The 135362-nt window shown below is 44.7% G+C and overlaps 3 protein-coding genes across 7 annotated transcripts; 2 read left to right on the plus strand and 1 right to left on the minus strand.

Annotated features, from left to right (window-relative positions):
- Nucleotides 1-628: 628 nt before the first annotated feature.
- Nucleotides 629-40981, plus strand: SUSD3 (sushi domain containing 3). 2 transcript variants are annotated; one of them, XM_032194481.1, is made up of 5 exons: nucleotides 629-681; nucleotides 24978-25166; nucleotides 26665-26812; nucleotides 29861-30028; nucleotides 40330-40981. In XM_032194481.1, the coding sequence occupies exons 1-5, from the start codon at nucleotides 642-644 to the stop codon at nucleotides 40538-40540; spliced, it is 756 nt and encodes a 251-aa protein (XP_032050372.1). In that variant the 5' UTR covers nucleotides 629-641; the 3' UTR covers nucleotides 40541-40981. The 2 variants fall into 2 exon arrangements, with proteins under 2 accessions (XP_032050372.1, XP_032050373.1); XM_032194482.1 differs by lacking the exon at nucleotides 629-681 and adding an exon at nucleotides 20510-20742.
- Nucleotides 40982-47279: 6298 nt separating this feature from the next.
- CARD19 (caspase recruitment domain family member 19) lies at nucleotides 47280-74809 on the plus strand. Of its 4 annotated transcripts, none has more exons than XM_032193993.1 (7): nucleotides 47481-47540; nucleotides 56901-56981; nucleotides 58284-58426; nucleotides 60175-60328; nucleotides 65849-65908; nucleotides 68095-68166; nucleotides 69858-74809. In XM_032193993.1, exons 2-7 carry the CDS (start codon nucleotides 56960-56962, stop codon nucleotides 69968-69970), a joined length of 564 nt encoding a protein of 187 aa, XP_032049884.1. In that variant the 5' UTR covers nucleotides 47481-47540; nucleotides 56901-56959; the 3' UTR covers nucleotides 69971-74809. The 4 variants fall into 4 exon arrangements, with proteins under 4 accessions (XP_032049885.1, XP_032049884.1, XP_032049883.1 ...); XM_032193992.1 differs by lacking the exon at nucleotides 47481-47540 and adding an exon at nucleotides 52304-52334; XM_032193994.1 differs by lacking the exon at nucleotides 56901-56981 and having other exon boundaries at nucleotides 47280-47540.
- Nucleotides 74810-84808: 9999 nt separating this feature from the next.
- Nucleotides 84809-99405, minus strand: NINJ1 (ninjurin 1). Its single transcript, XM_032194131.1, has 4 exons — nucleotides 99154-99405; nucleotides 90416-90650; nucleotides 86990-87151; nucleotides 84809-84981 (listed from the first exon to the last, which is right to left on the minus strand). The coding sequence occupies exons 1-3, from the start codon at nucleotides 99220-99222 to the stop codon at nucleotides 86997-86999; spliced, it is 459 nt and encodes a 152-aa protein (XP_032050022.1). The 5' UTR covers nucleotides 99223-99405; the 3' UTR covers nucleotides 84809-84981; nucleotides 86990-86996.
- Nucleotides 99406-135362: the final 35957 nt, after the last annotated feature.

Genomic DNA, 135362 nt, shown 5'->3' on the forward strand with positions numbered 1-135362 from the left:
AGCTCCAGCTGGCAGTGACCTCTGTAGCAGAGTGTGGTTGGCTTGAACCACAATGTAGGCAATGAATCGGCAAACCATGCACAATTTCACATATTTATTCCTTCTTCTCTCTGCCTATGTGGCCAAGAGACGGGGATCCTGCAGTCGGTGGGGCGATGCAGTTTCACACGTCCAAGCACTTGACAGCTGTGTCGCCTGGTGTCCCCAGTCACTGAGGAGCATTGTCACTTGTGCACTGGCACTCATTTTCATTTTTCTGGTGTTGCCTGAAATATAACTTCTACTCCTTCCTGCCAGCTCTGTCTTTTTTGACAACAGCAATTATTTTTGACAACAACATTATTTCTTAACCATTTCAGAGCCTTGAGATGTCTGGCACAGAAGAAACGTTCCTGCTGGCTAAGCATTTTACCAGGATGGCCTGCCTGCCTTCTGGGATGGGGGGGAGAAGTTCTGCAGACAAGTTCAGCATTTGCTTTATTATCCAATGTTACTAGCTTTAAGTGTGTGTGTGTGTGTATACATATATATATATATGACTTTACATGTTTTAGCTGATGCTGTTCGCTATTTTCTCTCTCATGTGCTCCTGTCCTCCCAGTCTTTCAGGTTGGCCGTATGAGATCCTGCGGGCATCCACCATGACTGCAGTCAAGAACACTACGCAAGTCAAGGACAAAGGTGAGTTTTCTACTGCTGCTTTCCTTGAAACTCGAGAACATTTCCCTGGAGGCTATGGACAAGCTTCTCCAAGCCTTTTTGCCTTTTTCAGGTTTTAAAATTTCTTTACTATTTCATTCATGCCTGCTTTATGGCTTGCAGATGACATTATATTGCTCTGGTGTTAGCGTGTTCCATTTGACTCTTGGGGCTGCAGGGATCAACTTAGGCAGCTGTGATCAGAGGGCAAAGAAGCTTGCTGACCATGCACAAGGGATCTCATGTGGCTGCTAACGAACTCATAACTTGAGCTTTCTCCTGACAAACGGGTTATATCTCCTGGCTGCCTCTCCACATCATGCTCTAGCTGAGAACTGGGAAACATTTGGAATTTATGACTGCAATGAATCTATCATTTGTAAAAGGAGGTGCAGCCCAATGTGAGCTTTTGCAAGGCCTGGTACACACTGGAAAGCCCCCAGTATTCCCCCAAATTTTCCAGATCAAGGTCAGTAGTTCAGTTAGTCGTGGGACTGCAGGATGCCTCGTGGGGTTTCTATGCTGGCTGAGGCAGGATACTTCATTTATTTATGCCCAGGGAGTTGATCCTAGTTTCTTTTGCTGTCCCTGCCTGTTTGTGTGAGAATGGAGCTATTGGTGAGCTGTAGCCAAAGCCCAGCAATTCTGAGTAAGCTGAAGTAAGCTGGTTTGGTGATATCACTTGTAGAATGAAATATGTTCTGTGAACTGAGCTCCTGATAGAATTGTTTCAGAAAGACTGCAGTTCTTTTTTTATTAGAGGGAAGATACTTCTTGGTTGAACTAGATGGACTTGAGACCAGCTTACTTATTAGCACTTGTTAATATCATTTAATATACAGGTAACTCGTACAACAGCGCACATCAGTAATAGAAGAGGTTTTTGCTTCAGGCCAAATATTTAAGCTCTAGCTCTCCTGTTCATGCCCTTACAAGGTAGGCTCTAACAAATGGTTCTTACAGAAAACTGCCTGCATAAAGCTGCCTGCATAAAGTGTAACTGTATTTTATACGGAGTAATAAATGGAGAGTGAGTGGATCCACTTGACTTACTCCAGCCACCAGCAAATGTATAGCTTGCACTTTCAGAAGTTGCTGACATATCTCTTCATAACTTGTGTCGGGAATATATTTTTTTCATGGCTGTACTCATTAAAAATAAGCACCCGAGGTTTCACAGAGAATCAAGGTACAAAGACTGAGTGGATACAATGAAGTAAAGGTACTAATTATGGGAGGTAAGTCAGCAGGATTTGGAGCGCTGCCAGATCACACAATGTGTTTTGGATGACTGTAACTCCAGGGGTTAGTTTGTGGTGGGAAAATAAAATTAGCATAAATATCCTAATAATTACTTTCCTTGTCTGTGAAATCAGATTGACAAGTCCTGTGGGGAGAAATAACTCCTCTAACGAGTCTGCAAAGGTGATGACTGCTGCACTTGTTCTTGCTGGTATAAATTTGGACTTTCAGGTATACATTGTGTCTGTCCTGGCTATTTTTGTTGTGAAGAGAAAAAACAGGATGTAGAGGTGTGCATTTAGTTTCAATTTAAACAAAATATGTACACTCAGGAATGCATTTCATGCCTTTGCTTAGAAGCCTTCTTGGTGAAAAATGTGCGTGTTGAAGATGCACAGGCTCAAATTCAGCTGTGATCTGAAGCCAAACTCTTGCTGACTTGAATATTTTTTCATTTATATGTAATAGGGGTGAGCTTTCCCCATCTTCTAGGGGATAATTTAAAAATTATCACTCGAACCTTGGGTTTATTCATGGGCCTGTCAGCTTTCTCTGCTTTGTGTGCTTTAAAACAGACCATGTCACTCCTGTTGATAACATTGCGACCCTATATAAAAACTGTCTGTGGCATGGGACTCAACATCTGGCTGGCCTCGCACACAGTACCTTGCAACTTCTCCATCTTAAACCCTCCACAAATGCTCGTGTGCTCTCAGCCCCGAGGCAGGAGGGGCAGCAGCTGAGGAACAAGCACCCTCTTTGGGGGGGTTAATGCAGAAAGCCAAGCCCCGTTCTGAATATTGATCACAAGGTGTCGCTGAGCAAGGTCACTGATTTCTTCTGCCTGTTTTTGGTAGCCCACGAGGAGGGAAGGGGTCATCCTCACTGAGAAACAAATCTTTCTGCCCCTTGCTCAGAGAATTCTGCTACTTCTTGGTAATGCCAGGGCGTTGGGAGATGTTTTTCAGCAGAAAGCTGCTTTTGTTTAAAATCAACAGCTCTCTGATTTTCACAGCAGATCAACTTTCCAAGAGCTCTAGGTCTTAAGTGGAGAGGAAAATCCCACTGCTTGCTTGCATTTTTATTCCTCCATATAATCCCCCTACTTAATGCCCCACAGCATCTTTTCTTCTAAGCTAGCTTCTGATTTTTGGAACTGTTTTCATATTTAGATCTTAAATGTAAGAATAAAAAAATATGTATATCCTATTTGTTAGGGCAAGCCTCCCTCTTGCCTTCTCAGCCTGAGTGCCCCGATATCTGGATGCCCCATGGTTTTTGGTATGTTTCAGGCAAGGGTTCCTGGTGTGAGTTTAGCTCCATTCGAAACCTGATGGGAGTGAAAATAATTCTCTTCTTCAGTGTCCAACTTCCAGTAGCTGGGAGGGGGAGAACCTGAAATTCACCCACTTCTTCTTCAGCTTCTTCCTGCTGCATCCCCCAGGCATGGTGTCTGCGGGGCTCCTATCTGCCCTGCAGGTACCACGCTCCTCGGCTCGGCTCAGCCCTTCCTCAGATAACTGCCATCAGCTCCCAGCAGACAGACCCTGCTTGTGGTGAGCCCCTGCGGTTTTCTTATCCTTCGTCAAGGCACCATCGCATCCCCTGCAACCTGCTGTCAGGCAGCTTTTTGTAGACCATCCTCTTACTTCTCTGTCCTGCTGAAAACCTGGAAGTGTCACACAGACACTTTTTTTGTTCTTTTCCTTTTGAGCGAGCCACTTGCTTTCTGTCTCTTCTTTCCCAGTTCCTCCAAGAATTCCCCATTGTTTATTTCCTTTTACTTTGTGTGTGTTTATTCCAATACCATGCCTCTTAAAACCATCTCTACAGGCTCAAATGCTGGTTTGGGGGCTTAAATGGAGAACGTGGAGGCTCGTAACAGCTGAGGCTGGTTTGCAGTGCGCTCATGCACATTCATAGCAGGGCTCGGGGCTGTTGAGCCCTGTGGTGCTGTGCAGTGTGCATGTTTGTGATGGGGGGATTTGCATGTTCTTACCATTTATTTTGTTTCCTGATTCCTAGGCTCAGCACAAACAATTTAAATGGGAAAATAAAAAGCAAACAATGATAATTCTATTATAATTTTAAGAAACTGAGCTGGGAAAGAAAGTGTGACATCTGCCAGATTACCACAGGCACCAAATCCCAAACCAAACATGAACGTGTAAGGCCATGTCTGCTTAACTGTCACTGCGCTGATTAGCACCGAACAATGCTCGAGGAGAGGGCTTGCGTGCGAGTGCACCCAGTAACATTTTATCTTGTATTGAAGACACAAATGGCTGTTCTCAGAATGTTTGTTTTTCCAAGCTACTGGCAAAACTGCATGTATATCGATGCCACTTGGCCTGCTGCACTGTGTTTATTCTTTTCTGTTGCAGAGGGAACAATACCCTCCCCTCTTCACATTAACTCACCGTTTTCAGGCAGTGCTTCGGTGGGATATATGCAGCTGCATGTTGCTGTGCTTTCCCCACCCCGTGTCACTGCCCCATACCTAGCAGCAGCAGAAGAAAATACAAGGTACTGAGCTACAGCCCCATCCTGAGTCCAGCACCTCTCCGACATCTGCCCACATCTCCCAGGGAGAAGCGCAGGGTTCCTGGGCAGAAGGAAGGTAGAGCTTTGGGTGCAGCCTGTGAGCGGTCCCCTGGCTGTCAGCCCGGTGCTGGTGGCAGCCCAGGAGCAGGTGGAGGAGCTGTGACAGCTTGGCCTAGAGTTTGGCCCAGGCACGCAGCTTGGCCCATGGCACAAGTGATGCTGCAGGTCCCCGCGTGCTGTCTTGCTTGCTTGGAGTTCCCTTGATCACCTCTCTCTGCTGTGAAAAGCAGCTCTGTATCTCCCATCTTTAATCACTTCCCTGTTAGGGCTACATCCTTTCCTGTTATGCCCTAGCTACTTGCAGTCCTTTGAGAAGAGGTTTTGCTGAAAGCCCTTCTATGAAAATCCAGATGGAAAATATCAGCTAGATATTCCCTATATCCTGTCCTGTTGGCTTCTTTAAACATCCCCAGAGGATTTTTGAGATACAATTTAATTCCATTTGTAAAAGTCACGTTGACTCTTCCCCAGTATATTAAATGTATTCATGTTTTTACTGATTTTATTTGCTAAAACATTTCCTACTATCACGCTGGTGCAGATTTTGGGCTTACCAGCCAATAGCTTCTGAGGCCTCATCTGAAGGAAATCCTTCTGAAAAGCTGGTGTTATGTGCTCTATTTCAGGCCTTAGCTAATTGGGAAGATTTTAAGTGAAATGTTATGCATCAGGCTTAAAAATTAATGTGCCTGCTTCATCTTGAGGTTTTTCTGGCCACTTGATGAATGCCTTCTGCTATCGTTCTTTGCCTATGTGGTCCACAGCATCATCTACCATCTACAGACCACCTTGTGCGTCCCTTCAAAGAGGGATTCTGGCTTCCCTCCTTGTTTTCATCACGAGTAAGCAAAGAATTAATTTATCTTTTCTGCTATGACCCTATCTTCTCTGAGTGCTTCTTTCATATCCTGATCAAAGACCCCACAGGCTCTCTGGCAGAATTTCTGCTTGTAGGGCACTTGAGGAGAAATTTACTACTCATTTTGATGCTTTCTGCAAATTGCTCTTCTACTCCTTGACCTGCTTTTTGTGCCGTTCACATTTAGTCTGCTGGATTTTCTACTCTTCCCATTCAAAGGCAACTTCAGATTTTCAAAAGGACACCTACCTGCTCCTAATAACCCTCTCCCTCCAGCTTTTCCTTTCTGATCCTTCTCAAGTCCCGTCTAAGACGGCGTGCCCTGTGCCTCCAGCCCTGTGGCCGAGAGCAACCTCCTCTCTGCCGGGGAGGATCTGCCCCTCGTGGCTCCTCCTCAGAGGCTGTTTTCTAGCAGGGCCTCTGCTTTGCTTCCCCTTTTTGGGCTGAGTACAACAGCGGTGAATTGCCTGGCTCCTGCTGCTCTTGCAAAGGTGCCAGATCTCGAGCACGTTGCGGTCTGCAGCAGAGGCTCGGGGGTGACGCTTTGAGGCAGGCTGTGTGCTCAGGGCCGCTGCTGCTCCCGGAGGAGGAGCCACCTCCCTTGGCAGGGGCCCGCCACTGATTCAGAAGCACCCTGGGGCCACTAACACTTCTTACAACCTAGCAGATGATTTCATTGCCATTTGAAAAGGTCTAGACTTTCTTTCAGGAATCTAATTGCTGAGCCTGAGGTGGATTTCCAGCAATAACACCTGTGCATGTGTTATCTGGTTAGAACAGAAACCTGTGGCTGAGAGCTACTGGCCTTCCTTTAGAGAGGTACAGAACAAGCAACGCCTCCTACTCAAAGTTTCTGAGCAAGGTAGACAAAGCCCGGTTTTGCTGCCTCAGGGATGAGGGTCTGATGCTCAGCAGGAGCCAGGCAGCTTCTGCAGTAAAAAGGGAGGAGGAGGAGGTGCAGGGGGCTGGCTGCAGGGGAGGAAGGTGCCAGAGCTCAGCCTGCTGCTGTAGGAGGGCTGGGGAACTGGCACAGGGCACAGGACATGATTTTTAAATCCCTGCAGCAGGGCTCTGCAGCCTGGGGCTACGTGGGCAGCGAGGCCACAGGGAGTGTTGCTTCAGCAGTCTTGTGCCCTTGGCAGCCTTGAGCCAGCCCTAATAACTGGGATTAGAAAATGGTGCCTTAGGGCAGCTTAGTGAAATCCAGCAGTCAAACAACCCCTACACAAAGGCAACAAGTGTCTAGTTGGGCTGCATTGCTTCCAGTGGTGCTGAAGGCTAAGTAAGGGGTCTGCCATAGAAAAACTGGGCTTCAGCATGGAAGCTTTCATGATTTCTAAGTTGCGCTTTCCATGCTCTTCCTTCTTTCCCCCCTTATTTCCTGTATGCATTCCCATTATACTGATGAGATTTGTCACTAAATTGAAAGCATATTGGCATGGGAGGGGTGGCACTCAAAGTGCAATCACGTTGCCGTTGTTCAGAGGTGGACAGCAACACCTTGCTTGGGCAAAACTCCCTTTTATTACAGCTGGACTTTAAGTAAGCATTACAGAAATTGGGTCAGTGTAATTGGCCACCACCTCTACTGAAATCAGCACCAAGACTTGTGCTGGTGGCAGCACAAGCTGTCACCTCACGGGTGGCTCCAGCCATGGCCCTAGGGCTGCCCTGTGCTGGGGGCTTGCCCAGCAGGCGTTTTCTGCCTCCCTGCTGGGCAAAGCTTTGCTTTCGGTTATGAAGAAAGACTGGCTGCCCGTAGGAGGGGAGAAGAGTTCACATTCTGCTTTGGCACTTGCTTCTGGAGGTGCGTGTAACAGGAGGTCTGGCTTGTAACACGGTAACGCAGGGTGTGCGACCTTGCCATAGCAGCTGTCGGAGCGGTGACTGGAGGACAAAATCGCTGAGGCACTCCCCTGCCTTCGGTGTTCCTCCGGCTTCAAGGACAGGATGGAGTGGACTGTGGGAGCTATCGCTCCTGGGGCCTTCACGTGGATTTTGGAGTATTTGGCATTAGTGCAAATGCAGACCTCATTTGTAAGCTGCAGAATTTTCAAAAAAAAAAAAAAAAAAAAAAAAAAAGCCACACTTTTTTTCCTAGAGCATGACTATTACTTTTAAAACCTGTGTTTTGGTTGTAGAGCTGGAAATAGCAGCCCTCTGTATCCGCAGCACAGAGGAAGGGGCGCCGTGCCCGGGCGCAGCGCAGCCGTGGCACCCGTGGGTTCGGTCCCTCGCCGCTTGCACTGCCAGCAGAGCCTCGGATCTCCCTCAGCCTGTCTGGGCTCGGTGCGTGTTGGAATTTCATCTCCCCAATCTGCTCCTGCAGACTTTTTTTTTTTTTTTTTTTTAATTCATGTGGAAAAAAAAATAATAATGAGAGGGTAAAATAAGCGGAGCGAGAGCGAGCGTCAATAGCCCCAGCCCGTATGCTCAGCGCCTTCCTGCAGAGCTCCCGCAGCAGGGCCCCGCTCAGCCCCCGGCGCTGCCTTAGGGCCCCGGGCAGGGTCAGCACCCAGGGGTGCTGGGCGGGGGCTGAGCCCCGCTCCCTGCCCCGAGCCTTAGGGCCACGGCCGGGAGCGCTGGCCCAGCCCCGCGGGGGCCGAGTTTGGGGTCAGCTGGCGGTGACCTGGGGGTGGCTGTGTGTCACCCCGGGCCTCACCCCGCCTTCCTCCTCCTCCTCCTCCCCGGGGCGGGGCGGGCTGCCGGCGGCTCCCCCGGGACACCGCCTCCCCCCGGCCCGGCCCCGGCGGCGGAGGCGGGCACGGCTGCACCTGCCGGCACGGCTCGGCTCGGCTCAGCACGGCTCGGCACAGCTCAGCCCAGCCATGCCGGCAGCCACGGCGCCGGGCCCGGAGGTGCCGCGGAGCGCTGCGCCCGGCCGGGACGGCGGCGGCCCCCCCCGCGGCTACACAGGTAGGGAGGGATGCGGCCGGGCCCTCCTTTAGGGCACGGGGCGGGACCCCTGGGGGGGCTTGGGGTCTCCTGTCCCGCCCCCAAGGCTGCGGGACCCCCGTCGAGGGGCTGCGGCTGCCCCAGGTGTGGGCTCCCCTCGGCCGCCCCCTGCCCGCGGCACCCCCCGAGCCCTGGGGGCACCCCGGGGGGCGGCGAGGCCCCCGCCGTGCTCGCAGGGGGCTCGGAGCTGGGCAGGAGCAGGGAGATCGGTGGGGCCGGCAGCTCGGAGCTGGGCAGCAGCCGGGGGAGCTGGCGGGGCAAGGCCCGGGGGGGGCGGCTCGGCACGGGGCGCGCTGCCGGCAGCTGCCGGCCCCCGGCACAGCCAGCGGCGGGCAACGGCCCGGGGAGAAAATGGAGCCCCGGGCGCTCCGCTGGAACGGGGCGATGCACCGAGGGCTGCGATGGGAAATGCATCAAAGCTCTCTTGCTTCCTCTTCTCCCCCCTCCGCCCCAGTTTCGTTGCTCAACTTGGGCAGGGGAGCGCGTTTCCAGAGCTCCTTGGCTGGGCTGGGAGCGGTGAACTTGCTGCCGATTGGGCTCTGGCCCTAGCGCAGGTGGGACGCGCCCGCTGCACCTGGGCTGTCGCCTCTGCAGCTTTCAGGGGCTGGGGGGCACAGGGGGGTCCTGCTGCCCGCGGCGGTGCTGGATCGGGCTCCAGCAGCTGCCTGCTCGCTGCCCCGGCGAGCCCTGAAGCTGGCAAGGTAAAGCGAGAGGAGCCTGCCGGAGCTCTGCGCCGCGCTGCTCGCCCAGGCTCTCCCTGCCTGCTGCAGCTTGCGGTGTAGGCAGTTCCCTGCCTTCAGCACCAGCAGCGCTCAGCACTTCTCGAGCCCCGGGACCTCATCCTCCTGCAGCCCGTCCCCCCACGCCCACCTCGCTGGGATCGAGTTCACCCCCGCGGTCCCGGCGGGCTTTATCGATGACCCGGTTTTTATGATGCTGATGGAAACGAGCAAACGCGTTCGGGCTGATGGTGTAGCGATGCTTTAAACTGCACCCGCCGAGTGTGCCTAACTGCGCGTTTCATTTGATTTTAATAGCGCGGTTCGTTTTTAAAAACAGGGAACAGCTTCTGGGGAGCGTCCCTCAGAATTAACAACTCAAACTCAGGCGTGGACACCGTTTCTCTAATTTTTGCTAATTATTGGCTTTTTTGCTTGTGTAAAATCACATGTGTTGGGCTCCATTTAGTTGTTGTGTCAAACTGTCCCCTTGGACTGGGCTGTGCCACCGGGCAAGATGGGTCAGAAGGGGCACGTCCCATGTGCTCAGCCTTTCCTCTTCCTGAGTGGGATAATCTTGCCCCCTTTACCTGTGGCAAAACTCCCAGAAGTGTGGGATTGACCAAAAAATCCCGGCATGCAGACTGGCATCTCAGCCTCGGTTAATGCCTTGGATGCCCACAAACCTGACTCCTGGGTCAAGCCGGATCGCTGTGCTTCACAGCTAGCAAGTACAGGCATTTTTCACCATCTGTATTTTTGAAGTCAGAACAAGAGAATGTGGTGTTACGCTTGTTGTAGTACCTCTAAGGAGACGTTTCTTCCTGTACTGAAGAACCTGATTATTTAGGCTTTGTGTGGAGAGGCTGAAAGGGAGAAACCTATTTTCAGGCCAGGGCTAGCTAGGGGCAGTCCTCCTTCTGCTGTGTTCCCAACCAGAACAGCTCTCACTGTCCTTCCCAAACCACCTGCAACAGTGATGTGGACCAGGAGTTATTATTAGTGGGTGCCAGATTGGAGTCAAAAGGGGCTGGACAGGACCACGGCACAGATACATCTGCATGTAAGTCCACATCGATTGTGGGGCCAGCAGAGATGCTTGCAGCAGGCACTTTTGCCAGACCCACCACTGCCATGCTCCCCGCAAGCTCCCTCACAGCCTCTTTGCCCACTGCTGTGGAGTCTGTTCTGCCCTTCCCCATCCACACAGGTTTCACCTTGGCTGGATATCAGTTTGTTGCCACAAGTGTACTGAGCTAGCCAGATGTGCTGCTGTTAAATCTGAGTGGTTTGGATAGCTAAAATTATGGCTACTTGGTGTATAATTTTTAATTAAACTCTTGCTCAGGATGCTTAATTTAAAATGTGATGTGTTGTTTATGCAGCAGCATTTGCAGAAGTGACCTCCAGAGAGAGCTGATGACAACTGTTATACAGCACCTTTCATTTATTGTGTAGTTATTGGTGATCATTTTTCTTTGCTGCTTTGATTGAGTAAAATTTCTGGCCCTGGCCTGCAGGGCGCTAGTAAGTCTCGTGGATAAACTCCTTTGCGTGCTCCTTGTGCAGGGGATGAATGAAAGCATTGCAAGATTTCCATTTGAATCAATATATGAATGAGAGGGAAGTTAAATTCATTGCACAGCCTGATGCATTTAACACTTAGGGTCTGACAGCTTCCTGCAACGCAGTTGTGACATTCAGGCATGCTCTGCTCTTCCTGCTCCTGCCTGCCTGCTGAGGGCTGGCATCTCTCTCCCACTGTCCCTACTGGACTGAACCCAGGGGGACCGCTGCCACCCTTTGCTGGGGAAGGTTCAGCAGGGCATTGCGAAGCAAGCAGTGAGCTCAGCCTCATTTCCACCTCCCGGTCACAGCCAAGCAACAGCTGTGGCTGCAGGTGGGCGCTGGGACGCTCGCTGTGCTTCTCTCGTGCTCTGCTAGCAGACGGGCAAACGCGCAGAGCAGGAGCGTGGGCAGGGGAAGAGTGCAGCAAACTGTCCCAGTGCCTCTCGAGGCTGCGAAGAAGACTTCTTCTATTGTGTTTTTAAATGATACTGATGTTTTTATGTTCTCCTTATCGTCTCGTGGTTGTTGTGCTGTCACAGCAGCATTACGGCATTATTGCCTTGCTGCAGGAGTTTCCTGTGGACAGATGCTCATCAACCATCTCTTGCCAGGCCCGTTATATTACCTGGAGATGCCTGTGAAATTCTGAAATGCTCATTGAAGTGGTGACTCAGCGGTTTCCTGCCCTATGGGCACTGTCAAGCAGAGGCAGGGATGGCCCTGTGGCTGCAGAGCTGCGGGCAGCACAGCCGCTGGGCTGTCACTGAGGTGCTGCTGCCCCTGAAGCTGCTCAGATTATAGCAGGGGGCTCATCGGGTGGAATAGGAAAGGGAGGAAGGAGTAGTAAAGGCGTGTAATTATTTTCAGTCTCCACATCACTGAAGCTGGGGCTCTAGCCCTCTGTTTGTCTAGAACGGCACCTTGGTTTGTGCTGTGGTTCTTCCCCCAGCCCCCAGTGCAATCATGTAGCTCTTTTAAGGCTGCTCTGCCCCAGATTGGGGCAGCACCTGCTGCTAGAAACACCAACCTGCTTCTGCAAATGCATCAGTGCAGCCACAGACAAAGGTAATGTAGGAAAGAAAAACAAAATGTGTCAGAAACTATGATGCCAGGTTAGAACTTGGTAGCTCTCTTGCTGCTGGGCTGTTGGTAGTTGTGGTTCGGCCATATCCCTCTGCTTTCCCAAACCAGGAGGGAAGAGAGGCTGCCTGAGGTAAGCTGCAAATAACCTGTGGGTTGTGCCACAGGAAACCGTACGTGCTAAGTCCAGACAAATTCCTGCAAGAAGTTACCTAGCAGGCACCATTTAGGGGAAAGACACCACCTCTGGCTTAGGACAGACCTGAGCTGTGATATGCTTGAGGAGGTATCGCTCGGTACTTGCTCGGTTGTACTCTTCTCTGGGTGGCCGTGCTGGGACAGAAGTACCAGGCCAGTTTAGCTTTGGTGTGACCCATGGTGTCTGTCCTTTTGGCACATGCTGTTTTTGTTTTGCAGTGAGGTTGTGTCCTTGCCAGTGCAGAAACTGAAAACATGTCACGAGAACTTATGGCTGCTCTTCCAGGAAAGCAAAAGCACAGTTGTTCAGAGCAGAGAGCACTGCGGCTCCGCAGGTGGGCTGCGAGGAGGTTCTCGGCTCACTCCTGTGATCCCAAGGTGCAGCTCGGTTTCTAAACTGGGGAAGAAAATCTTCATCCTGAATTTTCATTCTGCAGGGCAGGATGTGAGACAACCTGGAGCAGATGGGCTTGTAATTTCTTAAAGGGTTATTTCTCCTTCCTTTTTCTCCCATGAGATCAAAGTGAAACCTTCTATTAAATAAAATAAAAGAAGCGGTGGTGGCAGAATTTCAGCTAATTGGCTTTATCTCCTGTACTGCAAAATGCTAATCTCAGTGGCTCTGTGTTTGGACCAAGCATTGTTATTGCTTTGAGAGATTGATTTTTGTGCTTGTCATAAAAACTCTAGAACGATGCGAAATAGAGAAGGAGACGAGTTATGAGGTGGTGTAGCACAGTCCTCCACAGTGCAAGATGTTTCCCTGTTGTACTCTCCAATACTTTGTCCAAGCGCCTCTTAAATTACCTAGGTTATAGAGATGAATTATGTCTAGATGTATGAATTTCAGCTAGGGAACGAAGTGAGCTGAATGTCTTGGAACCAGAACACTGACATTTCAGCTCCAAACCCACCCAAACAACCCTGCAATCTCTGGGTTTGCTGTGCCTGGGGAGCTGAGGGACCAAGCTGCTGGCTTGGCTGCTCCCTGTGTGGCAGGGCAAGGAGATCCCTGGGCTCCCGTGGGAAGCTGAGTCTCCCAGCATATCTGAAACTCTGCGACAAAGGGAATTTTAACTGTGTGGAAATTAGCACGAGATACTTACCTCATTTGTCAGGATTGCCGCTCCCTTTTAACGCACCTGGCACCGCAGCACTTTGCCTTCAATAATTTGACAGGGACAAGGCAGCACGTAGGACAGTTCCTTGTTTTCACTTAGGCATTTTATTGGCAACGCTGTCTTTCAAATGCAGTCGTAGATAAGCAGCTGTGTTACTCTGTGGAGCAGTTTAGACTGGCTCTGCGGATCCGAAGAGTGACAGGGAGATGATTTTGCATTTGCAGTGGAAGCCTGCCCTGCTCACTTTGTGTTTTGCCATGAGATGACAATGAGAAATGTGCAAGTTGCAGAATGAGCAAGCACGCACCAAATAAAATCAATTCCTGTATCTGTGGAGGGTCCCGGAGGCCGGGCTGAGTGGGGCCTGCTTTATGTAGCAGTGTTTGCTGGTGGGGCCTGGAACACCAGGGCTGGGACTGGCCCAGCAGCACGGTGGTGTCAGCATCAGTCGGAACAGCTCCTGGAAGCACAGGTGAACTGATTGCTTTCCCTTTAACGTAGTTGTAAGTGGTTACTGAGGCCTTATCTCTGGGATAAAATAAAGCCAAACACAGCACCATGCACCTGTACGAGTCTCCTAAGCAGAGGGTCTTTGGGAATTGTTTAGGGAAGTGACGGTGTGGACAGGAGCTGGGATAGGTGCGGGGAAGATGGTGGGTAAAAACCTGAGTGAAAGTGGGGCCTTGGAAGCAGCGTTTAGAGGGAGCCCCTGGGCTGGGGTGGCAGGAGGAGGCGCTGGGGGCACGGCACATCTGGTTGTTTGGTTCCCTAGCTCAGGAGAGCAGAAACGTCTGCCTTCATGTGGGGAGCAGGATGAGGCACAGGAGGGCTTCTCCCCACGTGCCCAGTGCTCTCCAGCACTACGAGCTTTGCTGCCCGGTCAGGTCGCGAGGCACACCCAGCCTGGCGGGGCTGCTTTCGCCTTTCTCCACAATGAGCGGCCCCACAAAGCTGGTGCTGTTTTGTACAGGCAAGAAGGAGCTGTAGCATTCAGCCTGTTACTGGAATACAGGCTGGAACCAAGTTTCTCCCTCTGTTTAACCCTAGGCTACCCCTGCCTGAACACATAAGCCTTCCAAAAGCCGTCTGTCATCTAGCTCACTGGCAGAGCCCGAGGCAGGCCGGAGCATCCTGTGTGAGTGGGGCTGCTGCCCTTTGGTCCCTGTGCCTAAGCTGCTGGCCACCCTGCATGTAACTGGCCTGAAATCATTTACTGGTTTAGTGGAGAAGAGTAAACATGGTGGACAGCTTCCCTGTCCTTTCGCTGGTGTCCCCATCCATCTTCAAGTCATCTCCCTCTAATTCCGATGGCTGGGGAGGCCCCAGGCAGATGTGCCCATCGACTCGCACTGTTAATCATTGCGGGGCTGGCAGGGCTGCTGCGGGCTGGGGCAGGGCTTCCACACCCCCAGCTGTGGCCGAGCTGTTCTGCTGTCCCGTTGCTGCTGTGTGCAAAGCCTGGCACCAGAAAGCCCACCCCGGCAGCAAAAAGGAGGGAAGGAAAATGACAAGCGATAAAAACTGCTAAGGGGGCTTTAAAATCTGTTACTGTCTCAGTCCATGAATGGTTTCTATCGCCATAATAAATTGCATGCTATTGCTAAGTCTTGCAGACCAGTGTCTAAAAAAATCAATTATTCACAGAAATTCTTGCTGACAGCTGTGAATGGCAGGTCACTGCTCTGTGGTGCGCTTTTAGCATCTTCAAGCAGCAAACTGGGTAAGGAACAGCAAAGGGGAACAAATGCAGGTGAGCTCACTGGCGTTCAGGTTGGTTTTGTTTAGCAGGGTGGCTGGAAATGCCCTGGCTCTGTGGGCCCAAGAGATGGGCAGAAAGCAGTACCATTTGTTGCTGTGGCATCTGTGCTGATCCTGAGTGGGGTCGGGGCTGGGCCGTGAGGACTACGTCTGGCCCTGTATGCTGACACTTGCACTGGGGCCATCTCAGAGCAAAGGGGTGACAGCCGCTGCCAGGGGGCTGGGCAAGTGGTGCCAGAACTGTCACCAGTGAGGAAGTCAGGGACTGTGCTGCAAGTTGGGACAGAAGAAGGGAAAATGTTTTTCCAGGTTGACCCACATTGCTGCTATACTGGAGTGTCTAGCTGCAAGAGAACAGACAAACCTGTATTAAATGGTTTGTTTTAAAACAACAAAGTGGCTTCAAAAAAACGAGCTTGAAAATTTTCCATATTCCTTTGGAATAAGTGCTCTGAGCAAGCAACTCATATCTTGTCGATTTGGGCCAAAACTGAACATGTTTGCAGCAAGCGCTCCAAAGTGTCCACCTAGGCTTTCATTCTGGGGTGGATTTTGCAGAGACCAAGGCGGGTCTGGCCAGCTCAGCCCCTGCTTCAGCACTGTTGGGCCAAGGCAGCACCAGTGCCATGCTCAGCTCCTCGCCCTGGCTGCAGGGATTTTGGCGGCACACAGAGGTTGTCACCGGCAGGCAGACGTGGTGTGAACGTGAGAGGCCACCTCATCAGGGGACATCTGCTTTTATCGGCGATGTTCACCACCCTCTGCACAAACCAGGGCAGCTGTTAGAGGCAGATAGCCTGCTGTGGGTGCTGCGTGGGGCTCTTGTAGTGCCCGGGTTAGCGGGGATGCACAGGGACATGCACATCCTTCCTGCAGGACACAGCTGCTGGCTCCTGCAGGGTGCAACAGGGGCAAGAGCAGCGGGTTCTGCCCTGGTCAAACGTAAGGCAGGGCATCCTTCATCCATCTGTGGCACTGAATGGATCCGTCCTCTCCCCATGAAAGTAGGTCTGAGGTTTTCTTTTGGCTTCTCCAGTTGGCAGCGTTTCAATGAAGCGCTGAGTTTCTCCCCTTTCTATTGCAAATTAAATGTACCAAAAGCCGTATTAAAAGCAGGAGATTCCTGATATTGCCAGGGCATCTTATTCGTGCTCAGTTTTTTCATCATGCGTGTTCAGATAAGAATTTCTATTGCGCACACTGTGCCCGTTTGAGATGTCGAGGTTGCTAGCTGAGCTCTGCCAGCTCTCCTTGTCTGCACAGCCCACTGAGGGCCACCAGAAGCACCCACCAGTGCCTTGTGTGTTGAAACTGTAGCTCTGGAGCCTAATGGACAGAACTGCTGCCGGTTTCTCTGTGTTACTTTCTTTACCTGCAAAAAACAGTAAAATCTGAGTCTTGCTCAGTTTACTGAAGATGTAGTTAATTTAATTTTGGCAAGAAAACATTGATAATTATGTAGGGAAGCCAGAAAGTGTTGAATTTGTTACCAGCTTGCTTTCAGGTTAAATATAAAATTGATGAACTTAAGTGTTTAAAAAAAAAAATAAAATAAAACTCATCTCCTCTAAAGAGAAAAAGGCAAATGGCTTTACAGGTTTCTCAGAGGTGCTAAACCATTTTGTAGGTGAAAAGCCACAAAGCTGAGGCATGTTCTGACAGAATGGAGTTTTTCTGGCCCCTGTGCTGGGTCCAGAGCTAATAACGTGTTTGTATTAGAACTGGCTGGACAACACAGTTTCAACATTTTTCTTCTTTCTGCATTTTAAAGGGAACAAAAGCAAGGACAATTCCACCAGAGCTTCTGCTCTCAGGCATGAGGGCCAGGTTGCCCTATTTGGTTTTCCACAAACAAGTACCCAGAGCCTTCTCCAGAGCCCAGAAATGCCCATCAGAAACACTGTAAAAATCAATACCTGTGTGAGAAGTGTTCAGCTCTGCCACTGTAGCAGCATCAATCTCTGCTCATAAAACCTGCCATGGGAGTGGTTTGCGCCAGCTCTGCTATGCTGCCCAAGGTTCAAGCACACCATTTATTGCATTCACCCATCCTTTTTCTGCCTGTAACTTACTTGCAGATAAAGAGCATATAGCTGCTTATAAATACTAAAAGGACTCAGTGCTCCTGGGATCTTGGTTATCTCAGTAGGAAGGGAGGCTGTTGTGGTAAGGAGAGGATTTAGGAAGTTTGACTCCTCTAAGTGGTTGGTGGTTCTCTGTCACGTTGGGCACCTGTATGGGCATGGCAAAGGGCTCACCAAGGATTGGCAGCTCCTAAACCTTGTCTGTTTTTCTATTGATACCTGATCTGTGTCAGCAAGATGCTAAATACCAAGTTGGATGCTAAAATCTAGATTGTTATGGCCTTCTTTAGCATGCTTATTTATTTTTATTTAGTTTGTGGTGGTGGTTTTCTTGCAGTTACTGTGATGCTGAAAAAGGCTTTGAGCATTGTTCTGAGATAATAGATTACCTTTACTATTGCCAGGGAAAAAATTTAACTTTTCTGGTCATGGCAGTTTCCAGTGGAAGATGCAGTGCCTGGCTAATGGAGCCCACGCACTGCCTGCAGAAGTGTTGCAGTTGGCTGCACAGGTTTAACGAATGAGGGGTTATTCATGAGCACTGGGCAAAAGTAATGATGCAAGTTGAAAATATAAACCTACAGGCTTCTCCAGCCCACTGCTCCCTCAGAAACACCTTGCCAGCAAGGACGAGGCTCTGAGCCTGGCTGGGGACAGCGGGGCCAAGGCAGCAGAGCGGGGCGTGGGGACTTTGGTCCTTGTAAATACCAGCACTTATTCCACAAGAAGCGGGGTTGTTGGACCTGGGAGATGAGCACAGTGAGGAGCAGACCCCTTGTGCCCAGACGTGGGGGCTTTGGGCTGCCCCACTGGGTCTGCCTGGGTGCGGTCAGGGTCTAGGCTGGAGCGCGACCGAATAGCTTGTTTCAAATTATTCCTCTTAATTTTATTCTCCATTGGACCTTTATTTTAGAAACAAGGCCACAAACTGTGCATTGTGCAAATGCATCATTTATTTATTATCTGCTTTGGAATGACAAAGGGGGAGCCCATCAGCAATATTAGCTCCTTCGCTAAACAATTGGCCACAAAAGCAGCTGCTGGCAGTGCTTCCATGGGTCATCTTTATTTGGGAACTGCTTCCATTGAGACATAACTCTGGTGTGCTCTATAGGGGATGCTTGTGGGTTTTTTTTGTTGTTTTTGTTTGTTTGTTTTTTAATTATTATTTTATCTAATTTTTTAAATATAGAAGTAATGGTGAAGAGGTAAATGGATGAATGCTTTGAATTTATTTTAGGTTTAATGGATCCTTCCCATTCTTGAAAGTTGCAATATTAACTTTTCAGAAGTGTTATAACCTACTTTTCCAGTGCTGTTGGTAAACAGACTAATAAAATGCAGAAAACCCATCTGTTCTTGTTTTACTGGGGACTTCGTCAAATACCTCATTTTTCATTGAGTTCTTATTTCTCAATTAATCGTTCCCATAAGAAACATACTCAGTATCCTCTTTGTTGCTAGATCCCAGGGTAAAATCTACAGATGAGAATAACCTGACTTTGACATAAATTGGCAAAAAAAAATCAATGATGGAGATGGCAGTCCAGTGACTGGAACAAATCCTCTCTTAAAAGAGCACCATGCCATACACAAACAAGAACCACTTTACACCAATCCTACACATTATTTCTGTTGGAAATATGAGCAGATTGTGCATGTTGTCAGCAAACCCTAATCTAGCATCTCAGTGATATGTGACTTGGATTTTGCATGGATTAAAATTGCTGGCAGCCCCTGTAGATGGGGAGTATTTCAGAGCAGAACTGCGACATGGTTAGTGCTGACTCCTAAATCTCACCGTGGCTTGTTTGCTACATTGAGTGGCAAAAAAGCCAGATGAAAAATGCTGGGAGGGAGTGAAGGAGGAAAGAAAAAGGCTGGATATTGTAAATGGGGATGAACCAAATTTGTCTGGCTTAGATGTGGACCTGCCTGTGCAGGGTTCTGCAGGATGCAGATGTGAGACTGCCAGAGTGCATTGCAAGGGTCTTGCTCAGAGGCAGAAGCCAAACGTTTGCTGCTGTCTGGTGATTTTTGCTCCCTTAGGCATGACAAGACCCTGAGGTAGGCTTCACCATCTCCTCTCTGCCAAAGGGCACCCTGAGTTGTCAGGAGCTGCGTAGCGGTCAATATGTTCCTGTGTGTTGTCAGACCTGGATTGCAGCTAATATAGTCGTAGGTATATTAGCTGTATTAACTAATTGGCAGCCCTTCATTAAGGGAGTGGAGGCATCCTGCTGCTCTCAGCTGCATGGGACAGCACCAGCGCCTGCTCAACCTCAGCACTGTTGGAAAGGTGATTTAGTGATTTACTGCCCGCTGCGTGCAGTCAGAGGTGAGGTGCAGCAGGATGGGATCCAAACCGAAATGGCTTCAGAACCCAGAAATGGCTCAGCACTTCTGGTGTCCCTTGTTCCTCCCACCAGGCCCCGCTGGTGGGTGCCCCTGTCCTGTCATGCTGCAGAGCCTCATTTAACCACCACAACACAAGTGTGGGCAGGCACCTCTCTGAGTACCAAGGTGTGAATGCAGCCATGAGAAGCTTTCTTCAAATCCTTTCCTGCTTCCTCTGTGTGGAAACTCTTCATCAACGGGACAACAAACTTTTTCAAAAAAGCATTTCCATGTGTGGGTGATGGTGGCCTGTGAGAATGAACAGCAATTGGTTTCCCCCTTTCACAAATTTAAAATTAATTTTCCAGTAGAAAACCAAAATAATTTATATTAAGTATTTTAATTTGGAAATGATGAAGTCGGGCAGATGCAGGGCCCATGTATTGCTAACAGTTGTGTTTCTTTTTGGCCTGTGTCCTGAGAGACAGATGCCTCCTGCAGGCACCTTGCTGTTGCGGTTGTGCTGGTCCCTTGGCAGGCCCGTGCTGAGAATGTGCCCTGGGGATGCCCACCCCAGGGCCACCCACCCCTGTGGCTGCAGCTGGGCCCAGGCACTACCAAGCCATGAGCACGGAACTGAGCCTGGCCCTGCCCACCCAAGGGGCATCCTCCAGGTGTGTAACAGCTTCCAGCAGCTCCCTTTTAAACACGACTCTCACAAAACAGAGAAATAGATGGGAAAGGGCAGGTCGCTCCATCTCAGAGCTTGCTGACGTGAGATTCTGTTAGCAGTCGCTGAAGCAGGTCGCTCTGTGGGACGGGCAGGGAGCCCTGGGGACGCGCTGCCCGGTGCCTGCAGCATGATGAAGGGGCTGCTGCAAATTGTGCAGCTTCCAAAGCCTGGGGTCCCAACTGTCACTGCCGGGTTGGGGTTACCTTTAACAGCAAGTTCTCAAAAAGCTGTGCCAGTGTCTGAATCTGCTAGGGGCAGGATAAGCTCCTCGTGGCAGCACGTTGCTGCAGCACCTCATGCAGCTGGGAGCGCAGCCCTGGCAGGGCTCCTGGGCAGCACAGGCGGGCAGCATGCTGCTGGCTGAGGGGGAAAGGCTGCTTTATTTCGCATCCTGGTTCTAACTGCTTTTTTTTTTTTTTTTTTTTTTTTTCTTTCCTTTTGACATAGCGAGCTCTTCCAAGAGCTCTTCTGTGAGCTCGCTGCGGATGTTGAACATCATGCCTGTGACTTCGGGGACAGTAATTTCTAAAGCATGCTTTTGTAAGGAAATAGACTTGCAGAAATAATATCATCAGCCTGTTTGTTTTCTTCAGGGTTTGTAGAACCTAATGTTCTGTCTCTTTCTGGCATCTGGCTATTACAGCTTGTTTTAGTTGCATTAAATAGTCAACAATAAGCAACACAAAAGCTTGAGTTACGTGTGTATGGGAATAATGAGGCAAAGTCGTGGATGGCTCTATTTCTGCACAAACAGCGGCTGGCTATCTTGACAAAATGCTTTCAGGTAATTACTGCTATGTTTTAGATCATTTTGGCATGTATTTATGCAATGTATTTGATTTTCATTTTCTGTGTTTTGCTGTAGGGAGGGAGAAGGAACACAGGAAATCTACAATGGGCAAGCGTGCTTTACTTACTCTTTCATTTCTGTTTCCTTATCAGCAAAACATAAATCTGCAGCTTGCTGGCAATGAAACCATATGGTAACTCTTCCTGACAAATCGATTTTGCAATACAGATAATCCTGGCTATGCATGAGAAGAGATATTTTGGATTATTGTGTCTTAATTCTTACATTGCTCTCTGTTTTTCAGTGCTTGGAAATTATGTATTTGGCTTTTTCTGGACTCAGTGACTTGTGTGAATTAAGAATTTATAGAGTAGGCTCCTCTTTGATGTTTTGACTTTGGGGGCAGTTATTTGTTATAGGAATTAATGTGTTTATTTGCTACAGCCAATGCCCTTCTGTGCTGTCAGACAGCAGCAGCAGACTGAGATTCTTTTCAAATGTTGGGTATCCTCTTAGTGTGAAGTTAAGCTAAGAAATCAGCTCTTGCTGTACAAGATGCACAAGTACCTCTGAGGCATTTGGCTCCTGGTACCCTCAGCCACGCTGGCCGATGGATGGCTGCTGGTGGTCTCGGCTCAGCCCAGCTGAAGCTGTGCGTTGGCGTGGTGCGTGCTGTGGATGAGGTGTTTCATGAATGCTTTTCAGCGAGTCAAATGAAGAAGCAGGAGTCTTCACAGCTTCTGCTGGAGTTCAAAATTGAAAAATGATTTTCAGCCTTTGCTTCATAGGGTTGTATCAGCAAATGAGTTTTCTTCTTGTGCTTAGGAGTAGTAGCCAGGATCTGAGAATGCAAGCAGAGCACAGCCTGAAGGTGAACACCTTAGGAGTAGTGGGAGCTGGGTTCTGGAGACATGTATCAAATCTAGGAGTGATGCCATGAAGCTAATCAAAACTAAACACATCATTAATTTTGATGTTTATTGTAAACTACTCACAAATGGCTGATAGACAATGCCTCATGCATTCCTCCCAGCTTTAGGTGCTGGCTGCCAAGTGTGAATCTGTTGGATTTGAGATGCAGCTATTGCAAAAGCTGCATGAGCAATATTTGTTTTCTCAGTATTACATTACCATACACTAAGAGTTACTGCAACCCAAGACCTGAACGTGATATTTTTCTAGACGTTTAGAAAATAATTATAAATCCAACTATAAATCTGGCCAGCACAAGTATTTATGCAGTACATGTACTTGTGTTTTACTTCAGCACCCTCAAACGAGGGCCTCAGCTGAAAACAAAAAGTTCTGATTGTGGTAGGTTTAGTCAAATACATATGCCTGAAGAGTATTCAAAGGATAAACCTATACAGCACATCTGCTTATACAAGTATGAGGATGGAAGCTCACTGAAACAATTGCTTTCTGCAAATGAAACCGTAAAATTAACCTAGCAGAAAAGTGAATGCAATGAGGAACCTCAAGAGCTTTATACATGTAGATCCTTAACAGCAAGGGATGCTGGAGCTTACAAGCAGGTCTTACAAATTAATTATTAGAAGACTTGCTGATGAAAATTAGGGCAAATCTGATCCAGAGATGTTAAATCTGAACTTGGATAAGATTCACAAACTCATAGTAGCAAAAATCCATGTATGCATTTCAATAAAAGCTCTTATAAAAAGGAGAAAGTAGTGAAGCCTTTAATGTTTAGACTTTGGTGGGAAGGAATTATGTTGAAAAGCTCGAAGAAGAAGAAGAAATGGTATTTATTCTACAGCCAAATGCAGATACTTGAAATACAGTTGATGAACTTTTGGCTAAGGACCTGTGTAAATCCAGCTATAGAAGCTTTCAAAATTGTGTCTCTTATTAGACGTTATCAGAGGAGTCTTGAAGTTACTGCCTCAATTACATCCATCCAGGAATGTCACCTGAGGATGATATAATGCTCTTACATCCCAGCCAAAGCAAGGAAATAGCCACGGCTTAATGGGACGTTGGCTAAAGAAAAGCTGGAAATCTTTGTAGTGCTCAAGTGAAGAAAATATTTTAAAATCCATGGCTCATGAATAATGCAGACAAGGTCACTGACATCTGGAGGTTTTAATCACTCTATGTGTACCATTATGGGCAAGGACAATGCAGGAGAGGGCAAAGAGCACCTGCACCAGATACAGCTGTACCTATCACTCAGAGTGGTTAACACTGGATTAAATGAAATATGTCCTGAAGGAAACAGTTGAGTGCTAGGTTATCTGTCCCTTCCAGAGAAGAGGCTGAATAATGATTCTAGGTAAACTGGCAAATCTACTGAAAGAGTCTAATGAGGGCTGCTTAGGAGGCTAAGCAAATGCAGTTTGATTCAGATTTGGCTCTGAAATACCCTCTGCATCTCTTGCAGCTAGAAGTGTCACTGACATGAACTCTAAGTATGTGATCGGGTACCTAAAAATAGCATTGAAACTGTAAAATGCAAAGAGGTAGGTACTTTGCAGCTTATGCCGATGGCTTTTAGCGGCAAGTGTCTGAGTGATCCAGGTGGAAAGGAAAGCCTGAACTTGTAATGTGCTGAAGTGAGGAGCAGGATTGTGCAGGTGACACACCTCACGTGTCCCAAGAATCAGATGTGGGAGGGGAGGACAGGAGATCAAGGGAAATGACAGAAAATATTTGCTCTTGTTGAGGCAAATTGCTGCTGTGGCAAGGGATGGAAAGAGGTGGCAAAACAAACAGAAATAATCTGCATGGAATTACGGAAGGCATGTTTTTAAAATCTAATGCTCAGTGCATATTTACTTAGTAGATTGGACAAGTAATTGTCACTGTGGCTTTTGTTTGGTCTTTCACTGAGATTCCCTTGGTTCCTTTTTTTCCAGGGAGTTGGGTTTTTTGAGCATAGACTGAAGATGGGCAGTAAGGCTGTCTCCTGCAGCTTGATTGGATCAGCTTAATGTTAATTAATGACTGGAGGGGTTTTTGCTATGAAAATGGAAATAGATTTGATATCAACATGTAGTTCTGTCCAAGTGCTCTTAAGGAGGCTATTAAAGCTCTAAATTTCTTTTTACTTGTACGTGCAGAAAGCATATTTTCCCTTCTCTTCTGTGTGTGTGTGCCACCATGGTGCTTGCAACCCTGGCCTCGCAAGTGCCATCCCATTGCCTCTGCCTGTGGCCCTGCTGAAGTCATCTGGAAGCCTGCTGAAAGATAAGGAGCTTGGATTCTGATGCAGAAGCAGTGCTGCTATTTAGTAACTGTTAAAAAGGGGTATATAAAGCCTTTCCCAGCTTCTGTCAGTGCACAGGAACAGAGAAAACATGAGTGTTATTGTCTTTGAAGTATAGCAGGATATTATCTGTTGTCTTAATGAGTGATCATTAAAATTTATGTTAAAAATTAATGTGAATTAATGAATATTGTGGCAATAAAGCTCAATGTATAAAGCTAGTGGCTGACAATAGGTTGCCGAGAAGAGAACAGCTCATGGCTCAAAGAACAGCTGCATGAACTGCAAAAAAAAAAAAAAAATAGAGAAAAGCCTAAGGAAGAAAAATGTACTACAAATGAAGGATAAAGCAGAACTTGTAACTTGAAATTGGAGATGTATGTAACCATGCTGTAGGTGCACAACTGACTCTCTGTGACCTCCCTGTACAATGTCCCTTGAACGTGGTGGCTCATTTCAGCTGAGGTCAGCAGAGGTGCTCCAGAGATAGGGAGGTGCTGGAGGGTTGTGAAAAGGTGCTACCAAGGAGGCTGGAAGGCTAAGTATGTGATCAGGCCATTGGATCCTGGGAAGGCTGCATAGGGAGGCTGTGTTATGAATATTCCCTGCATGGAAGATGCCAGCCTGAGTGCTTATTAACACTTGGAGTCAAGCAAGATGCGAATCGGTAGGTGACCAGGCTACTCATAGACTAAGTTTGGTTTTTTTTTTGCCTTTTTTTTTTTTTTTTTTTTTTCTTTTTAAGTTTTTAGTATGTAACAGACTAAGTAGATACTGTTGCAGGATGAGTACAGCTCCCTTTGTGCTGGGATGAGAACAGCGGGACTGCTGAATGGCGCTGATGGGGTTTTGGCCTTGGGCTGGTGCTTGGCAGAGCAGGCAGCGCTGCCCTGCCAGAGGTGTGCTCTTTGTTTTACCCAGCAACTTGGACTGATTTAAATTGAGGTGAGCCTTCACTTGTGGCTCTTGTGTTGCATTGTTTTGCTTTGTTTTCATTCTGCAGGGCAGTGCAGCCGCATATTTCCTCCCCAGCTTGGCACACTGGAGATCATTCACGGCAACGGCACCGCGGTGGGGACGGTCATCGCCTTCCAGTGCTCAGCCGAGCACCAGCTGGAGGGGCCAGGCGTCATCACCTGTGTGTGGAAAGGGAACGGGACCCAGTGGACAGCAGGCGTGCCCTCCTGCAAGCGTAAGGGTCTTCCTAAACAATTTCCAGTCCCTCCAGGCCACTGTGTATTTATTTTGTCCCACGTATCTCCTGCAACGTGAGGATTAATTCTAGACATCTGCACAAGGAAAAAGACAAATTCAATTTCCTTCAAAGTTGCCCCTCTTGACTGTAATTGCACTCCAAATGTGTTCTGACATCATCAATTATCATGACACAGAAAAGACTGTCAGATTTATGCCTGGCCTTACGTCACTGCCTCCAGTAGTGTTGCATCCAGAATAAGCGTCGCTCCGTGGCTGTTCTTCTTTAGAAAATGTGCAGATATGGCCAACCAATCTGCAAACATATTTGCAAACCCTCTAATCCGCTGGCATGCTTTTCTGAAGGTTTGCTGTGAAAGAAACACAATGATATTTTTGAGCAATTTTAGGTTGCTGCCTGTGAGCAGCTGCATGGGAAAGTTACCGTATTAACAAATATTGTTTGAAAGGCAACAGCATTGCCTACCTTTCATGCTGTGCTCCTTCTTAGTAATTTGACTAGAAGCAGACTCTAGGAAAACTCTAATACATGGTACCTCTAAGCTTTGTGGTGTTTGAATTGAGAAGCTCAGTCTGTATCTCAGACTGTGTATCATTTAAAATCATTGGTAGTTGGGTAGCTCTCTTACACACTTATCAGTCCTTCTGAAACGCAGCTATTCTTATCTCTGGTTTAAGTGACCCCATTAAAGAAATGAGAGAAATCCTCCCCTTGAGAAGCTGCTGCAGCAGAAAGCTTTGTGTGGAGCTCCGCTGAACCGTTCCTGGAGCTGGTATTCGTGTTGTTGGAAGAACTAGACGAGTTTTGAAGCAAGATAAGGTTTAGTGCTCAGAATGAGTTGGCAGAGATCTGCATTAGCTGTGCCACACCACATTCCCACTCCTCCTTTTGTCTGGATAATTCATTTCCAGCGTCAGATCACTGTGAACATGGAGCCCTACAGATACCCTTCCTTCCATCTGCTATCCTTCCCCGAGCAGAGGAAGACTTGGTGTGTTTGGTCACTGCCTGCCAAATAGGATAATCATAGTACAGAGCCATTCTTGTTATAAAGGGCTTCTTTAAACCAACATACCCTTTTCAGTATTTGAGCTTGCGGCTCCACTCCTTGTTAACCATTGATTAAAAGAGTCTGGCAGCTCATCTGCATTTGATATACTGATGAAGTTGTGCTTTTTAGCTACTGCAGTGCTAAAGGCATTGTGTTTAATTAATTGCAGTGCTAAAATACTTGTGAACAATTCATTAGCGGCTTATAAACAGGGGATTTTTAAATAGCCCAATTTAAGGCCTGCATAGCTTTAAGTTGAAGCCAAGATACTTTGATAACATATACTGAGGTGAAAATCCTCACTAAACTATTATTAGCAGAAGTGTGAAACAGATAGGTTTCAGCATGGTTTAATGAAAATGCGAGAGAGAGGGATAAACATGCTGACCTCAGAAATGTGCTTTTGTGTTTGGTTTGCTGCAGCCATATCAAAATATGAGACTTTTGGATTTAAGGTCGCAGTGATTGCCTCCATCGTGAGCTGTGCCATCATTCTGCTGATGTCTATGGCTTTTTTAACCTGTTGTCTCATCAAGTGTGTGAAGAAAAATGAAAGGAGGAGGACTGAAAGGTACGTCAAGAAAAGGCTTTTAAAATTGTCATTAAGATGTGTACATCATGTGGACCCCATTGCTGTGAGAGCAGGGAACTTTAAAGTTCCATTTCAGGGCTTGATGCTTACAACACTACAGTGATATTAATTACTTCAAATTCTTCATTTATAGATTAGACTGTATGTGTAGAAAGGCTTAGAATTCAAGACTATTTAGGCACCTAATTTCTGTTAATATTGGATGACTTAAGTGGGCCTGGGCAAATCTGGATTTACCCAAAATTATGCAGGAACTGAATGTACAAGTCTGATTTGCTGTCCCAATCTTTCTCGCCTTGAATTATTTAGGTTTGGCTGTATTTTCCCTTCTTTTCTTCCCTCTCTTTCCTTTTTTCCTTTGCTTTTGTTGAACTCTGCTGGGAAATTTAATCAACGTATGTCAAAACCATCAAAGCCCTCACCATCTGCAAAATCTACTTAGAGCTGTCACAAAGATGCGACAAACGAGTGCTGGAAAGGAAAGACATAGGATTTTGTCATATGGCTCGAAGCACAAGACACTGGGCAGAATTACAAACAGGCAAGGGAAGAAGTAAAACTCACTCATCCAGTCCTTTATAAAAACTCAGTGTGAAGGGTGATGGAGGGACCATCGCTGAAGCCAAGCAGCAGTAGTTCATGAGAGCATCCACTCAAACTCATGTGCTGCACGAAGTTTTCTTCATACTCCTCCTTCTTATTTCCCTCTCACTTTTCCAGCTCACTGTTCCCCAAACTTCATGTAGTTCAGTGGGATGGCTGCACCCCATCTCAAGCCAGTAAGCTGCACTTTTGTTGATTTTTGACCACCTTTTGTTCCCAATAAGTGTTTGAATTGAGGTGAGGCAGCGGTGAAGTAGAGAGAGATTGAGGAAGGCACAAGTGAAGGTCTCTGTGCTCCAGGCTGTGTTTTATCTAAAGCTGTGTGGGAGCCAGACTTTCTCTTTGGGGGGAAATTCTGTAATTTCAAAATCTGACTGTAACCAAAATACAGACTTTCTATTCCCCTTGAAAGGATTTTGCACGGCAAAAAAGTCTTTTGGTGTCATTCCTAGTATTAAGTTTTCACTGACAGCATGAAATAATTTTTGAAATGAAAGGGATGACTGACTCTTGTAGAATTGCTGCTTTTCTTTTTGATAAGACTGTTCATATCAAAGTCCTCATTCTTCATTTATTTTAAATGAAGTTTTGTCAAAAATTAGCCATTCACATGACTTTGAAGTCTTGGTATTTCTTTCTTACAAAAGGAAAAGACCTTTACACTGGACATTTTGACCCAGTTCTGTCATCAGGGCATAAAATGATTCTCTTTGCTGCAGGCTTCTCGGTTCACTGCTGCCCTCTGTCCTTCCTCCTGTCCCTTGAGCCAGCGGTGCAGGACTGGCTGTGGTGCTGCAGTGCTCTGTGGAAGCATGGCAGGAGCTGTGTGGTTTGGCCCCCTGTTAGAAAACAACTGAGATCATACAGAAACTGTGTTATGTGAGAAAGAGTATCGCATCCTGGCACGAAACTTTCTCAGCTTGCAGCCTGTGCACCCAAATGCCAGATGACCTGCCTGCGGTGTTCGCCTCACTGCGGCCAGGAGGGTCTGGGAGCTTGGGCAAGTGAGGGTCTGCACGTACAGACAATCTCTTGTTTCAGGTCAGCTGATGTAGTTGGAAAATGTGGACTAGCTTCTGGATGCACAAAGCATTTCCTAATCTGAAAAGAAGCTGCAGGTCTGATGATACAAGCTGAGGACACTTGGGAGGGGGCTGGTTAAGGAAGTGTCTCTTAGACCCCCTCCGACAGAAAGGCAGTCCGTTCCTGCGGAGCAGGGAAGGCGTCCTCAGTTGGCCTTTGGCTTTGAAGTCTGCCTGTATGCTTTTTTTGGGCTCTGTTAGTAGACCTATTAAAAAAGGTCACCTCTGCCTAGAAGCCTGTCTTCTAAGATATCTGATGATCTTTGAAGTGCCAGCAGGACGTGCCATCCTGTGCTGTACCCTGCATTTGGAGAGACAATGGACAAAAGCTTCTGAACATCCTCACATAACGCGGCCTCCCCACAGAGCTTGTCCTGCTGCACAAGTGTAGTGCCCGTTTTCTTTGGTAGAAGCAGAACTGCATCCCGAGAGGACAGAAAAGACGTGAAAATCAGCATTGCCAACTCTCAGAGTCTTGTTCCAACCATCTTAATCTTGTCCCAACAGCTAGTGTGAATGTCTGTGACTGTGTGAATCTTAGACTTCTTTTAAAAACAAGAAAAGCAATTGTGATTTTTTTTAAACCCAGAGCTGTAGTGCGCAGCGTGAGAAGTACCTTGAGCATATCCAGAAGAAAATTCTGAAGGCAACCGAACAAGCCCTACCCTTAACAAAGACAGTAATTACTTCCTCCAGTTCATCTGTTAAACATGCCTGGTGATTTTTGAATCCTTTGGAATGGCACTGCTGCAAAAATTCACAGAAAATATTTTTTTCCCAATAATTTATTTCATAAGAAGGTAATGCTCTGTAGTCTCTTCATGTACAACAGGATCTGGCCTGGTGTGGTGTCACTGATAAAGGTGTCTATAAAGAACGTTGACACAAGACCATTCCTGAAGTGACTTTCTGTATTATTGAAAAAAAAACAAAACATAAACAACTGAGTCAAATAGATTTAATTACTGGGGTTTTGTTCCTTTGAACTATCCACAGGTGCTTGTAAGACAATTGCTCTTTGTTGATGGTGTTTTTGTTGGCTTTTTTTTGTTTTTTTTTTTGTTTATTTTATTTTTGAGGAATGCTAGATAATACTTAAAAGAACACAATTTTACAGAACAATATTCATGTTATTTAAGACACACTGTCCCTTAAGGGAAGGAGATATCTAAGTTTCTGAAAAATTGGCTTGCACTTGAAGTTCAGTGGGTATTTAAATGCTGTCCTCAGTAGACACAGGTTTAGATTTAAACTCTGGTGAATGAGGGCTGTGGTCAGATAAAAGCTCAGATATGTAGTTGTTTATTGCAGTACTGTGTTTTACCCTTCGCTTTATTCACAGAGATATGCAGCTGTGGTACCAGCTCAGAACTGAAGAACTAGAGAACATGCAAGCTGCTTACTTTGGTTATAAAGGAAGAAATAACAACAACAACAACAAGAAACTTAGGAATAAATCTGTATTTGATGACATGACTAACATGGCATATGATAACCAAGGCTTCTACAGGTAAGGCTTTTAAAATGTACTGGGTTTGAATGAGTTTGAAGAACGTTTGGGTTTTGTCAATGATGCATTGAGGGGACTGCCCCTGGGGAGGATGTGCTGCCATGTACAGCCAGGGTGTGCGCTGGGGGCAGCTGTGCTTGGGGCAGGCTCTGCTGCCTTGTGTGCTTTGTTAGTGCAGGCAGGGTTTGCTCACTGGGGCAAACCGAAGGGGTTTCTTTGAACTTGCCTGCCCTGTGGGAGTTACCCAAAGGTGGCATGGCAGAAAAGCTGAGCGTGACCTCCACCCAGCACTTAGCTTCTTTCACCTGCCTGTTGTCTTTCACTGGTGCTTGGTGAAGTCTTGTCTGCAGAGAAGGTTGTGCCAGATTAAGGAGAGAGAGGCTTTTAATTGGCTTTGTTAAGTTGATGCTAAACTGTAGCAGGTAAGTCGCTGGGCATTGCTGTTGCGTGGCATCAAGGTGCCAGCTTGCCTAAGAGCCTTAAGAGAGGAGCTAGCCAGGGCAGCTGGGGCTGTGCTGCAGCCCAAGGTGAGCACCGAGTGCTAGTGTCGGTCCCTCAGTGACTGTGAGAGCTCCCTGGAGAAATATTTCATTATCAGTGTGTCCAGGACAAGCACAATGGGATCCTCAGCTGCTGGGTGCAGCTGCAGCATAAATGCCACCAGGGTGAGAACCTTGACCGTGTGGCAAAGAAATGGCCAAGCTGAAAAGATGTGCACCCTGTAGCATGGATGCATTCATGGTGAGCAGACATACATTTTGTTCAAAATCTCTGAGTGTGTCCAGATGTGTTGTTGCTAACAAATGAAAAATAGAAAAATGAATGCGTGTCAAATTCTAATCACTGTTTTGCTATTACCATCCATATAAATACATGCCGTTGTGTTTTTGATGCCCTTTGAGTTCTGCTTCATCATCATGTGCATCCTTGTTTATTTTTAATTCACTGCTTGCTTGTACAGCTTTTATGTACAGCAGTAACTGTGATTTGCAATGGTTACCTGCTGAAAACAACTTTGTGCAAATTATAAAACTACTTCCATGTCACAGTGCAGCTGGAAATTATATTCAAATGGAGCATTTACACAGAAGTCTGATGGCTGTTTAATCAACTCCTAGCTTTGGGTGACTTCGAAAGATGTATAAACCTAATTAAATGATGATTATAACCTAGACAGTTTTCAGAAGATTCAGGATGCAACTTTTAATTTTGGGCAACTTCAATCTGTTACAATGCAAATGCTTTGTAAAAGTATAATCTGCTTTTAAAATAAAATGGATAAACTTACAGAGGGCTGTCCACAGGGGTGAGTGCTCTGCTAGAGCCTCAAGCTCCTTCTGGCTCTTATCTGCACCACTCCACAGGGCAGAAGCTGTTGTATTATGTTTACCTAATACTGTACATCTTAACTGAAAGTAGCAGGGAATATACAATTCTTCTGGATAAGCAGCTTCTCTGGGGCCAGATGTCAACAATTTTATCATTTCTTTAGAGAAATGGAGAGCGTATAGCTCTCCAGTGGGAAAATGCAGAGGGCAGGAGGATAAAGCTCCTGTGAGCTCTTTGGTTTTCCGGCACGGAACAATGCAGATGCCGCGTTCAGCACCGGTGTGCATTACCACCCTTCTGGTACACAAGAGCCATTGTTAATCAAGACCTGCTGGACTTCGTGGTGCAGAGGTGCTGTGATCCTGGCAAATCGCTAGCTAGAGCAAAAATCAGCCAGAAGAGCTGGTGTATCAGGCTGTGTACACCAGAGCCCACAGTCTAGCATAGTCCTCCACAGAGTGGAAGCTGCTTCTAATCAGAGATAAAAATGGCATTTCAGCTGTTACAGACTTAATAAAACTGTCTTGGAATCACTCTAGGAACAAGCATGACCTGTTATCTGTTCGTGCCACACTTCCTTTCTTCACCCAAATAAGATCTATTTAATCAGGGTTAGTGAAGGTGTTCATTTCTGCTGTTTAATTCTGTTAAATACACATAAGTGCACAGGAAATTATGCTGTTGCCTCTCATGCCACATCTGGAAGATGGCAGGTGGTCTGTCAGCTCTGTGCTTCGCTTGCAAGGCTTCATTTCTGTGCGTAGCCATCAGGCCAGGTCTCCCCATTGGGTGCCCGGGCCCTGCTGCCAGCAGCAGGACGGCATGGGGCAGGTGGAGCTCGTGCTGTGAGGACTGCTGGCCTGAGAGATGTTTACTGCCCAGTTATTTCTGTGGTGCCTTTCTCCATTTAACGGGAAGCATGCTGTTGGCAGCCTCTGTCTGAGGCGTTTCCTACCTGTGTGTGCAGTGCCGCGGTCTTACGGCCTGCATTGTCCGGGGCAGTGGGCAAAGGCATTTGGCGTGGTTGGAAAACACAGCAAGTACGAGGGCAAGCGAGCCCAGAAGAAAACTTAAATATATTGTCTAGGAACTGAAGTGTGCGTACGTGGTCATGAACAAACCGAAAGGTAATTTAACTTGTGCTAATGTTTCAGACACCTGGAGGAATTTGTGCAACATACTGCTAGGCCTCTAGTGGAGTTGGGAATCCTGCTTTGTTTTTCTCGTAAGGAGCTGCACTAAGAAGGATGGGAGGCCGCCACTTGTCAGCCTGCCATTTTCCTGAGGGCTGCCAGGATGTCTCTGGGTCATGGTGGGCGATGTGGCACTGGGCTCCTCGCCCCGGAAGGGCAGGCGGAGGATCAGCGAGTGACGCCGTTTTTACCATGGCATTTCCCTTCTGTGCAGAAGGTTGTTGTGCTGCTTTGGTCTAGAAGAGTTGGGAATGCCTCCACCCTTGAAGAAAACCCTCTTGAGTGTGTCTCTGCCTATTTTTGGCTAGACAAGGATGTAGGTTATGCTGCCTTTCAGATTTAATTGAAATAGGTCTAGGGACTAACTGTAACATCTTGGTTTGCCACTCTACAAAAATACTGTAGGAATAAATAAAATAAAAAGCCAGTTCTTCCAGGCAGGTAAGGCATTGGTTATGTTTTATAGAGTAAGGAGTAAAACACTATAATCTGTTAAAGTGATGCCTTCGTTTGCTGATGAGATAATTTTGACTGTAATGAGGTGCCATATCAGAGATCCAGAATGCTGACACAAAAGTTATAAATAATACAGGAGCCCAGCTGTTGGACAGCAGAGGCTCCAGTGCGTTGTTCTGGGCCTGCCTGACACGAAATGAGGTCCTTTTCCCCCTTGTGTTTGAAGCTTGGAACAAATGTGATGAATATGTAGTTTTGCTGGGAAACATTGAATTTTAATGACAACTACTGTAATTATAATGAACCCCATTCTGGCTTCTTGGGTGCATGAACAAATTGCTTTAAAATGCTGAGAAATATGTCCATGAGTACCTGGGATCATTACGGCGTAGTCTCTGTGGATGCCACCTCTTTGGAGTGGATATAAGGAACCATAAGGAGATTTAAAAAAATCAAATTGTAGCAGAAGCTCTTACATGCAGGAGCTGCAAGCATTTACAGCATGTTTACTCTTTTATAATGTTTGAATAGTTAACTAACATTGAGTAGGGAACGGCAAGCTACAAGGTGCAGGACTGCTGGGAGGGACGTGTTTTACCCCGCGTTGCTTCTCAGATGTTTGGAGCCTGGAACAGAGATAGCAGGTTGCTGCGGGTTGCAGGGGCTGGAGACAGATTAGCTCAAGGAAAGGGTCTGTCAGCTCCGGGAGGGAGATTAGCTGCAGCTCTGTGCCCGCAGCCAGAGGAGAGCAGTGCCCGGCAGCCTGCGGAGCAGTCCCGGGAGGTGGCGAGGCAGAGGCAGGGCTCGTCACCACCGGCTGTACCGGGAGCAGCTCACCCAGCAGGGGTGCAGCCGGAGAGAAGTCTAAAATCAGGATCGTGTTCTGCAGCCTCTAGCATGTTAAAATTTAAGTCTTCCCAGTTCTGTGTGAGAACAAAAGCAGGATTGTTTAAGTAGTTCATCCAAAGTGAGAGACCTTCCTCAAAACAGCAGATAGCATCACGTCTGCTTTGGATTAGACGGTCACCATGGGTCTCACAGGGACATTTGGTATTGCTAGGAGCTAGCACGTGAAATGCCATTCTGGATTTAAGAGGCTTTTTGAAATTGGTATGTTCCTAAGCAGTAAATGTTGGCTTTGAATAAGTTCTTTTCTAATGAAAAAATATTTTTGCTTCCCAAAATGAACCCACAGAATCTTTCTCTGGGATAGTTCACCTGGGCAAGCACTGCCTGAGAAAAGCAGTCCTTCTCCATCCCCAGCAAACACCTCAGTGGGCAAGGAGGCTGCCAGGGCCATCAGTCCTCTGCCTCGTCACAGCACAGGCAGCATGTCAGTAACGAGGAGCCTAATGGCACTGTCCTGCCTCTGTGCCAGCTGCTCATGGTGCCTGAGAGAGGGAGGTGAACATCAGCAAGGGGGAATATTAAAGACACCAGTGTCGATAAGAAGAGCGGAGTCACCCTAGCATACTGCTGCCCTGGGCTGTGTGTAGCTGTCCCCTGGGACAAGGTCATCCCTGCAATCCCCTGCCTGCGCTAAGGCAGAGAAGTTCGGCAGCTTGAAACAGCAGCCGCCCCTCTTCCATGAAGCAAGCGGTGCTAGCCCTGCCTCTGTGAGGAGTCACGAAAATGTGCCCCATCTAACAAAACCATGGTGAGAGCAAACTGCGTTTGGCATCCACAGCCACTAAAAACACAGACGCTGCTTGTGCCATAGCACGATTGTTCATCTGCACATGAGAAAGACAGCTGTCCCAGGAGAAATGCTTAGAAGTAGTAGTAAGAAAAAGCAGAGAGAACTTGTTTCAGTTTCCGTCAACTTCCTAATTACGGTAAGAAATGGCCACACCTAGGGAGGCCTCTCTTTTCTTTGCTTTTTCAGCATAGCAGGCCTGTGACCTGTGCTGGGCTAGGCCCCTTGACTCAGGGCTGTGCTGTTATTTTGCAAGGGAGAGTTGATGGTCCGGTATTTTCCACGCTTTGGAAGAGCTGAATTTAACTGGAGACTGACTCCTTTTCATCTTCTGTCAGCTAAGAGGACAACCAGAAAGAAACTAGCCCAGCTCAAAAATACATCTAAAGAGCAGCAAAGAAATTCGGTGATTTTTTTTTTTTTCCCTGGTGTGGAAGCATTTGGAAGAAGCCATGCATTCAAGATTTGGGCTATGCTGAGGTGAATTATTTTACACAGCTCTAGGCCAAGTTATAAAACATTCTCTATGAAGTAGTGATCTGAGTGCAGGAGTGAGTCAAATGGAAAAGCCCATGTCTCAGTAGGTTTAAAGTCCTCCTTTCAGATATCCACTACAGCTGGAGCTTATTATCAGGAAGAAAAAATGTCTTCTGCAGAGAAGCAGGCTAGTATATTCTCCCACAGAAGGTATTTTTAGTATCTGAAATTCTTGTACCAGAGTCCTTTCTGACTACAAGCTGCATTACCAGTGTACCTGGCAAAAAGCAAGTAAGGGCAGTCCAACAACAAAGATGTCCAAGTGAAAAGATTTTGCAAAACTAAAAATGAACCAAAAAAAAAGCCAACGTGCTCTTAGGAGAGACAGCCTGGCGTTTGAGTCAGTCCAAGAATCCATACGTGGAGTTGGTGAAATTAGCTCATAGCTTTGGCCTCCACAGTAAAACAAAGTGCATTTTCTTTTTCCTTTTGATTTTAGTGACTATAATGGTTGAAGTTTTCCACTACCTTTTATGAGGGGTTGCATGGGAGGCGCAAATCAGAAACTGATGTTGCTCTAAATAACATTACTGTGTGCCCAGGCTTGCTTAGGAGTGTGGCTGCAGGCCAAAGGACCTCTAGAAGCATGGACAAGCGGGGGAATAATACATGGCCACATTCCCACCTTTCCCTCTGCCCCCTGAGGGCACTTTCCCAGCTGCTCTTCCCCTCTGAACACATGAACAGAAGAGATTAGCAAGCTGAGGGAGCTGATGACCTTTCACTTGCAGGATAGCCTTGTGTGGGTTTACCGCAGTGAAAGGGGACGACACTTGAAGAAAGGCCCATACTGAGAGACAAACTGCTGCAAAGCTTGATGGAAAACAAAAGTAGAACAAGAAAAAAAAAAAGAAAAAAGAACACCACCAGACCAGCCAGAATGACTGTCAAAGCTCCCCAGCAGGAGTTGTAGCTCTGGAAGATGCAGCAGGGGAAGAACCACGGGAGCAAACCATCTACAATAGCAGCTTACAAGCTTTGCAAGATGGTTTGAGGTCCCCAAAGGCGTCTGCTGCATCTAGCAATGCTACAGAAGGCTTTTGGAGTTCCTACTGGGTTGTATCTTCAGTGGGTTCAATTTCATAGTAGAAGTCCAAATGCTGTGGGCCTGGCTGAAGAGACCTTTGCCTTGTGAAAGGTCATCAAGCCTTTCCCCTACACACACAGCTGGATCTCTGGTTCTGCCTGAATTCTCTGTGCTGTGTCCTGACAACTCTGGTGGCACATAGAGACAGCTCTGTGCTCAGTTTTTCCCCTCTGAGCCCAGCAGGGGCAGCTGAGCTCCCACCTGGGCCCATGGTTGGGGTAACCACGTGTGGGTTACCCCCACACTTTGTGTCTGGCATACCCGCAGTCTAGACGGATGTGATGTCTGCTTCTGTTTCCAGGCCTTTACAACATCTCTTGTAAAGAAAATATTTTTTTTATTCTGGCATTTCAAGATGCTGTGTTCCTGCATTGTTTGTTTTTCAAAGTCCTTCAGGGTACGTGGCAGCAAAAAGTGTGTTTTCCTGAGGAAACTGATTTATCTATAGTTGCTATATACTTCGCTATACTTGAAGGTTGGCTGTTTACCTGAGGGCCAGACCCCTCCCTCCCTCCAGAAAATCACTGTTTTCTTTTATGATCAGCCTTGCTGTCAGGAATTGCTCAGGTTTGTCTGAAAGCCCAGGCATGCTGAGCTCAGCCCCACAGGTCCCGCTGCCCGAAGACGTGGTGTGCACGAGATGGCTCAGGGTGTGTGCAGGGCGTCCTCGTCAGCCTGCGCTGCCGTGGATGTGGCCCTCCCCGCTCTGCTGCACGGCTCCGGTTGTGGAGAGCCACCAGCGGGCTCCTCAGCTGCTGCAGGAAGAGGTGGGGGACTGATGTTAATTGATATTAATTGTGCTCCATGGAGCATGCAGTGAAAGGCTGCGAAGCGTGGGTGCTGCGTTTGGTTTGGTTCCCTGCAGAAGAGGGGTGACTGCATGGCACTGAGGAGGGGAGGGGAGGACACCCAGCTGGCGAAGGCACAGCAGAGGGACAGGTTTCCTTTTCAAGCCCTTTCTGTAGATCCCTGCCCTTGCAAGTTGTCCCACCCTGAGCTTCTCTACTCATTTTCCCAACATCTGTTATTCCTGCGCTTTGTGCTTCCCCCAGCTTTCAGAGGCTGGAGTCCTCCAGCACCTCCTGACACACCTATTTCAAAGAAGCACCAGGCAGAGGAAGTGAGCTGTGGTTTCATCTTGGGGCCCTGTCACAAAAGGCAGGATAGCTAGCTGCTAAATGTGACCTATTTCTGAATTTCAGTCTTAATTGCCACTGCCATGAGTGGGGAGGGTGTGTGCCCAGCACCATGTGCTTTCAATAAAGCTGCTATTATTGTTTTCCTAATGATTCCGTTATTACCCCAGAGTACTGTACAAAGTCACCAGGCATACAGCAAAAACAACCCCCCTCCCAACCTCCAGTGTAAAAATCTCTTCTCGAAGCTGGCGCCAGCACCAGGCAGCACTGCCATGGCCCCACTGCTTGGCTGTCCCGCTCACAGCATTTCCCTGAGGGCTAGGATCAGCTCCCCAGCCCCTTGCGAGGTCCTTGTGGATCTCCTAAAACCGCTGGCAGACAGTGTGGTGGCTGCTTGTCTCCCCAGACAGGAGATCTGTCTTTATTTCCCCTCCCAGTTGTACCAGTGTCACTGTGTACACCCACCACCAAGGTGTCTTCACAGTGTACTTTCTTAAGTTGTTCAGGAGCTACAGGACACGTTTCCTGTTTGCTTAACATAGTAGAAATAAAAATACAGTGAAAAAGAAAGTAGAACGACCAAACCAAGAAAGCCTCACTCCGCTATCTAAGCCGCTTGCATCCATCCTTGTCAAATGTAAAGTATCAAGAATCTAGATAGGAAATTCAGCATATGGCGTTCTTGTAGGGACTTATGTTTCCAGGTAAGAGCACAGGGAGGACTTCTGGTCCACTTACTGTGATGGTTTGGAGTAGCCCAGCTGGAAGCTGGCCTTAAGGAGAATGGAGGTGGTAGGAAGAGGCCACGTTTCCTCTGTCCCTGGATAAAGCCCAGGACGCTGCTGGGGGTGGAAGCAGCAGCTGGAGCCGCTGTTGGTCTGACAGCGGTGTGTGCAGGGGGGAGCCCTGCACCTTCATCTGTCCCCTCTCAATTCTGCATCCCTTTGCTTAGCTCTCCTTAGCCTCTGCTAGCTAGAACCCCACTGAATTCACCGTCCCTCCATTGGTTGTAGGGTTCAAACACTGCTTGAAGATATCTTCTCCCTGTTTATCTTCTTGCTTTTAACTTGAGGCTCCTAGACGAAGTAGTTAAGCCTCGTGTTTGTGTGGTGCATCTGAATGCAGCAGTGAGAGCAGAGTGCCTGCCGTCATCTCATCCTAGACCTGTTTCAACCCGTGGGCAGCTTACCAGTTTCTGGTCTGGAAGGAGCGGGCTGCTTGGCCAGGAGCACGGCTGTCCTCATGCACTCTCAGCCAGTTTGCATTGGTCGTGTGCTGCGGGTAACTGCAGCCCCACGATGCACAGCTTTACAGGAGACACTGGAATGGGGTGAATTCTGCAGGAGTAAGCTTTACTTATTGTGCAATAACCAGAATACCTAAACTTGAAATATAATCCTGGCAGGGCTATTGCCAGGGGTTTATAGCTACCCTGTGCAGAACTTTGTCCTGGTTCGTCTACCCTGTGCAGAACTTTGTCCTGGTTCGTCTCCCTGTACATGATCTTTTGATGTGATTTTTGTTTTGTAACTATTGACTACCACCTCCAGAAGACTGAAGGGAGTTACTTGCTGTATAAGAACCCATATGCACAGCATGGGTATGTCAGAAGACTTCCTTTTAGGCACCAAGGCTGTCAGCATTGCCGCAGACAGCTGCTCTTCCTGGTGGAAGATGAGGCAGCGCAGGGGAACTCAGATGTTGTTCTGCTGTCAGACACAAAGGCGCGTGAGGGCTTGCTGGCACACAGAGGTTACAACAGTGCCGTGGTCAGTGCAAAGTGTGAGATGTCACCAGGTTACTGTTTTGATGGGTAGATGAGTTTTGTGTTGTCCAAATCACAGGTGGGTGAATCCTGCGAACCCAGGCACCCCTTGGTACCACGGGTATGTTGTGTCTGTGCTGATGCGGTGCCTTCTCCCATCAAAAGCAGAGGTAGTTTAAGGTGTCTTTACACTACCCGAGTGTAGTTTGTGCCCCAAATAGTTTTGTAATACAGCTTTCCAGCGAAGAGCAAGATTTATTGTCCTCTTCAAGAACGATATGTCTGCGGTGTCTGTACCAGAGCAGCAAGGCTGTGGTTATTTGGTAGCTACGTCGTTATTTTCTGCTGTTCCCCTGTGGGTCTCTGGGTTCCTATATGTGAGCACGACAGCCCTTCCTGTGAGCGCTGCTGCCTTTGTGCAGCCAGTAAATGCCGCAGGCAGGCTGCGCTTCCCGAACAGCTGCTCACAGGTGACAGGGTGAGCCCGGGCTGCTGGCCGTGGGTGTACGGCTGCCGCTGCACCCAGCAGTAGGCTCCTCGGTGAGCCACCTCGGGTCAGCTGCTGGAGCTGGGCTGGCCCTGCCGCGGGGACCCTGCCACTGCCCGGCACGTCCAGCAGCAGCAGCGAGGGCTGGCAGGAGCCAAGGCATGGCAGCACCGTGCAGGCATCATTAGCAGTTCTGCAGAGAACAACCACCCCTCCCGGGCACAGCCACCTGTTGAGCTCCCAGCAGTGTCCTGCTAGCCAAGCAAGGACTTTCCCTATGCACCACTCTCAGCATTCAAGGGCTCTTAGTAATATTGTCTAGGTAGCACAGCATTAAACTGAACCCAGGGACTCGTTCTATGGCAAACAAATGACATCTGCCCCAGCTGCAGATAAAACCAACCTCACCAGTCTTTTTCATCAGCTTGTACAGAGAGACAATTATTTGCCCCATTGCTGCCTACTGTTTTTAATGGGGGAAGAAGTGAGCCTGTATGTTATAGCACAAGCTGTTGTATGCCTGATGTGCAAATAAAACACGCTGGAAAGTTCTGTATTCTTGTTAGAGCAAAGGAAACTGAAATAAACTTTTTTTTTCCTTCATGCTTACAGATTCCAGGAGGAGTGGACTCGGGACATCGCAGCCCCCGGGCGTAGCAAAGACAACGTTCAGCTGCACCAGTTCAACAGCAGCAGCGCACCTGCGAGACAGGTGGTACCAGGACACAGTGCTGCAGGACATGCAGTGAATACAATACACGTGGTTGAAGTGTATGGACACAAGGATAGATACAACAAGCCTAGCTGTCAGATACCTGGATAGCTGATGTCTGAAATACACTTGCTTCTCTGGACCAAAATGAAATTTGGATAGAAATAACGTGCCTTAAAGACAACGCAGAAAGCTAACTACTCATTTGAATCTGAAAGTTTTATATACTCCAAGATGGTTATTTAATGGAAATACTTCAAGGTTTGATATAACTAAAATAATGAATGTTGAGGCTGGCCATCAGCAGCCATCCTCTGCAGTGTGCTGTGTATTGTGACAATGGCAAAAGCATCATATCGTTCTTCTGTACCTCTAGAGAGAAATGGTAGCTGGTTTGTATCTTTGCCTCATACAAAGTCACCGACGATAATTACACATAAAATTACAACCTTCTTTTAACCTGTGTTTTTGTAAACATTTCAGGAAGAAAAATCCCCCATATTTTTACACAATAGTATGTTAGAACTACAATAAAATGTTGTTTTTAATTAACAGCCCCCTGTGCTTTGCATAAGGAAGGCCGTATTGTTTGATTTATCTTCTACGTATTCAGAGGCCGTGGCAGGGGGGGTGCAGTACGGGCACATCCCCAGCCCGCCGGCGTGTCCGGGAGGTGCAGCACACAGAGGGGTGCCTTGCCTTGCGGCAGGACCCTCCACCTTGCCGGTGACACCACTGCTGGGCAGCGATGGCTCGTGCTGCCCTGACGGCGCGCTGCAGCTGTGGCGCAGGTGGGAAGGCGACGTGGGGCCAAGTGCTGCAGCCGAGCACAGCACGCGGCGGCTGCATGCAGCAGGAGGCACGGGGTGTCAGGACGCTCGCACAGGGCTCAGCGATGCCTGCAGCATGGCCGTGAGTAGCACTGAATAAAGGGACAATGCGGTTTTTGGAAACGTGTCTTCCTTTCCTGTTATCGGTACGTTCGCTGTGTGAGGTATTTCTCCTAGTTTTTTTTTTTCTCGTTTTTTTTTTTTCTGTTTTGAATAGTTAAGTAGCTGATACAGCTCTTACTCTGCTGCTTACATGCACACGTGTGTATCTTATAGCTGCAATATGGTTGTATTCGTTCGGGTTGAATTGTTATTTATTCTCCCCCCATCAGGTGTACGGTCACGTTCCTGTCATGACAGAAACATGATCTTACAGCAAGCCCCAGTAACTGTTTTATTGTTTGTCTTGCTTGCTATGACTCAGGCATCCCCTTAGGGCTTTCAGTTCTGAGGTTTCAGTTTTGAAATTCAAATTCCTGTAGTTGCTGGCAGGCCTAGCGATGCCCCATCCCATCCTGGCCGTACTCAGCGAGGGTCAGTGTGCTTACCCTCAGCTGTGTGGAAGTTGCAGCGAAGGAGCCTTGATTTTGTTCATAGCAAGCTCAGTTCTGTACATTAGTCGTGCAATGCACTTCTTCATGCGTGCTGCAGAAGGGATACGGGACACACTTCTTGGTGTCTGGGAGGAAGCCCCAAGGTCAGGAAGCCTTGGGATGTGCCACAGCCAGTCTGGGTGCAAGGCAGTCGCTGGTGGGGATGGCTAGGGACCTTTGCAGGGTGCTCTCCAGTGGGAAATGAGATGTGAGGAGGTGAGGTACATCCACGTCCCGTGCTCTGCTCGGCCTTGCTGCTGGCGTGGGGCTTTCAGGGGTTGTGAGAGGCTGGACCCCAGCCTTAGGGAAATGCTCCTGGGTCCTCTTTGAGCATGAAGGCTGGGTGGGCTCAGCCCACAGGTGGAGGAGAACAAAAACAAAACACGAGAAAGGAGTGCAGAAAGGAACAAGGTCTGGGAAAACCATCCAAACATGAGATGCTGCTATACAAAGGGCTTAGAATTAAATGCAAAGCAGGTAAAGACTTTACATGTGACAAAAGGTGTGACTTAGTGGAGTTACAAGTGCTTGTGGGACAAACAATAGGGCTAGGATCTCATTAGAGTAAATGACAGCTTGTCCCAGGTGGGACGTGGTAGAACAAAAAGGTCGACGTGTTGGCTGAGGTTCAGAACGAGGTGAGAGGCTCATTAATGGGAGCCTTCGTCTGGAGAGCAGAGGAGTGGGGCTGCTGGGCGCTACTGCAGCTAGGAGGAGGTGGCAGAAGGGAGGTTACAGAACCATCCCAATCAGCAGGTGATCTTATTTGTCTCATTCTCTGCTGGAGAAGTGTAAAACCACCAAGATTTAGCACGTGTCTCGGTGAATATGGTGGGAAGGAGGACAGCAGGGGAAAACGTGTTAAAAATCAAAAGTGACATTTGGCTGAATGTGAAAATAAGTGCCATTGTGTTTTTAAGGGAAAGAAGGAGGAAGAACAGCTGCATAAGGACTTCAAAAAGGGAAATTTCAGCATACTTAAATAACAAATGTAGAGGATCTATGCAGCTTGGATGGATGGAGAACAGGAGATCTGGCAGCCACTAGCAGGGACATGCTAAAGAGACATGCCAGACAAACCCAGTGCAGAGGACAGCAAAAACCTGATACATCTGCCTGAGAAACTCTGAGGACATGAAAATGAGAGAGGAAAAACTACAGAAGAAAATGGAAATGTGGCAAATAACTGAGGAGTAGCATGAAGTGAGGTGAGCAAAGTGTCAAATCAAAAAGGTAGGAGGTAACAGGAGTAACAGCGAGCAGGGGAAATAAAAGGCAAGAAGTAAAAAACACCCTGGCAGGAACAGAGTAAAACTACAGGTAATTTATTGCAAGTGAAAAGCAGAAATGGACCCAGAGGTGACAACCACTTAATGTCTGCTTTGGTTCAGGCCTCACTGAAAAGCCTGACCTGAATAGGGGAGAGTAGAGAACCTCCACAAGTGCTAGAAGGAAGGTGCCTCTCTCATACCCCAACAGAGCGTAGGGCAAATGTTTGAAGAATTGATAGGCAAAGAAGGCAAATCTCAACCTAGGCTTAAACAGAGCTGTGGGTGTGCGAGAGAAGTGTTCTGGTCTGCTGGTAACATGCCTGGTTTTCTGCACCATCATGATGGAAGGTAAACAAACAAATAGTCCAGGAGAAACCGACAATGATAAAAGGCTTAGGAAGCAGGGCTTCTGAGGAGAGTCTAGGGGAACCCTGTGTGTGTAACACAGGAACAAGAAGACCAAGGTGGGATGTGGTATTTCCAGCACATAAAAAAAAAAAAAAAAAAAAAAAAAAAAAACAAACAAACAAAAAAAAACCTTCTTATAAAGAGGATGGAGATAATTTGTTCTGTGTATGCGTTGTAGGTGAGATAGTAAAAAAAAAAAAAAAAAAAAAAAAAAATCCCCTGCAATTTGCAACAAAGCAAACCTTTGAACTGAGGGAGGGTGGTGAGGTAGATGACCCAGGAAGGCTGGAGGGTCACAGGGAGGTGAGGTTTTAAAAACAGATAAGGTACACACATGAAGGTGCTGCCTCCCTGCAGGTATTTTGCAATTCCTCCCTATTCTGCATCTCCGTGATTATGTTAATTGTATTTCAACAATTAAGGGGATTAAAGAGGATTTAGCTCCCCATTGTTTTAATGTTATCATATGACTTTAAACACTACAATATGATTGCAAGTTGCTGGGTGAAATAAACTGCCCTGGGATGTCTGGGCAAACACACTGTGTAAGAAGGGAGCCCAGTTACCCTGCCCTACAGACAGGGCCAATCTGAGCAACGTGTAACGGGGGAAAGTAAAACCTTGAGATCGTGGGAACACTGATGGCCACGGGAAACAACGGCACAGGTGGGTACATTTACTGTCTCTGTGCCAGAGCATTGGATCACTGTCATTTATTAAGGCCTCTAATACAAGAAGCAGCAAAGTCGCAACAAGATAAGGAAACAACACCCATGCTGTTTTTGTAAGATTTGTGGCTCTGTTCCCTCTGGGACTGTGCTTAGTTTATGACAGTTGCACCCCCTGGAGTTGGCTTTATTGCTCATGTAAACATTATTTATTGTCAGGAGGAAAATGAGTGCTGTGCAGGAAGGAGATGAAAGTAGCTGGGAATCTAAAATAGACACTTAAAAACTCACATTTATTAAGTTAACTCTTAAATGTTTGCTACCAGTGATTTCAAAAGAATTCGGGTTCCCATTTCTGCTACAGAGGACGTGTATTTCTTTGTGCATGTTATGGGACTGGTGGCTTGCAATTAAGGACCAAGTTAAACACTGCAAGCTGCATAAACAAGCACGAGACAGCCCCCTTCCTGCATAGGTGCTTATAAGTTAATTGATGTACATTAGCGTATGATAGGATAATTCTTCACAGATTAAAAAAATGCCAACAGTGTTTACCAGAGCAGTCGCTCATTTCCATTCCCTCACGCTGTGTTTTAAAGGAGCTTTCCCAGAGCAGGCAGCTCTGCTGAGGCTGTTGCACTGGTCTCTTGTTAAGCTCTGACTGCTTGCAGGAAACCAAAAGATGATTTTTAAGATCTTATGCTAAATACTAAACAGGGAATGTTTTTTAAGCCAGCTGACATGATATTTGCTATGGGAAAGTATCTGATCCTTACTGCCTTTTAAATGAAAATTCAGACTTTGAAAGAAATGAAAGAGAATGCATTTGCCATGCTCAAATCACGAAGGGCCTGAGCCTCAATGTACCAGCTGCTCCATGAGGGAATCCAGCGCATCCAGCCCTGGCAGAAACACCTCCCCGGGGGGCACCTGCTTCATCTGTGGGATAACACAGGGCTCAGCGTTGCTGGATCCTGTGATTTTTGTCACAAGTCACATGATATTTTCTTTAGCTACAAATGTAAGGTGGGTGAATACGTGAAAATCACAGCTTCCATTTATAAATAAGTGAGTGTCTCACCCTTGTACTTGAAGGGAGAAGTTTCAGACCTGAAGTGTCAGACAGCAGAAGTAAACCACAAGTCTCTTGCCTTTCTTTGATGACAATGACATGACTCAGGGGTGGCCTGACTCCTGATTGGAGAGCACCTGGAGCTGTCAAATGCGTGTGTGACCTTCAAATGTCCAATATGTCTGAAAAAAGGGGAAGAATGCATTTTGATGTGGCCAGAGCAAGGAAGCTTGGGATGGATATTGGAGTACCTACTGCAGAATGAACATTGCTCTCATGGAGCTTTCCACAATGATTTTTGGAGAGGTCAGCTTTCACCCGGGCACCTGCTCCTTGGCAAGTATTTAATGTGCTGTTTTCCTCTGCATGCTCTGCTGCCATGAATCTAATTTTTTTATGGTCTAGTATTGTTCAAAGCTTCCATGCACCTGAGAAGTCTGGGATCTGGAGAAGAGACAGGACTGTGACACTGCTGGGGCACGAAGCTTGCAGGAGGTGGCTGATGCCATAGAGCAGGGCTGGCGGGCTGCCCTCTGGCCGCAGCACACCCTGCTGGAAGGGCAGGACAGAGGTGGCTGATGGCCCAGATCTCCAACCATCTGCTTCCCAAATCTCCTGGTCAGCAGTGATGCCTTGGAAGCTGAGTAACTAAATGAATCAGCTATAACTTATTGTCAGATGTAGATGGCTTGTGCAACTATTTTAGTTTTTAGGTTTTGGTTTTAAATGTCATGCAGCACAACTTAATAACTAATTGAATGGTAGACGTAATTGAATCTTCTGCTTGGAAGGACCAAGCAGAAAACCTGTCACCATGCCAGCTGGTAGCTTCTGAGATGACTCTGTGCAAATTCTCCCCAAATCATGTTCCCCTAAAAGCGACACAAGGAGCCTTGTTTGTTTCTTCCTTCAGTAACAGGAGGAGGGGATCTTTTTTACTTTTTTTTTTTTTTTTTTTTAAGGACTGTTATGAAGAAGGCTGATTTACAGTGCTGGTGTTGAAAGGCTCTTGTATAACCATTCCACAACAACTAGCCATGTCTATTGTCACTGCAACCAGAAGATATCAACTGATGGAAATGCTGTACAGTTTCCAGCTCTCTGCATGACAAGACATTTCAAAAGCCAGTCTCCATTCCTGGTAGCTGGTGCTAATGCAAATGCAATGATGGAAATGTGAAACTCCTCTGGCAGACCAGCAAGCAAGGGAATGAAAGTTCATCTGGTGTAAGGCAGAAGTGAAGCAGCTTGTTCCCTGGATCCCTGGTGCTATACTTAAGCACGTATGTGTTCAGACTATCCACGTGTTTCAAGGTCAGGGTTGTATGGAAATGCTCACAGTAGTGTTTCCCACAGGAGGTATGTTGCATCTATGAGCTGCGGTCTGCAATAGCTTCAAATCCACACCCAGATGCTGGCCTTGAATTCATAAAGCCCGTGGGCTGTGTGCTGGCTGCACAATGTCCTTTTTGTCCTTCCTGGACAGTGGCGGTCAGGTGAGGCACTGGGGCTAGCAGGGTGGTCACTTCCCTGTGAGGATGCTGCACACACGGTGGCTTTGTTCTCTGCTGGAGCTGGACTGAATCTCAGCTTACCAGCTCTGCCAGCTGTTTATTTATACACCTATGTTAAGGGGAGGATGCTCAGTTGGCTTTATTTGCTTCCTGCCTTCACAAAATTTCGATGTTTAGGGGTTTTCAGAAAAACAAACAAACAAAAAACACATAATGGGGCGAGTATTTTACTCCTTTACATAATTTGTTTTTTGTTGTTGTTGTTTTTTTTTTGTTTTGTTTTTGTTTTTTTTTTTTTTTTAAAAAGGGATCAGATATCAAGCCGCGTGGTTTTGAACACATATGTGAAGCTCTTTGTCACCCCACGTACAACCTCACAGCACTGTCTGTGGTATTTCCGACGTGAGTTACAGCCGATATATGAGGGCTTATTCTACGTGCCAACCTCTGCGGTGTGCCAGGAGCAAGGGGTGCTCCGTTTTTGCGCTGTCTGTGCAACCTTTGCGTCCTGCCAACGCCGCCAACATTCCCAAGGACACAGTGGGTGGCTCCCTGCTGTCACAGCCACCAGAAGCGAAACCTGCCCCGGGCCCCCCCCGAGGCTGGGCCGCCAGGGAGCGAAGCTCTGTGGTGGAGCTTCCGCCCTGGCGTCTGGAGCCAGAAGGAAAAAGAAAAAAAAAAAGAAAAAAAGAAAACCACCACCACAAGCGGGGGGAGCGGCCCCGCCGCCGCCCGGACCATGCTCTACAGGACATGTAAGTGAGGGGGGCTCAGGCAGTCCCAGCACATCTCCTCCTTGAACGCAGGGTGAGACTAGGTTGAAACCCGGGTTTTGTTCGTCTCTGCAGGGCTCTGGTCCCGTTCAGCTGGGGGAAAGTGGAGACTCATGTTGTGATTTAACAGTTAACGGATAGAATGAGGAAACGCGGCATGCTGACGCCACCATGGCAAGGGAAAGGCTTAGTAAATGAAGTAACTTGATAAATAAAGAAATCAGGCGGTTTCGCAGGGGGAAGCAGCGATCGCGTTGGAGATCAACTACCCAGGAAATGCATCTGCTGCCCTTGTACAAGCTGGGAAATGAAACTCAGTCAGGTCGCTTCATCTGGCTGCTAGGCTGGGGGGGGGGAGGAAGCCTGAGAGAAATCCCAGAGGTTGAGAAGCCAGATCAGCCCCGTGGTCCAGCTCGGCTGGCAGCAGGGAGCGAGGGCCTGGCCCAGGGCTGCTCTGTCTGTGACCATTTTGAAAATAAAGCACAATTTGCTTCACAGGCACAAGGGTTTCATTTAGCCCTCTGTGCCCAGCTTGTCCTGGCTGCTGGTCCTGAAAGCTGTGCTCCATTTCTGGCTGTGCTCTTTGAATGTCACGGGCCTGGCTGTGGGAGGGGACTCGGTGGCCGGATCCTGCCAAGGCCAGGCCCCAGCACGGGTGGTGTGTGTGTGGGACACGGCCGTGTCCCCCCCCAGCACCCCGCCGCCTGCCTCCTGTACCTGCCTTCCCAAAGCAACCTTCCTGGCGGTAAGGTTACAGCAGGCAGACGTGCCACGGGCATGAGGAGAAGCTTTATTTAACCCTTGATGCTTGCATCATTATCTGAGCCTGCAGGACAAAAATATCTCCAGGCAGTGTGTCAGTGTACACTGCAGCACTCCTGAGCGGTTGCTTTGCACTTTCATTCCACAGCGCTCAGAAACACTGCCTGCTAAATATCATTTGTGTCAGAGGTTTCAGTCTGTGTCAGAGTAAGGCTACCAGGTTTTCAGGTCTGTGGTTTAGATGCTGGTAGTGACTCCAGGGACATTTTTGAGAAGAGCACAAACTGCAGTGAACTCACAGCTGTATAACACAGTCATAAAAGCAAACTTTCATCGTGCCATATGCCACTGCTTCTCAGTGCTCAGCAACGTCTATTGCTGTAATATTTTAATATACAGATGAAATTCGCTTAAAAATATGATGAGAGGAGCTATAAAAATGACAATTTCCTTTCCACAAGGTGCCTGTTTCTATTACTACATCAGGTTGCTACAAATGACTTTGATATGGGCATGATCAAGGTCTCTGTGTGCAATAATGATAAGTTAAAAACCTGTTTTCATGCTGTTCAGAAAATCTGGATTTCTGAGGGTGAACTGAATAAACTCAGGATGCTTATAGTCTATTCATCTTCCCAAGGGCAGGCACCATAACCATGTCACATTATTTTGTAATACTAAAACTTTTCCAAGGAGGTGTTTTTTTTTATTATTTTTTTATTATTTTTTTTTTCTCCTATATTATTACATTTTTTAAAGATAGGGAAGCTGCTTCAATTTGAAGTATGGAGGTATAGACCGAGACATTTTCAGGAGTAAATGTGGGGTCTTGGGTATCTCATTTGCTAATTAAGGTGGTTGTAACAGGCTGGCTTGCAAAAGCTCAGGGTTGCTGGCCAGGGGGATGTCCTGTGTTAGCCCCACAGAGACGAGGCTCAGAGGGTGCAGGTGTTGGATGTGATGCCGGGTGGGAGCCTCGCCCCCGGAGTGCTCCACCAGGGTGGAAATGCCAACCTGGCAGGGAAGGCCAGGCGCTGAGAACGAAGGCGAGAATATTGCAGAGCTCAGAGGTCTGGAGGAAGACTTGAGGACTGCCTGACCCTGCTAGGACAGCCCGGTATCCATCCCCACGCAGCTTCTCAGGGCTGGTGCCGGGTATGGCCCTTCCTCCCGCACACCGCCAAGTGGCAGCACTCGCAAACTTCCCGCAAAGGCTCTGTTTTACTCCACCTCTCCCCCTCCGTGGCCAGGCCTAGGCTTAGCTGAGCCGTCTCCTGCAGGGACGTGCAGCCGGCTGTGAGGAAAGTCCTCCCCGGTTCCTTTCGCAGCCCCTGCCTGCACTGTGGGCCTGAGCAGGCCGGGCATCAGGCTTCAGCACTGCAAGCTCGGTGGTGGAGCTGGGCCAAAATCTCACTGAAGGAGCTGCGATCTGAACCCACAGAGGTCTCCAACGGGTCGAACCCAGCGCTGTTACTGGCTGACCCCTGCTTGCAGCCAGCACCAAGTGAGCGCAGCTCTCCTGACCCTGCCGGGGTCGCAGCTGGGACCCACAGGCCCATGCACTGCACTGGCCTCATTTTTAGACTTCACACAGCAAGTTAAAATCTGCTGCTGACACGTGCACCAAATACAGCTTCCAGTCAGTCTGGGAGCATGTAAACCTATATATATGTATATAAACCCAGACTTTCCATAGAGCACGCAGCCAAGCACTTCTGGAAGAAGCAAGGGACCAGCAGGCTGTGGAAGAGCAATGCAGGAAAGATCTGGATTCTTCCTGGGTCCCATCTAAATGTTCAGGTGTCTGCTCCCAAGACACTGCATCACCAAAAGCAAGGGCTGTATGTTTTATCATCTGTCTAACTAATCCCAGTACACTGCTATAACTTCCTCACCCATTAGGGTTTAAATGGCACAGACACACAACTTCTTACGGGCTAACCCTTCAGCTGTTTTTGTCTCTGTGGCCACCCATGCAAAGGTTTTGTTTCCAGTGCAAGGGTGTGTTGTGCTGCTCGGGAACTTGCTGTGTAACAGAACCAAGTTGTCTTAGTGAAAAGTGTCTTCTTAAGCCAGTGCCTGAAGATGCCCAGGGCTGTGCAGGGCAGCAGTGTGTTAACTGGGTGCCGTGTTTTCAACGTAAGTCATAATTATAAATCATGCCGTATCTTTACCATAGGAGAAAACAAACTTTTCTGTTAGAAAAATACCAGATATCATAGTTAAGAAACAAAACAAAACAAAACAAAAAAAAAGTAAAAACATATTCCTTCATCACAATTGTCATTGGTCCCAGCCAACATGGGTTCATGAGGGGTAGGTCCTGCCTAACAAATTTGATTTCCTTTTATGACAAGATCACCTGTCTAGTCAATCAAGGGAAACCAGCTGATGTGATCTTTTTGGACTTCAGCAAGGCTTTTGACACAGTTTCCCATAGGATTCTACTGGACAAAATGTCCAGCATACAACTCAACAAAAACATCATACGATGGGTGAGCAATTGGCTGACGGGCAGGGCTCAAAGGGTTGTGGTTAATGGGGCCACATGAGGCTGGCGGACAGTCACTAGTGGGGTCCCTCAAGGCTCCATTTTAGGGCCAGTCCTCTTCAATGTCTTTATAAATGATTTGGATGTAGGACTAGAAGGTGTTCTGAGCAAATTTGCTGATGACACCAAACTTGGAGGAGTTGTGGACTCAGCTGAGGGTGGAAAGGCCTTGCAGAGAGATCTGGACAGATTGGAGAGCTGGGCGATCACCAACCACATGAAGTTTAACAAAAGCAAGTGCCAGGTCCTGCACCTGGGACGGGGCAACCCTAGCTATACATAGAGACTGGGCGATGAGACGCTGGAGAGCAGCCCTGCAGAGAGGGATCTGGGGGTTGTGGTTGACAGCAAGTTGAATATGAGCCAGCAGTGTGCCCTGGCAGCCAGGAGGGCCAACCGTGTCCTGGGGTGCATCAAGCACGGCATCGCTAGTAGGTCAAGGGAGGTGATTGTCGCGCTCTACTCTGCACTGGTGTGGCCTCACCTCGAGTACTGTGTGCAGCTCTGGGCACCGCAGTACAAAAAGGAGATTAAACTGTTGGAGAGTGTCCAGAGGAGGGCAACGAAGATGGTGAAGAGCCTAGAGGGGAAGACATATGAGGAGTGGCTGAGGGCACTGGGCCTGTTCAGCCTGGAGAAGAGGAGGCTGAGGGGAGACCTCATCGCTGCCTACAACTTCCTCGGGAGGGGGAGTGGAGAGGCAGGTGACCCATTCTCTGTAAACACCAGTAATAGGACCCTCGGGAATGGTGTTAAACTGAGGCAGGGGAAGTTTAGGCTGGACATCAGGAAGAGGTTCTTCACCGAGAGGGTGGTTGCACACTGGTACAGGCTCCCCAGGGACGTAGTCACTGCACCGAGCCTGTCTGAATTTAAAAAGTGTTTGGACTGTGCACTTGGTCTAAACTTTTGGGCAGACCTGTGCGGTGCCAGGAGTTGGACTTGCTGATCCTTATGGGTCGCTTCCAACTCGGGATGTTCTATGATTCTAATTCGCAAACATACGGTTCAGCCTTGCTTCTCCACAGCGTTTATATCTGGGAATATCATTTTGTCTCCACACCTTGCTGGGTAATTAAAGGTTTATGAAATTTTATGCTGACGGGAGCTTTTAAAGTACACAGAGTTCCTTGCACTTCCTTCCTCGGAAGCAAACACGCCCTTACTAATCGGATGCTTCGCTGCGCACTCCTCTGCCGCCGAGGGGAGCCGAGGGTCTCCTGGGACGGGGCTGAGGACCCGCGGGCTGGGTTCACCCCTCGCGGCCGCACCGCAGGAACGCGGGCTGCCCTTGCACACGACTGTCACACGGCTGGTGCGCGGTTGTCACACGGCTGTCACACACACACGGGGCTGTCAGGGCCGCCCGGGGGCGGGCCGGGGCGGGCGGCGCTGCCCAGCCCCGGGGCGGCCCCGCCGCGCTCGGCAGCAGCAGGAAGGGCCGGGCCGGGCCGCTATGGCCGGTGAGGAACGGGAGGGAAGGGAAGGGGCTGGGGAAGGGGCTGGGGCTTCGGCCGGGCGGTGCACGGGGTGGGGGGCGCCGCCGCTCGCAGCGCAGCCCCGCGCCGGGCTGTGCTGGGTCATGCTGGGCTGTGCTGGGCTGTACTGGCTCATACTGGGCGCCCTGCGGCAGCACCCCGTTTTTGCCCTGTACCTCTCTCCGTGCCGCCCTGCTTCTGGGCTGCGCGTTTGTTTACCTGCCGCCGCGCGATCGGTCCCCGGCGCTGTCGGGTCCTAAAAACTTGAGATCCCGAGGCCGAGCCGCCCCCGGGTTTAATTTAATTCCGCGAGCCAAAACCAGCTCGTGAGTCACCGGGACGTGTGCGGCTGCTGGGCAGGGGCGGTCCGTGCTGCACAAGCCGGGGGCCGCGGGAGGTGCTCGCTGCACGCCGCGGGGCCGGACCGAGGCCGCCTGTTTCCCAGCTCCCTGTCAAGGTTTCGCTCCGGCACTTGGAGCAGGGAGCTTGCCTTGCAGTGCTGGCATCAGTTCTGCAGGTTTTACGGAGAGATGCGTGAGTTGTGCTGAGGGTTAGAGTCAGCAAATGGGATCAGGCGTGTGTGTGAAATTAAGCATATGTGTTTCTCCACCAAAAGCAGCGGGGCTGTAATGTATGTGGGCAAAAGAATTCCTCAGGGCAGAGTCACTTCCATACCAGATTTCACGCTAGAGCAGGCCGGCTGTGCAGTGCGCGATGACTGAAAGAAATCTGTCACTTACACCTGGTCCCAGCCTTCTGCTCAGTGAGACTGTGCCACTGCACCTGCAGGATGAGCTCTCCTGGTTACCTTAGAGCCCAATTACTTATTTTTCATACGAAGGTTGAAGGACCACGTAAAATAATGCCACATTCAAGTATAAAGAGCATTTTAACACTTCTTTGTTTTATCTTCTATTTTTAAAAGACGTCCAGATAAAGATAAGTTGTTGAAGTTGCTGTCAAGGCACTTACCTTGTGGTAGCAGTGGTGGCCTTGTGTAAGTGAAGCTTGGGAGAGAGGCAAGCTGTCTTCTAGCTCAATATCACCGATTCCAGACCAGAGGAGCAGACTAGTCCCTCCTCATCACGGGTACATTTGGTAACCAGTGTGATTTGATAATCTGGGTCCACTTCTCTGCAGCCAGATTCCCTCTTAAATCCTCAGCATGCCTTTCTTAGGTAGGCCCTTGAAAGGGGAAAGCCAACAACTAAATTAGAGTAAAAACTAACATTTCGTTGATTTTTCAGCTCTTTGCTGAGATGCTTTAACAGGGAGTTCGCATACATACATGCAAGTAGTTGGACCCACGCCTTGAGGTTTTAATTGTCAGATTGCCTTTGTGAGGTTTATGAAAATGATCGAGCAAGTTTTACAGGAAGTTGCGACTCGTGTTTACATTACCTAGCAGATACCATTAAGTTTCTAGAACTGATGTTCACAAATTATATGTGTTGTTATGAAGAACAGGAGAGATGTATTGGGGTTTTGCATCTGTTGCATTTAAATTTTTCTGCTTTATCTTGTCTGTTTGCTTGGTAAATTGAAGGAGGCTTTTAATGGGAAACCAAACAGAACACAGCACCATAAAAATATATAGTGGTGTAAGAGACAGTATCGTGAGTCCTTATGTAAATATTGGTGGAGGTGTTCATTGGAAATGCCTATCTGCCTGGCTTCAGGCAGCTGGCAGTGTTCAGGCTCCCTGGGCCCCTGCATGAATTAGAGCACAGAGCACAGTTAAGTGGCACATTGCTGTGAGGAATGACTGACCACAGGCATACAAATTTGAAATTCAGCCGTGGCGGTTTGTTTGTTTGTTTGTTTGTTTGTTTGTTTGTTTTACAGTGTTAAACGTAGGTGGCAATCTAAAATGCAATGTAAGGATGGTATGGCCACTGGGCCACGTGTTTTTTATCTGAAAGGGCAGCAAAAGTAGGTTATGAAAGAGAGTACACAAGGGGGGTGGAAGCAAAAATCCAGTTTGCTCTGTCCCATTTGTTGTTCCTTATGTACAAAACAATATGGGGTCTTCTAAGGAAAGAATAATTAAGCAGAATGAAAATTACAAAGCAGTTTATGACAGCGACCTGATAGCGACATGTTTGTGTTGTCAGTGCCAGCAGCTAGCAACACCATTTGGGGGGTGTTAAAATGTCTGGCCATGCCGTGGCACTGTAGCTGTGGTCAAGGTCCATGGTTTTGCTGCTTCAGGCTTCTGGGCAAGCACCAGCCAATAATGAGATGGTCCTTGCAATGCTGCGGTGGCTTCTGCTTAAAAACAGTCACCGTGGCATAGAGATTTAAGATTTTCTTTCCAATAGCTGTTGCCTCTTTGAGACAGTGAGATAAAGGGTGGGTATGTGAAATGTCCCAGACCACCAGCTCCTGGATTCCTAGAGCCTGAAAATGTGTTGGTAGTTTCACTGCAGGTGTGAAGCTAGCTGCTTTGGGCTTCTTTTATTTAAAAATGTAAGTGAAGGGTGTGTTCAGTACTGACAAGCATTGGTGAGACTGCTGTAGAGCACTGCCGTGCTGGGGCAGAACATGGCGGGTCACCGGGCCGCTGTGCTACAGCAGGGCCCAGCTGGCTGCCCCGGGCAGGGCCCAGTGGCCTGGGGACAAGCTGCCACTGGTGTCTGCTGGTGGCACTGGTGGGGACAGGAGGTGGCTGGGACAGGCCTGGGCACACTGGGCCACAGAGCAGCATGTGGGGTTTGGAATGCATGTGTGTGCTTTCCAGATAGCCTTATCACCTCAGGGCAGGGTGCCACGTCCCAGCCGCTAGCATCGGTGGGGTTTTGCTGGTGTGGAATTTATTATTGTTATTTATTTAATTTAGCAGCTGGAGCACAGTTCTGCACTGGTGGGTGGCCTCCGTGGGCGTTCTCTTTCCTGGTCTACCAGGAGCTTGAACACTGCCATTGCTCCTGTGGGCTGAGCAGAGACTTCTCGGTGTCCCAGGAGAGCTGGGGGGCTTCAGAAGAAGCCAGGGAGATGCTGGAGGTTACTTCTTGGTGTTGAACTGGTGTTGAGCTCAATAACCTCTCTGCAGAACATTTTAAACCTTGCACCCAGTCCTACATCCTGAAGTGAGGTGGTTTGGAGGTGATGGTACAGGTGGGTGAAGCGTCTTTGTGGGGCAGGAAGCAGGCCGCTTCAGAGGTAACTCTTGGAAATGGAGCAGCCCATGGGACTGGAAGAACATCCTGCAGGCACCTGAGCCAGACCTAGGGTTTGTCCTTGGCAGGCACAGAAAGCAATGTCTGCTAAGAGCGCTGTCTTGCTCTCTCCTCAAGCATTTTGTCTTAAACAGGAGGAAAATGGAGCCACTCCTGAAATCTCAGTGAGGCTTACGCTACGTAATGTAATCTGCGGTGCACAAGTGTGCAGGTTGCAGATGGCAGCAAAAAGCCTTTGATAAGACTGATGATGGTTCAGTGAGTGTGTGTAAATGAAAAGCACTGTGAGGACATGGAGTGCACCTGAGTGCTCAGAAAATGATCTCAGCTTAAATGTGATCATCAGCTGGTCACAATTAACTTCACAGGTGTAACTGCTTCTGATAGACCTCCTTGTGCTGCCTGCATGGGAATCTGTGCTGACAAGGCAGTAACGGGGCATGTGGGAACCAGAAGAGATGACACTTCAGTGCTGTTTTTATTTTACTAACTAGTATATATCCTGTTTGTTGGATCTTTGCCTTGCTTTTAGCACTTGTTGTCATTTGTTATTGAATGTCAAGGTGTTATTTGAAGTTTAATGGCTCTACTAGCTTGTAAGCCCCGGGTTCAAAATGTGTTTTTGTAAGCGTGCAGAATGTACAGAGTTGTTTGTGATGCTCAGAGACACTTCAGATCATGTAGCTGAGGCAGAGGAAGGAGGAGGAATCTGTCCTCACTGGGTGACAAGGAGGAAGCAGGTGACATGGCATCTCATTCCCCAAAACCTATTGGCACAGACAGACAACTTGATGGTACCCTGGTGCCTGAGGCCCTGTTCGTGTTATGTCCCAGTCCTACCTGAGCCTGTCACGCATCCAGATGAGTGGATTTGAAGAGGAGAAGTTTGATTTCAGTCCTTTTGTTGAACTTAGTGCAACAAAACAGATTTGCTCAGCAAATGTGTCAGTGCACTGTGTTTCTAAACGCACACTGTAAGTCTGCCTTGGAAGAGAGAAGTGGGAAGGCTAGGAATTAGAAACATATGAAAATAATGTGTTTGTAATAAAAAGTAAGAATGTGACTCCAGTTCTGTTTTGCCTGTGGAATGCCGCTCTGTGCAGTATCAATAGCTGTGTTTTTGTTTGAGCAGGAGTGGCACTGGCAGCAGAGAAGTTGTTACTGCACAGTGATCACACTGGGAGGTTTTCCTGAGCTCTTTCCTGCAAATGCTGTTAGCGCTATACAAACACAGGAAAAGGACAGTGTAATTAAAAAAAAAAAAAAAAAAGACAACTATGAAAGAGCAAGGGCTGTGCATAGGCACAGTGCATCATGCATTCATTTTCTGGCTTTCTCCTTAATTCTTCTGTTTGTCTTCTCTAAATCACAGGGCACAGAGAAGTGATGATGGTGTGTTTTCTGGTAGCCAAAATACCATAAAACCTGTGCATGTGCTTTAAGCAGGGGGAAGGTACTGTGCTTTTTTTTCCTTTTCTTTCCTTTTTTTTTTCTTCCTGTGCTGCTCGGGTGTGATGCGCTCAACTTTAGCAGTTTACATCGACCAGTGGACTTGGTAGAGCACACTTGCGCAGGTCAGACGTTAACACTTAAAACATTGTCACAGATGTTCCATTTCTGAATCTGATAAGGGCGCAGTAACCTGTGGAACCTGCCTGAACTTGTGTCTGTATTTTAGTATGGGCAATACACACTAATAGCTATAGGGAAAGCTATGCTCTAAGAGTGAAACTCCTGCAAAAGCCATTGCTGTCAAATTGGAAATGGTGCCTAAAACAATAGCAAGTGTGGATTTGTGTATTTGCAGAGGTCTGGATTAATATAAAAAGGTGTTTTATTGGAATGAGTATTTGAGTGTACACACACAGTGTCACAGTAAAAAAAAATAAAATAAAATAAAGTTACTGCTTTTGAATTCTCTTTCTCCCCTCTCCTGGGTGAGGTGGAATGCAAGGATTCCTTCTTTAAAAAAATTCATGGCCCTTTAACAGAGATTTGCTCCCAATGTTCCAGTTTTGTTTCAGTCTGGGCAGTTTATGCTGGGCACATGGCTGGCTTCTCCTGTTAGACAAAAGGCAGCACTAAACCCTTGGCAGGTTGGGTGACATTGGTGCCAAGTTGTCTCAGCCCTGTTGTGACTGTCTGGGCGAGCTTCCCTGCACCCCGTCCTGTACTGCCAGCCGCTGTCATCATCGGGTCCTAAGCAGCAGGCAAAGACCAGCACTGCTCTGTGTATTGGTATCAGCTGCTTACGTCCTTTGAAGCCAAATTAAGTCCTTTTACTGTGCTATGTAATAGAGAACATCTATGAAACACATTTACAGAAAAGTTAGTTTAAGATGTTATTTTTAAGCTCTGCAATCTGACTTTGTATTTATAAATGGCAGAAAATGTTCAGTGATTTAACAATATTAGGACCGAATGGATGCTCTCAATATGATTAGATATTGGTTAGTGCTTGACATCCAAATAATTTAGAGCCTTTGGAAAGAGAGGGCAGTACCAGTGACTAGCCAGGGGGTCAGGCTTGTGTAATTTTAATGGACAGGTCTTTGAAAGCATGTGGCTGTGTTACATATCCCTGATAGACAGTTTGGCTTTCAAAACTTATGTGATGGTAATAATTCTATTTTATGCATTTAACCACTGTTAGGAAAGTGGAATGTACAGGACTTAAAAATAGTTTGCTTACTGTGATTTTGCTTACTGTGATATTACTTACTGTGTCTTGTTCTTTGTGTTATTTTATTCTTAGATCAGTCGTATTGTCAGCGGCTGCAACATGACATGTATTTTCTTACAAGCAATAGCCGACTGAATGAGCAAGTGGTTGATAAAATTATCCTTCAGCTTAATAGAGTCTACCCCCAAATTCTCACCGATACAGAAGCAGAAAAGGTAACTTAATGAATTTTATTATCTCTCTGAATGTTGCATTGTTTTTCTGAGTGCTGTCTAGTGAGCCTTTCACACTAAAAAGCCCACATTCTTCAATATCTGCCTAGGCGTTCTTTCTCATCTTAATTTGCACTTATATTAGCAGTTCTTTCTGTAGTATTTCAGCACTTCGGGGATTAACAAATGTATCTTCAAACAGTGAAGTGCCAAGAAAACTTCTGTGTTAAGAAAATTCTATCCCTATTTTTCTCAACATAATACCCTCTGTTTTCTGTTGGTGGCAGCTCAAAGACTAGGTCAGGTACATGTGAGCTGAGTTGCTTCTTCACCTCATTGCTGTCTTCTATAATTGTTGGGGCTGAGAAGTGGATGGAGTTAGTAACATCTTCAGGAGGTCTAGCTGTACGTGGAGGAAGGCCTCCTTGAGCTATTAAAAACAGGTAGCTGTTTTTAGGGAGAAAGATCTTTTAAACCTGTGTAGACTGAAAGGCAGTTAAAAGCTGCCCAGATCCTCATTGTAACAGCTTGTACTTGCCCTCTACTGATTGCATTGTCTGCAGAAGGCTCAGAGTTTTGGCACATGAGTAGTTCTGCAATAGGAAAGCATAGATCTAATTCTTTCTCAGTCAAACTTTATGGGGATAAATAGTGATTTGGTGGTGGAGAACAGCGCTACGTCATCAGCTGAGCCAATCCAGCCACCAAGTTACGACAATCAGTATCATGTGCACAATTAAAGATGGTCTAATTTCCTCAAGGTCTTCAAAATAAATGAAAAAGGAATTTATGATTTTTTTTTTGATTGATTTCTACACTTAGCAAATAGTAACGAGCTACTTTCATGTAGGTCCAGGCAAGTTTCTGTCATCTCTGAGCATTTAGGAAGCTTACCATTCCTGATGTATCTATTTGACCTTGTGGAAATTTTGCCAGAATAAGGAGTGTTATATCAGATGCATTGTATTCCCATCCCCCTAGAGAATGAATTGATCCTAACTAAATGTACTGCAAATATTATCTACTGTACTGGTATGAAATCTAATGCTTTGCTGAGAATGACTTTGGACACTTTCCAAATAAGCTGAGATCAGTCTGATGTGTGTAAGGTACACATTTTCATTTTTCTTTGTAAGGTCTTCTAATATTCATCACATTTTAGAGTACAGAAAAAAAGAGCTTTCTTCTGCAGCTGCTTGCCGTCGTGCCTGAGTAATGAGAATTCATAAATGCTGCACTGGGTATGCAGCAGTTCTGGAAGCAATGAGATGTGTAATCTTGGGATGATGAACACTCCAATATTGGGACTAATATAAGTAGTATAAAATACCTTTTTGGGTGATCACTGCTAGGTATCTAAGGGAAAACCTGAAAACATGGCATTTGTTGGTATTTCCTATTTGCTGTCAGAATCAAATTGTGGAGTGGCAAGTACCACGTTAGTTTGAATACAGAGGAAACATCAAATGTGAAGTAGCTGTCACTTTATTGAGACAGCAAAAAAAAAAAAAAAAGAAAAGAAGGAAAGCAGAGGCAATATGCTCTCCAACAAGCAGTGCTGTCCAGATGGAGCTCAGGGTCTTGAAGAGTCCCAAGCATGTCCTTTTTAGGTTCCCCTAATTTTCTGGCCCATTGTTTTATCAAATGTAACATGAGCTCAATATCTTTATTTCTTGGCATATCGTGAAGTGATATAAGATTGTTCTCCAGCTGTTGTAGTCTCTCTTCTGATGAGTGCTTTTCTCTTACAGTTCAGGAATCCAAAGGCATCACTCCATACCAGGCTCTCATATCTGATAAAGCACCTTCAAAAGAAAGGAGACAGACACTGTCAAGAATTTTACAGAGCTCTACAGATCAATGCTGAACAGCTGTATAATGACCTGCCAAGCAGGAAAATCTTGAGTAAGTTGATTTGTACGTTGAATGAATTGTGGATTTCCTTATCCATGTATTATGAAATCTCATTTCAGATGATCTGTTCAGATTATTTACGTGTGTATATATATATATATTTAATGTAAGGATTTCATCTGACTGGAATTTTAAAAAAGCAGTAAGGGATTTTGATTGCATAGCTCTTCTTGTTGGTGGGTTTTGGATGTCAAAAAATATTTGATAACCTAGAAATACGAGCACTCATGCTTGAAACGTTTTAAGTGCTACATGTAAGACAGCAGTATAGTTCATATGAGGGACAATTTCTCTCTTTGTAACATTGGCTCTTCATGGATTTTTTATTTCATCAGTGTTTACTCTTCTTCACATCAAGTCAGAGTATTAGAATAAAAAAACCTTCAATTTGTTAAGCTTAAAAACCCAGTGGCTAAGAAACTTGCCTTTATCTCAATCTGTAAATCACCCAGTTGTGTCTACTTTAAGATGAAGCAAACACTGCTAAATCATGTTTCATCCATGTACCTTTGCAATGCTGAACTACAATATTAGTCACTTAGGGCTCATTTTGTGCATCTGGCATGCCTGATTGATGTCCATAAAACTTCCCACCAAAAATATGTATATGTATACATGGACATAGTCCAGAAGGACTGAAGCCCAAACTTCAGATTTGACACTACACTGCAAAGAAGCTAAGTTCTTTAAGGAAAAGTATCAAGCCTGAATCACTGTATGTTGATTTTTCTTTTTTTTCCCTGCCTAGTGAACTGGAGAAAAGAACAATATTCAAAATGGATGGGAAATATGTTTAGGCCTCCAGCATGCTGAAATGACTTGAGCAGCTTGAGGGAAAGCTCCTGCATATGGGTTAGTGAAGGTGCAAAGGGACTGCAGTTTAAGAATTCCTTAAGAAATATCTAACAGTACTAATTTCTAACAGTACTAATGCTTCAACAGTCAGTTGATTCCAGTTATAAAATCTCCACAGTTATGTGCCAGAGGAAGTTTTAGTAACGTGGGTCAAACACTATTTAGATTCAAACTGTTTCATCAAAAGTTCCTAAGTCTAAAGAAACAAAAGACCAACAAGTAAATCTACTCTTTCTCTTATTTCTGGAGTATGGCATGCAACTGGCAGAAAAAAAAAAAACAGGCAAAATTGTAATTACCTTTTAAGGTACATCATTGTCTAGTTTTGTTCAGCCTTCCTTTTTTGAAGGAAAAGGTTTGTGTCTGTGCAGCATAAACATAACAGCTGGTAGACTGCGCCACTTCACTGCCTGCACAGGAAGGCTGCAAAGCCCCCAACTCTCCAGATCCTATACCCAAACTCCCTTGAACGGGCCCATCCCTGCCTCAGAATCTCAGCTGAACATGAATCCCTATTGATTCAGCCTTGCAGCAGATCTAAGGCAGTGCTTTTGATCTGCTATTCACCTTGCAGCTGCCATGCCCTTTCAGAGAACAGGCTCTTGAATCAAATAGTCTTCGATCTATCACTTTTATCTGAGGTAGAGGTGAAGGGCGACAGGTTTTCCTGCCAGGCTGACTAGAAGGCTGCAGACAGCCTTTAGTAATTAAGAGCAACTTAAGAAGTCTTAGTGTAGTCACTAAGAATATAATTTCAAGCGTGTATTGATGTTTTAAGAATTTAAACTCTGTTAACGTTCAATAACTCTTATCTTCTACAAGCCATTTCTGAACATGGCTCTTACCTTATCTGTACACGTTTGCCGAGGCCTGACTACATGCCCTGTAGATGGTCTGAATTCAGCTGGGTACTAGAAACTGCACAGCTGTGCACAGGTTCATCAGTACCCATAAAACTCACATGGGTAGGTGTGCAGATGTTGAGCAGATGGCCCCTCACACTGCGTTGTGCTGTTGTCACACCTGGACAGACTAGCAGAGAGGAAGCTTGCACAGGGCCTCTGAGCAACTTTTTTTTGACTGTTAGCTAGAACATGAACATGCTCATCCCTGCCCCTTGGTTAATTCAGAGAGCTTTTCTCGAGGAGCCATGCAGGGTGAGGGCCTTCTCATGTTCAGACAGCACATAACAAGTACATGTGCTAAGGCTTCGTCAAAGCAAAAATAGCTGCTCATGGTTCTCCCAAGCTATTTATCTGCAATTGCATTATGTAGAGGGACTCCTAGTAACAGTTGTAAGTCATTAATACCCTGTGTCTTGGTACAATCTTATGTCACCATCCTCAGAGCGATGAGAACAATTTAAATAACTGAGTTAAATCAGTACTACATGGTGAGATTGTGCAGTTTCCTTGTATTGACCCAAGGAGGAAGTAAGGTGATAAGAGTGTTTGCATTAATGTGTTTGCTGCTTCTTACGAGTTCCGTAACTAAAACAAATGTCTGCATTCTGGATTGAAAGGCTGAAAAACATCTGTGCAGTATATTGAGCTAAAACCACATATGAATTAATTCTTCAGAAAAAGCTACTTTTTCAGTATAAGCTACAATTTCTCATTTCTGTGAACTTGAATCATTTTGATTACAGGCATTATCCTTCAGACCTCCAACATGTGCAACTTTTATGTTACTCATAGGAGTAGTCAAAAACATATTCTACAAAGGAGAACCTTTCAAAGACTTCTCTTTCATTACAAAAACAACTTCAGTATTTGTGCTAGAACAAGATTTCTTTTCTTTGCCTCAAGTATAATATTGCAAGTGAAATGTTTAGCAATGTCTCCTAATTCCCACTAGAGGGTGGAGAAGGCACACAACATGGACAAAGCTACTGAAGCCAAACAGGATTTCCATGTGACTCAGAAAATGGTTTTATTTCTCTCAAAGCTGACACGGATTAGAAAGATAAAGGATCAGCTCAGTTCAACCAAATGATAGCTTGGCAGAAGTGCAGAGTTGGCTGTGCTCTCCCATGGAGTGCGGGGATTTCTTTACTAGAGTATCTAGAGAGGACGTCCCTCACAACAGGCAGGCTACGTAAGATTGCCATCGATGCAGAGCGCACCATGGAGGCTCTGCAGCAATCCTTTCTCCCCCAGTGTGACTCAAGCTCTGCAGAAAAGTGGTTCAGATGTTTCTGTTCTGCTTGAGTGCTGTGCTGTCACCCCCCCCGAGAGGGATGTTTGTAATGTGGGAGATGAGCGTTCGCGGTCTGGCTGAGGGCAGGTGTACAGAGCAGCTTTCCAGGACACCTCATGTAGCACCAAATTGTTGTGCAGGAGAACATCAGCTTAGACCTGTCTCAAATTCTGTCCTATTGACCATCAAATTTGAAACTCTGACTTTGTGCCTTTTTAAAAACAAACAAACAAACAAACAGAAAAACCTCTTGTCTACCAAGAAGTTTATGAAAGAAAAAAAAAAAAATCAGCTGCAGATCTCTGCCCAAAGCAGAGGTGGAGGCTCTGCTTCACCTCGTCTCTGTGCATGAATATGCAAGAAATGGGCAAAGAATCAGTCTGGGCTTGTTCTAGTAAAACAAAGATGCTGCTTAGATATTTTACTCCACAGCTGCTTTCTTAGTGTCCTCTCACCCATCCTGTTATGCTTTCAGACCATGTTTTTAGGAGAGCCTAAATGACTATTCTTCCTCAAGCCCTTCCAAAAGCTGTTCTGCAGTTATCCCTATATCTTACGTGTGCAGAGCGCTAACTTGGAGTAAACCTGCATGGGATGACTCTAAATAAAGGGAAAAAATAGCAACAGCACAACTTTCTTGTATTTCAGAAAAATAATTTTATCATAGAATCATAGATTCATAGAATATCCTGAGTTGGAAGGGACCCTCAAGGATCATCAAGTCCAACTCTTGACACCGCACAGGTCTACCCAAAAGTTCAGACCATGTGACTAAGTGCACAGTCCAATCTCTTCTTAAATTCAGACAGGCTCGGTGCAGTGACCACTTCCCTGGGGAGCCTGTTCCAGTGTGCAACCACCCTCTCTGTGAAGAACCCCCTCCTGACGTCAAGCCTAAATTTCCCCTGCCTCAGCTTAACCCCGTTCCCGCGGGTCCTGTCACTGGTGTTAATGGAGAAAAGGTCTCCTGCCTCTCGACACCCCCTTACGAGGAAGTTGTAGACTGTGATGAGGTCCCCCCTCAGCCTCCTCTTCTCCAGGCTGAACAGGCCCAGTGCCCTCAGCCACTCCTCATATGTCTTCCCCTCCAGGCCTTTCACCATCTTCGTAGCCCTCCTCTGGACACTTTCCAACAGTTTCATGTCCTTTTTATACTGTGGTGCCCAGAACTGCACACAGTACTCAAGGTGAGGCCGCACAGCACAGAGTAGAGCGGGACAATCACCTCCCTTGACCTACTAGCGATGCCGTGCTTGATGCACCCCAGGACACGGTTGGCCCTCCTGGCTGCCAGGGCACACTGCTGGCTCATATTCAACTTGCTGTCTACCACGACCCCCAGATCCCTCTCTTCTAGGCTGCTCTCCAGCGTCTCATCGCCCAGTCTGTACATGCAGCCAGGGTTTCCCCGTCCCAGGTGCAGGACCCGGCACTTGCTCTTATTGAACTTCATGCGGTTGGTGATTGCCCAGCTCTCCAACCTATCCAGATCCCTCTGCAAGGCCTTTCCACCCTCATTCGAGTCCACAACTCCTCCAAGTTTGGTGTCATCAGCAAACTTGCTCAAAATACCTTCTATTCCTACATCCAGATCGTTTATAAAAATATTGAAAAGTACAGGCCCTAAAATGGAGCCTTGAGGGACCCCACTGGTGACCGCCCGCCAGCCTGACGCAGCCCCTTATAGCTGCTAACTCTTGAAAATCTTTTCTTAAGGTCAATCTCCTTTTCGACTTGATTTTGCAAAAAAAAAAAAAAAATGCTACCTAGAGGCAAAAATTATTTGTGCCAGATGTTAGCTCAAAGCACCTACAGATTTCAAAAAGAAGCTGTACAAGTATTTAGCTGAAAGCAGAATTTGGGTAAATAATCTGTGCCAAGCAGTTCGTTCTGAGTGCTTCATCTGCCAGATATATTCAAGCATGGAGATTTACTCAAGAACAGACCAGAAAGGATAGTGCTACATTAAATCAGAAGGTTGTTTTTTCAGATTAGCACATTCGTTGTTGGCTCACAAATATTTTGTATTTAGCACAATGAAAGATTCTGGCATTACGGAAGGATTAGCTCCTGCTTTTCTCACTTGGGAAACAATTTGAGTGTCGTAAAGTACTCATGTGCCAGTGGTTGTCAGTAGTTGTCCCTCATGTCTGAATGCCAGCACGGCTGTGTGTAATGTTACTTATGTGGCTAGAGCCTAACCAGATCAGAGGTGTTGCTGCAACCATTTATAGCTATTTATAGTGCATTCAAATGATGGTGTAACTCTGTCTTTTGATCAAAATATATCCAGGTTTAACTGTAGCAATGATTTATTTTGGGAGGGGCTAATATTTGCTGTCAAAAAATGATATTTTTCTGAAATGTGGTATTTTGCAGAATTTAGCATGTGCTGATTATGTTTGTGTGTTTGCTTGAGCTGAGTACTAACTTGTGATGTATTGCTTTTATTTCTAGAAACCACAGATTCCACAGAGATAGACTCTGAGATGGAGAAATGTATGCTAAATGACAGGGGTAAATAAATGCATACATTGTCACTTTATGGAATGGCTTTTCAGATTATGATGCAATTTATTTTATCATGTAACTTGCATTTCATGTAACAAATTGCTTGTTTTATGATATCTTTACTGTCACCATTTAAATGGAATTAATGGAGGAAAGCATACTGAGCTGCTGTTGAGGAAAACAGTGCCAGGAAATTCAAGAGACCGTAGAGTTTAATCAATATTCACAATGGTATTTTACTTGCTTTGTTTTAGCTAAACTCTTCATTTCCTATGATTTGTTCAGGGCTTGAATAGGAAGGGCTATTCAGCTGCTGCTGCTGTGGCTTTGCACAAGGCCATCAATTTTTCTGTATAGCTTTCAAATTTTTTGATTTTTTTAAAGCTTTCAATTTAAGTGCAAATCATTTAAAAAGAAAGACAGGAAAATAAGCAAGGATGAACTTAACTATATTTTCCTTAGGGAAACGTGTTTTTTTTCTCTTGCTTTTTTTGATGCCCAGATTACAGAGAGGCATATATTTTTTATTCACAGAAAGATATTTTGGAAAGAAATTGAAAAGCTGAAGAAACTGAAAGAAAGATGAATTTTTTGAAATTCATAATGAACTCGTATCATTTAAGTTTTAGTTGATGTTTTATATAGAAATTTGCATTCAATTATGGGATATTAAAAGCACCTTATATGAAATGTGCTTTTTTGGCAGTTTCCCTCCTAATAGAAGACTGAAACAAAGGGCAGAAACACAGTTTAGTTCGACGTATATTTGTGTGTCACTTCTTTGAATATTTAACCAATTTGCTGTTCAGGTTTTTGTTCACACTGCTATTGCTGATTGCAGCATAATAGGAAGATCAGACAAGGTTCTCAGAAATAAGAAAATGAAATAATTTCTCTTCTTCCTCACGCTGATGAAAGAGCCACCATCAGACTGGAGGTTATTCAGCTACTAGTGACCCTCTTAGGGAGGTTACATCTGAAAGAGCAACCAAGTTGTTGCTCCACTGCTGTTTCTTTAATGTCCATGTCCATGTGATTGGCTCCCACTGATTTGTTAGTCTAGCGTATGTTTTTCCTTAAATTGATAGGTGTAGTTTAATTCATAGGGAAGTCATAAATATAAATAGAATATTAGATGATAAAGAAGCTGATATAAATATTTGTGAGGCTTTTGTATATGGATAAGTATGAATTAGAAAGGTTTTATTGAACATCAGCATTAAGCTGCATGTAATTCCAGGCAGACGCATTAAAGCAGTGTTTCTAGTGAGAGGTTTGAGGTATGCATGTGGCTCTGTACTTCAGAATTGTAAACAGGAACAAGAATATTTGTTTTTGTTATGAAAGCATAATTTGTGAATAGCTGTATATATAATTGCATGCAGTCCCTTCCTGCTACATTTTATATGAATGTGTGCATAGGTGCTATTAAAATAAATGAGACATACAGCTACAGGAATAAAGTAAGTCCTGTGTACTAGTTGCAATCAAGGAAACTGAACTGATGGCTGGCACTGAATGGGCTTCTGGCATTGGTTCTGTTTTCCTTCTGTAGCATTAGTTATTTTTACAGGGCCTGATTCTGCACGCTTCTTACAAAAAGATGACTTTGCATGATTGAACCCAGTGGAACTTGAGCGTGCTGCCTCCACAGCAGGATTCAGGGAGAGTAGCAGTTTGTTTAGGGAAAAAGGAGATAGGCACAAGGCAAAAAATGGGATAAAACAAAACCCTGAAGCCTTGCTTGTAAGGGACTGCAATCTCATGTGCTGTATTTTCTCAGTACTCTTACCCCATGGGCAGTACATTGACCCAATGGAATAAAACACTACATTATGTGGGTGAGGTCCCAGTAATCTGGTTAGCATTTTGTTGTAGTGTTTAAAGGTGTTTTTGCTAAGTTTCATACTAAGAAAACACCTAAGGAAGCTCTCACTTTGGTTTAGTAGAATACAGTTATGCAAACAGAGGCAAACAGTGAATGATGTCAAAGCAACTAGTAAAAATTAATTATGGTGTAGTAGATGTACTTCATAGTAGGTTAGGTACAGCACATACATAATTGTGAATGTGCTAGCTTCATTTGAATACACTTAGTTATGCATATTAAAAGCAATTGATGATTTAGGAACTGAGATAAACTTCCACTGCTCTGCTCTGTCCTAATGGGTTCCCTTTTTCGTTTTCTCTAGGTCCAGTGTTTTTCCTCACTTGTTTTAGCGTGGCTGCAGGATTTGCATTGTTTTGGTATTGCTCTCACTCAGGTAATGTACCTCGGTGTTTTTTCTCTCTTTTGCCTTACTTTAGCACGTGACTGGGGAGAGCGGTGTGCTTCTTGATCTAACATGGCTTACTTAATAGAGCGGGTCAAGGTGTCATCATTCATTAATGAGGTTAGGATACAAATTGCACTTCAGACATGCAGAGGTATAAATAATGGATAGGTTGCCTACAGAAGATGCCGCAAGTAGGGGCCCTTTTTAAAGGCAGCAGCCATGTGAGCTCCTGTTGCTATAGCAATGGGTCATGATTCCCAGCAGCCATGAGGCAGAGGCAGGAAAGCAGCCCCAAACCTCCTGGCTCCCACACCTTCTGGAGCTGTTGAAGCACAACCGGTTCCAGGGCTATGGGTCTCTGCTTGATTGCTGAGCCCAAACAGCTACAGCATCACCTCTGCTGCTGGCTCTGGGTTTTGCTCTCCCTGCTGTCTGCTCCGTAACAGCTGGCCAGGGCAGGTACCTGCTCGGCTTCCCAGCCCTGCCTCTGCTCTCCCAGCGCTGCTGTGAGGGTGGCGACCCTTAGCAGGAAGGGCACTGGCATGTCCCAGTGGGTCAGCTGCAGGGAACCAGCGAGTCAGCACCAGCAGGAGCGGGCAGCTGGCTCAGCGGGATTGCTTCCTCTTGGCCTTCACGTGCTGGGGGAAGTGCCATCTCTACAGGGTGGGTGGGGATCAGAGCCCAAACTTCATTTTAGATTAATGCCTTCTGGTCCTTACACCTTGGTCACAGCAGTCATATTTGGGCATTGTCATTTTCTTTTTTTTTTTTCTTTTTTCTGGAGCTGTGGGCTGCTATCCCTGATCTGTAGCACAGGCTCTTGGATGTTTCGGGTGATGTCTGGGCTGTTACACTTTGCTCCCAGATCAGTCCCTCAGCTGGACTTTCCACAGAGTCAGGGTTTAAGATTAACAGAGAACCATTAGACCTTTGAGGTTAACTCTTGTGCTTCCTTAGCTGCCATCACCTTCCTTCATCGGGTTCAGTCATCAGCATTTTACAGACGCATTTTCAGAAAATCATTCATGGACCAGTCAAAAAAAAACAAAAAAACAAACAGGATCCATCACGTCCCTTGATCCCAGTTAATTGTCCAGAGTATTAGAAGTGTGTATCTTACAAAGTTGTTTTCAGCTCCAGCTGAAAATTTATTACGCCTTTCTCTACCAGATTAGAGCCCTTAATCCCTTGTTTCTGTGCCAATTGACACTTCATGTTGTCTCCCTGTGGAGGTGCTGGTGCCTCGATGACTTGAGCGACTCTGTAAAATAAGCTGCTAAAGCTCTCCAAGTCTTTTTTCCAAGGCTCTTTTATCCAGTTCTTGTTACTCTTTTGTATCTGTGCAGAGTCGCAATGCCCCCTGTGTAACAGGACCACCAGACCTGGATGTGACATTCCACACTCACACCACCCTCATATCCAAGGCCATGCTCAAGTGCAAAACTGCCTCCTTACCTAGCTCAGTAGCCTCCTATTTGTGTGCCTGGGACTGCAGCAGTCCTCACATTCATCATTATCCTGTCTTGGCTGTTGATGCATACAATATTGAAGGAAACAGGCTTTCCTCTAGAGTAATTTTTGTATTGATTTTTATTTTTCCTAGATGCTGCGCACTAGCTAGAATGAAATTTAACTGTGTTCATGTTCTCTCTTTCCTCCCATCTTCATTTCTGTTTTAGATACGAAAGTCATAGGAAGAGCCAGGAGAATCTTGGGCTTTTCTCCTATTATCATAGGAAGACATGTTAGAAATATTTGTATGTTGTATTTGGAAGACATATCAAGAAATTAAGGAAAAGCTGCCTCTTCACTTAGACATCTGTACAGTGTATCTGCCAAGGGAAGACAACGGTGCATGAATATTAATGTACTATACTCTCATACCAAAGATTTTATTAACTAGCTTCATCAATAATTGTGTTGCCTGAAGATGTATTCAGAATTTCAGCTATATATGTCCTTCCTTATGGGAATGGACCATTTATTTTTGTAAACGCTTATTTTAAAATATTTATCATTTGGATAAAAGTATTTTTAATACAAGCTATAAAATTATATCCTAACTGATCATGGGTCTTAAGCCATATTTTGCATATATGTTTTTTGTACTGGAATGAAGGAACGTAACTGTTTAAAGAATGCTACACTGTCTTTTATGATAATTAATTTAAGAAAAGCACTTAAAAACACACCACACACACTCAAAGCCTTACTAAGAAATGGATTTCCATCTCTGGATTGTCTGTTTTGTCTAGATCCTTTATCCTTACTACCTGAGCTCAGGTACCTACTGGTACCTACAGAGCTTTTCAGTGCCAGTTACCTTTGTGTATGCCTAATCCTTGCCATGTTTTCTAATCCCGTTTGTGCCTCACCACACCTGCCTTGTTCGTGCTCATGTTGAGCTGTTCATCATGGTTTAAATGCACTGGAACTCCTGCAGGCTAGTGCCCAGCCCGTGGAGGGTCCTGGGGACTGGAATGTCTGATCTGAAGCACTTGAAACTACTAAGATTTTTCAGAGTTAGCTTTGTCTGTACCAGTGAGGTGTTTTGGGGACTGTACATCCAAGAAACTGGAGTAATCCACAGTATTTTGCAGGGACTTAGTATTGTGACTTTTTTAATGGCCAAAAATGTGTATATGTACTTGAAGAGCCTGCGATTGTTCATAATGTTGTTTTATGTGTTTTTTGTCTAGAAGATGAAACCTGAAAAACCTGCAGAACCCATTTTCAGCATACAGAGTAAAACAAAAATTCTTGAGGGAGGTTCAGGGAGTCAGGGCTGCAAATGAAGTATCTGGGTTTTCTTAGCTTTTGGAAACCTAACCAAGCTCCTGCCTAGCTCAGTACAAATGGTTGTGAGAAGTGACATTATCAGTGGGTAGTTCTTCCATGGCCTGTTCAAGTACATGAAGAACCTGGGGTGACTGTTTCCCTGTACTTGGTGAGAAAGATACTTTGTGGCTCCTCTTTCACTGGAATGCAACTTCCGAATCAAATTGAAAGCCGTTAGAATTTCACATGGGATCCTTCAGTGCATGGTAACTTGTGATGTTGCTGCATCTTATTCAAGTGACAGAGCTTTTGGAGAAATGAAGTCATTTGAAGTGGATTTCTCAAAACATCCAGACCAAAGATTGTCTTCCAGCTTTAAACTTTATGCTATAAAAATGCCATCATATTCTCCAGGGCAAATTATCTTGTAGTAACTGTATTTCTTTCCAGCACAATACTCACCAGATGTTGTAGCAGGAGTGTATTCCAGAGGAGGAAGTGGGTACAGGGCCAAATTTCTAAATAAAAGACCCATGGAGTATTTTCAGGAAATGTCTGAGTGATGAAAAAGGGCTCAAAGCTCCCCAGTTTTTACTGTTGTGACGGAATGTTTTAACCTACTACTTTGCAGTGACTGAGGCAAGAGCCAACCTCAAGTAAGAGTAGCCGCAGTCTGCAGTAGGCAAAATCTTGACAGTGCATCCTGATGGTCATCACTGCAGTGACTGCAGCTCACCTGAAACACCCAGGTGAAATGAAATGGGCTGCAGCCTGGTTGTGGTACTGCTGCAAGCATGCTGCAAGTCAGCACCAGCTACCTGGCTAAGCATTCCTTCTGACCCTCTGGGGACAGGTGAGCCAAGCTGAGCTCCTGGCTGCGGGGTTTCTGCTGCTGCCGGCACCTGAAGCAGCTGCTCTGGAGCTGGCCTGGATATTTTTACACAGCTGCAGCCACTCCTTTGCAGAGCTGGTGTTTCAGTAACAGCTCCCCTGGGGTAACTGTGCAGCTCTCAGCAGAGCAGTGGTTTGTATAGACAGACATACCCCAAGATCAGCAGCGGGCCATGGGATGTTATAAACACTTAATGGCCTGATTGGTGCAGCGTAAAATCTGAAATGATACAAATACCAGGCAAACAAAATAACACCCAGCAGAGCAGTTTATTTCGACTTCTTTTCCCCTGCCTCCATCCCACCATCTCTTGTGTCTGCTCAATCTAATCTCCATGGGGAATCTTATTAGGGAGAGAACAGTGACAGAGCTGAGTGTTTCCTATAGCGTTGCCGAACAGCTCTGCTTTGGGCACACCGCAAGGCTCTGCTGCCTGTGTTACACCATGAGCTGTTGCTGTGCTGCCGTCCATCTTGGGAAGGGCTTTATTAAGGTCTGTTGTTTCCACTGTGCCTTGCCTTCTGTTAAAAGTGACAACAGGTGGATTTTCTCCAGCAAACCATCTCTGATTTATAGCATTTGGAATGAATTGTTACTCTCCCCACTCCTGATTAAATCCTATATCAACCCCTTTTTAAGGGACTAGAAAAAATACTTCTGACCTCCAAGGAGGCTTTAAATCCTTGCCTTGAAGCCAACTTCGAAACCTCATTAGAAGAAGCATATTCCATTTTACATGAAAAACATTATTTGAAATAATGGCAACAGTCACACCTCATTTTAAAGCAAAACCAGAAGTCTCATTGCTGCTAGGCAGATTCCTTCTGCTTAGGTCATTTACCACGTTACCCTTAGAATAACAGGTTGCAAATTGTTGTGATCTGTTACTGACACCTGCAGAAGCTGTTGGTGCCTTGCTTAACCTGAAGGTGAGACCCTGCTGTGCTTGCTGGTTCGAGGATGCCCAGCAATGCCAGGAGCCCTCCCAAGTCCAAACTGCCCCAGGAGCACAGCAGCTGTGCAGCAGCACATGGTCCTCCCAGATCATTACACCAAGGGGCTTTCTTGAGCCTCTGAAACCATAGGGAGTAGGAAGGCTTACTGAAGGCTCTGGCTGTATTTCTTTTTGAGGTTGCTTGAGATAAAGATGCCTCTCAGGAAAAAAATTCCAGGACAAGCTATCCCCAGGGCTAGGGCTGGGAGGAGGGAGGAAAAACAAGCTCAGATTCATCCCACTGTTGTTGGTGACAGAACCTGACAGCAAAGAATGGAAAATAATCTGTTCCTTTATCAGCGCTAGTTTTTAATTTAAAAAGTGAGGGTAGCTATAAAGCTGTCGTGTGCAGAGGCTTGTGCAATATGCAGTCTCCAGAGAAAGCAATGACTAGGCTCCTTTCCTTCCCTTTCCCTGCACCATCATAGTCCTTAAAAAGGCTTAAAGAAGTTGGGCAGAACTTCAGTGGGTGTTTTGTACTTCTCTGGGGTAGAACAGAGCATTGCAGGCGAGCCTGTTGGGAGACATTCTTTTTCTCTGAAAATTTTTCTTTCAGGAACAAATGCCAAGGTTTAATACGCTTCTCCACAAGTGTGTCTGTGCAGCAAACGCAGACAAATGAAGTGATAATTCTGTATTTGGGTCCCGGAGGAAGCACGTATATACCTGCTTGGGAGTCAGGTCCTTCTAGGCAGGCAGTGTTATTTACTTCAAAATAAATTCGGTAGGGTTCTGGATGAGCCTGCCAGCTGCAAATTTTCAGCTTCCCTGTCGAGAACAGCTTGGCATTTATGGCTGAAGATGCACTGGTGCTGAGGAGCACGCCTAGCTGCCTGTGCAGGGAACTTGGCCTGGCTGTGTGCAATTCAGTAGGTGGCTGAGCGTGCAGAGGATGGAGGCCGTTCTTGTCAATGTCATGATAAACATACACTAGACATAGAGGAGCTAATAAAAAGCAGCCATGTTTTCCACTTACCTTGTCTCACCTTGTGCTACTCTGGTTGAAGCTGAAAAATGTTTGCATTAGCAGCATCAAGGGCTAAGGTGCCAAGCAGCTATGAGGTCAGCAATCCTCATCTGGAGGGCTGAACACAGCGCTCAGGGAAAAGATGGTCAAGACGAAGTGTGGCCACCAAAGTGTGGGAGCGTGCAGGATATCAAGCAGCACCAGCATGTGCTGTGCTGTGCGGCCCTGCCTCCTGCAAGGCTGATACCTAGCCAAAAGTCATCATTTTTCCCTGCTTTTTCACGTGAAGGGGCTTTCTGATTTTAAGTAAAGCTGAACTCTGATTGTCCTGTCCGTAGTGCCTGGGGTCCCTAGGTTCCAGCAGGAGAGCTAGGTGGTGTTGCAGCCCCCGAGCAGCGAGCAGGCTGCTGGCCCCAGCCCCCTGAATGGCTGAGGCAGGCTGGCTGGGCCGTCTGCTTCCGAAGGGCTGGGAAGCGAAGTGACAGATCATACTGTGAATTTGCACAGCTCCATTTAAAGACAGCCTGCTATTTAAAGTACTTCAGTGGAGGATGGTGTGCCTGCAAGTGAGAGCTATAATGAAGTGATGATTCACTCCAGGGCATGCAGGGCTACTTGATAGCTGTTGCCTGCAGTGTTGGAAGCTGCTGAGGCAAAGTTACCTTTCTTCCTTCTTTCATTTGTGATTTTTTTTTCTCATACTGTAATAAATTAAAAACATTAAAACATTTGGTCAATGACTGCCGTTGTGGATGCTTTTCACTGCTGTTGTGCATACACAAACATTAGCCCAGAAAAATGACTTGCCTTAACTGTGTAATCAGCGTTGCTGTTACACAAAGTAATGAAAACAGTTTGCTGCACTTCACAGGGTCTGTCTTTGTAATCATTTATCCTCACATATGTTTTCTTTAATTCTATACAAATTAATGGCATTTTTTTTGTAATGGGATGAAGCTGGTAATTAAATTGTAATAAAATCTGTACTGAGAGAAAAGTGCTGCTTTGTATGGTGTGTGATACTCTTTGCTCCCCTCTCAGAAGTGCTCCTTGACACCTTGCCCTCATGGCAACTGTCTGCTGAATCCTGCTCTCCGATGGCTAATATTTGCTCTTGGCCATTTGTGGCAAGATTTTTAATGTTACCAGCTGGTTTCAAAGTTCTTTGCCTAACCTGCTATGCGATCTGAAATCAAACTCGATACATGTCCAAAACCTGGTGTCTTGTGGTGAGGCCCTGGCTTGGTGTCATTCGGACAGCCCCGTGAATCCTCCTCACCTGCAGGGGCTTGCATGGGGCCTACAGCCACTCTGCAGAAAGTGACTCGGACACACACTGAACGTGAGGGTTGTCTTCACCCCACAAAAAGGGACTTGAGGTGGCATCAACATGCAGACTGATTTGTTACTGGCCTGTTCTGTTGTGTGAGCTTTAAAGAAGATCTTGGTCAAGGTAAGCGATGATGGACGAGAGTGATCTAGTTGAGCAGTTTCCCTCCCTTGGAAAGAAGGTCTCCGCCCCTACAAGGGAGGCTTTGTGCCTGGCATGAGCAGAAGGGAGCGTCACCAAGCTTTTCTCATGGGCATCACCACGGCTTGGATGTGTGTGAGAAACCATCACGGCTGCCTGCTGCAGGGGGTGGCCCACTGCACCAGGGTCTGCAGCTCTGCAGCAGCCGTGGTGCCGAAGGAGCCAGCAGCATTCGCACTGTGGGCTGGTGTGATTTTATGGGAAGGACAGGATGGGGCCCTGCCTTGCCACGTGTGCAGAAGAGCATTTCAGGTGAGTCCTGAGCTGCCCTTTCTACTTCAGTGCACAGGCCGCGTTAGGCTGTGGTTGCAGGAAAAAGCTTTCTTACATTTTGGTGTTGATAAATGTTTAATGCCATCGTGCCCAGTAAAGCAAAAACCTCTCAGCACTGGGCCGTGCCTCGCCAACTGCTGATGAGGGAGGCAGCTGTGAGCTGCTGCAGGCACGGCACCCCAGCGGCCTCCAGCCCCTGGGCACAGCATGGCCGTGTGTGTGCATGCAGGTTGGGCATACCAAGTGTGAGTCCTCTCATTCATCTCCAGCAGGAAAATACTCTGTCTCTGTCGGATGTTGGTTATCTTTAAACACCAGGTTCTACAGCCTGTGGCCCCAGCTCCAGCTATCCGGTCCCTTCCCTGCAGCCACCGCCTGTCCCACTGTCCACTGGTGGCCCAACTCGCTGACAGAGGGAGAGAGCCCTAAGATGAGTCTTTCCGCTGTCTGTGCTGAGATAATTCACTTAAAGGTCTTCTAGCAGAGGTCGAAAACAGGATGCCTGAACAGCTCAGCTACTCGTGACCAGTGATGGGTGCAGACAGCTGGGTCATGCTGCTCCTCTCTGTGGAGGAAAAAATAAAATCCCACTGGGGCTGAGATCTGCAAGCCCACTAGGAGCTGAGCAGCGTGCTGTCCAGGGAGCTTTGAAAGGCGCCTCAGCTCCCAAGGCTGCCGGGGGTCCAAGCTCTCCCTCCTGTCCTGCAGCTGCTCCCCGGGTGCAGGGAGTGTTTCTGCCTCCACTTCTCTTGGTGGCCATTTGCTGCTGCCCAGTGCTACCGCCCAGCTCTCTGCTGCCCACAGGGTCACAAGCTGTCCCACTGCAGTACAAAGCAAGTATCTTTCCTGGTGCAGGTGTCTCACAGCTATCAGAGATCTGTTAAGAAAGTTCCCAAGGTCAAAGTGGGCTCTGGATGCTTTCAGGGAGAGAGAGGAGGGAAAACTCTGCTACGGGGAACAGTGATCCATGTCCTGTACCAATGCCCAGGCTGCTGACACAGGAAACGGGCACAAGCAAGGCTGGGGCTGCAATGAGCAGCAGGGACCAGGGCCAGTGCTGCGCTCACACTTATTCCTGCACACACAGAAAGGAAAACCTGGCATCCACTGGCAACCAAACACTTTAGTTTGAGGTTGTTCTGTGGGTAAGCAGTGAGGTGCAGTTGCAGACTCTGGAGGCTGGGAGAGGCTTATCTTCTCTTGGAGGTGCCAGCTGTGTCTCTGGAGCTGGCTTGGGCTCACTCCAATCTATCATCTCATCCTGCCAAGAAGCAGGAAGGGACAAAGATGCTCTATGGCAGCTGGGATCCAAATTCAACGTCCAGTCATAACAGGTAAACTGACTGGCTAACAGCATTTTAAAAATCGCTGTTGTTTCATAGGAAAGACTTGCAAACCCATGTTTCACTGTGTCCCCAGGCTGAAAGGCAGGGAGCTCTGTGGGACACACATGAAGCCTGTCTGGACTAGCACACAGTTGTTACAAGAAGCAGACAAGTGGGAAGGAAATTTCTCACTTGGAGCTGATAGACATTCCACCCTTGGACGAGCATAGACCAGTCCCAACCCTGAAACAGCAGCAAGACTTGCTCTTCCATTGCATCCTGCATCTGGAAACAAATGGCACATACACATCAAGCAAAACAGTGACACCAGGCGTAAAGCTGCCAGCATCTTGATTCGATAACCACGGTCCTGACGACCAGTGATGTTCTCCAGAGACGGTGTGTGATGAGACCTGCCGCTGGGCTCTCCTACCTGATCTGTATCAGCATGGGAAAAAAAAAAAGAGTTTTTACAGAGCATGAAGACACCTGGTAAAGCAGACTATGGAACAACACAGGCCTGTCATAGCTCGCTCTCACTGATCCATGTAGTGCCTTTGACACAACTTGATTTTGTTACAGTCACATTCCCAGCGTTTGACTCTACAAGACTGGCAGAGGCCAGTGACTGAACGCAGCCTCCTGGCTCACACGGCCAGGCATGGGAATATCCATAAATCCTGCTCCAGGGTGAGGGTGAGCTGCTCTCTCCCTCTGTAGCTTTCACAGTTCCGGCACAAATCTGAAACTTAAGTCCTTTCCAACAGTTTAAATTATTTCATCCTTCATGCCAAACAATTGGGGTAGTGATGAAACCAACTTACTCTCAAATATTTTTGGCACCAGGGCAAATGGCTGGCAATGTTGTAGGAGTTCTGGCTGGGCTCTTTGCATCATGGCCGCAGAGTTACAACTCTTTTCCTGAATAATTAAAACGCTGCTTGCTGATAAAGCCCAGCTCACCCTTTGTGGGATGTGCAGCACCCATGCCCTCTGGGGAGCTGTGCTGCAGCACGCTGCTCTGGTGCCAGCACCGGGGTGTTTCAGGGCACTGGTCCCAGCTGGCAGCAGCGGCATGGGCAGGGCTGGAAGTCGCCCTGCTTGTTTGGGTGCTGTGCTGCTCCTGTGGAGCTGTGAGAGCAGCCAGGCTGCTGCACAGTGTGTGTTACGAAGTAATGCCGGGCAAGAAAGAGCCACAGAAACAGATCTTTACTTCAGTGGTCTGTGGAGAAGGAAGTGAGTTTGGATGAATCTGCTGCATCCAACATCAGGGAAGGTAATTTTTTTGTCATTCCCACACAGCACCCTGTGTTGGACCAGAGCTTGCTATGTATTCCTCTTTAAAAGGCTGTGTTCCATGTCATCCCGTGTTTACCACAGCGCTTGCCGCAGTGACTTCTGGCTCCCCCTCCTGACACACATGTGATAGCCAGGAGCCATTAGAAATGGTGGGTTGAGGCTGTGTGTGTGTTTGGCACAGAACAAAGAATCCAAGCAGCCTGAAAACATGAGTTCCCCCAGGAAGAGCAGCCTTTCAATACCACACCACCATTCTCGCCCCGGGGGCCCAGCTCTGCACCAAGGCAGCCAGGAGCAACCTGACAGTGCAACCGGGGGCACAGTGACACAACACCCAGCCTTGGCCGAAAGCCTTCTCTGAGATCCTGCTGTGCCCATGCCACAATTTATCTCCGCATCAAGCACATTTGTATTAAACTATTTCTGGCCCTCATAGTTTCTTCTCTGAGCTGTGGCCTCTGAGCCTGGCCCTTTGATCTCCTACAAGCACCAAGGGCACCATGGCGGGGGCTTCCCCTGAAGGTGCTGGGCTTGGCTCCCCCTGCCCTGCTCTTGTATAGCTCAGCTGCCGTCAGGGCTCCCTTCCTTTCCCCTGAGGGGATGTGTGGTGTGGGCTCCCTGGAGGATGGCTGGAGGGCAAAAGCCAAGGGCAGGGGAGATGGGACATAGACAACAGTGGAAGGAAGCAGCTGGGGGGAAGAAAAAGGACTCTGGAGTCTCTTGCTGGAGAAAGATCTGACTGTGCTTTCCCCCTTGTGGTGGGGGATGAAGTTCTGGTTTGAGTTTGCATGTCCCACAAGAAGCGAAGCTGCAACCAGATGCTGCTAATGGGAGCACACAGAAGATGTGCCAGACACCCACAGGTGAGTCCTGCAGGGTGGTGATGTGCTTCTGAGCTCAGTGTGGTAACCAGCGGGTGAGACGCCAGGCCCTGGGACGGGCTGCCGAGCCATGGTGCCCGCAGTCCCTGGTCCAGCAGCACGGAGCGTGCACCCCCTGACACCAGTGCTGCTCCCAGCCTGTGCATCCCATGCCATGTAGGCTGGGCAGGCACCTGTCTTTGTCATTGTTCTTCCATGGCACACGGGACCTAGCTGTGTGTGTGGAAAGCGGTGTGTAAGAGTGGTGCGGGTGGCACTGTCTATGCTGGCAGTGTCACTTGGCTAGGCTGGGCCATCCTGCCTTGCTGCTGGCCCTGGGCCTTCCCACCCCGTCTGTGCCTGCAGGGACATGGCACTCAGTCAGGGTGCTTTGGGACACAGGGAGCTTTTCTGCCTTTTGTGGGCTTCAAAGTGGTTATTTAGCTCATTAGTAGCCCTGAGATGGGAGTTTTTGTTGAGACTTTTGGACACGGTGCTTAGCAGTGTTGTGTGTGAAAACTGGCATTGAAATGAAGTGCTGAGATGTTATTTCATAAATGAGGACTTATTCTTGTTTCCCATCACTGAATGAGCTGTCTGTCAGAATACACAGACTGTCCTCTGGGGTAGCTCCTTGAGGCAATATCTGTGCCCAGGCACACGGCTGTTGTGTGCTTTGCAATGCGTGGACTTCCACGGCAGCAAGGAGAAGGCCAGATAATGTCTGGAGGGTTTGAAGCTGTAATAAACACAGTCCTGGCTGAGACCACTTCGTGGTTGCAGGGTTATAGTTTTGGAAATTGTGTGGGAAATGCTAAGCATGCGTTGAAATCCACACAAAATGTCATGAGTGCAGGCCTGGAGGAGTGCTGTTGGAGACAGACACTGCTCAGCATCAGGCAGGGGCTGAGGGGAGAATGCCGCGTGTGAGCACCGCTGCTGTCCATGCACTGCGTCGCTCGGAGGGTGCCTTGGGGCCGGGTATTTCAAGGCACAGCTGCAGCAGTGAAGGAAGGGCAACACATTTGTGTGTATTCAAGTGATGCAAGTCACAACTATTTCTACTAAAGAATAATAACTCACAAATAATTACCATCTGGTGATATCCGGGGTACCAGTTGTTTCCTGATGTTGTTTTGTGGGAAATGCACTATCTGTGCTATTCTTCCTCTCCTGGATGCTGGTTTAATAGTGATAATACTCGTGTCTGAAGAACTAGACAGTGCTGTGTCTGCTCTGCTGGACAACTTCTCTGTAGACAGTGCAGCAGCGCTGCTGGGAGTGTTCCAAAGCTCGTGGTTTATTATTGATTTCTAACTTCATAATGGAAGCATAAGGTTTGTGGCTTTGCAAAGACAGGAGACTCCACCATTCACATTTTGATGGTATGTTTACCTTGTAACCTGCAAATCGCTTACTTAAAAGCAAAACAGTGTCATTTAGCAGCAGAGTGGTTTTCCCTGTGTGCAACCAACAATGGGGGGAAGGTGGGGAGACAAAGCTCCTTTTAGTCTCGGCGCTCCTGGTATGCCCTACTCTGCCTCTAACCTGATGGGAGTCCTGATGCCTTATTTTCAAGGAGTGGTGCTTTTATGTGTGCAGATTATCAGAGACGAGCTGTACGTATCAAAACATACCCTCAGTTTTCTTCTTGCCACTGGCCTGCAGTGAGGAAGTACGCTTCCAGAGGAGCCTGCTCTCCTGCGGTTTGACTGAATTATACTCTAGGAGGAGCCTTCCACACTGGATTTTTTTTCTTTTTTTTGGAAACATGCTGTTAAACACTGCATAAATTGGTTCCACATGTAGCACTTGCTGAAACAGATAAAATTTGCAGTGGCAACACCTTTTGTAAGCTAGCAAATAAGGAAAACTTGCATAGCTTTGGGATTCTGCTACTCCTTCCTGGTAACTCTATTGTAAGTATTTGAATGATTGTGATTGTTTTTTTTTTAGAGCTGTTAACAACAAAAGAGCATCCAAGCTTTTACTGTAATGTGTACTAAGTGTGCCCTGTCCCATGGTGAGTGCAGAACAATGACCACCACTGTCAGAGGGCTCTGCATTCCTGTTTGGCAGGAGGCAGTATGGCTTGCAGGAAGACACGGCAGAAACACGATAAAAACACTCAGAAGGGTTTGGCCACTCCTACTAATTTATTCTGAATGATGGTTGAAGGGAAAACAGTGACCAGGATTATACTTCATTGTTCAGCCCATTTTACCTACCGTTCATCTGCAGAATAAGCTTCAGCTGGTAACCTGTTTCAGAAGACAAACACAGGTCACTTCCAGTAAATAATTGTCACCCCCCTTAGTAAATAACACTACATTGAAAACTTCAGCATTGTCAGGCCTTGATGCTGAAGGAACTAATGAAAACAACTAGAGCAGCATGTGTAATTCTTACTGTGCCCAGCAGCTTATGAAACAGAAGTAAGTGGATGACCTGGTATGAACTGCTTCCTGAGAGAGCCATCTTGCTTCATTATTTACGACCTCTTTTTAAGTGAAATGCTTGCCTACAACCAAGAACTCCAGAGAAGCACGGCAAATCCAAGACCCGTTTAAACTGATGTATTTGTTTGCCATCCCTAGGAAATACTTGCTAGGATTTTAAATAAGCACCTGATTTAAAAGCATAATTATCATGTGATTAAATTATTTATACTCGAAATCAACTTGCAGATGCTTTTGTCTGATAAAAAATACATGACCTCTGAAGGCTGCAGAGACTTAAAACACAGATTGCATGTCTGAAGACATTTTGAAAATCTTGCTTGATCACAACAAAACACACAGTAATAAACCAGCACGTTTTTTATTTAAAAAAAAAAAAAAAGACAAAAAGACATTCAGTTGTAAATAGAATACTGTTGATGTCCAGCACAGGCTCATAGTCAGATGGATGGCTTTACAAACAGGTTTTCCTATGTTTAGAACCAGAATAAGAGACCAGGCCTTCTGAAGTTGCAGACATCCCTGTTGTGATGCTGCAGTCACACTTCCAGCAGCTCAGGAGGATGCAAGGCTTTTGTTGTTCTAAGGCTGGCTCCAGCAGATGCCAAGGGAGCAGACTTCTACCACCTTAATGCAGGTCTGTGTGTTCAGCCCTTGGCACTCAGCAATGTGTTCAAGCTTGAGCATTTTTCTTTCCCTCCTGTATGGCCCAAAGCTTGTCTTGCAGAGTCTACTGGAATCAATAGTCAACACATCCATCACCTGGTGAATGCTTCACACTCCAGTGCTACATGTATAGTCATTTTTTCTCTGCTGTGGTATAAGCAGCTGGGAGAAAGGGGTATACAAGCCTTGCTAGTTTCTGTTGGATGGCTGTGAGATGCTATAAGAACAGCTACTACTTCTTTCAGGGGAAACCTGTTGTAATGGCTTCATTATTTGAATGACCTGAAATATTACAGCCCAATAATGAGGGGAATAAAGTGGGAAAGGTGCTGAGAGAGGATCTACAAAGCACTGAAAAAAAATGGAGTGAAACAAAATTTAAATCTGGAGTTACTGAAAATCAGAGCTATGTGGGCAGTAGAGAGGCGAGTCTTCCTGGTACATCTGTGCTGCAGCCCCATCTGACTGCTTTCAGGTGCTTCAGTGCTTATGAGAGAGGGCTGTGGCAACAAGTAGCACAGGTGTGGAAGGCCACATTCAAAACTGGGCCAAATCATCACCAAGTATATATCAGGTAAGCAACAGCAGAGCCTTTGTCCGCTTGTATCTGCCTTTAGGGTAGTAAGGACAAGTCAAAAAGTCAGGATTAACTAAGTGCCACTAAAACATTTCTTCCCATTTTTCTCTTGATTAAAAAAAAATCCATATGAACAACACTAAAACACAGGAAGATACAGATCTGGCAATGAAAATTATCTGATTCATACCTAAATTTAAAGCAGAGCATGTCAGAAATTATCCTTTTGGAGGGACTATGTTATACCACAAGAGGGGTTGTATTACAACGCAAAGCAATGACTTCAGACATCCAACTGAAGTACAAAGTTTCCTGTACAGTTAGAGAGGTTGATGCCTCCAAAGAGCCAATCCAGACCGAATCAGGTGCACAGACTGGCGAACACCCCAATGAGTAAAAAGGTGGAAAGTAACAGGAACACATTTAAGGATGCTATTGAAATTACTGCCCAATGTTGAACCATACACAAATTTCATGCTTGGAAGGGCTCTGCCTACAGTCATCTGTTGAAAAAGGAAATGTTTTTAAGGTTTTCTGCACCACTGTTTGGCCAGTCAGTTCACTACAATACAGCACTGAAACTGCTGTGACACAAGGATAGATGAACAGTCCTGCAACAGTTTGCTGGTTTGTAAAAATAAATAAGAAAAATTGTCCTGAGTACCTCTTTCAGTACTTGTTCTGAGCTATGTTTAAATTTGTACAATACACACACACAATTAAAACCATCGTTTGCCAGATGTTGATTAAATACACGTTAAGTTAGAAATAAAGCAACCAAAAAATCAAAAGGAATATCTGTTTTCTTACTTATTGACAAGTTTCTGATTGGTTTTCTGTCAATAATTCCTATAGAACATGTAAATAAAGATATGGTACATCAATTGTCCTCATATTATATAACTAAAAAGAAATGCTACCAATAAAAATCGTAAATGAGATGAGACGCTTACACGGAAGTCAAACTTCTATAATTATGTGCAAGGGAGCATTTAAAAATTCATGGTAAGAAAAAGCATTGCTACAAATTTGCATCTACAAGTAAGCATGCTCTAGAAAACTAGGAGTTTCCTGATTGCAGACGTAATACTTTGGAAATTTTAAAAAAGACTGAAATGTTTTTGTTGTAGAAATTCTTGTAACATACACCATTACTAGCAATAGTGTATTTAGAAAAAGTATCAGTCCCTGAGCCAGCAGGTAAGAACCTAAAAGATATATATATATATAAAGTGATTTTAGCCATAAACTCATAAGAGTGACATAACTGCAGCAATGCATACCTTGCAAAGAGGAAAAGTAAGGGTTAAACATCTTCCAGTGTACTCCTAGAGTTGCTGACAGGCTCTCAGTACTACTTTACCAGGTGGAGATCACCTGTGTCCTCTAATTTTCCAGCTGGGCATAGAAAAGGTAGCTGTTTTATCAGACTTTCCAGAAATACATATAATGCACAGAATATGGAGTATCATGATTAATAACAAAAAAAAAAGAACAACAACAGAGCACCAAGGTTATCTGTTTATCTGTATACAGAGAAGGAAGCTTGAACTGTGGTCCAGAGATGAAGAAACACAATACGTGACTATCTGTGAGAACAAAAACTGGCCAAAAGATAGTCAGCTGTTTCTAGTTGTCTTATCATTGCTGTAGTTAAATAAAGGAACTGGGATGAGTGGGAGAAAACAAGACACAGCTACCTTTGAACACTGCAAGGGAAAAGCACTGTGCTATGGAAAACCATAGGTCTGGTGCAAAGTGAGTGAAATGAAGGACAATGGGGCCATGCTAGAACTGAAGGCCTGCAGCTTCTTATCACTGTGGAAATGTCAACTTGCTGCAAAGCAAAAGGCATGGAAAATGGGAAGCTCTGGAACCAGTGAAGTTCCACCAGTTGATATTACCTGTTTGAGTTTATGCCCCTTTTCTGATTAACGATTACTCTACAAATTGAAATGATAATAGAGGAGCAATGTGTTAATATAAATATTAACACATTGGATATGTGTTAATATAAATATTAACACATTGGAAAACTCTAGGTACACAGATGTGTTGCTTGTTGGAAACCTGAGAAAGCTGCCTCTGTAGGTCGTCATCCTCAGATATTTTTTTTCTTGTGTCCAATTATAACTGGTTCAAGTGCAAATGGCATCTATGCAAGAATGAATGCGTCGTATCTCTGAAATGAGAAACAGGTATTGGGATGTTAGTAATGCAGGAATTATGGTAAATGGCAAGTTTGTTTTAAAGGGGGAATCCTTTTCTCTTTTTAAAAGTGTTCATGGTAAAGGTAAAGCCAGAAAATGACGGTTCATCTCTCCTAGGGATCTGAGATTATGGAAGCTCACTGTGAGAAAGGACTTTTTTTTCCAAGTTCCATTCAGATCATTATGGATAGGTATTTTTAACAGAGACAATATGCACAAGCGAGCCAGCAGATGGAAAAATCTAAAGCAACTAAACTTCCAAATTTAACAAATCTGGATTAAAAAGATGCAGATTCTAGACACTACATTTAGCCATTTTATTAGGAAACTGCATGAAAAGCATGAAGGCAGGATCACACAGCTGGTGTTTTTGTACAGATGTAAACTTGCTTTAAGCATCTTTTGGTCTTGCCTCTACCCAAGTTTACATAAAATATCCGTTTCCCCATTATTGAAGCATGGCAAATTTATCAAATCAGTTTCAGCAGTAGATGCTGATCATGTTTATGTATGTGTAGAAATGCTCTGGCTGTGCACAGCAATATGTGGCCAGCTGTATGCGCTATTTCCAGCCTCTAGGCAGAACTGTGCTTCATGCTGTCATGGTGATCTCATCAGAGTTGCATGGGAACTGACTTCTCATTCCTACTAGGAATTCCATGGTCCTGCTCATAATTAAATCACAAAACCCTCTGGGCTTAGAGTTTATGGGCTGCAGAAGGAATCCGCAATCCACCCCCATCCATTCTGTTTAGAGTCCTGACAGATTTTTCTCTGGTTTCCATTCTTGCTAACTTCTTCTGTGTCATTGCTCTTCAGACTAGGAGTTTAAATGCCTTGTATTTTTTTTTCCCATGGAGTAAATTCATATAAAAATCAATTTACCCTACATTTCTAGCAGTGCTAATATAAGCAGACTGGGGTTTGAAAGTTTCTCAGTGTAAGGCCTTGAGTTAGTTCTTCCTAACAGGCAGTTTCCTGAGAGGACTTTATCTGGAAATTCACTCAAACAGATGTTACAGGAATGGGCTGTGTGGTAGCCAGGGCACTGTGGCTTGCCAGGAAAATCAAGTAACTCCTTTAGCAGGTCTTATGAAGGTGATTTGAGATCTGGAAGATAAAAAGCCAGAGTAATGCTGGCCCACACAGACTTAGCAGTGCTATTTTCAAGGCAGGTGTTGTTGGACCATAGTGCATCTTAGGTTGCAAGCCTGCAATTTAAGTTTTTCTTTTTAAATTGCTCATTATAGTTATTACACTTATTTTGATTCTCACAATTACTATATTCATGTTTCTGTACAATCAGGTAATTTTTAAAATGTAGGTGGAAATAAACTTGTTCTAAATGACCACGTGTATCAAGTAGTGATAGTGTATCAAATAGCGTTAGCACATGTCTTTGTGGGTTTAATGTCCCATAAAGTGAAAACCCTGCGATTTGGGATGACAAAAAACCACACTATCTGCATAGGAACTAAAGGGCTCCAATGATGTGTGGTGTGATATTTTGTTGTTGGACTTGTGAGCTCTAGCAGTTCCCTGGCTAAAGGTTTAAAAAATCAGTGGTAATAACAGACTGGATACAGTATATTGCAGACCTTTCATACAAAAACAAGACTTTTAGTGGAAGCAGAGCATGATTTCCCTTCTTGGCTTCATCAGCAATGAGGAGAAGGATTGGCTAAGCCAGAAGGAAGATCTTCACACTTCCTCTTTGTGACACATGCAAGGGGTCCCTGACAAAGTAAGGTGCTGCCATCAACTTTTGAACTCCATGTTTACAAATGCATTGGAACAACATCAGTAGTTCCTAGTAGCTTCAGCTTTTGCAACAGTCTGAAGTAAACCTATTTATCAATAAAGTCTAGAACTGTATAGAGAAGCTCACTTAGAGATAAGCTGTTTTTCAAGTTACACAACAGGGGGCACTGTTCTTTTGCACCACTTCCCCCTGTCTTACACTGCAGAGCCCACACTCACCTTGCAGTTACTGCTTCGACGCTGACTCCACCATTGGCTTCTGCACTCCAAAGGCAGTGATAAAAATATTCACAACTACTATAATGAATACTAGTCCAGTTGTAAGGTTGTTGAGGAAATCCAGCTTATCATGTTTTGCAGGGTTGTTCAGGTCATATTTTACTTCAAAGAGAAAGGGAAAAAAAGTTTTAAGCATATGAATATTTCAAAATCCAGAATAAGTCTTCATTATTCATGTGGTTCAAGAATTTCTTCCACTGAGCTATTTGTACCAGTCATACTTAAAAGGGAAGTACAATTTTGCACTGTCAGTAAAAGTGCTGAGGAGAAGATCTTTAATCACAAGGCGCCTAATAGCCTCCAGTCATTAGCATCTAATCTCTGTGGATGCACAAAGGGAAGTAACGGGTACACAGCATTACTGGGAACCTTCTGAGTTCTTGATCTCTTAAAATCTAGTTTTGTTGCAGACTTTAAGCATTTAAAAATAATTTCAGGCATGAATACATGAAGCCTGAAGCCCTTACAGTATGGAATGAAATTAAAGTTCATACAGTGAAAATGCCACAGCCCTATCCCTGAGTGCTGGATCTTTGGGTATGGTGCCCTCCCCTAGCTGTACAGCTTTTTCCCCGATAGGTACAGCTTTTGCACCAATTCTGTTTTCAGAAAACAAAGGTATTATCTGTTAAACAGAGGAAGGTTTCAACGCAGTGTAGCTGCAGTTCTTTTCACAGACAGCATCTGCCGTGTAAACATGTTCTTCTGTTTCTTGCAGTTCTTTGATTAAACTGCTAACAGGAGTTAGGGAGGACCACACAAGGGAGATATTGTCTAGTTTAAACTTTGATTCCAGGCTTTGTGAAAACCAACAGGTGAGTTACGTTGCACAGATAATACACTTGATGATAGACTAAAACAAGTGCTTGTATAGGGCAGTAAGAAGGGGGAGGGGGTGCTTGGCTGTCATCATGTGCAAAACCAGGATTTTTCTCTGCTGTTTTCCTGCAGTTCACAGTGTTGCAGCTCAGACCCACTGCTAAATTTCTTTGCTGGTGGGATGAATGCCAATGAATTCTGGAGCATGGTCTGAGATTGGTTTTTGCATTTTTTTTAAGATGCTTAGTTCTTAGGTGCATATAGCTCACTGGAACTTGTGAGTGCGTGTACAAGAAATGAGGGGGAAAAGTTTATACCTGACAAGTTTTCAGTAACATAAATAGAACTTGGAGCTCCTTCTGAAAGGCACATATGTAGACATGTAGGTTCTGGCTCTGCTGCAGGAGGTAAACTTTGTTTTTAACATAAAGCCCCTGTCAACACTGCAGAATTTAATCACAGAACCAAGGCTTGCTGGCTCTTGGAGTAAGTTAAGTAAAGGGGAGGCAAACAGTGTTTGTGATGCTGAAGTACTAAAAGCCAGGTACAGTTGGTGTTCTAATTAGGAAGTCTAATACTGTTTTGGTTTCTGGGAATTCTGGGTGCCTGTTCAAGTCCTGTTTGCTGAAGCAGTGCAATCAAACATAACAGGGCAGTCAGAGCACTGAGGAACGGTGTGGGGGAACTACCTGAACAGCTTAAGCTACTGCACACCTGTGTTCACATGAAATAACTTAAGCTCAGCAGTGCTTAACCCTGAAAATGAGTTGACACGTGTCTGTAAGGCATGTGGAGGCTAGCATTGTAACGGGACTAGGAAGGACTCCAGTACTTTCACCTGAATGAAGCAGAATAAATGAAATGGAACATTAATCCTTCAGTATGTAAGAAAAGCATTTCAGACAGCTGGGTGGTTTTAAAACAAAACCAAATGGCAATAATGGCCTAACATGTTTTGTGAGTTACGAAGAAATCATGCTGGAAGGAGAATTGACACTTTGAGAGCTGTCACTTTGACCACATAAAGACTAGAGAAAACATGTACTGCTTGTCAGTTTAGCTGGGGCTCTAAATTTTGAAGTAGAACTGCAGTAATCCTATCTTTGTTACTACAGTACTTCAAGTGACACTTTGTGGAAACGTTCTTAAATTATTCTCTAAGTATTATAGTGTGATTAGATTACTACAGTTTCATGCTAACTAAACTATTTCAAGCATTCTTTACTTCCAAAAAGTTAGGACTACCAAATGACTTTCAAGGACAAGTTTGCTGAATAATTCTCAAAATATTTGATTTTTGGAAAATTGCTTACACTTTTTTTTTTTCCCTTTAAACTACCTCTTCTGAATGTGTGATTATGGCAGGACAGAGCAGTACTTTGGGTGAGTTAAAGCCTCAACACTGCTTTACTCCAATAGGAAACACCTTCCCCAGTAATTGCTTTTTCCAATTCTTTTCTGGAATCTCTTCTGTGTCAGGACCTGGATTTTGCTCTTGTGCCAACTTTACCAAATGCAGACACAGCTGTAGTCAATCTCTTTCGTAAGAAAGAAAAAAAAAGCTATGTCAGCTGTTTATCGATATTACAAGCCAGATGCATCCTCGTTTCCTCAGAACTTCCTTCTTGAATGCTGCTGTTTTCAGTTGTGCTAAAAACTGGAACACAGAGCAAAAGAAAGCCAAAGGTGGTACCTTTAATTTCACAAAAGCCACCCGTGAACGGTAGCTATCACCTTGTAGCACTGGTAGGCCCAGGAAGCTGCTCAGTGTATTTTGATATTGTATGTCACTTCATATTTCTGACTAAAGCTATGGTATGTTCTTAGGATGAAATTTTTCTCCAGCCAGCCTATGTTTTTAGCTTTAATTTCAGTTTAACATTGGTTTGAAAAATGAGCTATAAGTATATTCCTATCATTCATTGCCTAGAGATTTAGGATGCTTTGAATAATTTCCTAAATTTAAAACTAAGTTTTTTTTAAACTGGTGTTAAATCAAACCTTTGATTTGATTGCAGATGCACAAACTAAAGACAATATACAACACCAACATGAAGATGCACAATTCTGCCTTCACTTTTTTCCAAAGTTTCATGTTCATGATATAAGTGATGTAAGAATATGTACATAATATAAATATATACATGAATATAAATATATTTTGGTCATAAGATTAAGTAACAGGTCTTGCCAGAAACAGTATGATGAAATTAGGAAAGTGCATAATCATGTCTGCCCTACTAATGCTTGTTTTATGGTATTTCATCACATTCCTTCCTCTTCAGGCCTTCTGAAAAGAAAAATATTCATACTCTTGACAAATGAATATGAGGAAGTTGATCAAAACTGAAGATTCCATGTAAAGCTGCCTCTACTGTTTTTTTTTTTTTTTTTCAATATTTTTATGGCTTTAAAGGAAAATTTAATCAATTCTGAGGTAAAAACTTTCAAATACAATGGTCTATTTTTACCAATAGAGAAGCTATATACACAGGTTGCATCCGATTAAAAAAAAAAACCTCTGTGGTTCTTGCTGTTGCTACATACCAAGGAATATCAGAAGTACTCCCACCATAACTTGCAGGGTGAGTGACAGGCTGATGAGAACAATAAGCGGGATGTAGAATGAGAAAGAAGGTCCTTGCTCCATCACAGCTTTCAGCTGGGACGCATTGGCCATCAGCAGGGCAACATCCAGCATGCTCTCTGCAGCACTCTTCTTGTTTGCGTAGTGGTTGATATTCATAGGTCTATTTCTCTGGAACCGCTGTGATGGTCTCTGCTAAAATTGGGAGAGGAAGAAAGGTTACTCACATCTACTTCAATTGGCATATGGCACCAGAGATGGCTTAGCCCATCAACTGACTTCTGTAGTGATACTGATAGAGTAACAACAGGACCCAGACTGTCGGTGCTTCTTTCACTGTTACCACTGACCTCCACCTGATAACAGCCCACTAAACTGAGCTTGTGCTAGACTTTGGTAGCTACACTTTCTCCAGCTTGCTTCTAAACAGTCCTTGTTTCTACCCTGAGAAAAGGAAAGTCTGGAAAAGCGGAAAAGTTTGCACTGAGAAAAGTTGGGAGGAAAAAAAACCAACAAACTGCTGTAAATAACTTACTCCCAAAGGCATACTCAAAACTACAAATATTTATTAAATTCACTCTCTGCAGACATCATCACCCATTTACATAATTCTTTAATTACTCATGAGTCCTATTTAGAGGGTTTATGTGGGAGTTGGCCCCTCTAAGAGCTTTGGTTGACCTCTTTTCCTGCAGGTTCTTATTCTGCCACGCCATGTCCAGGTCCATACACAGAGAACTGATTCTCTGTTGAAATATCATACGACTGGTGGTTACCAAGCACTGCCCAACTAACAGGGCAGCTTTTCTTTCCATTTTCTCATCAGCAGACTTTTTCTGAATTCTCCAGCAAACAAACAGGAAAAGAAACACCTACTGCAGGGCAAAACCAGAGCTGCTACGCCTGGAGGGATGGATAAAATGAGCGCTTCCTGATGATGATTCAGGTGACCTAACCTGGAATTCAACAGCGTGTCTCCAGGGGGTCCTACTTCTCTACAGGTTAGATGCAGCTTTGAGTACCTATGCTAGACCTGTATGCATAACTCTTCGATGACGGAAAATGAGGTGTGATGCCCTTCTGAAGTCTCTGAGCATGTTAGGGAGGTCCTTCTTACTGATCTTGCTCCTAGACTTTATTTTTAAAACTAATATACAAATATAAGAGTACGCTTATTCTAGCTGACTTCTTCAAAGCTGCTTCTTAGAGATTTTGTTACTGCCGAAATATGTTCACACTTGCCAGAAAATACTGTGAAGAAAGTCTCTCTTTAAGGAGAAATGCAGAAAACACCCTCTAATGGCCCTCTTCAGCAGCTCTAATTACCATCAAATTTCCAACTTCAAAGCCAGGTTTGCCACTGTCCAGACCTAAAAGCATTCTTTGGAATAGCACACACTGATGCATAGAGCAAACATTCCCAGTTTTTCCAGAGCATTCAAATGCCCTGCTTGACCTATTTTCACCAGACACACTGTAACCCACCTCAGTCTAAATATTTTACTGAGAGAAAAATACCGTGGGGCAGCAGCAGGATTTTTCTGCAAAGGGAATGAAACCATGTAACCGTAGCCTTGTGCAGACAGCTTGTTTACTCAGACCCTGCTCAGGGAAGAGAATGGCTCTGAAACGGATACCAGCTTCAGGAAGGAAGAACTAGACACGCATTTGGTTTTGTCTGTATCCCACAACCTAAAAATGAAATTTGCCTGGCTCAGGGGTCTGTCCCCACTTTGTCACCATTCCTCTCCCCAAGGAGTCTCCAGTTCCCACCCCCAGCTCCACTGAACTGCTCTAACATTTGGATACTTACAAACAATTCCAGTACAGCATCCACCACAAGCACTGCAACAGCTGTGGGTGCTTTTTTCCTCACAAAGCAGCATGAAATATGCTGGTAGTAGGCAAGAGAAAAATCTAGGCTAAGATTTCATATAGTAAAAAAAAAAAAAAAAAGCGCTTTACTCTTGCCTACACAATATGTAAAAGGGTGGGGAATAGCATGTAACAGTAGAATTTGATTTCTGGGCACGAGTTTAAAAAACTCTTCTTGGTAGACTGCAGAAGTAATATGATCTACTCTGTTGTACATTCCTGTTAGAGGAAGGATTTTTCCTATGCCTGGTAGCTACTTACTTCTGCCAAAAATACTGACTCTAAGACATCCAAGTTTACTGGGGTGCAGTATGTGTGTAACACAGGCAAGCACTGCACGGGTAGCTGTAGCTCTGGTCTTAATCCCGAGGGAATCCTACAGTGGAGACCCGATGACCGTTTTCATTCAATGCAGAAATGTGATGGTAAGGTTGACTCGGCTCTCTTTGTTTGGTGATATAGAAGAGTAAGCAGTCTGGGCTGCCTCTTCCTTTGTTGCATCTCTGGCTGAGACATAAGACTGTAAACAACAGAACATGATCTCTTCTGGGGCAGATGCACTGCTGCATAGCAAGGATCTTGCTGTTTGCTAATCCTCGGTTTCTGCATGGCCGGGTTGTGTGCGGTAGCCCACAGCGTTTGAACTGCTGTGGAAGCAAAAGTTGAGTCACTTTTAACTCTGATAAAATGAGAAGGCTTCCCTGCTAAAGCAAAACTTCTTATTCCTAGCACCACAACACAGTTATTTACTAGGCTTAGATTCCCAAACCCGGCATTTTACTCTGCTAGGAGGCTTTCAGCCAGTGCTCCTGACAGCAGAGCAGTTCTCAGCCGGAATGGGGTGCATGGAGGACCGAGACCTCAGTTCTACTGCACAGAGGGTTTTCTCAGCCTCCTGCCAGGAAAAAGGATGTGCAATCATGGAAGCCCCAGAAATAATCATTTCCTGTTTCTTAAGAAATGGAGCCTCCTGTCTCGCGATGGAAAACCATAAAACCCAACAAAATGCAAATTAGCATTGACTTCTGGAAGTCAACTTGAAGGCAACTGCCCCAAGGACTAAAACACATGCAGTCAGTACTCTGCCAGCAGCTCTTAACAACAGACTACATGTTGGACAGCAAAATATAGACAGGCAATGAAAGGAGAGCTGTTGTCTTAACCCCAGGTTAATGACAGTCCTGTACAACAGAAATTGCATGGGGACTTTGTTACATGGCTGTATGGTTTCAGGGAGATCCCAGGCGTGCAGCCACACGTGCAGTCTGCGGTACCGAGCTGTGCTATCGTCACCCGGGGGGATGCAGGCAGGGGGACTGACGCTTCTGGAGACTTCCTGTGGTGCATGCAAAGTGCAGCTTTCCTGCAGGTGCCACTTGGCAGGAGATCAGCACGTGTGCCATGCAAGGGGAGCCCTGCAACCTGCCTCAGTCGTGATGTACTCCCAGCACCTGGCCTGGCTCTCAGCAGTCAGACTGCCTGCTGCAGACGAGCTGATCCCTGCAGCTGGTGTTGCCAAGGGAGGCTGGGGAAAACCAGCATGTGCTCACAGCTGCCAGCACCTGAGCTGTATGTGGCTGGGGCTGCTGTATCCTGCTCCTGTCAGCAGCAGCCTGATTTCGGGTCCTGTCCCCCTGGAGTACGGCAATCTTGGAGGAGCTTGATCTCATGCAGCGCAGCACCTCTAAGGCAGCAGGCTCCGTCTGCTTGCCTGGCACACTGCAGTTTGCAAGGGTGAAGCAAGAATGCTGCATCAGAAGTTGGCGTGGTTTTGCTTCTCAAAGATCAAACCTTTTCTTCCTTCATGCCAGCATTGAGTGTTACTGGACAGGTAGTCCTCGTGACAACTGCTCTGGTCCAGGCTTTGCCTCTGCTTTGCTTTACTACTCATCTTAACACCCGGAATAACTGAGTCCCTACAGAACACAGAAAGGATTTATTCATTACTTTTATTTAAAAATAAATAAAAAGGGCACTGAGGTAGATGTCCTTAGATGCCGAGTTTGATGGATTACTTCTAAGGCACACCTGATGATGTAACAGGAAGGGAACAGTGCTGAAAATGGAAACATCTGAAAACAAATAATGAAGCATCTTTGCTAAATACAGTGGCTTGTTATAGTAAGGATTTCTGCTTCTATTACAGCAGTAAATCATTACTAGTGACAAAATTCATATGGCTGTTTGCTGAACAGGGTATTTATCAAACACTAGTGACTGCTGAAGTAGTCAAATTAAGGTGTTGGAAGTCTGACAAAAAAGGAAAGTCCAGGAGCAATTTGTTTTCTTGTTCAACTGAATTCTGAGTTCCCCAAAATGGTACCAGTTAGTCTGCCAGGAGCAGACAGGTGGAGTTTTTTACATGCCAGTCATCTGGAATTCACAGAGGAAAAAAAGCAGTAATGAAAATGAAGACTATTTTGCACGATTCATTCCTCTTCTGGGATGTTCCTAGGTACTCCACTGAGCTTCTTATTTTTTTTTTCCTAATATATATATATTTTCCTAAATGTATTACTTTAAGTTTCAAAAAAATAATAATCTGAAACAAGTATTGCCTGAGCTAATAAGGCCCTGAAGTCTCCAAGTTAAGAGCCAGATCTGTTATGAACACTGAATTCAGTGTGACTGCTCTTGTGAATGGAATTACCAGGTATCTGCAGTAGCACAGGACTGGTTACTGTTTTCTTACTGAATCACCTAGAATAACGGTATGTTGCAGTTAGCAATGTTCAACTTCCCAAAATTATACCTAGAAGGAGAAACTGCAAGGCATAAATCAGAAGTACACCCTGACTTCCTTGCCATAGTCATTGCAGCTGCCTAGTATCTGCTGGGACTGCAGGACCCAGAGCTCAACTGCTTTGCATGCCAGGCCTGGCAGGTCATATCTGGGTTCCTAAAACATACAAATACTTATTTTAATATACAGATACAGGTGTTTGCACTACATATTTTCATGGTATTCTAATTTTAAAACATTCTGTACTAGAATGCCTTTATTAAACACAGGAGACCCACAGTTTTGTATGGGATCATCAGGAAAACAATCCTAATTATTGTTTATGCATTCAGGACAAGGTTTCTAAGACCTGTGCTTCTGATTAATGACACCTGCCTTACACTGTCAGAAGGTTCCTCACCTTCAAGTACACCTAATCTGACATAGTCTTTAAAATCTTTGGCTAGCTCTAACTCTGCATGCTGTTTCCTTTATATTTTAGGTCAGTGATTGCTGCAATTGTATGGCAGTTTTTAGGCACTTAATAGTCAAACAGCCTTGATTCAAAGTGAGATGGGGTGATCTTTTGGTCTGGTTACTGATTGGTATAACCTCTGGGTTTGTAATAGTACTGAGCATGCTTCTTTAAACCCTTGCATTTAGGGACAATCCTGATTTTAAAATAATGGAAACATGCTAAGTAACAACAAGTGCAAATAAAAGTCTGTGTCATGCTGACCTCAGCGAACTGTTCTTTGTTTTTTGCAAGTCTACCTGATTAAAGATACTAAAAACCTCTTGCTTAAAAATTATTTTTTTAATTATTATTATTTTTTTTAAGTATTCATCTTTAAGAAAACACTGTTTAGAAAACTTTTCCAGACCTTTTTCAGCACAAAATTCCAGTAATGTCATGAAAAGGATGAGGCATAAAAGAAACTATGCAGAACTAAACAGGAACACAATTTCAGAACTTTTATTTTTTCTACGGTTAACCATAAAGTTGTAGAATTGAACTACTAACTTTATGTAGTTTTTGTTAATAATGACAGATGTAGAATTTGTCTACATCTCCATCACCCATGTAGTAGAAATGTAATGGGTCAATATGTAGCTACTGAAGTCAGACTTGCCCTGTTTCAGAGAATTTTATCTAGAAAAATTGAGAAAGTGTTCTACGAAGAAGTGAAATGTTTTTCCAATAAAAATATTTGAAGCTATACCAGTTGTACACCGGATGATTAGATACTTTGTGCCCCTACTTGGAAAGATGTGAATTCTTCTCCCCCAGTAAAACTTTAGAGCACTTGTTCAACTGAGCACTGACTCATAAAAAATCCCTAAATCTGGCACTGAATCATCAGTTACATTTCCTGTAGGAATTCCATCTGGGGGAGGGAGGGAGATCTGTCCATTCAAGTACTAACCTAGCATAACACTACCTAGCTTGTGAGATTGCTGGAAGCACATCTTGACACAGTACGGTCGCAGGTAATGGAAAAACACAAACCCACCTCAGCCTGTGTTCATAGACAGCATTGATCGTCTAGCATCTTGAAAAGCCTGTACTTAAGAAGAACCGCACTGTATATGGAAAAACAGAAAATGCTAGTATGACTTAAAAAAAAAATGGTAGCCGTGATGATTCCTGATTGCTAAACACCTAGTATGAAAAAGGGAAAAGTACAGTCATGTTAGCTCAGGGCAGAGCACTGTTTTCCTAAAGCTATGCATGTTCCAGGACCAAGTCAGAATATTTTACTCATTTAATGACTTGAATAATCAGCATGCCTGATGATTTCATGAAATGAAGTTATAAATTAAACTCATCTGTACAGCTATTTAAATAGAAGATGTCTTCAGTACTAATTGGTCTTGCATTACTACTGCTTATTCCAGTGACTGGGTCTTACAACACCGCTGCCTGTCTTGTGCTGCTAAATCACTGTTTGTCCTAGCTACCTAAATGCAAATAATTATCACTGATACGGGGGTTTAAATTTGTAATACACACTGCTTTGGCACAGGCCATTTCATTCTATATGCAGTAGAAGTAGGTTACTACAAATCTCAAGTTTGTTACTTGCACTATAATGCCAAGAAACTGCCACGTCCCAAAATTACTTATGAATTAACATATAATCTTGAATACATTTTTAGCAACAATTTGATAATACAATCCAAATACTCCACAGCTGTTCTCTTCTGCTACCCAATTCTTGTTCACCTTTTTCATAGCTCTTTAACTATTTCAGCTGGCATTTGTCACTATCATGGAAACACTAAACTGGCTTTCACAGCATGGCAGCTCTAGACTGTTTCAATATGGAGCATGAATAAAGAAAGCAAACACAGGAACATGAAAAAACTGTTACTATCTGCATTTGTATGAACAGATCCTTTGCACAAAAGGCCAAGCACTTCTGCCAACTGTAATTATTCCCATTACACGAGATGTGCCAGGCTGAGCCAGTACTAGAAGCCGTGAGTTTCTTGCTCCTAAAATTGTGACAGCTGGTGAGAAAAAAAATATCCAAATTAATAACTGAGTTAAAATAAAACACATCTAGAATGAGTGTGACAACTCATTCAGAATAAGTGGGCTCAGCTTATTTTTTCCTAAAATTCACACGCTTCTACATTGTTTCGAAGGTAAGACAGCCATAGCTGCATCATGTATCAGCCTAAAAGGCATTCAGCAAGAGAATGATGCACAAGAGAATGTATTTAGCAGAGAAGACAGATGCTAGGAAGAGCAGTGAGCACTCCAGGCCTGCTAAAGATACACTGCAGTGTTCCTAAGAGCAGGCACCTATGCTCTTTTGACTCCAGAAACCACAGGTTGAGGACCCATGGTTTTGTGGCCTCCCCAGGCTCAGCTGGCTGCAGGGTTGGGGCGTTCTTTTCTTTGTGTGAATTGCAGACTTGATCAGATCTGCTATTCAAAACTTGTTTTTCAAGAATTCCATCCCCATTTGTTTCACCTTGTATATCCTCCTCTGATTGTCTTTTAGAAAATGAAAAAAGTGTCATTGCAATATGACAATGTCTCACTGCTTATTCTTTACGTGATCCTTTCAGTTTTTATGGGAAAGATATAATGATGGTCACTTGCAACCGGAGATGAAGCAAAACAGGAAAGTCACAAAAATTCTTAGAGCAGACCAAGACAAAAAAAAAGAAGTCCCTATTACTTGTACTTGTGGTGCAATCACAACTGTTTAAAAATTAATTGCTAGGAATTCAGGGGCTTGAAGGAAATCTCTTCACTGGTCAGTTTCACATTCATGTCCCAGTACTGATTCTCTTTAGGTACTTCCCAGGATTCATTAAAACCAGATATTTTTTTCTGGTCTGGCAGCCGTGTTTGCAGGGGGTTGCGGGGAAGGGAGGGAAGGACGGAGCTGCTGCACGGTACCCGCTGTCTGCCTCTAACCAGAAAGTTTCACTAGTGACGATGGTGGTTTAGTGTAACTGCTTCTGTGTGGCGGTCCCAGGCTGGAATAAGAGCTGCTTTTTAGAGTTTAGTCTCTTCCAAAACAACATGAAAGATGCTCTTTTACCAGTTTGGCTTTTCGGAAAAGCGGCATACTTGGAAAACATCCTTTATGTGTAAACAGAATATGGGATGAAATGCTTTCCAGTGAACATCTCTAGGCATGTTTTGACTACATTTGTAAAGAGCTGTGCTCTTCTCTTCTTGTTTTTTCTGGGGATTTTGTTTGGATATATGGAAACACCACCTCGCAGCCCCAGCCCCAAGGCAGTTCCTTCCCGTATCTCCTGCGTGGACATCTCTGATCTCCATCCCCTCCCACATCACCTGTTTGAAAAAACCCTCCCCAGAAAGAAATCCATCTCTGTGCAGGGCTTTTGTGCGGGGAGGCCGCCTGACAGTTTAGGAACGAAGCGGTCACCGGGGCTCAGAAGGCTCCGTGCAGCCTCCTGCTAAGCCTACCTGAACCAAAACAAAACGCGAGGCTGGCAGCGGCACCCCCACCCCAGAGGGGTTACAGAAAGGCGAAGGGCGCCGTCCCTGCCTCGCTGACAGCACCGAGCCCCCCGGCTGCCCGCTGCCCCCCGCCCTGCCCCCGGCCCTACCCGCTCTGCCGCCGGCTCCGCGCCCTCCGCCTGCCCGTTGAGCTCGACGGTCTCTCCGCCGGAGTCCATCGCGGCTCCCCCGAAAGCGGCCCAGGGGAGGCCGCTGCCGTCCCGGAGGGAGCCCCTTTTGTCCCGGCCGCCCGGGAGCGCCGGGCCCGGCTCCGCCCGGCCGCGCAGGGGAAAGTTTCCACCGCGGGGGGGAAGGAGCGGGCGCGGCCGCCGCCCCGGGGCCGGGTTTCCAGGCCGCTGCCGGCCCGCCCGGGGCAGCGAGCAGCCAGGCGGGCTGGAAGCTCGCTGAACGCCGCCTGCAGCCTGCTCCGAGGGGGCTGGAGGCAGCGGGGAGGAGCCCACGGGGCGCCCCTGCCGAGTCTGGGGCCTCACGGAGCGCCTGGGCTCTCAGCAGCACCGCGGCCTTCACACCCCTGCTGGCCGCGAGTCCCCGTGCGTGTTGGGCTGGGGGGGACGGCAGATAAAACGTGTTGTAGAAAGCTCTTAACTAGTGTTATTGACAGAATTAAAAGCTAGGTGGTTTTGTTACGTTTTCTTGGTTTTTGTTTTGTTGGCTGGTTTTGGAGAGTGCTGTCATCGTCCCCGTGTTCAGGCTTTCAGTCTCACTGCACTGTTTTTTCTCTCCAAACTCACCTCCCACCTGTGCAGAGTGCACACGAAAACAACGAAGAGATCCGAGGCAGAGGAAGGTTCACAGAAAACAGCATAACCAACAATTACAGCAGTCCAGTAAACTAAGCCTAAAGTAAGAAACAAAGAAAAACAATATAAATTACATTTTAAAATGTCATTTTTATAAGCAAACCTTTTTGCTATTCCAATTTAACAGTGTGCAGTACATAGAAAGTGTAGAATATAAACAAACACAGAATACAAAGCATAAAGGTCTTTTGCCAGACCTTACTCATGTATAGAGGTGATGCAGAAGCATTGCTACCTATCCCTTTCTCACCTCGATAGGTGAGAAAGGGATAGGTAGCAATGAGCCCTTTGCATGAGCAAGCCCTGTGAAGGGAAAGCTGCTTAGTGCTATAAATGCAAAGCTGCTGGACCTATGCTTGTGAACAGGCTGCAGTTGTGAAAGCAGGTCTAGACACTTTGCTGTTCTTGCTTTACAGCAGGAGTGCTTGAGAATTTGGCCTTAGTCTCACAAACGAGGACCAAGACCATGCCCTATCTGCAAGGAGGGGAGAAAAAATAGTTGTGCAGGAAGGATGTGCAGTTCACTATAGTAGGTACTCTAGATGGATTTGGGCAGAGGATATATATGAGGTCTTGTACTGCAGAATGGGTCTGCCTGAAAATGCAGACTTAGACTTAAGTATTTTGACACATCAAATAAAATTTGCTATTGTATACCATATCACTGCACCTTTTTTTTTCATGCAGTGGATGTTAAAAGGTTACTGAGTGGATATAAGAGTGGAACTGTGGTGATCATTGTAAAAATGTATGAATTTTTGTGAATTTTTTTTAAAGTCCTTTGAACAGTCTTCAGTGGAATTTGGTGAAAATTCATACTGTTCTCAGCATTAAACTGCACTGACTCCTCATTGATAACTTTTGGTTTTGAGTTCACAGTTATTTTATTTTTTATTAAAGCAGACATAATTGGTGACTGAATCAATTTTTAGTTTCCACGGAAAAGCATATGGACAACCAGATGTGAGTAATCACAAATTTAGCACAAGTTAGGCTTCCAGTCTTAATGCTAAAGGTCACTGAATTTTGCATTTGACTGTACTTAGGAACATATTGAATTGATAATTAACTTTTGTCTTATGAAATCCTGTTGACACCATGTACACTTTCAAGTTAATTGTCTTGACACACCACACACCAAACATTTAAATGGACTTTATAGGAATTCCTCATCCATCTCGATTCCTAGTGGCCTTCTCTGCCTCATTTTAGAGCAGTGGGCTGGAAAGCACTTTGAGAGCAAAATAAAGTTTTGTTATTATAGTCCTTGGAAAATGGAAGAAACGATGTATTATGAGAGCAAAGATAGATTTGTATCTCTTCTTATCCTGAGGAGGATCTACAGCAAAAGCAGAAGAATGAACATAAACTGAAAAAACATTCCTTGAATCTTTTTTTGAATGTTGAAACCTCACCTGCAGTGTTTCTAGTGGACGGGCATACCATAGTAATTGTTCAGGGGGTGTTACGGCTTGCCAGGGTAGGCACAATTATTTTCACAGAATCACAGAATTTCCTAGGTTGGAAGAGACCTCAAGGTCATCGAGTCCAACCTCCAACCTAACGCTAACAGCCCTCCACTAAACCATATCCCTAAGCTCTACATCTAAACGTCTTTTGAAGACTTCCAGGGATGGTGACTCCACCACTTCCCTGGGCAGCCTGTTCCAGTGCCTCACAACCCTTTCAGTAAAGAAGTTCTTCCTAACATCTAACCTAAAACTCCCCTGGCTCAACTTAAACCCATTCCCCCTCGTCCTGTCACCAGGCACGTGGGAGAACAGGCCAACCCCCACCTCGCTACAGCCTCCCTTGAGGTACCTAAAAAGAGCGATAAGGTCACCCCTGAGCCTCCTCTTCTCCAGGCTGAACAAGCCCAGCTCCCTCAGCCGCTCCTCGTAGGACTTGTTCTCCAGGCCCCTCACCAGCTTCGTCGCCCTTCTCTGCACCCGCTCAAGCACCTCGATGTCCTTCTTGTAGCGAGGGGCCCAAAACTGAACACAGTACTCGAGGTGCGGCCTCACCAGAGCTGAGTACAGGGGGACGATCACCTCCCTAGCCCTGCTGGTCACACTGTTCCTGATACAAGCCAGGATGCCATTGGCCTTCTTGGCCACCTGAGCACACTGCTGGCTCATATTCAGCCGACTATCAACCATCACTCCCAGGTCCTTCTCTGCCGGGCAGCTTTCCAACCATTCCTCTCCCAGTCTGTAGCTCTGCTTGGGGTTATTGCGCCCCAGGTACAGGACCCGGCACTTGGCCTTGTTGAACTTCATGCAGTTGACCTCAGCCCATCGGTGCAGCCGATTTTGTCCAAGTATAAGCGCAGTTAAGAGGTGACACTGGGGCAACTTTGAAACAAAGCTATAAATGTACCCTGTTGTCAGTTCCTAGCAAGTCCAAGGCTTGAAAAAGCATTTTACTTTCCTTAGTTGTAGGGTTTGTAGTAGCTGAATTTGAGTAATGTACTCAACTGGGCTATCGTTTATCAGACATGTTAGCAGTTAATTTAACAGTTATTAAATATGCTTGGCCCATAATTGCTATGGTATTATTGACAAGAAAAGCTGGTTGGAATCCTCTCCAGCTCCAACTGTCTAGTGACATTTTCAGACTTACTGAATATTTTTAACTGCCCCTTTTTAATCTTCTGTAGTTCTTAGCAAATGCATTTTGATAAATCTATTTGGCAGTCATAGAGATTTTATTGTCTCTAATTAAAATATTATGTTCTTAAGCCTAAAAATTAGAGATCTGCTCTCTGTAGGTGACACTTTGATATGGGAGGGTTGAGTTATTCTTTCTCTATACTATGTCACCTTTGTATTGCATGGTCATGTACCAAAGAGATTTATGAAAATAGAGAAATAACTGTTGTTATTAGTCTTATGGGAAATGGGTGTAATCTCACTGGTACTGAGAAACATCTTAATCTGAGTCTGTGAAATTACCGGTGAAGCAATATTCACATATGGTCTGAAGCAGTCAGTTCTGCATTGCATCTTTATATTGCTGTGCTCCTCAACTCAGCGTCAATTTTTAACATTTTTTTTTTCTGTTATCAAACCTTTGAGTTACTCCTGCTGATTAAATCATAATAATATAGATTATATTTTGCTGCATACAAAAAGGACTCTGTGCTCCCCGTAGAAAAATAGTTGAGTTGGTGGCTAAAGAGGTAAGAGACTGGTGATGTGATCAGTCTGCAGCCATGTAAATGAAGCAGCAAGCTAATACTGTGTGGTAGGTCATTCTTGTTTGTGTGTGAATTTGAGCATAGTCATTATAAAATGAGAACTCTGCAAATGATATCACATGAGGATGAGTCAGGATTTTTGGTGAGCATCATGCAGAGCAGATTCTGGAGGGTGCAGAATGGGTCCTTGGGACCACTGTCAGATTGGCTGTTGAAACCTAGATGGCAATTTTCAAGAGAAAAGATGTGATGCTCTGAGTCCTTGTACCTTCGCCATGAAATTAATTAGCAGTCTGTATTAGACTCCAGACCTTGGTCACGATTAAATGTTTTTATTTTTTTAATTATTTTTTCAAAATTACTGTGATGACTATGTGACAGGCACAGAATGACACTAGTACACTAATGAAACCTAACTGGAATAATAGAGCGGCTATGATTCATGTGTTTCTCATAATACCTAGAAAGGATGATATATATTTCCATTAAAATTCTTTTTTTTTTTTTTTTTTTTTTTGTAACTAGGATTCATGTCCTCTGAGTGCTATTAATACAGAATCATAAAGGTTGGAAAAGACCTTCAAGATCATCTGGTCCAACCATCCTCCTACCACCAGTGTCACCCACTGAACCATGTCCCCAAGTGCCACGTCCAACCTTTCCTTGAACACCCCCAGGGACGGGGACACCACCACCTCCCTGGGCAACCTGTCCCAGTGCCTGACTGCTCTTTCTGAGCAGAAACGTCTCCTCATTTCCAACCTGAACCTCCCCTGGCGCAACTTGAGGCAGTTCCCCCTTGTTCTACCACTAGTCATCTGTGAGAAGAGGCCGACCCCCAGCTCCCCACACCTTCCTTTCAGGCAGGTGTAGAGAGCAATAAGGTCTCCCTGAGCCTCCTCCAGACTAAACAACCCCAGATCCCTCAGCCGCTCCTCATAAGACTTGTGTTCCAGACCAAAGAGACAATCTGAAGAAGCCCAAAATAAAAAGTACATGGTACTACCTGATGTTTGTGGTCACTATAAAAACAGATCATTACGCAGAGTGGTACTTTTGAACTAGAGCACAAGTTTAAATAAACAAAGTGGCATTTGGTATAATCTCTCTATGGGAGAAACAGATTAGTAATTCAAAAATGTAAAATCAGGGAAGGGTCTGAGAAGAAGGGTGTTGGTAATGAAAAAATGAGACTACCTGAGCTATTTGACATGAATATAGAGGTTGCAATTTCAAAAATGGTGTTTGATATCAGTTACAACTGCATCACCCTCTGTATTCTCCCACCTCCCTCAGCACTCCCCACTTTATTTTACTGGCTTGTAAATTTATTATGTTCACGAAATTTTATTTCTTTGTTGTGGTGGCTATCCTTAGAGGGGAAAAAAAAAAAAAAAAAAAAAAAAAAGCCTTTCTCTATACTGGAAATCCTGTAGTTTGTTTATTTCTTTTGGGAAGGGGTGAATGTGTGTTGTACCATTGCAACCACCGCTTTGGATGAAAGCACTGCACATTACTTTGTGCTTTTTCTTCCTTTTTTGGTTTCCTGTTATTCTTCCAAGCCTTGCATTATACACTCCAAAAACTGTAGTGTTTTAGAAATAATTTTAAAAATAAGTACTTAATCCAAGCAGTTCTTGCTACAAATGACTGACCTTTGTAAGCTGAAAATGACAGTACAAAAATCAGTAGCTACTCACAGTATTTTATCTCTTCTTAGTTCATGGCTCCTGGTAGGTGTGAAGTCTGGGAAACAAACTAAGTTTTTTAATTATTATTTTCACCTGAATTATTCATTTCGTTGTTTTCTTGTGGTCTCCTTTTCTACCTCCCTGCCTGATCCTTGCTCTTTGTGCTTATGTGAGCTACTCAGGAGTGGGGAGAAGATAGACAAAAAGGAGTTTCCATGTTGCTGTCTGTGAATGACAAGATGTAGTAGAGATATTCTCTGCCTAAGGGCAAAGATCTATCCCACTTTCCATTTTCACAGAATAAATCAAGTTGGATGCATTTAAAAACAAAACAAAACAATTTAACTTGAAGACAAAGCAAAGGATGGTTGCAAGGCCTGACAAATACCTAGTCTTGCTGCAGAACTGCAAAATTCTCTGCGTATTCCGTTTATCTCTCTGAAATCAGTCTCTGCTTCTTGTGCTTCTGTCTGCTAGTTCCCAGCAAGGCAATCTTTAAGTTTAAAATAACTTCATAATGCATGTGAAAATGGTGCTTTTTTCCATTCTGAATGGTGCCTGTATGGAATTATTTCTCTGCAGTTGGACGCATCCAGTAATGTAACAGACACTGCAAGCTAATATTCTGTAGTCTATTCTGTGTCCAGGGGTCAGGATACATAATTTAGATCTGACCTGTTGCATACCCTTTCTCTTTAATAGGTCTATATTTAAATGAACTATTAATTCTGTCAAGCCATAAGATGTTTTGCAGTATTTGTGTAAAAAAAGACATAAAATCTGTACCTTACTCTGGAGCAACATTGGGCAGATGGAATGTCTGGTGTGATTATGGCTATTAAGCAGATACAGACTGCAAAAAAGTTTAAATTAATGATCTGGTCAAGGCTCCATATTGGAGAGAAAGAGGAAGAGACAGACTGTTTTGGGTCATGGCTACAGCCACCTCTAATATTAGAGACAGCTGTGGATGCTGGACTTGGTCAGACACATGTAAAAACATTTAGATAAGCTGAAAATTGTCAAAGAAAAGTTTTTATTTGAGATTTCAGTTGTAGCAATACAGCTACTGTGGCTACACAGTCAGAGAAGCAGGCTATTAGAAGATTTTAAGGGTCCATAAAAAAGTCTGGGGGATATGTTTGTGGGTGCCTAATACTGGCATGCCAGAAAGGCTTTCTGTATTGTAGGCAGATAACTAATCCTTTGCCAATTAAAAAAAAAAAAAAAAAAAAAAAAAAAAAAATCCCCCAGAAAAAAGCAATAACAAAGTTACCACAACATCAAAACAAACAAAACCAAAACCAAATCAACCAAAAAAAGTCAACCAACCAACCAAACAAACAAAACAACTAATTGGTCAAATATCTTTACATAAAACAGTGGTAGGGAGGTTTATTGAATCCTCTTCTCTCAGGTCTGATAAATAACAGGCTACTTAGATGGCAGAGTTGCTGAAAGTGCTCCCAAGTAGTTTAAATTGCAGAATTCTGCCTGTCTGTCCCCAGGAACCAGGATACATGGATAGTTACGAAAATGTCAAAGTTCTGAAAGTGACTTGGGCATTTTTGATTACTAAGAGCTTTCATGAGAAGCCAATGATCAAGGCATGTGATACTAGGTGGCATCCTTCACTTGTAGTCAGCAGGTTCTGGAATGACTTCAGGCTTTTTTGCTTATCATGTAGAATGGGTTGTGGGCTTAATGTATGAATCCCCAGGGAAATCTCTGGCCATTGTTATTCAGAAGGCCAGATTTGGCAATTACCGTTGTTCATTTTGGATTTAAAATCTGAGAAACTAATGATTAAAAATATTTTTTCACTTAAGATCTGCTGGCTTGCTTGGCACACACATACTTGAAAAAGGCTTTTTGGGAAAGAGAAGGCTTCAAGCAGCACTGGACTCATGCCAAGAGGAAATGAGTAAGCTTCTACCTAGAAATATACAGAAGAATCTACGCAAATGCTTTAGCATGAGCATATAGATGTCTGAAGTTTGTGAAAATGTTCTGACCCAGGATATGCAAGTCAACAATACTCTTTTGGACTCCTTTTTGATACATTTAGAAATGTAAGGCAGTGCAGTCTCCCAGTGAAGAGCAAATGCCATCCCTTATGTAATCAGCTCTTCCACACTGTAGTGCATACTTCCTTCAAGTGCTAGCACAGTTCTGAGCAGGGCATTGTATTCACAGCACACATAAAATTAGCTGTACACTCAAATAAATCTTAACTGCTGCATTCTGCTTCGTGCAAACAGATGTGGACGTAGTATAAAATGCTCTGTGTTGTTTGTTTAAGCAGCTGCTGTGGATGTCCTCCAGATGTTAGTGAGGCTGTGCCTGACAGGATTGGGGTTAGGGAAAAGAGGGTGCTGGTGACCTTGGCCAGAAGGAGTGGCAGGGCAGTGGCTGCGGTACGGAGCTGCACTGATGGGGGGGTCCCATCCGAACACAGTCCCAAGCGGTGGCACTGTCACACATCATCTGGGACCGGAAGAAACCTGCATGTGGTTAATGTTGCATTATTAACTACAAACCCTGTGTGGTTGCCCAGCCTGACCAATGGAGCAAAACTCTGTGCTTTATAAAAATTATTGACATTCCTCCCTGGAGAGTCTGTTGATCTTTTTGTTGTTGTTGTTGTTTGTTTGCTTGTTTTTAATTATTATTATTATTATTATTATATTTTTTTTTGGATGACTGCAGTCACCTAGGTTTTTGGGGGCAGTGGTCCTGGTACGCGCTTCCTGAGGAGGTCTGGCGCTACTGGCCTAAGCCTTCCATTAACTCCATCCTGTGAGCACTGCTTCAATGTGTGCCTACATCTGGCTTTCCTAGAAGGTGATGGTACTCACTCTTCAAGAAATGTCACCATACAACACTATCTGAGAAATTAGTTTCAGAGGTTTATTCCTATTTTGTATTTTAATTAGGAAATAAAGGTTGAATCTGGATAGAAGAGTAACAAGGAAGAAATACAGCTCCTAATTTTTATCCTTAGTCATAACAACCTCATAATTTCTACATTTACAGGCTGAAATATCTTATCTTGGTTTATTGCTATATCCTAATTTCTTCTTTTTAAAGTTCCATTAAATCACTGCACCTCTTTTAACCCCAATATGTTTTTGTGTGCATACAGAGTTCTATGATTAGAAAACACATATTTTTGCAAAATGTGGCACAAAAAAATTTGCAGCTAAAATGAGATGAGATGTGAAGTTGCAACCGTGGCATTGTGAGGCTACGCCAAGAGTTCTGATGAGCTTGTACACTGTCTTTATGAAAACTGCTTGTGAAAATGTACTGCAATGTGCATTAATGTATTAGTGTGGCTGGGAAAGTACCTAGCTAAGAAAAGCCCGCATGTGTGAAGCTACGAAGATTACCTGCCTGCTGCAAAGTACACAAATAAGGTGACTTGAGGTGGCGCTGTGATGTTAGAAGCATAAGCAGGTAATTAACCTTAGAGCTGCTGAATCTGTTTCTAGGTAAGGAATGTGAGAGATTGAGAATCCGTTACATATAGGTTTTCAAGCTGTTGTCATGGTTTTATCCTGGCCAACAGAATCTTCTTATCCTGAAATTCTTTTTATATATGTTTTTATATTAAACAGATGGAGAATTATTTAAAAACCTTGATATGCAAACTCTGGGAATAATGTTTATTTTTTAAAGGTTGATTTTAACTTTTTTTCATCAAATATATGTTCAGTGATGGGTCAGAGATGACACACTATCAGTAATACATTATAGAACAAGGAGTTTCAAGAAAAAGGAAGCCTGCTGTATTTTCCAGGTGTTGTCAGCAGAGGTGCTGCAGTGCTCTAAAAGAGGGGGTGGCAGGAGGTTATCTGTAAACGTGAGTAGAGAATGCATCTCTTTGCAATGCCAGCTCTTTGTACAGGTGTGAATCTGAATGTCTTTCCTGTGGCAGGTATGCTCTGCTCCTGCACTTGACATAAGTCTTGCTCAGGCTTACGAGCCACAGTAGGCCTTGATGTGACTGTTCCTTGGTCATGGCCATGAACAAAGGAGGGGGCTGCCTTAAAGCAGGTACACACTGAAAGCCCTTAGGGGAAATGGTGGATCACCTCGGAGGCCAGGGACTGGACTACTGGTAGGGACTGGACTGTGTGGTAGGGAATCTGAGTTTGACTATGAGTCAATCACTTTGTCTTAAAAATATAGCAGCCAGAGAAACATGTGAGGTAGCTTTTCTCCCAGCTCAGCTGTGGTTCAGGATCAACTGCAGTTACATCAGTCCTCCATTATCAATGGGCAGCAGGCGTAATGAGGGAGCACGAAGAGCACTCCCTGATGGTCTCTCAGACCTGCAGCCTGGGCTCTAGGTACTGTACTTTCTGGGAGGTACCAGAATGACAGGCTTGGTGGAAAATACCAAAACTGCCTTGTCTGACCTGTAACCAGGATGGAAAACTGCTAACAGTTAATCCTCTCACGGTTCTATAGACAGCAGTCCAATAAACAGCAGAACCCTGCAGTAAGTTTTGGGTGAACCTTGCCATTCCCAAACCTTTAACTAAGTCACTGTTTCTACTATAGCAAATCCTGTTGAAATTGTTGTGTTAAATTGGTTGATGATCAAATGCTGATTAAGTGCTGTTAAAAATCATACAACCTAACCTTGCTATTTATCATAAAGGTATAAAGTAAATCCTGAATTGCTGCTACATGAAAGTTTTATAAAAGCAATTTCATAACACTTACATAGCCTGTCAACCATAGGGTAAATAAGAGAAGAAACAGACCCTAAAACTGCTTCTGACAAAGCGTGAATCAATGAAAGGAATAATCTGGTTAAATGAAAAGGTCTCTTTAGTTTGAGTCACTCCAAAATGTAATTCATAGAACAATGTACACTATTGAAATGTATTAAAAAAAAAAGAAAAAAAAAAAAAAAAAAGGAAAACAAAAAGAGCTGTTCAAAGGGCTGTTTTGTATCATGGACTCATGGTTTTAGGAGTAGTTTCCAGCTCACAGATGTACAGGGAGGGGGAAAAGGAAAGATTTACTCCGACAGTCGAGCAGCTCTAGGGTTGCTATAGCAGTGGTGAGGTTCCTGAGGTCCTGAGGCACCCATCGTGCAATGGGCGTGAGGAAAGAAATGAGGATCAGAAAAGTAGACTCTATCACTCTATCACTGAAGTCCATCCATAATGTATTTTACTAATTTTACTGTCTTTAAAAAAAAAAAAAAAAGTGAGCCTTGCTAAATGTCACAGTCCTACAGCTGTCAGCCTCAGCCTTCAAGCTCTTTGTTGCAGTAGGACTGTGACTATAAGCAGGGCTGTGCAGGGTGTGAGGGCTGAACCTGTTTGTTTTTGCTTGGACTGTCCCAAGAATGGGTTCACATTCCACTGTGTGCACTGGGGTAAGTTTGTGCATTCACAGGTGAACATAAATAATGTAAAATAAGCTTCTTAGTGTGACTGCTGTATGCACTAAGGGAGCCCATGCTCCTTTAGTGTGCAAACGGTGACAGTTTTCTTTGTTGAATGAAAATGGGTAATTATGGTTGGTTTTCCCTGTATTTCTGGAAGTCATATGTTCCTACATTCATAGGATAATTTAGGTTGAAAGGGACCTCAGGAGGTCATCTAGTCTAATCTCTTGCTCAAAGTGGGATCAGCTGTAAGGTCAGACCACATTACTTAGGGCCTTACCCAGCCTGGTTTTAAAAACCTCTGCAGTTGGAGACCCTCTGGGCAACCTGTCCCATTGCTTGTCTGCTCTCATGGTGAGCCAGTTATTGCTGCTGTCTAGTCTGAATCTTTCTTGTTTCCGCTATTGTTTATTGTTTCTTGTCCTCCCATGGCACACCACAGTGAAGTGCCTGGCTCTGTCTTTTCGCTGACCGTCCTGGTGGCACTGTGTTGGACTCACTCAGGTTTACTGTTATCTGTCCTGAACTGTGAGCCCAAACCTGGGTGCAAGTTGTTAAAGACGTGCTAATGAGTGCTGAGTGCCCAGGGGGATAGTCACTTCCCACTATCTCTGCCCATGCTCTTGTTAATACAGGCCAGGATGTTGCTGGCCTTCTTTGCTGCCACAGCACACTGCTGGCACCTGCTCATCAACATTCAGTACTTCTTCATAGTTTCTTTGTAATGACGATATTTCAACATATAAATTTACAAATATTAATTTACATTCCTTTCACGTTGTCTTTTTGCCAGGTTCATAGAGAGAAGTTTTTTGGTAAGCTGGAAATTGACAGTATAATAATGATTTATTTATTTTTTTGGTTGGAGGAAGCTGAGAAATCTTTCGGTCTGTATCACTTAATAAGATATCTGCACTGCTCTTGTGCTTTTATTACTGATACACAGCTTAAAGTAGCAGTAGGAAATCCTGTCTTAAATGTACATTTCAAGGCAAGAAATAACTACAGAGGTCATTTTGCTCGACTTTCACTCAGCACCGCTTGGTTTGCTCAGTAGCTTGTGGTTGAAGTGAAGCACATATATAAGAAAAGCTGTTTGTTTTGTCTAAGTCCTTGGCATCGCTTTTAAAACTGGCAATGAAGGTACTCAACAGCTTTGGTAAGTCACAAACAATCAGCCTATAGCCTAGACTGGACTGCAGCTATAAAATATGATACATAAGGAATTTTTTTAATCTACTTGGACCTGGAAGTGCTGATTGTCTTCTGCAGAACCTGCAGATGCTCTCCCTCTGCTGGTGATCTTCAATCACTCGTTCCCCTCTGCAGTTACACTGAGTGTTATTGGCTGTCTGTAGAAACTGATTTATGTTGGTGTTTTGCTGGCAGCCTATCAGAAATACATTGCAAACATTTATTTTCTTTTGGTTCCTATTTCCAATAATATATGTACATATAAGCTGTTCGCTTTTCAGCGACCTGTTGCTTAAAGAAAGCAGCGCCATCTGGCTTTTTGTTTCTTCTACTGACTGAGTATTTGATGCAATAGATCAAAAAATTTCTAATATAGCCAGTTTACTAGCTCTGTTTTCACTTCATTTGGTGTTTGTGTTTGCAATTATTTCCCGCTGTTGGCTTTTCTTGTTTTATTTGCTGGCTGACTTTTATATTCATCTTAAATCTTGATGCTTGCACAAGATGTGAATAATCTTCCATGATTTAGAATATAATAATCAGGGAATTAAACCATAAGTCATTAACAGGTCATAAAATGAAGAAAAAAACTATCAAGAATATCATAATGTCAGTTACATAGCCCACGGATATAAAAACTTATTTGAGTTTACAAGGAATTTGTCATAATTTGATCATATTTGCTTTTCCTGTAAGCTTTGTGAGGCGTATAGGGAATGTGTCTTTAGGGTAGCTGCCCTATTAAGATGCATATTCTAATTTTAAAGCCTGAGTCACCTGGGACTCTTGAAAACTTTGCTTTTTTTTTTGTGTGTGTGTGTCAGTTTCTGCCATCTGCTCAGTTGCATTGTGAGCATCTCATTTTAACGCTTGCATTACTCCCATGAAGAAGCTAAGTATCAGTCCAGTGTTGCAAACTGAAATACTGGTGCGTGGAGGGAGTGAACAAGAACTGATCAATAATGTTTTAAGTACAGCAAAACATTTTTAGATGCAAACCTGTAAATTTTAAAGGCCATCAGCTGGAGATTAAAATCACTAGTTGTGCTTCTACCTAAAGTCAAGAACTGCTCGTGCTGTGCAGCTTGATGCAGAAGCCTGACTGAAATCTAAGGGCTGGTAAATTCATCTCCCTGAGGGATCAGGGGCTGGATCCCTGTTCACCATGCACCCTGCTGCATGTGCAGCTTGCACTGGCAAGACTGGGGTCCTTGTATGGTGCCACTTCACTTCAAAATGTGGTCCTTAGAGGAGGTAAGGGGGCAGTTCTAGAGCTAAATTTGGAGTTATTCTCAGAACCGGGAGAAACAAGGTCTCAGCCCAGCATGGAGCTGTTCACCAGGTGCTTTGGCAAGCATAGGGAAACCCAACCCAAATCCCATTTTCTATGATCCAGCAAATTATTCTGGGAGTGGTAGTATGACTTTACCGTGAGAGGTGCTGAGCACACGACTAGCACAGTGTGAAACCTGTCATTACAGTCTGTGGGGCACAGGTTTGAACGCAGCTAGGTATGCTAACAACTGCACTGCTACAACATGGGAGAGGAACACCATTGCTTCTTGATTTTAGAATGAAGCATTTCAGTCATCTCTGTGAAAGAAAAGAGTCGCTTTGGTGCCTAGGTTATGGATCTTAAATAAAATGGAGTGAATTCTTACTCTATCTGAGAGTGGAAGGAGGAAATGTGCTAGTTCAAAACTTGTGCAAGTTGGGCATGCTGATGGAAGTGGGTCCCAAAACGAAGCCTAGCGTGCTGGCTACTTAGGTTGTCATTTTATAGAAGAGCTGGGTACCAAGCACAGACTCCCCAGATTTGCTTTTGGATCAGGTGGTTCAGGATGCAGTGGTTCAGTATGTAAGAGAGTGAATTGCATCTGGTTCCTAGGGGACCTTCACCTGACTCTAAGCACAGGCTACATCCACACTGGGACCAGAATCCAGGTGTCCTCATTTACAGTCCTGTGCCAATCTCTGTGGTGCAAGGAGAGCTGCTGTAAGGGCATGGATGCAGGCAGAATTTAATCCTTTGGGCTAGAACCATCTCTGTTGTAGGACTGGATGTGAATCCTGTCTGCGGTGCAGCTGGTTGCCAGGAGGTTTATCTGTGAAGCCCTAAATCTACCAGTCAGTGTGATGGATTGTAAAAGGGTTACAATAAAAGGGGAAGTCATTAGTCCCTTCTGTGGATTTCCTTCTTGAGTACCACCAAATCATTTTTTCTGGCTTCCTAAGAAGGCAGAAGGGGTGAGATATGAATTTATCTTTCTCTCTGGCACTCCTTTTCTGCAGGATTGATACACAAACAAGAGGTAATCGATGACTGAGACAGGAAACATCCTAATGCTGGGGCCAGGGCAACCGTGGCTCGGATATTGCTTTGTGCTGCACTTCTAGAGACTTGGTTTTTATTTCAGAAGAGAAACTCTAATGGTAGTGTGTAAAATAATGGATGCTTGCACCAACACGTGGGGTGATCTCAGAACCTTTTCAAAGGCATGGCTGCTAGAGACTCAATGAACAGAACAGCAATTGGAAATGGTTAAAGAGAAATGTTTGACCAAGTAGAGGTTTCTGGATGAAGGCAAAAATAACCACCTTCAATTTTTAGGAAAATAAAACCTACAATTTCAGCCTAGCTTAAAAACATTGCATTGTTTCATACCTGTGGTTTGTAACAATGAATTAGGGTGGTGAGTAGGAAAGCTCTGTTCTGCACTCTGTCTGCCTATACCGTGTACTAGCCTCAGTGTTCTACAGCCCCGGTTTGTAGTATTGTCTAAATACTTAAACAGTTGTCAGCAATTAGGGTTAATCACTTTCTTAGTAAGTAACATTGTAAGGTTGTTCAGCAAATGCTTCTGCAGTGGTGCTGGCTATATGGAAGTGAAACATCTATTACTCTGAATATACAGCTTCTTAAACAGCTGCTATCAGGATAAATAAGAATGCAAAAAAAAAAAAAGAAAAGAAAAAGAAAAAAGAACTGCTCTGAAGTATTTAATTGCTGCTGATCTGTCAGCTACCTGCCTAAAAAATACCTTATGCTAAAACCTAGCAAACCTACCATGAGGACAAAATACGAGTGCTTAAAATAGGTGCTATTTTCCAAACCAAGCAGCTCAAGTTATTGTATGGAAACCAAGGATTCAAATTTACCTCAATTTGAGGTACATTTATTTGTTTTGGTGGTGGAGGCTTAAAAGGGACTATATAATTGGGTAAAATGTAAGAGAGATGTGTATGAGTTAGCTTCTGAAGAGGTGGAAGAACAACAGGGTTGTTAGCAAACCGAGCTCTGTATGTCCGTTCGCACTGAGAGGTGGGAGCAGTGTGCTGTATGAGTGGCCTTCCAGGAACTGGTCATTTTCTGGTAACCTTAGGGCAAGCCTGGAGCTGAATTCACAATTCTAGTCCTTCAAACACTCTGCACACTGCTGCCCAATGACACTTATCCATCTCATAAGGAAAGTGATGCAGAATAGAAATTGCCACTAGTACATCTGATGAGTTATTGGAAACCAGCCCTGAGGTTTTTATTGTCATTATTGAAAATGCTCTATTTTGTTACATGAAATTTAATCCAGTAATTATATACAAATCTTGCCTTTTGTTTTACCTGACTATCCATCCCACAATGTTTATCTCTGTGTTTGTTTTTTTTGTTTGTTTTGGTTTGTTTGTTTGTTTTAAATCTGTCTTTCCTTATTTCTGCTTATGACAGGTTTATGAAAGGGCATCTTTGGTCAGTGGTCTGAGTAAGCTTGTCCTGATGCTGTTCGGGATAGAAAATGGATGTTTACATTACCTTGCTGTAGTAATAAACCCAAGAAATAACTTCCTTTATTTTTAAGTGGAGTATCTCACTGTAGATATTATGACTTTCCATTCAGGAAATTAATTGAATTTATAATTAAGGATAGTTACACAAGGCTTGCAAAAATATAACCCAACAGAGCCCAAATAACACAACTTAACCCAGAGTGTGTTGCAGTTCCTTGGCCTGTTTTGATTCTTCGAAAGGGTTTGGGAATGGCTGATAAAGGTGGTTTGTTTGTTTAACTCACTTTCCACAAAGCTTTGAACAAAGATGCCTCTTAAAGCTCTCGAGTAGTTAGAGGAAGCAGCAGGATTGTGTTGTGAGTTAAACCCTGGCTAAGTAGCTGGAAACAAAGGAAGCCATAAAACTGTTTCTACAAGCAATACCGCCTCAACACTGAGGTCCACGGTACGGTACGGGCAGTTTTGGTGAGGTTGTGGGGGAAGCTGCTGCCTTGCTGCCAGCAGAGCTGCCCCAGGAGCAGGATTGCAGCAGGGTGTGCAAGGCTTGTCCTGCTGCAGCACCAGCTGTGCCATCGCATTAGGTGGGCTGTGGATAACAAGCACAATGCACTGTCTGTATGCGGGGGCTATCTGATACCCTGATACTCCTGCCCTTGCTGGTGTCTGCACCGAAACAAGAAGGCCACTCTGAGTTTTCAGTGTGAGTTAAGAGCCAGAAATCAAGAGTATGTTGAAACCTTCCTTCAAAAATTATTCAAAGGGTTCAAAAAGCTTCTTATTAAAGGTAAATTGGGGCTGTAGACAGTGCATTTAAGGACGCTTTGGGTTAGTCTCTCAAAGTATGAATATAGCACACAATTGTAGGCTTTAGAACAGGTTTTCTCGTTGTGCAGCTGCAGAGACAGCAACTGAATTCAAAAAAGGAGAGTAAGATTAAAAAAGTCTTCTATCTGTATATATGTTCAGGTTAAGAGATGGTCTTTGTTTTAGAAGTTTCATGGTATCTAGAGCCATTCTGTTGAAATAAAATTCAGAATAAAGTTGCTGTGGAAAGCAACTAGCCATTAGTGAAAAGTCCAACAGCCAGGCTATGGAAAAAGTTCTGAGTAAGTGCAGACATGCTTAACTCTGCAACGCTGCTTCCCACTTTGCTATACAGCTTTATGGTGCCAGTGACTTAAGAAGCAGCCAGGCACATGACTGTGTCTTATCCCACCGGTATTTATACTGAGGCTTACCAAGGAGAGAGACAAATTGTCTCTCCCACCCAATACTTATATGTTAGTTAGGTAATACTGTAATATAGAAAATGGCTGTGTGTTCTGGCTGCCAGACAATCTTCTTGGACCTGCTAATGCAATCCCATGGAAGCGGAGCGATCATTCCGATGCATCTTTAAAGAGACTTCTGATTTTTAAATGGAAATAACTCATGGGGATGGAGCTGCTTCCAACATGACTTCCAAGCAGTAGATATATGGGTGAGCATCTTGCTTATATTGCCTATGTACTGTGCATCTTTTATGATATGGGGAAGAGCACCTGTATTTTCATGAGCTGATTCAAACCTTGCTGAACTTGAACAAAATCCTGCAGTGAGCTTTTGCTGAATGTATTCAACATGAACCAAGACAGCGGTAAAGGTTATAAAATGATGTTTGATTGCGTTAAAAAAGACATTTGTTACCTGCTGCATAATTTGCCTGTTTTATCTCTTTTGCCAGACCTCTTAATAGACTTTAGGTTCTTAGGCTCCTTCTTCAGGTTTTCTGGGTGCTGCTGTTTTAGTTTATGTAGTCTGGGTTTCTCTTCTTAGCTAGTAGTCCATTGCAGAAATAAAAATACACTAGCAGGAAGGAGAACCAGGCTGTTTCCAGAAGAAAAATATACTGCCTATGTCATACATCCCATCCACCTTCACAGCCTGAAAAGAAAAGTCTGTACTGATATTTTTTTTTAAGGCTGATAGTACTTAAGTAAAATATGTGTCTTGATATTTGCATCTTCCTCCTTGCCACTCACTGCTTTTCTGCTCTGTCTTCCTGTGATCTCTTTTCTGTCCCCAGTGTTTTAACAACTCTTTAATCCTCTGGAGCATATTCAACAGTTTCTTTATATGTGTAGAGTGAACAATTCCTTTCTGTAGGCTCTGTGCAAATGTTTCCGTCACCGCTTTTTGAGCACATGTGGTAGCTCACCATGGAGGGCAGAATTCTGTATTCCTTGCAAAGTACCTTCTGTGTTAAGGTGAGAGAGCTGCAGATTAAAGTAGCAAATCTGTGCTTGCGTGCCATACAGTAACTATGGCATAGCCCTGCATGAGGGCTTGGTTATTTTTGGCTCATCTGAATTCCAGAGTAATGATTTTATAACTTTATCACATAGCCTGTTTCATAGCAGCACCACTGATGACTTTTTTTTAATCAACAGTCCTGTGAAAAAAAGATTCATTGTATTGACATAGGTTGTAAAGATGCTTACTGTGGGAAAAGTTCAAATGCTGCAACCAGCATGTGTATCGTATTCTCTCCGCAGTTTTTAATATAAGCTTATTTTAATATTCAGATGAAAAATGGAAGTGCATAAACACAACCTGAAGTTACATTATAACTCTCTGCAATCTTCCTTATTTATTTACAGCATTTATCATGTAAACAACTGTGTTGTCATAATTTCCTATGCTAGCGTTTGTACAAATTAAATTTTAATTACCCAAGTATATCCTGAAATAGGAACGCACTGTGGAAGACACACATACTGTGGGTGGCGGGTGAAAAATTAATACTCTGTCTTCGGTTCTGAAGCAGCACGTGCAGTCTGTGGCTGGATCCGTGCTGACATGGATATATTTACCCAGTTAGTCGCCAGAGTGCATTCTAAGATCATAATGGCCACTTCTGTTAACTGTTTGTGGGTTTTGTCTGACAATGTGTTTAGTATTGGTGTGTGGAGCTAGTGCTTGGAGGTGGAAATGCACAGTCCTCAGCAACGTCCTGAGGGTCACAAGGATGGCTGTGGAAGTGGTGGAGTTTGTGGCGATGGAGCTGAGCAAACACCAGCAGGGCCAAAGGCCTGGCGTGTGCCCTCCTCTGCAGGCTCCTTCCCCCCTTTGGTGGGGGATGCCCCATAGGTTCCAGCCCCAGCAGTACAAGTGACAGCCAGTTCTAGTGGTGGGGCTCTTTCTGCTGACACTTGGGCTGGAAGGGTAAAGTCCTCCCCTTGCAGAGCTTTCCAAAATCTGGCTGCTGGAGGACAAGCTTCATGACCAGTGAGGGATTGATTCACAGGGTTCAGACTGGAGCTGTATGAAGCATCAGTGCAAGGGCTCGGTGGGTTCCTGGGAACCCTACCCTTGGGGAATGAACACCATCCACCTCAGGTATCCTATTCCATCATATAAAAACGATTTCACCTTTGATTCAGGCAGAGGTTAGGTGTGTTCTTCATCGTTCTAGAATTGGGGTTTGAATTGAGCTTGGCAAAAATCCTAGTGCTCATGTGAGCGCTTCTCATCTCTGGGTGAGTACAGGCAAGGTCCAGGGGACAAGACCGTGCAAGTCCTTGGAAGAGATGAGGACATATCTCTTGGGGATAGATTCAGGTTGTCAATTAAAATTTAATGATAGCCTTTGGCAATATGAGAGCAAGGGTTGGATCTAAAGCTTTTGTTCAGTTCTATAAATAAATTAAAGCCAGAAGGTGCATTGGTCATCATCTGAAAGACAGCTTTTGCCAGTAAACATAGTCACACTGTATATTAGATTATGGAATTATGAATACTGCTGTACAATGACAGAAAATTAAAACCTGGCTTTCAGTGCAGGTTTTATGTGGTTAATCTGCATAGCAGCTGAATGAACCCAAGTGAGAGGGCTGAACATAATCAGCAGGAGCTGACTCCCTGCACTGCCACTGTTCTGTGTGGCAGGCGGTGAGGTGAGAGACGGCATAGGGCTCTTTCTGGATCTCAGTAAGAAAGGCCTGACAACAAATAGCTGAATAAGCTAACTGCTTTCATAAGGCAGAATAAGAAGAGGAGTATAGGGAGCTAATAAATCTTAGGTCCTCTGAGATGCCAGGCACCCTGCATTTGTGCAGCACTGGACAGCCCAGGTGGATTTTCGCCCAGCACACAGTGCAGAGCAGTGCAGCCCCTGCTTGTGGAGAGAAGATCTCTTGGGCATTCTAGCCAGTAAATGATTTCTGTACAATAAAACAGCTCTATTCCTACAGGATGTTCTCAGGAGAACTTCTTGTAGCACTTTCAGGTGAGGACGAGGCCAGACGAGTGTGTAATTAGCAGCAGCACGTGGCAGCAGCTGGCAGGCTGCTCTGCTACAAAGAGTAGGGCTGAGTTTATCCTGAATCCAAGGGGTTTGTGCGGCACAGTACTGCCTGCACCCACTCAGGTTAAACCATGTACATCATTAACTCCTGAACCTGCAATGGTCTCTTAGTCAGGATCAATGCTTTACACCTCTTGATCCACTCACAGTTTATTTTTCCTAAAGCTGTGGTAAGTTACAGATTACATTAATTACATACAGGCTTCTCAAGCTCAAAGTATGAGGCCCAGTAGACCAAACATGGCCCGTTTAAGATCATTGACTCCTCCATACAACGTCTTTCTTCTGCAAGGCTCCAATACAGTTACAGTGTGACACTGCAAGTGAAAAATCCATCTTAACATCTTTCACTTAATGTCAGCTGTGCAGAGCTCCATAGCCTACCTGCCTTGCTCATAATTTCACACAGAGCAAGCATGGAGAAATCCTGCAATAGGGCTGCCCCCCCCAACCCAACAAAACCAAACACACACACACACACAAAAAAAAACCAAACAATAAAACGTAAAGATGTGGTATGGCTTGGTAATCAGAGTGCCACTCCTGAGAGTATCCAGCACCAGCAGGCTTGTTGCTAGGCAAAAGCACAAAGGACTGCTGTAATAATGCTCCAAAGAGGAGCCTGTAGATTCAATTTTAAGAAAGCAGTTGAATTTCAGTAGAGACATTTACATATTTTGTTTGTAGAGCTGATGTTTGATATTAATTTTGAAAGAGATCTATAATTTGCCTTGCCTGACTCTGGTGTTTTAACTATTGCCTGGCATTATATTTTTCCCCACTGCAATTAACATACAGAAAATCTGCTGTTTCTTTGGATTTTATGAAGACGATTGCTTTCAATATGATTACTGTGCCATGTTTTTTCACAGTGAATATGTTCATCATCTTACAGAGTTAAACATGTTATTAAAATGTAATAACAGTAACATCATGGAGTTATAATTACATTATAAAACCATTATCTGCACAAAATAATGGTACTTGAGGGACACGGTGAAGTGTACAGGTTTTTGCATTGTGAGGTTGTTTTACCACCACAACCATGTCTTTCTTTCTAGGAATGTCATCAGACTTTTGCAGTGCTTAAATAGTGATGTGTAATAATAAGAAATCTTGAAAGGTAGAACCCTAAGTGACTTAATTTGAGCAATTTGACCACATTTTCTCAGTTATTGCTCGTGGCTGGAACCTCTTAACTGTTGAGGGAGTTAATCAGTAAATGAATCTATGTTTGTACCCTGTACATGCATGCATATACAGACAACATGTATGTGTATGTGGGTGTAAATCTACCTGCAATACAGCCCTGTTAAGTGACTGGATGTCACCAGATTTTTTCATTTCACTTTTCTCAGTGAGAGAGACACATGATGAAATCCTAATGCTGACTAGCATTAGCTAGCTGACCTTACTAGCTGACCTTACTGGAGCTAGAATTTCAAACTAGGGATTTTAGCCCTCAGGCCAAAAGAAATATTTTTAAAAAATAAATAAATAAAAATCCGAACATTAGAAATTTAAGAAAGAATATATTTTTTAAGATTTTTAGGGGCGTGTGTGTGTGTGTGTTCAAAGTCTGTCTAGCTGAGTTGTACAAAAGTTGTATAGCAAGAAGAGGATAAAACTTTGATATTCTTTGTTGAAATTTGTCTCCTTTTTATAAATCTGAAATGTGGATGATGTGCTGGCACATGTTGCATGCGCTACAGACACCGAGCAGTGTCTTATTTCCTTGGTAGTGTCTGGTCCATTACTTGCCATAGTACATCCTCATATCCAATATAAATAGGCAGAATGAAAGGTATTTCATTTACATAGATAATTAACAGCAGTAATTAGGAAATCAATGTAGAAACTTCTTTATGTGAAAAGAAAAAAGTAACTGAAGACAAAATTAACTGCACATAATAGCATGAGTCAGATATCTCTAGGCAATTCCGTAAGGATGGCTTCAGCATTTATATCACTTACCTCTGTGATGTCTCAGCCAGTTCTGGCATGCAGCTAGGGAGAGAATAGATTATTCTGCAACAAAATGAAGTTATTTGAAGAAATGTGGTCATTTAGTCATCTGTTTGTGTAGGTCTGGCTCAAAACTGATCTCAGCTGCTAGGCAAAGCTGGGCCTCAGGGAAGCTTCTGACAAAGGGGCTTGGGAGCGAGTCTGTGCCTCTCAATGGCCTGGGGACTGGGAATGCTGGGGCTGCTGCTGCTTTTCCTGCTTTACAAACCTTCCTTGAGGGTGTCTGAAGACTAGATTAGCATCTCAGTCTGCTCTTCCCACAGCTCTTCCTCTGCGACTGCTTTCCCTTCACATCCATTTCCTTCATGCACCAGGCTAGCCTTAGGTGCAGGCAAACCCCTGGAAGGGAACACTGTGCCCCTTTGTAGTGTGGTGCCTCAGGTAACTGCCTTCACTTAGAGCTGAGGCCGTTCCAACACCTGAATTTATACATGGATGTACATTTGTGGCCTCTGATCTTCACCGTAACTTAGACAGGAGTTGCCCACAGCCATTGGTACCATGGAGCCCCGCTGCAAGGCTTGTAGGATAGCTTTCAGGCCATGATGCAAGTTTGCAACAGATTGCATCAGCCAGCATTACACATCAATATAACCCCAGCAGAAGCCATCAGCAGAGAGAAGGAAGCAATCTGGCAGCAACTGAGTTAGCATGGAGTGAAACGTGGGTATCAGGCCAACCTGGAGGGCTGGAGTAACACACTGACGCAATGTGTTCATCTATTCTGCAGTTTGTAAGGAAAGGAGGGAAAAAATGGTGGCCAATGTATCCAGAGAGGCAAAAGCAAATGAGGAAAGACAAGTTTCTGCCATTCAACATGATGTCAGTGGTACTGCCTTGCAGAAAATCCTGTGTAAGACTTGAACAAACTGGGTGCACATGAACATCCCAAATCTTTTAACTGCTTTGCAATGTACAGTATTCAAAGTCTCTGCTGCACCGAGTAGTTGTAAGGCAAAATGTTTTCCTTTTTGTTATGAGCAGTGTCTTTCAGAAGAACAACCTCTTGCTCCTTGTCACACGAAGTGTTTGTAGGCTTGTCGTGTTTCCTCTTGCCTGTGGCTTTGAGCTGTGACGCAGCAACGTGCGGCACAAGGCAGGAGTGCTGCACTGGGGTTTCGCTCAATAGCTAGCAGCATATAAATTACTTGTGCAAAAGTGTCGATGCAGGCAGTTTTCTCAGACATCTATTTACTTTAGCCTCAAGCTTTCTGACCTTACTTCCACCTTCTAACACATAATATCATTTTTTTGTTAATTCTTTCCCATTGGTAGGAGCTGGGCAAAAAAAAATCTAGCCTATGCCACTGTTCTGTGTGTGTACTATTTCTTGCATGTCTGAAAGAATACTCCTTGCAATCTTCACAAAACCTAACTGATATCTGAGGTTAAAACCACTTCTGTTGTTGAAAATATGAGGTATTATGACATACAGAGCTTACAGTGATCTTGTCTAGGCACAGACAAATGTACTGTGCTTAAAAATGGCCTCTTGCTCGGTGGGAAGCAAGGTGACTGCTGCTGAAGATGAACACCCACCAGACATGGCTGGGCTGTGAGGCTGTCCACAGGCCCAGCTCCAAGCGTGAAGTGCCCCACTCCTGTGTGAGCCTTGTGCCCGGTGCACTCACCTTCCTCGCACTGCTTGCTCTGCTGCTCCGTGCCCTCAGCGCTCCATGCGCCATGCAGGCGTGGCAGCAGGCCCACAGCCGGTGCGAGGCGGCACGTTCTGCTGCACTGCTTGGGGATGTGGTCTTGTATTTGTATTTCTGCATTTAGAAGTTGGAGGTGTTTGAGGAGGCCAGCCCCAGACTGTTTGGGCTTGTTTTTTTTTTTATTTTATTTTATTTTTTTTCCTTACAGTTATTATCAGCTGAACGTATGCAAGTTTAAAACATTTTTTTCTTCTCCAGTGACTCACACTCTGTGAAACATGGTCTGTAATTATGTTCTCCCTTGGTTTTCACAGTGTCTAAGCATTCCTATTACATTTGTCTAATGCTTGTACTATTTCTGCTGCCTCTTTTTAATTTTTATTTTAAGCCTATGACTAAGGGAAACAATTTAAAAACCCATTACAGTGTTGTCCTTGATGATGTGTTCATCGGAGAACGGCTCATAATGCTCTCCTAGGACAGAAATTATTTGGTATCTTCAAAGCTCAGCTGACAGAAACCAACCAAGCGAGGGAATTAGCCTGATCTACGAGATAGAACAAATTCCTTTCTGCATTTGCCAAAACATAATAGAAAGAACCATTGTTAGTGTGAGGGAATCATCCTCTGCTAAGGCCCTGGCCATTGGCCTGCATTGTGAAACGTGGATTATCCACCACTGGAGGTCTTTTAAGAACAGGCTGGAACAACATGTAACTTGGCAGGAGCATGATATGCCTTGAGGAGCCTGCCTCAGAGCACCGGGCTGGAGAGATGACCTCCCTTAAAGTGCTTTTTTTCCCTACCACTCCAATATAGTTAGTTTGTTTGTTTGTTTTTTACTTGACAGGCAATACAGATGTGAATGTCTGGGTAGCTAAGCAACATGTCTTCAACTAGACCTCAAGGTTTGCCTCCAAAAGTCACTTTATCCATTTTTGTCTCAGAAAACACAGAACTTGAGACTGGCTCAGAACCTGGAGGAACGCTGCAGAATGGGCAAGGACTGCACAGTTCCTATGGGAGTGTGGAGGAAAATGAAGAGCATGTGCTGTTCTCATGAAAGTATACTCTTGAGGCCCCCAAATCCCTGTTTCAAAGCTTAGTCATGGACACCAGTTGAACAGGTCAGTCAGGAGGCCTTGGCTTGCAGAAAACACAAAGGGAGCACAGAGCGATCTAGCTAGGTTCCAGGTGGATGCTCTGGCATCCGTTTCAATTTCTTTTGAATCTGTGGTTTACAAACCTTGAAAGAGTTGGTCCAGATCAAGAAAATCAATCTGAATTCAGGTTTCTAGTAAAACCTGGTGCAGTTCTTCAAATCTGTTGCATGACTCCATAGTCTTTTGAGTTCACAAAAATGGAATGTATTTGCTTTAAAAAAAAAAAAAAAAAAAAAAAAAAGAAGAAGAAACTTTTATTAAAATTTGTTCTAATTCAATTTAGAACCTTTTAGATTCTTAAAATAACATATTGACCTAAAGTTGGATGGGGCCTCATTTTGCTTGGGAATTACGACATCTGAAGTGGCTGATGTTGTGCTGTTACTGTAGTGCCTTGCTTGAATACGTTCTGTCTGACACGGACAAACCCTGCTGAGCTGTGATGCATCAGAAGTTATGACGCAAATGCTTTCTCTTTTCTTTTTTGCGTTGTTAATCACAGTCCAAACAAGCATAGCTATCAAATCCCTCTTCATTTTCTTTCTCTTTTTGTATGGGAAGCAAGAATCTGTCAGCAGCAAAGTGATATAACTGATACTAACACAAAGGAATGCTCATCCATGAAGCTTCACTTGTGCTCTCTGTGTGGCCTCCTGAGGGTCAGAGATTTAGCATGAAAGGAGAGTCCAGTCTCTAAAAACAGGAATTGCTGGTCAGGGTATAGCAGTCTAACCAAAGAATATCTAGAGCAGAATCAGGCATTGCCAGGCTCATAGTGTGTTAACTTAGAGTAAATATGGCTTTTTATCTGTTTCTTCTTCTGTTATCTTCTAGTGCAGATGGCCAGTCTGTAACCTTTGCTCTGTAGCACACCTGAGCAGGACAGCTAGGACAGAGGGGTTCCCCTGCCACTTAGCCTAAATGCATGAGATCTTCCTTCCCTTTCAAGGCAAAACCCAAAGGGTTTTTCTTTAAGCAATTTGTAGTTAGTAGTTGCACAAAGCTGTGTTATCCAGAAGTGATTACGTTCTTTGATTTCTTGAATCATTTGGAGTACTCTGGAAATGTCACAGCATTCAGTGAAAACTGCTGACAGCCCTTCATATCCTTAATGGGGTATCCCATTGTTGCTAAAAATGTATTCAGGGTAAAATAATGAAATGAAAATAGGCAGAATGTCTCTCTTGTCTGAATGTAACCAAAAATCCTTGCATATTTTTAAATCAAAGCAGCTTTGCTGTCTTGTGTATACTAACACAATCTTAATAAATCAGAGAGCATTCTTAAAATTCAATTTATCAGCAGTTATTTGGCTACTTGGCTTGATATGATTGATTGTTATTGTGATGAAAGAGGTCTTAAAGTTTCCAGCCCAAAAGTAACAGAACTGGGCAGTCAGTGCCATTAGACTTTTCTTCCTCTATGTTTGTATGAAGATATTTTTATCCTTTCATGGTTTTGAATAACATTTTTCAGGTCTGTCTGAAACTGTGTATGAGTAGTGCAGCTCCCAGAAAAGGCAATGGACCAGGTAAAGCACTGATGTCATTTCACACATACAGCAACCTCATCGAACTGGCACATATGTTATTCAGCTATTTTATAAATTGAATTCAGAAAATGTTGAAGGGAGTATCCAGGCAGAGGAAGCCTAGGTGACAAATTCCTGCAAACAAAACTTACCTCACAACTCAGCTGTAATATACGATGGAGATTGCTCTCTGATGATCTTATCTATTAAGTCTTGCCATTGGGTTGCAATGTGAAATAAAGGAAGAATCTCTTTCTAACTGCAGCAAAAAGGTGTGAAGGATGTTAATATGAGTTATGAATAAAGCTGCACACCATTATAAGCCACAATGAAAATATACAACGAAGTGGAAAGTGGCTGAAAGCAGAACAGTGTTAAAAACTGGTGCTGTATATACTTAATTTATATTATTTACATCCTAATGTGTTTTTTGAACAGTGTGAATTGTTCTCCAGCTCTAGAAGAAAACAACAGCTGTCTGTGCTAGCACTCAGACTGTCTATTAGCTAAGGTACATCCTTTTTGTCAGTGGAAATAGTGTCCCAGTGTAAAGCTCGACCAAAGGTTTTATTGCTCCACATGTGTTTCCCTGCTGGATTTCCTTATTTTACTGGATCTGAAGCTGTTCTTTTCTGCCATTATGTTCATTGATTTCACTTCCAGAAGAAGCAGCTGGAACCATGTTTCCCTATGAAATGACAATACTTGGCAAACAGGTTGCAAGACCCTGCTGTATCTTTCTTTAGCTGTTGGCTCATGGTTATTTTACATGAGAGTGAAGAACAGCCAGCCAGCCAACCAATGATCTAAAATCAATGCATGCTTTAAACAGGCCACATCCTATGCTCTAGTGTAATAAGTATAGATCAGTGAAGAATAAACCCACTGCATGAGTGACAGAAGTCTGTATAACATTCTCATTTGGTTGTTTCATGATAGGCAGCTTTGCAAATGATTTCAGAAGTGCAGAGAGATGACAGTATTTGTTATCATGCTCGTTTTTATTATAGATATTAGGGTCTTGGATGCCTTGAAATATTATGTGCTTTAGCAAGGAAAATGCCTCTCCTATGCTGCTGAAAGCTTGCTCTGTGCAATATATTTCCGCCAGAAAAGATGTTTGAACCACCCAGGTAGAACAAGTGAAGAAAAAAAAACACCTCTAACTAAAAAAGTAAGTGCCTTTGCAGAGTTTAGGCTGGTAGCCTGGATCGTAGGACGTGGGCAGGAGGGAATCCTGGGTCCAGCCTAGGAGGGTCTGTTTCAGGGCGAGTGTGAGGTGGTGTCTGTCCTTCTCTCTGCCCCAGAGACCGCTTAGCACTGATACCCTGTGCAATATGTGAAGGGATGTGTGCCTGCTGCACCTTATTTACTCATTAGGGCCATTCGTGGTGGGGCATTGCTTACAGACTCAGGTCCCAGGAGGGTCTGCAACCAGAAGTCAGTTCCTGTAGGCTATTTGCTGGGTGGCAGCCTTATGCAGGAATCAATCGGGCCCTGCATCTGAAACTGGCTGTGTGATTTGGAGTCACGGCAGTCAACTAGGCTAGAGGAGATGAACTGCTAAGCCTCTCCGAGAGCTAGCATCTGAAATGTGTGTAATAGGACTTCCAGAGACTAGTTTGTTACAAACGATGCCTGCTTCCAATTTTCCTCCAGTAAGCACATGCTTCTGAGAGTGCTCAATTAATTCTCATCACAGCAATCCATTGGCTTTGGGAGGTTGGATTACATCCATGTAGAGATTAACTTTAGGCTGCTGTATTTGTTTTAACCAATTTTCCTAATGAAACTGCAAGCTCATTGATGTTTATTTATGTTGTAATTAGTAACAGCTAAATAGTATATACATAGAAAAGCTCTGCTCAAATTCCAGGCATGATAGCTTGCAGAAGTCTCCCCAAAACAAAGAGCCTGCACTATCTGGAGCATGTCCTTGGCATTTAAGCGTTTTAAAGAAGGTGGCTTGTGCAGTTGTTGTTAATTATTTCTGCTTCTCTTGGGGGTCAAAATCTGACAGAATGCAGAACTTCTCAAAATGAATGAGAAGGAGAGAATTCACTTCTTGAATATCAAAGTATATCTTTGACCTTTTTTTTTGTAGGAACTTTCAGTTGTTAATTTCTTCAAATCAATCCACCCGTCTCCATCTGTCTTAAAATGCCTTCAGAAGAATGGGAACATTCATTTTAGCAACAATAGTAGTTTCCAAATTTATAAAATCTCTTAAGAATTGTTGCTAATGATCATTGTCTGGAATAGAAGAAATTATAGAAGCCACTAAAACACTGAGGGCAAGGCAATAAAAGTTGAATGTCTCACATTTAAGAGTTTTTAAGAAGAAATTTAATTTAAAATATAAGGATCCTACCTGCAGATTTAGAAAGACTGAAAACCCAAGTATTTTAGATAGTGCTAAACAACCTAGGCATCTTGCTGATATGATTTAGAGTTGTTAAAAATAAGCCACAGTGGAAAAGAAACTTGAAGTACCTATAGACATTGCTAGGATGAAAGTTAGAGAAGCTGATCAGAAGGTGGTGGTAGCCATCTCATAAAGTGTTAGTGCATGGATACTGATCTAGATAAATAACACTGCAAATGTAAGCATGTGATGTTTGAAATCAACATCACACCCTCACCTGAAGCACAACATTCAGTTCTGTTGGCAAAAGGATTTTAGAAATGAAAGTCACTGAGAAAAGTATTGAAGAGATGAGTCAGAAAAATGATAGGCACGGAGAATATGAGTAAGAGGAAATGTAATAAATATGCTTAGATAAATAACGAGAAATCTTGCACCTCTATGTACTTTTATCGCAAGAGCAAGCATTTTAAATCAAAAGGCATAAAATCTGATGTATTGGGCAATGTTTCAGCGAGGAGCCACTTGTCTTGGGACTCTGCTTATTCTCTGGGTAAATGCATTGAGCACTAGAAAAAAGGGAAAAAGTCCTCTAAAAATTGTTTGCGCTGGCGTGAATGATTGTCATCCTCAGGAATTTATTTCTTAAATCTGGAGCAGGCCCTGGGGAACTGCAAATATCTGAAAGGTTTTCTCGGCACCATATGGTGGTTATGAAAGGATCCAACACAGGCCTAGTTTTGAGTCAGAAGAATGGAAGTGAGGAGGGCTAGATCTTGGAAGGCAGCATGTTCCTGATTATGAAACCAAACGTGGTAGACAGACTTAAGCCCTCTACACTTCAGCAACGCTTGCCCTATGTCTATTTATAATTCATTTTGCTAGAGGGACATTATTTGAGTGAGAAAATACTCTTCCGCTCCAGCTTGGGAGTGAAGAAACTATTATTACAAAAGAAAAGCAAACGGGACTATTTCAGGTGTCTGTAAGAGGCCCTGAATACAGCTGTATACTTGCAAGAGATCCTTGCCTTGGCTGTTTTGCCCCCCGTGCTGTGAGAGCACTGTCTGTTACCCAGCTTTTCCCTGAACAGGCAGCTCTGCCAAGCTTGTGTTTTCTTGCTCCTTGATAAAACAAAGCTTGATAACGTGTGAACACCTATGCAAATGCCGGTAAAGCATTGTAGAGGTTGTTGTTTAAAGCAGAGCGAGTTCTTTTTGAACATTTGCCTTGCACTGGAGGATTACTTTCTCCGTGATCTCCTCCCCTCCTGTGTTGGAGAGATGCTGCAATAACATTTTGCTTGTGCTGGCAGGGTCCCTCTCATGGCATTCCCAGCATCTCATTTCCCTTTGTTGCTGTTCCAGCTCTAGGAGTCCCCCCATTCAGCACTGTGGTGTTTGGGAAGGATCTGCTTTAACTGTCCACATCTCTCATCGCAGGTCAGAACCTGCTGGGGCTTTTGTTTTATGACAACAATAGAAGTGCTGCAAAGCATCGGTTGTTTGTCCGTGACATTCCTCCGACAAGCTTGTGCCCTCTCCCCCGTCAAGCAAAACAGGAATATGAGGGAGTGAGAGCCATAACCTCAGCTGCGCCTGCACAGCTGGGGGTCCTGGAAAGCCCCCCAGCCCCTCACTCCCAGCAGCAGCATGGCTCCACTGAGGTTGCTGATGACATCCTTGGGCATCTTGCAGCACAAAGGTTTCATCCTTCTCTTCACAGGGACCAGAGCTTCCTCCTGAATCCCGCCGGTGGCTCCTGGCTCTCTGTAATGTGCTCTGACCGTGTAGAGCAAGAGCAAGGCCTGCAGCTGTGGGAATTCTTTGTACAAAAGCAAACTTCCAGGAATGTTTTCAGGTTGGCTTTGCACCAGCAGCAGGCTTCAAAGAGTACCCCAGGAAGAGGCTCTTCCAGGAAAGTGGCGTACAGCACGCCGCCGTGGGCTGGCAAGTGGTGAGCACGTGGCTCCGCGAGCTCAGCCAGCTTGTTTCAGGCTACTGGTGCCTGTGTGAGGGAACCAAGGGGAGGGAGGAAGAGTGCTCATTCATTCTCAGTGTTGTTTAGCAAAAAAAAAAAAAAATACATGTTTGGCACATTGGGAAAATGCATGTTCAAGCACAGGTGATTTTCTTGCTGTGAGAGAGTCCCTGATGTCTATTGCATTAAGACATTTATTTCCTTGGTACAAATCATCTTCAGGGCAACCAGGTATATTTAAATAGATAACACCGGAATCATTTATTTTTCCAGTGATCCTATTTAGTAATTAATCCAAATGGATCTGTACCCGATAGCAGGATTTGGCAAAGAATGGCTAATCCCACTGGAAAAAATGGGAAATCAGCAGGAAGAGGTGACTTGAACCGCCAGGGTTTCAGCGCAGAGAACAGAGGTGTGTTTTTGTTCCCCTGTGGTGCAGATCAGGGATGTCCATTTACTGAGCACAGATCGTGTTTCAATTACTTATTGAAGTTGGACTTCATTGCTAGAACTAGAATAACGTTTTAGAAAATATAAATGCTTAAACAAAGAGCTTGAAGAATTCCCTGCTGAGGTATTATTTTACTGCCTTCTATAAAGCAATTCTGCCTCATGAAGTGAAATCACAAAAATCCAGCAGTAGCTGGAGAGTATGCAAAAGGGAAGAATGAGGATTTTGCTTTAAAATTTAAAAAAAAAAAAAAAAAAAAAAAAAAGACAACCCCCCCTATATTTTTATAACTGGTTTTCATTAAATTTTTTAGCAAATATTATCTGGAAAATAATTTGATGTAAATTGAATTAATCTATATAACAACATAAGGGAAAAGTTGTACAAAGTATTTTATTTTTCGAGTTTGTTCAAACTTGTAAAAAATGCACTAAAGATCTCCATGTTCAGTTGTCCAAAGCTGCCAAAAATTAACTGCTGGGCCCCCTGATCCACTGATGTGTGGTCAGAAAGCCTTATGTTTTAGCTACGTTTCCAGCTTATAATATGGACTTTGGTTTTGTTGCACCATGCCCTTGTTTACAGCAGCATGTAAAAAAAAAAAAAAAAAAAAAAGGTGTTAAAATACTATTTGAAAATGAAGCAGATCATTTTTAAAGTGCAAGTAAGTTACTGAAAAGCCATTTGCACAGAGGAATAGCAGAAACATGAATTACTCTGCCCGCTGCAAATGTCAGGCAGTAATGACTTCTGAAGGCCCTGTCAGGAAGGAGGGAAGGCCAGCTGAAAACCAGGCGTCCTCGTGCAGCCCCACCGCTGCTTCCCACGGTGGTTTCCACCATTCGACACGATGCCAGGCTTTAACTTTTGCCCTTTGGAAGATAACACTGCTGGCAGTTTAGGCTGTATGTTCTAAATTTCCTGAACTGGTTGTCCAAGAGGGTATTTCCCCCGCAGGAGAGAGCAGGACCAGTGGCTTGGGTGGAAGCTGGAGTGAATCGCGGGCTCGGTGTGGCTGAGTGCTGAGCCACCTTCAGCTCCGTTTTGTCACAGGGCTGCTTGCTTGCTCTGTAAAAATCATCACCCCGTTTACTGTTATTACATATCAATGCAATGAAAATCAAAGATTAACCTTTTCAGCATGTGCAGAAATACACCAGCCTCCCATTAATTTCCAGGGACATGCTAGCAGTTTCCTGAACCTCGAAAACCTGCAGCTAGGGCATTTCATTGAGAGAGCTACACACTGCTTATTTTCCCTGTCTAATACAAATAAGCTTTGCCTAGTAAAAAAGGTGATTTTCAGGGGATGTCGACTGCTATAGCTAAAGACTGTGTTTGCAGCGTGCTGTCAGGTGGTACTGCCGGAAAACACGACGCTCACTTTGGTCTCCAGTAGCAACACAGATTTCTTCCTATCTAGTCATATTCTGACAGAAGCCCTAAAAGATTACATATTGTTTTAGATGAAAATCTGGAAGTACAACAACACTTACAGTTATGGAAGTAGCACAGATGCTGAAGTCTTTGAAGACCTGGCATCGTTTTCAGGAGGGTAATGAAGAAATTAACAAGACTGCCTTAAAGTCAGCCATTCTTGTGCTCAGGACAGAAAATGCTATGCACACCACTTGAAATAATCAGTGACTCAGCAGCTGGGCTTGCCTGTCCCAGGGTGTCACAAGCCATTGATCTACCATCATTCATCTACCTCCTTCTTCCTCTATCCCTGGGGTTCCACCCAAGATGAGTATGTCCTGGTATACACTGGTTCTGTATGTACTGGCTCTGTACCACTGTGAAGATTTGCCCCACACATATTTCCATACATGTGGGGGATATGTGTTATTTACCACGTTTCTCAGAGCTTGGATGTTAGCCTTTAAGGGAAAGCATCTTTTGCAGGGAATGGACACGGAGGGTCCAGGTTAGGACCAACTGCATCCTGCTGAGGCTTTTCCTAACTTGGCTTCATTCTCAGGTAATGAAATGTCATTAAGCTCTCCAGCAAAAGGATGATAATGGTCATGGAATTTAGCCTGTATCAGGAAAAGAATTTGGGGTGTTGGAAAAACACTGTATTTAAAACTGTTCTAATTTCCAAATCCAGTGATTAAACATTCTGTGCTATTATTTTTTTTTCATGTTGATATTATCTTGTAGTTGGGAAGCTATTATTGGAATTCCACTCTAATCTGTCCATTCAATTATTTTGGCTTTGTGTACTACTTATGACCTTTTTAATATTCTGTCATTTGACTGACTGCCTATTCTCATTCTTTTTACTATTTACGGTTTTACAGCCCCATGGGGAAGGAATAACCACACTGACTATTAATGAAAATGTAGAATGCTGAAATGAGCAGAATGGTTTCTCAAACTGCTACAGTGCAGTACGTTCATGAAGCTTACCAAGAACGGTAGCCTTGTTGCGATGGTAGCCCTCAGCCCTCTTCCCACTGAAGCTGCTGGGTGTTTTACCCTTGTCTCATGAATCTGCAGAGAGCAGAGGCAGCATTAAAGAGCTGTTCCAACAAAAATCTAACACGATCATGTCAAATTGTTAAAAAAAAAAAAAAAAAAAAGAGGGGGGGAGAGAAATTATGAATGTGTGTTGCTGATTTTTTTTTTCCTTCAAGTTCACAGTTTTTTTTTTTAGAGCAACACAGAGTGCAAGTAATAAGAAATGGAGAGTTAAGGTGTGAACCTAAGTCAGAACAAGAATCTCTGCAAAAAACAGGATCAAGGAGCTAAGTTTATGTGCCTGGTCAGCAACACTGAGCTCAAAAGATACACTTGGACTTTCAATGTGATTTTTGTATTATGGCAGAGCAGTATCAATTACAGGGCACAGTAGGAAGGAAAAGTGGCAGAGCCCTTTGGCCTGTCTCTCACAGGCTCACGATAGCATTAAGGCTGTAAGCTGTGTAGGGCTGAAGCAGCCCACGGGCTGCTGAGGATGAAATAGTCCGTCAGGAACAGCAACAGGGACTCCGTGGTACTGAAAGACTGCAAAGTGCCAGAGACACCTCGCCCAGCTCCTGTGGGCTGGCTGCTGGAGCTTCAAGTTCTGTCCTATTTTGAATAGTTTATTTTAGAAGAGCCAAATGTTACCAGAATTTGGAAGAAGACATGTAATGGGTAGTGTTGTATACACAGACAAATTCCAGGTGGTGGATTTAAAGCAGAGAATAAATAGTATGTATGATAGCAGACAATTGTGAATTTATGAAGCTAAGGTTTATGAAGAATGTCCTTTAAGCCTGTCTGGATGTAATAGAGCAGATACTTGCATACTTAAGGAAGCAGAGAATGAACTTGAGCTTATACTAGACAGTGATTTTTTTTTTTTTTTTCCTAGCTGTTGCATTACAGTAGCTTTGATAAGATGCGCAGGGCTATTTTTCATTGATTGTTTTGCATGTGGCAAAGGATAGAAGCTATAACATGCATAGTTAACATTTGAAAAGCAAGTACAGAGGAACCAAATACTGGAGAAAATGTGGGCTTCAGCCAAAGGCAGAAACTGACCATATACCATGAGCTATCTCCATCATTTTTAGACTCTGATTTTCTCACACGTGCACTTGCATAGTGCACCTTGTTAAATATATGTTTGAAGGTTACTTTTGCACACTTGCTTGCTTTGTATCCTGGTAAAGATAGTATGGTAGCTGACAGGATTAACCATGTAAAATCACAGGTTGGAATTAAAACAGGGTCCTCCAGTGCTTAGTACTATTGTTGTATGCTATGGAGAAAGCGACTACTGGGCATGACATAGCACAAGATGAAAAAGGCATGCTTTAGATTGGCTTTGTAAAGAGTATGGGAAGCAGTGCTGAAAGACGGCCTCTAAGCTTGTAATGGGAAATTTGTAATCAGAAATGGCATGGTTTATATCCTTCTGTATTTCTAATCGTATTGTTGTCTGATCTAATAGAAAGCCTAAAGGCTTCTTGCTGGGTGAAAATTGCATGGGGAAATAGAATCTAGATAAGATGCCTGTCATCTTAATATCAAAGCACTTGAGTCCAGGGTAAAAATGGCAGGTTTTTGTTTTAGGAGAAGAAAGACCTTTTCCTTCTGTTGGATTCCGTGAACATTGTGATGCAAAATATCCTGTACCATTGGACTGCAAAGAGTCAGAGTCGATTAGGTTTCAAAAACGTGGCCATGGTGAGGTGTAACTAATTAACTGCCTGAGACAAATCCCATATCTCAGCAATATAAATCTGCCCACCATTTCTTACTGTTTTCATCCCACAAAGGAAAAGCATAAAATAAATGCAAGCATTGTTCTCCAACAGTGTTTTTGTGTTTACCTGGAGTTCATGGAGACGGTTGCAAATAACTGGTTCCAGGTATTTCTGCCACAGCTCTTGACTTTCTGGCCAAGCTGCTGGATAATCGGCACTAAACTGAAAGTGCCTTGTTGCAAAGATTTTTGATTGAGAAGCATCATCTTTTAAATTTGTTTTACCCAAATTAATTAACACCATATATCAGAGCATTTTAAATGGTAACAAGAAAAATCGCTGGGGCCTCTTAATTGGACAGGCGAAGTGGAAGTCTAATGCAGCACATAGCCATGGGTAAAATGTTTAGATTACAAACCTCTCTGATTAATCTTTAGCTTCGAGGCAAAAATAAATGTGTTTAGTAGCAGTCATCTTGGGATTGTCTTTGTGGATCACTGAGAA

Source organism: Aythya fuligula, chromosome 10 (assembly GCF_009819795.1).
Source record: "Aythya fuligula isolate bAytFul2 chromosome 10, bAytFul2.pri, whole genome shotgun sequence".
NCBI lineage: Eukaryota > Metazoa > Chordata > Aves > Anseriformes > Anatidae > Aythya > Aythya fuligula.

Excerpts from the sequence above, each read along its gene's own strand:
- NINJ1 (XM_032194131.1), bottom strand. The coding sequence starts at position 99,222 with ATGGACTCCGGCGGAGAGACCGTCGAGCTCAACGGGCAGGCGGAGGGC. Across the intron at positions 90,651-99,153 it reads CGGAGCCGGCGGCAGAGCGG|CAGAGACCATCACAGCGGTT; the intron begins GTAGGGCCGGGG and ends TCCCAATTTTAG. Across the intron at positions 87,152-90,415 it reads AGTACTTCTGATATTCCTTG|TAAAATATGACCTGAACAAC; the intron begins GTATGTAGCAAC and ends TTCTCTTTGAAG.
- CARD19 (XM_032193993.1), top strand. The coding sequence starts at position 56,960 with ATGTGCTTTAAGCAGGGGGAAG. Across the intron at positions 65,909-68,094 it reads ATGTATGCTAAATGACAGGG|GTCCAGTGTTTTTCCTCACT; the intron begins GTAAATAAATGC and ends CGTTTTCTCTAG. Across the intron at positions 68,167-69,857 it reads TTGGTATTGCTCTCACTCAG|ATACGAAAGTCATAGGAAGA; the intron begins GTAATGTACCTC and ends TTTCTGTTTTAG.
- SUSD3 (XM_032194481.1), top strand. The coding sequence starts at position 642 with ATGACTGCAGTCAAGAACACTACGCAAGTCAAGGACAAAG. Across the intron at positions 25,167-26,664 it reads AGGCGTGCCCTCCTGCAAGC|CCATATCAAAATATGAGACT; the intron begins GTAAGGGTCTTC and ends GGTTTGCTGCAG. Across the intron at positions 26,813-29,860 it reads GAAAGGAGGAGGACTGAAAG|AGATATGCAGCTGTGGTACC; the intron begins GTACGTCAAGAA and ends CTTTATTCACAG.